This window comes from Pistacia vera, unplaced genomic scaffold (genome assembly GCF_008641045.1).
Source record: "Pistacia vera cultivar Batoury unplaced genomic scaffold, PisVer_v2 Contig59, whole genome shotgun sequence".
Classification (NCBI taxonomy): domain Eukaryota; kingdom Viridiplantae; phylum Streptophyta; class Magnoliopsida; order Sapindales; family Anacardiaceae; genus Pistacia; species Pistacia vera.
In genome coordinates, this window is record NW_022196434.1 from 525,313 (window position 1) to 647,208 (window position 121,896).

The 121,896-nt window shown below is 35.0% G+C and overlaps 2 protein-coding genes and 3 pseudogenes across 2 annotated transcripts; 3 read left to right on the forward strand and 2 right to left on the reverse strand.

The window, feature by feature from the left end:
- Positions 1 to 1,611: 1,611 nt before the first annotated feature.
- Positions 1,612 to 8,666, reverse strand: LOC116109748 (annotated as a pseudogene).
- A 1,058-nt stretch (positions 8,667 to 9,724) lies between these two features.
- On the reverse strand, positions 9,725 to 10,866 carry LOC116109750 (annotated as a pseudogene).
- Positions 10,867 to 43,527: 32,661 nt separating this feature from the next.
- Positions 43,528 to 116,295, forward strand: LOC116109751 (annotated as a pseudogene).
- On the forward strand, positions 63,280 to 69,082 carry LOC116109853 (serine carboxypeptidase-like 2). The gene is given in 15 exon segments (XM_031396095.1): positions 63,280 to 63,597; positions 63,689 to 63,834; positions 65,361 to 65,434; positions 65,752 to 65,799; positions 65,802 to 65,876; positions 66,629 to 66,731; positions 66,901 to 66,938; positions 67,039 to 67,140; positions 67,567 to 67,653; positions 67,738 to 67,899; positions 68,066 to 68,137; positions 68,219 to 68,337; positions 68,510 to 68,623; positions 68,720 to 68,774; positions 68,871 to 69,082. Coding segments are annotated over 15 exon segments (1,398 nt in total). The 5' UTR covers positions 63,280 to 63,478; the 3' UTR covers positions 68,955 to 69,082.
- Positions 116,296 to 119,180: 2,885 nt separating the features above from the next.
- On the forward strand, positions 119,181 to 120,810 carry LOC116109752 (glycine-rich RNA-binding protein 3, mitochondrial-like). The gene is made up of 4 exons (XM_031395980.1): positions 119,181 to 119,313; positions 119,406 to 119,474; positions 119,793 to 119,899; positions 120,619 to 120,810. Exons 1-4 carry the CDS (start codon positions 119,181 to 119,183, stop codon positions 120,808 to 120,810), a joined length of 501 nt encoding a protein of 166 aa, XP_031251840.1.
- The last annotated feature ends 1,086 nt before the right edge of the window (positions 120,811 to 121,896 follow it).

Genomic DNA, 121,896 nt, shown 5'->3' on the forward strand with positions numbered 1-121,896 from the left:
GGGTTGTTTTTTATGGTTTTTAAACTTTAATTAGATAGAAAATTTGAATTTTTTAGCTTTTTTTACAATTTTTTCTTATTTCAGCATGTTGATATCAGCATGACATTATGCTGATGTCAGCATGCTGACGTCACCGGTCCGACCGACCGGTCGGACCGGTTGAACCGTTTGAACCGGGAACCGGCAGTTTGGCCGGGTCGGCTCCCGGTCCGGTTTTCAGAACATTGCTTGAAAGTGCGTTAATATACCGCCTTGTGTTTATTCATTTGTCATTGATAAATCCTAATTATAAAAATTGTCCTTTAGATGAAGAATGGGATAGGGGGTGAGGATTTGCAAGTTCTTGCAACCATTTTATGAAATCACTACTCTTTTTTCAAGTTCCAAATACCCCACAGCAAACTTGTACCTTAAAAATGCGTGGAGAGTTCAAGTGCGTTTATATGAAGAGATATGGAGAATGAGGATGAAGTTGTTAGTACCATGGCAAGTCAAATGAAAGTAAAGTTTGACAAATATTGAGATTCTTATAGCTTTGTGTTAGCTATTGTAGCAATTCTGGACTCACGTTTCAAGTTTGAGTTTGTTGAGCTTTGTTACAAAAAAGTTGATGACCCAACAATTGCAACAAGAAAGTTGGAGTCGTCAAGCAGGAGTTGTATAAGCTTTTTGCTGCTTATGAGGGTCTAAATTGCCATGATGTTCCCGTCGGCCCTTCGATACAGACTAATAGTCCTAATATCCTTGGAGCTGATATTTGTGTAAGTCACTACTCCTTATATATTTTTATATTCTGGTGATTAATAAGGTTTTGTTTATTTTGTAATTTGGCTTTATTAAATTTCAATATTTAAATGGTGCAGGAATTTGACCACTACAAGAGTGACTTTAGTGCTACTAATAAGTCCAAATTGGATACTTATTTGAGAGAGGCAAGGTTTGATCGCATCATATTTTGCAATATGGATATCCTGGACCATTGGAAGAAAAATTGTGATCGTTACCCATTAGTTTCCATGATAGCCCATGATGTTATGAGTATACCAATAACAATTGTTGCTTCGGAGTCCAGTTTCAGTGTTGGCAACAAAGTGCTCACTAAATATCGAAGCTCACTTCTACCGAAGAATGCACAAGATTGACATGGATTTATGGATTTGAAGTTAAAGGTAACATGCTAACTTATATTTCACATTTTTTAATATTTTAGTTTGCTAATATATAAGAATATTTAACTTGTTTTTTGTTAATTGTGCCAGTAACCCAAGCGGAGATTAGGGAATCAAGGCCAGCTTCTAACACCGTTAATGTGTAATAGAATTTGTCAATTTGGTTGAACAATTTTGTTGCTATTTTTGTTTACTATGTTTACTATGAAGTTTGTTTGTTTAGTGTTTACCATGTATGTTTGGTGAAATTGATGATGAAATTGTGTTGAATGTATTAATATGTATGTTGAATGTTGATAATGATGTTTTTGAAGTAATCTATTAATATTTATGTTGAATGTTGATAATGATGTTTTTGAAGTAATCTATTAATATTTATGTTGAATGTTGATAATGATGTTTCGTGAAATTTAATCAAGTTTGTGTTTGTCCATTAATTTAATCAAATTAACCAAGTTTTGAAAGCCTAATAAATGAATTTTATACCAAGTTTTCAAATTAATACAATATACATTTTTAAGTTTGCAATTTGAATAACAAAAAATAGTGAAAAATTTGCAATTTGAATAACAAAAAGTAGGGAAAAAAATAAATGTAGAAAAGTTTAATTTNTTGAACTGTTGATGAACAACATGAAATATTTGAAACAAATTTTTCTGCCATTCTAACCAGGAGGAGTGGTCTTCTTCCTGCTTTATCCATTAATAGAACTCCAACAACTGTTGCTGGAATCTGCCGACAATATGTATTCATAGTAAGAAATACAATAAGGAGAATCCAAATTTGAGATGAGAATTAAAAAGTCTAGTGACTACCGCTGTGATAGATACTATTGTACTTCCAAGGCTAGTGGAAATACCTATGGAAAAATCAGATATTTGAACTAGTAATCTCTTTTCCTGTTCATTATATTATCTGTATGATTGATATGACCAAATCCTGTAGGATAATTACCGGCTTTTTCGAATATACTAGCGGCATAATATGCCATGCCACTAACTCCTGCTAGTTGTTGCAGGAACATAAGGCCAACTCCAATCTAAAGAGTTTTAATTCCATTGATATATGAGGAAAATCAGGAAACTGAAACGTGACAGAATGAGTCATATTTGGGACGCTCACAATGAGTGAATTTGCATATCTCCTCTGGAACAGCTCCGAAAATCTAGCTCCCGAGCCCTGGTGAAAGGTTTCCAAATTGTCCTACAAAACAATTTAAATTACTTGTAATTCCCTCAAGGTGAAGTTGAAGTCTCCATTAAAAAGATGAAGTGGTAAACATACTCTAATATCAGCTGCTTCTTCAGAAATATCAGAAATTTCTCCCTGAGACGCTGCAGAGTCGTTTCAAACTCCTTTTCTCTTCCAACTTTTACCTGCAAAAAAAATAAGCATTTGTCCTTTGTACTTAGAACTCCTTTATCGCTTTACATAAACTACAGAAAAATCAAACTGCTTTCCCTACAATATGTTGAATTGAACTCACCAGCCATCTAGGAGACTCAGGAATGAAAAATAAAGTTAAAATTTGCAACAGGCATGGAATAGCACCTGCAGAAAAATGAGAAAGTTCATCAAATTTTTTATGAACTTTCAAATTAAAGTAAAATAATATAGCAGGGAAAGTTATTACCAACTAGAGCCAATGTGCGTCAAGAAATGTCATTTCCAACCATGTATACGAGTGAAAAGCCGCATGTATTCATCAACTGTACACTTAAGAAATTAGAAGTCCGCAGTATGCACTCAACAAACAACCTACTGACTGAATTTTTTGTATTATAGTCTATGTTACATGAGTGAATGCAGTAAATACTCCCCGGAGATCTTTTGTCGTTATTTCTGCAATATATACAGGTACCTGTTTTGGATTAAAGAATGCAGTTATCATTCTGTGCCAAAACTAAATGATCAAATATGAAATAAAAAGCATTAATTTGTTAGCTTGCCACACAAGAAATAAGTCCAATTCCAAACCCTATAGAAAGTCTTCCCAAATCCAGCCACAGGACTGTTGGAGTTGTCGACTACTTCAGCATTAATGGGTAACGGAGACGCACTCGGGGGTCCCGTAGGCGGTTTTGGGCTTTTCCATGTATAACCGCTGTAGGATTCCTTTTAAGTTATTAATTCCTTTTTGGGTTGGGCTTAGGAATAGGAATTCTTGTAAAACTAGGTTTAATCTCTTAAACCTAGTATATAAACATTCTTTTCTCTTGTTATGTGGGAGAGAACAATTCATTCATTGTAAACGAGAGAGGTGAGGCATATTGCAATAATATTGACTCAGCTGGATGTAGCCTACATTGGGTGAACCAGGATAAATCGCGCGTATTACATTCTTTGTTTACTGTTTGTTTTGTTTAACTGTTATTATTTTGTTCCTGTTGCTTCTCTATTTCGTTCGAGGACATCCTTGCAAATGGTAGAATTAAACATCAATTCCATAATCATCTTACTGAGAATGTAGAAAAAAGATTACATAAAGCATTTGGTGAATGAAGTATAGTTATGAAAAAGGACAGAAGGGAAAAAGAATTAAACCTTCCCGAAAGCGATAGCAAACCAACCAAAGGTACAGAATATATCAGAGAACAACATGGCCTGCTTAATGAGATGAACAAGTTACATAATGGAGAAGAATGGTTGAGGTTTACAGATCAGGGAAACTTAAATAAGACTTACAACTCTCCTGCCAAGTATATCAGCTATCCTGCCACTTAATATGGCACCAATCATTCCTCCAACAGTCATTATTGAGCCAAAAACTGAATACTGCACAATTCATGATCAGGGGAAGCATGAAAACAAACTAGGGAATTAATGCAGTCCAATGCCGAAGAATTTATGAGTTTATATGATTTTGAAATTGACAAGAAGAAAGAAGATGACATATGTAGCATAGCATTATATTTGAAGAAACAGAAATGTTGATGCATGTTAAATGAAAATATTCCAATACATTCGGCTTTCATACAGGAACTATAGTTTTAAGCTAATGTCGAATATATTCTTTAAACTATAAGAGGATAACTTTAATATAATTGTATATAAAATGGTTTGATTTACTCTGAATAATGAAAGGAAACAAAGGTGATTATGGAGAAATGGAAACAATTAGTACTAACAGCTGCAACTGACAAGCCCAGGTCTTCCATGATGCCAGACTCAGCCGGTGATGAGTAACCCACCTGCAAAACAATCACAAACCATTATTTCCAGTAAAAGTGGCCTGATTGTGTGGCTATGCTGTCATATTTTACTAGCTGAATGATCCACATATCAGGCCTATTGATGATGGACTAAACCTGTATAGGTCCAATGATGAATGACCCAATTACCGATCCCAGTCCAAATTTTACTTGAACACAATTTTGGACTTGGGAGAAGTTAGAATGGGCTTATACGAAGTCTTCATCTTTTCTTAAGTCAATTAAAGATTGTTAATTTCACTAGGAATTTTCAGAGAGTAGTGTGGGACTTTCAAAAGAGTAAACGACTTTTTCCCACCCAAGGTTTCCCTAAATGATTTTTCACCCAAAAAGTTTTCAACATACCACTTTCTCACCCAAAGTTTATATTTTGTTAATATCCAGAGTACACTTCACTTTCTCAGTCCGCGTTCGGCAATTTATCAAGAGTCAGGATACCAGGGGTTTAGTAGAGTGGAGGCCAATGGATCGAATGGTGGTGACCGATCGAATATTCGTAGTCAAAACCAACTAGAAATCAACTAAAAACAAGAAACCCTAGTTTTGCGCCGTTTGCGATAGCCGACAATCGACAAGAAATCAGGTGCCGAAGTGAGATTGGTTTTGTAGAAAAGAGACCGAAGGTTCAAATGATGATGACGAAGAGAATTTTCACCGTCGGAATCGGCTTTGGGTATTAACGGAATATAAACTTTGGGTGGAAAAGAGATATTTTGAAACTTGTTGGGTGGGAAAGATCATTAAGGCAAACCTTGGGGGGAAAAAGTTGTTTACTCCTTTCAAAAAGTCATATTCATTGATAAGATAGAAACACATGATTATGTCTTAATAGTTATGTCCATCATGAATTTTCATGTTTATTCTGACCTTGCATGTTCATGTAACAACATAAAATGAACATCTATATTCCTAAGTAGTAAGTCATAGCTACGCCAATATATATATAGAACTTGTTCTACTTACAGCAAATCCATAGCAGAAGAAGCCACACACAGCCACCAAGGTGCTAAACACAAGCACTGCCGTCACGGATGAACTGCTGGGTGGCGGGGACGGCAACCGCGTGTTGCTAAAATCAATTCCCGTGCCATTTGGCTTTGATTAAAGCAAAGTTGCCTGCAGTCCTTCTTCCAGGTTTTGTCTCTCCATTTCTTACTTGCTGTCTCCTGTTTTCTTCATGAAATAGAGAGAGAGAGAGATGAGTGTTATTCAATCTAGCTACGTAAACTCAAATTCTTGGCAGTTAGCTAAAATGTTATAGGCTTTTGACTATGTAATCTTTTTATCAATTTTTTTTTATATTTCCGGTAAGGTTATTTGTCAAACTTTGCATAGAGCCATTCGAATAACATATTTATTAGGTTTGGTACTTCTCCAATCAAAGAAGCCATTCCATGATTCCATCTTTGCTTACAATCTTGGTAAAGAAATTAAGTGAATCATTTAAAAGACTTGACTAATTAACCGCTTTGATTTTGAAACGTCACCGACCTAACTAGCACTAACACTCAAACTGTTGAATCGTGGAAAAGTTTGAGATATAAAACGGAATACCAGGATACAATAACCAATTACTTTTGTATATTTAATTATAATTTATGTATCTACAAGACTACAACAAGCTATATTTAACCCCTAAAACCAAAACAAGGCATATTATATTACACATGATTATTTGACAAGAAGCAACAGATTCAATGCAGAAGAGTATTTGGCAAACAAGATGCCTTGAAATGGACTATATTATTTAACATTCATATGTGTACATAGGAGTGAGTATGGGTAAAAGGTAAAATCGGAACCGGCGGGTACCCACCCATCTGCTGGTTTTGGGTAGGAACTAGAACTGGCCCACATAGGGTCAGTTCTGGTTCCAAATTGGGTGGAACTGACCCTGTGCGGGTTGGGGTCCAGTTCCACTCACAGCCGCCAGAGAGAGGCCCAGGTTTTGCATGATGCCAGACTCAATAGGTGATGAATAGCCCACCTTCAAAACAATCACAAACCATGTATTCAAGGTGAGAAAATGACACAATTAACTATATCTGTCCAATTATTTCTTAAAACACACTTTCGGATTTGGTAAGAATGAGAAAGGATTCTATGTACCCTCATCTTCTTTTGAGTCAACTAAGATTGTAAGCTGAAAGCTACTAGTTATTACATATAAACAATTAAATATAGATTGTTGGAACACGAATTCTTCATTATTGATTCTGTTGATATTTTTGTCAAACTTATGTTATGGTGACACATTTTGCCTAATGGCATTTTCTCTTTGTTGTCTTGCTCATCAAACTTATTTTGATTCATGATATTCTTGTGTGATCTAACTTTACATTCGTCACAATTTCCTTATGTGGTCCTAAAAGGTTGTAAGGCTTTGTCTGTGGTCTCCTAAGAAAGAGAAAAGATATGTCTGTGGTCCAACAAAAAGGTGGAATTCTTTTTGTCCTCTACATGTTCAGCTATGTCAGACTTATGCCTTTTGCTTTTTCATTTCGTGTGTGCGCACACTTTTCTGCTGTGCTAACATCGCACGTCTGACTCATTTTTCATAACTTGTGTTTTTATCTTTATCAGTTGAGATATTTTCTTTTCATCTTTTGTGTTGTCATGAGGACCACCTATAAGTGTCCCAATATCCTCTTGTGGTTCAGGGAAATAAGTTTTTTCTCTTTTTGGTTGTGGTCCCAAAAGATAGATGAAATCTTTTTCATTTTTGGACCAATATATGTCAACCCTTGTTTGCTGACTTGGCAAGAATTGGGAGCACGAAATTGGTCTATATCTTCTTCATTCTTGCTCATTTGTGGACTAACCTTTATGTTTGTTTTTGCCTTGTGCTTTGAAACTTTCAGAGAGTTTTTTCCTTAAAGGTTCCCCATATGTTTTTGTGCTAAACACTTATCATCATTCATCTTTCTTGAGCTAAAAGGAAGTTCATCTTCTTCCTTTTTTCTTTTTCTTTTTGAACCTGAATATCTATTTCATTGGTGCTCTGAACTTTTCAGAAAGTTGGTCTTGGTTAGGTTCTTTTATATGGGTTTGTGCTAGAAATTTTCTTGTTTATCTTCATTGTTGAATAGCAGCTAGAACGTGGTTCCTTTGCTGATGTTGGAGCGTGTCTTCAGCGACTGAAGCTTGGGTGGAGCTCAAGCGTTTTCTAAGAGTAAACCTGGTGTAAAGAGATCTGTAATGCAACAAGACATTAGAGATTCAGAGTGTGGTGCTAAGTGTAAAGTTGAACGGGGAGTTCTTTTTACTGTATCTTAGATCAACTTTGAACTATATCTTATAATGTTTGTTGATTAGTGGATTTGCTTCGATTTGGACGAGGTCCCATGAATATAGGCTAAAAGTGGATTTAGCCGAATCATGTATATGCTGGTGTGCTTTACATTTACAACTTGTTATTATTTGTGATTTGTTCTAACTTGACTTGCTTAAACAACTTGGCAAATCATTCCACTGTGCCTTTAAAAATGGGTATCTAAACATTAAATAAAGTTCACCAACTCTAACAGATTCAATGCAGTTGAATGGTACTATTGTTCTACTTACAGCACTTCCATAGCAGAATAATCCACTGAGAGCTACTAAGGCGCTAAACACAAGCACAGTTGTAATTGAGGACTTGTTTGGTGGCAACAACAGAGATGACTGCGGGTTGGTGCAACTGTTGAGTAGTGACAAGCTTACAGATTACATTACTCTCGGAAAAGATTAACCTTCATATCCTTAGGCACTTCTGGTTTCAGCCTCTATTCTCGTGAGGCTATTGTCCATTACTATTAAATTGCATAAAAGGGAAATATTTGGATTTTACTAATTTGTTTTTTTATTTGAAAATAATAAACAAAAAAATATTATGATTGTTAGGATTCTAGGGTTTACTAATAAACACTTCCAGCCCTAATAACACAATCAATAGTCGAATTGATTAACCAAAACAAAGAAATAAGCAAACAAAGAAGAACACAGAACACGACAGATTATAGTGGTTCGGCTTTACAACCTACATCCACTCTCCAAGGCTCACAGTAGGGTATTTTCATTACTCAATCACAAAAAATGTACAATGGATGAATAAAGAACAAAGAAGAATACAAAGAAAGGAACACATCCAAATTGAAAACCCTAGGTTTTGCAATTGAGATTTGCCTTCTCTTCTGCAGCAATCACACTTAAATATACAAACATCCTTCTCTAAATCAGCCGCCACCTGTCTTTGATTTTTCCATAACTGTGAGATGGGCAACAATCCAGAAGATTCTTCAGCCATGTGTTTTGAGAGGCAAAGAGAGAGATGAAAGGCTTAGCAAGAGTCAAGGATCGAAGGGCACGATATACAACTTGGTCCGGGACAAAACGACGCCGCATTGCTGCTTTGACTCTTTATAATAAGAGTTGACTTCTACCGTGGAAAATCATGAGCCACATCAGCACAATGATAATCGATATATAATATGAGAGGCTGGAAACAATCTGTTAAACAAAAAAGTTTTTGCTTTTCTTGAACAATAATTTTTTTCTGAGAGTAATAATCTGTAAGCTCAACACTACTCAAGACATAGCGACAGAAACAAGGTTTCTGAATACAATAAAATATATAGCACTGCATTCTCAAAATATGAAATGAATTGATACACCAAATACAATGCAGTTTATCACACAGAAAATTCCAGCATTTATCTTGTCACAGAAATCAAAAACTAATTAATTGTTTCCTGTATTTCTTCTAGAGTTCGTCCTTTAGTCTCTGGAACCATATTTTCAACGAAAACAACAGTTGCCAAGTTGACTCCTGAGAAAATGAGAAAGGTTCCTGCAGTAATGTGGAAATTTNACATCAGCACAAATATCATCTTGGATTATCTCGTGATCTGATTGTTTTTATTTTTTTAACTTCTGTGAGTAGCAAGCAATCGTATGCGTTAGCCGCAGAGAATGTGAAAGTTGTGCAGCCGCCAGCAGCCTCCGTAGTAACAGGAAAAATGACGGAGGTTCCATGTATGGAGAGGAAGGACGTGATCTGGATGAGAGATCCAAAGTCTGGCAACTGGATTCCTGAGACTCACTTTAACCAGATTGATGTTGCAGAGCTACGAGACAAGTTTCTTCCTCAAAAAAATTGTCAATAAGCGTAGAACTAGTAGATGGATATATGGACTCTCACTTTTAGTTTTCTTTAATCGAATCAATCAAACATATTAATAAAATAAATTTTCTGATTTCATGATAAAGAACGATAAAGCATCCACATATGCTGTAAAAAATAAAAATATTTCGGTTTTGACTTCCTTTCGGACAAAATTATATTTGAAGAACATGACTATGATCCTACAAGTAGAGCTGAATAAGCTCATCACTGACTACAGATGGAGTAAGAACACCTAGATCTGTGAAGAGAAGAGTGAGATAGTGCGGAGGAGTATAATCCCGGGCGGATGTTTCAACCTCAACCTTGGACGGGATGGGTACTCCAAAATCAATGGGGCGTAAGGCAGGAGCCATGTCTTTCTGATCCAATGGATAAAGACGTGCAAACTGCAAAAGCAAATAATGAGTCGATGCACTAAATAAATAGTGGAGAATGAATGACCTTATAGCTCTCTGCAGCAACATAAACTGGTTTGTTCATGCTGTGAGCAACTAATGCAATCTGGTATGTGCCCATCATGTTAATGATACCTCCACTTTCAACTGCTCCATCCGCTCAACAAAAACCTTATCTACCTCATCCATAGTGTATGCAACAGCTGAATCTATTAGAAGCTTCATGGGAACGTCAAGTCTGGCCAGCTCATTGGACATCGTAATCCAGTTCTGTCTGGCCTTCCCTCTGCATTTTAAAGCAATTCAAAAGAAAGAAACAAAAATAAAATAAAATAAGAACTCTTGCTTGCTCAATCTAGATCAACTTTTAAAGTAACAAAATGATACAGAGAAGTGAAACTCTTAAAGTTGCCAGCCATGGCTGCACAGGCCAGTCAACCAAAACAACATTTACTAGATGCTTCTTGAGCCTTTTCTGATAACACAACCCTTTCTTTTACCATTAATATGGAAAAATTAAGTGGAAATAGAAGGATGCTTACTTTATATCAAGTCCTGAAAGTTATATCAACAAATACAAGATCAAACACTCTGTACGTAAAATACTAAAATACCTCGATCTTAGTTCCAATACCACTAAATTTCATATAATCCAGATAATGCATACTTTAATCAATGCATATGACAAGTAGTTCTGAGAACATAAGTACAAAACCTGTGCAGAAAACTCGGAAGAGTTTCTTATTTTGTGCTGCTGTCTTCAGTACTTCTAGAACTACCCTGGAAAATCCATGCACCAAAATAGTGCAACCATCAAATATAAAATCTTGACTAAGCATCGCAATGATCCTTCGTGCCTGCAACATGGGATGCCGTTCTCTTTTAATGAGAATCTTGGCATGAATGAAAATGCAGAAACGATGCATTGTAATAGTAGACATAATTACTCAAATTACCTCATAAGATATCACATTCTAAGGCTGATGAACAAATCGCAGCCTGCTGTCAAAGAAATAGAAGTGGTGTCCCATGACTGGGAACAAACAGAACAAACATAGGAATAATAGTGATGGAACTAGGGATTTGAATGAATAGTAAAATTGAAATCTTGGACCGGAAAAGTGGCTGGTCGACAATTGGATCGATCTGACCGACCGATCCAGTCCGGTTTTTAAAACATTGCCTTTTCCAGCATAGTCTGGTTTTCAGAATATTGTTTCAAGGCCCTTGGCCTTTTCCAGCATTTATGGCTTTTCTTTTTCTTTTTTATATCGTTGAAAATAATTTTTAAAATGAAATATGATTTAAGAGTTTTAGTTATATTTTAATATTTTTATTAATTAAAAATATGTTTGATAATTGACAAGAAATTCAATTATTTTTAAGAGTTGCAAGTTCGAAGAGGCAATGGATGATTAAGGGCTCTGTTGAGGGTGCTGGATTTTGGTTCACGAAGGTTCATATGGTGTTTTGGACTAGTGAGATTTTATTTATGGTTATGGGCTTTGGGCATGGAGTCCCCTTGGACTTAAATTTAGTGGAGGTGGGTTGGGTTTATAAGAAGATGACTTGGGAGGTTTTTACTGGACTGTTTCATAAAGGTTTTGGTGGGCTGATTGGTATTGGGCCTGGGATTTTGTTGCTGTGTATGTAGGTGGTTTGTTTGGGCAGTGTGAGTGGGCTTGTGTGTGGGCTGGTTGCGTGGGCAGGCTTTGCGGGCAGTTGCATGGGCTGGCTGTGTCAGGCCTTTGCTCTCTTTTGTTTGGGCTTCCATCTGCGAGTTTCGTTTCAGTGGGCTAGTGCTTGGACAGGTTTTTGGGCTGGGTACCTGGGAAGGTTGTGTGGGCTGGGGGCGCCCATTTTTCTTCTTCTTTGAATGGACTCCTTTGGATTGTGCAGATTTTTTGGGCTATGTGGCCTTGTATAGATAGTTTGTTTTTTGTGTTTGCTTAGGCCTTTTTTTATTGGGCCATTGTGCAGAGGATTGTACAATCTTGCTTCCAGGGTTTTTTTTTTTTTTTTTTTTGTTAGCTTTTCCTTGGTTACGTGCAAGGAGTTAACTTTAAGGATGCGTTTGGTTAAAAGAATATTGGACTACTAGAAATATTATACTAATAGAAAGTTAGATTACCTTGAAGATTACTGGGAATCTTTAAGAAAATATGTTTGGTTAGTTGGAATAAATCGATGGGTATGTTATATTAATATTTTTGATTGGGAAGAATAAATTGGTAGGTATGTTATTTAAATTACTAAATTACCCTCTTTTTAAATATTAATACAATATTATTTTTATTATTAATTTTTGAATAATTTTTTTAACCCCCAACATTTCAGAGTTAGCTAAGACACCCCAGCTTATATAAAACTTTAATTTATAACAATATCACCCCCACTACCCCAAGCCACTGCCGACCAACGCCATCCGTCGCCAGAAGTCGTTGGAAATCGCCGTGAGTAGCTAGGAGGCTCCAATATTGTCATTTCTTGCCATATTAATGGCCAAAAATGGCCATGTCGAAGTAGATCTAGCCATAACGGCTAGATCCATGGCCTTTAACCGCCATATCTAAGTGAGATATGGTCGTTAACGGCCATGGATCTGGCCATTAACAACTATAGATCTGGTCGTTGAGGGCTATATCTCGCCTTGATATGACCGTTAATGGCCAAATGCAACGATCTAACCAAAAGGGGCTAGAATTGATCTGGCCATTTTCGACCAGATGAAATGGCCAGATCTACTTAGATATGGTTGTTTTCAACCATCAATATGACCAGAAACAACCATATTGGAGCCTCCAGGTGACTCTTGTCGACCTCCAACAGCGGCAGGCGGTGGTTAGCTAGTTGTTGACGGTGGTGGCTGGGTGACGATGGTGATCTGCAATTTGTTTTAAATATAAATGCATTATTGTCCAAAAACTTAATTAAACAAGGGTAAAATTATAATGGTGGATTAATGTAGATTGATTTTAAAATAAGGGTATGAAGTGGCCAGGTAGCAGTAAGGGCCCACCATGCTATCTATTACATAAAAAGGCGCCTTTTTATCGCCTTTTTATGTAACGGATAGCATGGTGAGCCCTTACTGCTACTCGGCCGCTTCACCCCATGCATCCTTCACTACAGGTATTGTCCCCCCTTTAAGGGATTTCTAACACCTCCCACACCACTCGAATCCATGCCCAAGGGGCTATAGGCAAATGGGAAGCATGGTGTGTACCATTGGGCTAAATCATCATAATTTTTTTTTTTTGTCCCTCATTGAATCATTATTTCAATTCTATTACCTAATTGCCCTTGTTATATTATGGTAGCTATTTATTTAGAATTTATTATAATATATATGATAGTTATTTATTTAGAATTTATTGTAATTATATGTATAATGTATCATATGTAATACATTATATATTAAAGAGATATATATATGTGTGTGTGTGTGTCTATATATATATAATGTTATGTATTATTTAGAATATTAATGAGACGTTATAATATATATGGTAATCTTTATATAGAATTAATTTCTTTTTGGATGGAATATTATAATTTGGAGAAAATGGTAATAAGGCAGGATCAAGGAGACAAAAAGACACAAAACCCCCAAACCCTGAATTTCCCGTTTGGGGAACGGGCTTTATTCGGGGATTCCCCGAATTCCTCGAACAGGCTACAGGCCAAGACCGGGGAATCCCCTTGGGCTTTCGGGCCGAGGCTGGAGACAAGGATTCCCAACCTTGGCTCGATCCGTGCCCATCCCTGGCTCGACCCGTGCCCATTCCCAGCCCGGCCCATGCCCATCCCTACTCAAAATAAATAAAAAAATTTGAGTTATTATCTATGTTTATATCAAGAAAATTCTTTTTTTATTTTTTATTAATTCATATTAAGAGTCAACGCAACGTTGACTTGATTTAAGTTTTGATTGACTTTAGCTTGGGCTAGGTCTAATCAAAGTCATGAAAATTTATATTATAATCTTTAGAGGCCAAAAATAAATTAAAAAAATTAAAAGAAGGTTTTGCTAAGGTTTACTTAACACATTTACTCAAAATTTGGCTTCTCATGGATTTATTCAAGTAGGAAAGTATTGCATTATTGATTCTTTTTTCTCAGATTTTTGATATTGGATTATCTTCTTTGGTTAAGGTTTGATGATTTTTTAAAATTTTTACTAGTTGTTTACCAAACAATGACGGAGCCGCGGAAGCCTTTTCTCGACAAAAATCCTAGATCCACCACTGGTAAAGAGGATAATATTGACAGTTTGATACTTGAATTCAAACTTATGGGCAGTCACTCCTACATTGTCTATACAATCTTACAAAGAGACACAGTTTTGGAAGAACCAAAACCCATATAGAAGTGGCAAGAACATATAAACAAAGACTACAAAGACTTTGAAGAAATAAGTTTATCTCTAGGAACCAAGAATCAGACATTGTACAACCAACCTCATGGAGAAACTAACAAAAGCAAACCAACTTCCACTAGAAAACTAAATGCTATTTGTTAGCAGCCCCCTCGCATGTAGATGACTCAACCGCTTGTCTTCAAAAAAGTGTTTCAAGCAATCTTGGAGAGGTCAAAGCATCACCAAACCTTATTCTTCTACATACCAGCTATGAGCAACTACTATCTTCCCACAATTTTCTACCATTATCAAACTCACATTAACATAATCATCTTATCTACCTGAAACTGCATATAGATCTGCTAGAAGCTTATACAGAGCTGAGTTGCTAGGTTCCACTTCAAAAATTATTTGTGCAACTTTTTCACCTAATTCAAGGTTGTCATGAATTCTGCATGCACTGAGTACTGCGGTCCATGTTGATGCCTCAGGTTTAATAGGCATGTTTTTTATGACGTTGTGTGCCTCATATAGGCATCCAGCTTGACCAAAAAGATCAACTATACACATATAATATTTGATATTTGGTATTATTCCATAATCTCGATTCATAGATTTAAAATATTCTACGGCCCTCTTTACCAAGTCAGTATAATTGCAAGCAATAAGTACACTAACCTGCAAAACAAATGAAAAAACTAAATCAAGTGACCATTTGATACAGAGATCTATATATATATATATAACATAATAATAAGATTGACATAAGATGCATAATCAATATTATTAGGATGCATAAGACATCAAAACTTACCATAGTGGAGTCCTTTGGTTTAATACCCTTTTTCTTCATTGACTCAAGTAGGAGCACAGCATCTTCTACAAATCCATTTTTAGCATAACAACTAATCATTGTGTTATATGAGACTACATCCTTAGATGATATTTCTTTAAAGAGCAAACGACATGTTCCCACCCAAGGTTTAGCTAAATCTCAAGTTCATATCCCTAGTTCCATTTATTCCATATTCCCACCCTTAAACTAACACTGTAAGTTAATTTTAAATTCTGACTTGTGCAATTACCATCTTGCCCTTTGTTCTTATTTCACCCCACCCAACCACCATCACCCTCATCCTTACCATTGAGCCACTGCCACCACCAACCAAACCCACTGGACTGCTGTTCAGGCCCAATTTAGCTTGATTCTGGTGCTGATTGATCAACCCAACACCACCGTCAAGATCCTCTCATCTCCCTCTCCAAAACCCCTCTCATCTCCGATCGTTTGCTGCTACTATTCATTCACCACTGCGATCTTTTTGTTTGCGCGCTTTATTCTTGTCGCTCCCGATGCAAGAAATCAACCCCATTACTACCAATAGCTTCACCAACATCCCACCTCAAAAACCCCTAACAGCCTCAATCGTGGCTGCCCGTCATTCACTATCTGTCACTTCCTTTAGGGTTTTGCAATTTTGGTTTAACTGGAGATCGATTCAGGCTTTTACAAGGAGTTTATGGGTGTGTGATTGATTTGGAGGTTGATTATGTTTGTTTTCAAAGTTTTTTTATTGTTATTTCGGGCTGGTTTGGAACAGGGTGGTTTGGTTGTAAATTGCAGTGAGTGGTGGCCAGCGATTGGGAAGCAATAGTGGTCAGTGCTAGTAAGGGTTTGTTTAGGAGGAAGTGGAAAGGCTAATGGTGGTGAGTGGTGGGATTTTGGAGCTGGAAAACCACCGAAATTAGGCTTGATATACTACAACTTGGAGTCGAAAGTGGAGGAGTTTTGGAGAGGGAGAACAGCTAAAATAGGAGCTACAAGTGGAGGGGTTTTGGAGAGGGAGATGAGAGAATCCTAATGGTGGTGTTGGGTTGGTCAATTGGCATCGAAATCAAGCCAAAGTGGGCCTGAACGATGATCGAGTGGGTTTGGTGGGTGGGTGAGTGGGTGGTGGCGGTGGCTAGATGGTGAGGGTGGTTGGGTGGGTTGAAATAAGAATGAAGGGCAGGATGACAATTGCACAAGTCATAATTAAAAATTAACTTACAATGTCAGTTTAAGGGCGGGAATATGGAATAATTGGAATTAGGAGTATGAACTTGGGATTTGGCTAAACCTTGAGTGGGAACATGTCGTTTACTCTTCTTTAAATGCATAGTATGTTTCTTATATACTTCCATGATTGTAATACATTACATGGACCACATTCTCTACATAGCAATTAGCCTTGGATATACCCTTAACCTGTTGACCATGCAATTGTTTACCCGATCTCAAATCATGATTATTGGTACATACTCTCAAAGCCTTAACCAATGTCTTACTCTTCTCAAGATCTGACATTGAATGATTAGAAAAAGCTACCTCCTTGCTGCACTTTACTAGGAACACTCTCAAACAACCCCATATGATTGCCATAGAAAAAAACAGTGAAACTGTAGAGGGAAAAGAGCCTGAGAATTGTAACTTAATTTTTACACAAGTCTTTAGGCTTTATATAGCCTTACAACCTAGCTTTTTCCAAATGACAAAGGAACTAATCATATAATCCTAATTCTTTGTTGCTTTTAATCTGTAAACTAATTTAGATAAGTTTCCTGTTTTTGGAAGAATGGAACAAGTTCAGTTCAGTTTCTCAAATTCCCCAAAGAAGTAGGAAACCTAAAACATTGTTGTTATAAATTTACTGATACCAAATTTCCTAATACCAAATGGTAACTCTATTTCCTTTCTTAGTTTTCCAAAATGGAAAGGATTGAAGTTTCAATTTTCTTTTTGTTTTCTAAAACTTAGTTTACCAAAATGGGAACGGGTTGAAGTTTCAATTTTCTTTTTATTTCTTAAAACTTAGTTTACCAAAACGAGAACGGATTGAAGTTTCAATTTTCTTTTTTCTACTTTTACGAAATAAAGCTAGTCAAAGTTTATAGTCAATGAATATTGTTTGTATTTGAAAAAAAAAAAAAAATCTCAAGGTATATCAACAGAAATTTTCTTTATTGCATTAATGAAAAAGGCAATTTTTGGATTTTCTACAAAGGATAACTTTTTAACTTTGTGTTAATGTCAGAAGATTTATTCTTAAATATAAAATTTAATTAGCTAGTACATTCATGTAGTGAAAAATTGATTAAGAGAAATGAGTTGTATCCAAGGCAATTTAATTAGCATGGCCAACTTGTATAGTTAACATAATGAGTCACAGGTTTACAGTCAGCTACCATGTGAAATCTTCATTGGTAGTTAAGTTAGTTTGGTTGTACTGTACATATAAATAAGGTATTTTGGTGTTTTGACTACTAGATTTCAATTTCCACTTTAATAATAGACTATTGGAGAATTACATTATAAAATAATCATTGTTAAAACATGTTACTAAATGCCTAATCAACTTTAGGTTCTTTAAGAATTCACTTTTAAATTATAAATTCTCCTTTGGTGGTGCTTCGTGTGTGTTTTTTTGCGGAAGTGGGAAGTAGAGTTTCCTAAGGCGTTGTTGGGTGTTGTTTGTTGCCTGGTGGCTTTGATAGGGTGTGCTTGTTATTGGGTCTTGTTGTTTTTCTATTTCTTCGTCTTTGAAAGTATTTTGCAGGTTGTTGTTGTGCACTGGGGGCGGATGAGTATGTTGTTTGACATTTAGCAGCTTGGGCATGTGGGTTTTTTGTTGTTACTGGGTTTGTGGAGGTTGGCTGTGGAGTGTCTTGGTGTGTTTCTTTTGATTGGTTTGGTTCTCATTTTTGGGATACTGGTTTTGGTGGATTTGAGGGCTTTGCAATTGGGGGCAACAGCGACGTCTGCCAATTTTGTTCTAGTGTCATGGGGCTATAGAGTTTGGAAGTGGAGTGCTTTGGTTGTGTTGTTTTTTTACAGGTTTTGGACCTCCTCTTCAGGCTGCTGGTTTGGTGGGTGTGACGGTTTCCTTGTTGAGGGTAGCAGAGACGTTAGCAGTAGGCAGTCCTTACTGTGACTGTTGTTTTCTTTTTGTTCTATGAGCTGTGGAAGGATAAGAGGTTAGCAAGTGCTTGCTGTAGTGGGTATGGAGGTGGACAGGGGCTTCCTGGGTTGGGTTGGCTGGGAGTGTTGGTTATGGAGGCTGGTCTATGAGTGAGAAAAAAGTTATTGGCCCTTTTGGGTTGTTAAGTTTTCTTAGCACCATTTGGGACTCTTTTGTCTATATTTTCCCTCATGGTGATTATGTGGCTGGTGAGAAGGCCTTGTGGTTGGTGGGGAGTGTGTTTGTGTTGTTGGTACTAGGGTGGGGTGGCTGGCTGGCTGGTTGGTTTGGGTTATAGAGAGGTGGTTTTGTAGGCTGATAAAGGGTTTAAGGGCTATTATGAGGCAAGTGCTTCTAAGTTCTAGTAGCTGTTTTGTCCATCTGATGGGTGTGCTACAATTGAGTTTTCTTTTCCCCTTTTGGTGTGCTACTACTAGTTTTCCTCCATCTGTTGGGTTATCTCTTCTTGTTGGTGCATTGCTGCTGTTTTGGTTACTAGGGTGGTTCTACCTGTTGCTTTTACTTTTTAGCAGGCTTGGGATGTTTGTCTCTTTTTTTTTTTCCTTGTGTGACACCTCTCAAGCATTCCATCAAACACTTGGTGTGCATCACCTCGACACTCTAGAGTTCTCTTGAACATTCTAGAATACTCTTGTATTTTCTACACTCTTATAATTAATATGGTAGTTGGTAGGTGATAGTTTAGAGTTACCTAATCTCCACCATTGATTGTGGAAGATCTAGACCATCGATTGTAAGCTCCATATACTATAAATGGGGGAGGCCTTTATTTGGCCAAATTATCCAAGACTTGTAAAGTATTCTTATTAGTAAAGAGTTCTTTCTTCTAGTATCTCTTGTGAGTGAGTTTGTGCAAGTGTTCTCTTATTCTCAAGGCTAGAAGCTTAAGCGAGAAAGGCTGACTTAGGGCAATCAACAAGAGATTGGCACCTAAGGCAGCACAAGCCCGAGGGAAAATAATCGGGTCGTGCCATTTGATATCAGAGTAAAAGATTCTTGGTTCGAGATGTCGTCCAAACTTTGCCACGAAGAGCAAAGGGAGAAGGAGTCCAATCCTAACCCTAATCCTTCGAAGAAGAACTCTCGAGGAGGGAATGACAAGCAGAGCAACTTCCACCAAAAAGCTAAATGTTATTTCTTAGCAGCCCCCTCACTATATAGATGATTCAACCGCTTGTCTTCAAAAAAGTGTTTCAAGCAGTCTTGAAGAGATCAAAGCATCACCAAACCTTATTCTTCTGCATACCAGCTATGAGCAACTTCTATCTTCCCATAGTTTTCTACCATCATCAAACTCACATTAACATAATCATCTTATCTACCTGAAACTGCATATAGATCTGCTAGAAGCTTATACGAAGCTCAGTTGCTAGGTTCCATTTCAAAAATTATTTGTGTAACTTTTTCACCTAATTCAAGGTTGTTATGAATTCTGCTTGCATTGAGTACCGCAATCCATGTTAATGCCTCAGGTTTAATAGGCATGTTTTTGATGATGTTGTGTGCCTTATATAGGCATCCAGCTTACCAAAAAGATCAACTATACACATATAATTTTTGATATTTGATATTATTCCATAATTTCGATTCATGGATTTAAAATATTCTATGGCCCTCTCTACCAAGCCAATGTAATTGCAAGCAGCAAGTACACTGACTTGCAAAACAAATGAAAAAACTAAATCAAGGGACCATTTGATACAGAGATCTATATAAAAAATATAAAAAATAAGATTGACATAAGATGCATAATCAATATTATTAAGATACATAAGACATCAAAACTTACCATAGTGGAGTCCTTTGGTTTGATACCTTTTTTCTTCATTGACTCAAGTAGGAGCACAACATCTTCCACAAATCCATTTTTAGCATAACAACTAATCATTGTGTTATATGAGACTACATCCTACTTGAGTCAATGAAGAAAAAGGGTATCAAACCAAAGGACTCCATTATGGTAAGTTCTGATGTCTTATGCATATTAATAATATTGATTATGCATCTTATGTCAATCTTATTTATTTATTTATTTTTTTATAGATCTGTATATCAAATGGTCCCTTGATTTAGTTTTTTCATTTGTTTTGTTGGTTAGTGTACTTATTGCTTGCAATTACACTGGCTTGGTAGAGAGGGCCATAGAATATTTTAAATCCATGAATCGAGATTATGGAATAATACCTAATATCAAACATTATACATGTATAGTTGATCTTTTTGGTTGAGTTGGATGCCTATATGAGGCACACAACGTCATAAAAAAACATGCCTACTAAACCTGAGGCATCAACATGGACTGCGTTACTCATTGCATGTAGAATTCATGACAACCTTGAATTAGGTGAAAAAGTTGCACAAATAATTTTTGAAATGGAACCTAGCAACTCAGCTCCGTATAGGCCTCTAGCAGATCTATGTGCAGTTTTAGGTAGATGGGATGATTATGTTAATGTGAGTTTGATGATGGTAGAAAAATGTGGAAAGATAGATGTTGCTCATAGCTGGTATGTAAAAGAATAAGGTTTGGTGATGCTTTGACCTCTCCAAAACTACTTGAAACACTTTTTTGAAGACAAGCAGTTGAGTCATCTACATAGCGAAGGGGTTACTAATAGATAACATTTAGCTTTCATGTGGAAGTTGCTTTGCTTTTGTTAGTTTCTCCACAAGGTTGATTGTACAATGTCTAATTCTTAGTTCCTAGAGATAAACTCATTTCTTCAAAGTCTTTGTTCATATGTTCTTGCCACTTCCATATGGGTTTTGGTTCTTCCAAAATTGTGTCTCTTTGTAAGGTTGTATAGGCAATGTAGGAATGATTGCCCATAAGTTTGAATTCAAGTATCACACTGTCAATATTATCCTCTTTACCAGTGATGGATCCAAGATTTTTGTCGAGGGAGGGCCTCCACGGCTCCATCATTGTTTGCTAAACAACTAGTAAAAAGTTTAAAAAATCACCAAACCTTAAGCAAAAAAATAAAAATAAAAAATACAATATCAAGAACCTGAGAGAAAATAATGTAATAACGCAATACTTTTTTATTTGAATAAATCCATGAGAAGCGAAATTTTGAGTAAATGTGTTAGGTAAACCTTGAGCAAAACCTTCTTTTAATTTATTTTTTGCTTCCAAGGATTATAATATAAATTTTCGTGACTTTGATCAGACATAACCTAAGTTAAAGTCAACCAAAACTTAAATTAAGACAACGTTGCGTTGATTTTTAATATGAATTAATAAAAGAAAGAGAATTTTCTTGATATAAACATAGATAATAACTCAAACTTCTTTATTTATTTTGAGTAGGGACGGGCACAGGTCGGCTACGGCTGGGGACCCTTGTCTCCGACCCTGGCTCAAAAGCCCAAGGGGATTCCCCGATCCCGGCTTGTAGCCTGTTCGGGGAATTCGAGGAATCCCTGAATAAGGCTCGTTCCCCAAACGGGGAATTTGGGGAATGTTTGGGGGTTTTGTGTCTTTTTGTCTCCTTAATCCCACTTTATTACCATTTTCTCCAAATTATAATATACCGTCTAAAAGAAATTAATTCTATATTAAGATTACCATATATGTTATAATGTCTCATTAATATTCTAAATAATACATAACATTATATATAATAATAATAATAATGTATGATAATACATAATATATAATGTGTTATAATAAATTTTATTTATACCATACATATGATAATGCCTCTTTAATATAAAATGTATTACATATGATACATTATACATATATATTATAATAAATTCTAAATAAATAGCTACCATAATATAACAAGGGCAATTAGGTAATAGAATTGAAATATATATATATATATATATAAACTTTTGAAGACTGAAATTGTTGAAACTTTCACTACTCATTTTAATAGACTGAAATTGTTGAAATTGTGACAATTAGCTATGTTTTTCAGTTTTATTAGTTTTAAGTATGTGTATTGCTCATTCAATTTTGCTTATTTTACGGTTGAATCATGGTTTTTTTTTTTTTTTTTTTTTTTTTATTCTAATTTGAGGGGAAAAGATGTGGATTTTGTGAGTTTATTTTGTGTCTAAGAATGAATTTGCTTTCCCAAGTTAAAACCTTAACTATATTTTAAAGGACGTTATTCTTCACCCCTTACCCACCATTTTCTTACATTTTAAATGTCAGCGTTCTGTTACTCAAAATTACGGATGACATAAAACCAGGCCCAGCGGGGATCCGCCCCGACCCGGCCCGAACGGGGCACAATTTTCCCAACTCATTCTGGTTTGGGCTGGGACAAGCCCAAAATTAGTCCAGAAATTTGGGGACGGGCCGGGTTCGAGATATGTCTTGGCCCAGCATATATATTAATTTTAATAATTAAAAATAAATCATATATATACCTATATTAATTTTAATATTTGAAAATCAATCATATATTATACAATAACAAATTATAATTGTATAAGTATTACAGTGTTAGTTTAAGGGTGGGAATATGAAATATATGGAAATAGGGGTATGAACTTCGGATTTGGCTAAACCTTGGGTGGAAACATGTTGTTTGCTCTTCTTTAAATACAGAATATGTTTCTTTTATACTTCCATGATTGTAATACATTACATGGATCATATTCTCCACATAGCAATTAGCCTTGGATATACCCTTAACCTGTTGACCATGCAATTGTTTACCCGATCTCAGATCATGATTATTGGTACATACTCTCAAAGCCTAAACCAATGTCTTACTCTTCTCAAGATCTGATATCGAATGATTAGAAGAAACTACCTCCTCACTGTACTTGACTAGGAACACTCTCAAGCAGCCCCACATGACTGCCACAGAAAAAAACAATGAAACTGTAGAGGGAAAAGAGCTTGAGAATTATAACTTGACTTTTACACAAGTCTTTAGGCTTTATATAGCCTTACAACCTAGCTCTTTCCAAATGACAAAGGAACTAATCATATAATCCTAATTCTTTATTGCTTTTAATCTATAAACTAATTTAGATAAGTTTCTTGTGTTTGGAAGAATGGAACAAGTTCAGTCCAGTTTCTCAAATTCCCCAAAGAAGAGGGAAACCTAAAACATTGTTGTTATAAATTTACCGATACCAAATTTCCTAATACCAAATGGTAACTCTATTTCCTTTCTTTGTTTTCCAAAACGAGAAGGGATTAAAGTTTCAATTTTCTTTTGTTTTCTAAAACTTAGTTTACCAAAATGGGAACAGATTGAAGTTTCAATTTTCTTTTTGTTTCCTAAAGCTTAGTTTACCAAAACGGGAATAGATTCAAGTTTCAATTTTCAATTTTCTACTTTTAGGAAATAAAGCTAGTCAAAGTTTATAGTCAATGACTATTGTTTGTATTTGAAAAAAAAAAATTTCAAGGTATATTAACAGAAATTTTCTTTATTGCATTAATGAAGCAGAAAATTTTTGGATTTTCTGCAAAAGGATAACTTTTTAACTTTGTGTTAATGTCATAAGATTTATTCTTAAATATAAAATTTAATTAGCTAGTAAATTCATGTAGTGAAAAATTGATTAAGATAAATGAGCTGTATCCAAGACAATTTAATTAGCATGGCTAGCTTGTATAGTTAACATAATGAGTCACAGGTTCACAGTCAACTACCATGTGGAATCTTCGTTGGTAGTTAAGTTAGTTTGGTTGTACTATACATATAAATAAGGTATTTTGGTGTTTTGACTACTAGATTTCAATTTCCACTTTAATAATAGACTATTGCAGAATTACATTATAAAATAATCGTTGTTAAAACATGTTACTAAATGCCTAATCAACTTTAGGTTCTTTAAGAATTCACTTTTAAATTATGAATTCTCCTTTGGTGGTGCTTCGTGTGTGTTTTTTTGCGGAAGTGGGAAGTAGAGTTTCCTAAGGCGTTGTTAGGTGTTGTTTGTTCCCTAGTGGCTTTGGTAGGGTGTGCTTGTTGCTGGGTCTTGTTATTTTTCTATTTCTTCATCTTTGCAAGTTGTTGTTGTGCATTGGGGGTAGATAAGTATGTGGTTTGACATTTGGTAGGTTGGGTGTGTAAGTTTTGTGCTATTACTAAGTCTGTGGAGGTTGGTTGTGGAGTGTCTTGGTGTGTTTCTTTTGATTGGTTTGGTTCTCATTTTTGGGATGCTAGTTTTGGTGGATTTGAGGGCTTTGTAGTTAGGGGCAACAGTGACGTCTACCAGTTATGTTCCGATGTCATAGGGCTACAGAGTTTGGAGTAGAGTGCTTTGGTTGTGCTATTTTTTTACAAGTCTGGACCTCCACTCCAGGGTGCTGGTTTGGTGGGTGTGAGGGTTTCCCTGTTAAGGGTAGCAAAGGTGTTAATAGTAGGTAGTCCTTGTTGTGGCTGCTGTTTTCTTTTCGTTCTATGAGTTTTAGAAGGATAGGAGGTTAGCAGGTGCTTGCTGCAGGGGGTATGAAGGTAGATAAGGGCTTGTTGGGTTGGGTTGGCTGGGAGTGTTGGTTATAGAGGCTGGGGTGAGTTGTCACAGTTAGCTCTGTTTTCTATTAGTTTTAAGTATGTATATTGCTCATTTCAATTTAGTTTATTTTAGGGTTGAATCATAATTTTTTTTTTTTTTTTTTTGTAGGCTGTTTATTCTAATTTGAGGGAAAAAGATATAAATTTTGTGAGTTTATTTTGTGTTTTGTTTCTAAGAATGAACTTGCTTTCCCAAATTAAAACTTTAACTATATTTTAAAGGATGTTATTCTTCACCCACCACTTTCTTGCATTTCAATTGTCAGCGTTCTGCTACTCAAAATTAGGGATGGGCATAAAACCTGGCCTCGGGGGGATATGCCCCGACCCGGCTCAAACGGGACACAGTTTCCCTAAATCATTCTGGTTTGGACAGGGACGAGCCCAAAATTAGTCCTGAAATTTGGGGACGGGTCGCGGCCGGGATATGTCTTGGCCCAGCTTTGCCGACCTTGTTTTGTCCCTGCCTCGAAATCCTCAACCTAGCCCGACCCATATATATATATAATAATTAAAAATAAATCATATATATACCTATATTAATTTTAATATTTTTAATGTGGGAACATGTTGTTTGCTCTTCTTTAAATGCAGAATATATTTCTTTTATACCTCTATGATTGTAATACATTACATGGACCATATTCTCCACATAGCAATTAGCCTTGGATATACCCTTAACATGTTGATCATGCAATTGTTTACCCGATCTCAGATCATGATTATTGGTACATACTCTCAAAGCCTAGACCAATGTCTTACTTTTCTCAAGATCTGACATCGAATGATTAGAAGAAACTGCCTCCTCGTCGTACTTGACTAGGAACACTCTCAAATGGCCCCACATGATTGCCACAGAAAAAAAACAATGAAACTGCAGAGGGAAAAGAGCTTGAGAATTGTAACTTGATTTTTACACAAGTCTTTAGGCTTTATATAGCCTTACAGCCTAGCTCTTTCCAAATGACAAAGGGACAATTCATATAATCCTAATTCTTTATTGCTTTTAATCTGTAAACTAATTTAGATAAGTTTCTTGTTTTTAGAAGAATGGAACAAGTTCAATCCAGTTTCTCAAATTCCCTGAAGAAGAGGAAAACCTAAAACATTGTTGTTATAAATTTACTGATACCAAATTTCTTAATACCAAATGGTAACTCTATTTCCTTTCTTAGTTTTCCAAAACGAGAAAGGATTAAAGTTTCAATTTTCTTTTTGTTTTCTAAAACTTAGTTTTCCAAAACAGGAACGGATTGAAGTTTCAATTTTCTTTTTGTTTCCTAAAACTTAGTTTACTAAAACAGGAACAGATTGAAGTTTCAATTTTCTTTTTTCTACTTTTAGGAAATAAAACTAGTCAAAGTTTATAGTCAATGACTATTGTTTGTATTTGAGAAAAAAAAACCTCAAGGTATATTAATAGAAATTTTATTTATTGCATTAATGAAGCAAGCAATTTTTGGATTTTCTGCAAAGGGATAACTTTTTAACTTTGTGTTAATGTCATAAGATTTATTCTTAAATATAAAATTTAATTAACTAGTATATTCGTGTAGTGAAAAATTGATTAAGAGAAATGAGCTGTATCCAAGGTAATTTAATTAGCGTGGCCAACTTGTACGGTTAGCATAATGAGTCACAGGTTCACAGTCAGCTGTCATGTGGAATCTTTGTTGGCAGTTAAGTTAGTTTGGTTGTATTGTACAAATGAATAAGGTATTTTGGTGTTTTGATTACTAGATTTCCATTTCCAATTTAATAATAGACTATTGGAGAATTACATTATAAAATAATCGTTGTTAAAACATGTTACTAAATGCCTAATCAACTTTAGGTTTATTAAGAATTCATTTTTAAATTATGAATTCCCCTTTGGTGGTGCTTCGTGTGTGTGTTTTTGTGGAAGTGGGAAGCAGAGTTTCCTAAGGCGTTGTTGGGTGTTGTTTGTTGCCTGGTGGCTTTAGTGGGGTGTGCTTGCTACTGGGTCTTGTTGTTTTTTTTTTTATTTTTTCATCTTTGCAAGTTGTAGTTATGCATTGGGGGCGGATGAGTATGTGGTTTAACATTTGGTAGGCTGGGCGTGTAAGTTTTATGCTGTTACTAAGTCTGTGGAGGTTGGTTGTGTAGTGTCTTGGTGTGTTTCTTTTGATTGGTTTGGTTCTCATTTTTTGGATGCTGGTTTTGGTGGATTTGAGGGCTTTGTAGTTAGGGGCAACAATGACATCTACCAGTTATGTTTCGGTGTCATAGGGCTATGGAGTTTGGAGTGGAATGCTTTGGTTGTGCTATTTTTTTATAAGTCTGGACCTCCTCTTTAGGCTGCTGGTTTGGTGGGTGTGAGGGTTTCCCTGTTGAGGGCAGCAAAGGTGTTAATAGTAGGCAATCCTTGTTGTGGCTGCTGTTTTCTTTTCGTTTATGAGCTGTGGAAGGATAGGAGGTTAGCAGGTGCTTGCTGTAGAGGGTATGGAGGTAGACAAGGGCTTGTTAGGTTGCGTTGGCTAGGAGCGTTGGTTATGGAGGTTGGTCCATGAGTGAGAAAAAGGTTATTAGGCCTTTTGGATTGTTCAGTTTTCTTGACACCATTTGGGATTCTTTTGTCTGGATTTTCCCTCATGGTGATTGTGTGGTTGGTGAGAGGGCCTTGTGGTTGGTGGGGAGTGTTGTTTATGCTGTTGGTGCTAGGGTGGGGTGGCTGGCTGGCTGGTTGGTTTGGGTGATGGGCAAGTGGTTTTGCAGGTTGATGGAGGGTTTGAGGGTTGTTGTGAGGCAAATGCTTTTGAGTTCTGGCAACTATTTTGTCCATCTGTTGGGTGTGTTGTTGTTGAGTTTTCTTTTCCCCTTCTGGTGTGCTGCTACTAGTTTTCCTCCATTTGTTGGGTAGTCTCTTCTTGTTGGTGCACTGCTGTTGTTTTGGTTACTGGGGTGGTTTTGCCTGTTGCTTTTACTTTTTAGCAGGCTTGGGATGTTTGTCTCTTTTTTTTTTCTTGTGTGACATCTCTCAAGCATTCCATCAAACACTTGGTGTGTGTCACCCCAGTACTCTAGAGTTCTCTTGAATATTCTAGAATACTCTTGTATTTTCTATACTCTTGTATTTTCTACACTCTTGTAATTAATACGGTAGTTGGCATATGATAGTTTGTTGGTGGTAGTTTGGAGTTAGCTAATTTCCACCATTAATTATGGAAGATCTAGACTGTCCATTTTAAGCTCCATCTACTATAAAAGGAGGAGGCCTTTATTTGGCCAAACCATCTAAGACTTGTAAAGCATTCTCTTATTAGTAAAGAGTTCTCTCTTCTAGCATCTCTTGTGAGTGAGTTTGTGTGATGCTAGAAGCTTGAGCGAGAAAGGTTGACTTAGGGCAATTGGCGGGAGATTGGCGCCTAAGGTCACACAAGCCCAAGGGGAAATAATCGGGTCATGACATTTGGTATTAGAGCAAAAGATTCTTGGTTCGAGAAGTTGTCCGAAGTTTGCCACGAAAAGCAAAGGGGGGAGAGTCCAATCCTAACCCCAATCCTTCCAAGAAAAACTCTCGAGGAGGGAACGACAAATCCATGGATGTGATAGCCTCCATGGAAGCATGGGTGATGTGCAACGAGGTGAATGTCATTGAAGTGAAGGAACACCTCGACGTCCTTGATCAAAAGGTTGACGATGTGGAAGGCATGGTTGAAACCATGGGAGAGTTTCGCCAAGATGTTGCCGAGAAGCACTAAGCTATTGTGGAGTTCCAAGCGATGGTGTTGAACTCTCTTACGGCATTATAAGATCAAGTTGAAGAGCTTCGATCGGATCTAGAGGAAAGCAAGGATGATTGGGCATTTTGCAAGAAGCGATGGCAAACGGGGTCATCACCAATGCCACACCTCCTACAAGGGTTGAAGTTCCAAGACCACGAAAGTATAAGGGAAAGCGGGATGCCCAAGAGCTAGAGAACTTTCTATGTTCCATGGAAATGTACTTCGAAGCTACTAGTGTCCAAAGTGAGCAAGTGAGGGTGAACATCGTAACCGAGCACCTTGAGGATCATGCTATCATGTGGTGGCAACGGAAGTATGCTGAGATTGTGCAAGGTATGTGCATCATCAACATTTGGGACTTGCTCAAGTGTGAGATCAAGAAACAATTCTATCCAAGCAATAGAACATATGAAGCACGGAAGAAAATGTGAGAGCTTAAGCACACAAGGCCTATTTCCGGGTATGTAAATGAGTTATCTAAACTTATGCTCCAAGTTGATAATATGAACTCGGAAGATTTGCTATTTAATTTTATGGAGGGGCTCTAACCCCAGGCACAAAGGAAGCTTCAAAGGTGTCAAGTTGTCAACATCTCTACCGCCCTCACCAAAGCCGACACCCTTGTTGAATTTCACAAGGGCAAACCATCAAAACCGAAGAAAGATGGCAAGCCCAATTACAGCAAAGGTGTGGGAGGGAAGGGAGATAAACCATCTCACCACCAAGAAAGGGAGACAAATCGCCTCATAAGAAGAAATGACGAAATGATGGCAAGATGGAATACAAGCACCGGGAGAACTGTTATCTTTGCAATGGGGATCATTGGATCGAGGATTTCCCTAAGCACAAGGCCTTCAATGCCATGTTCGAAGAGAAACAACCTGAAACACCTGCATTCGAAATCGCCAACATGAGGTGCTACCAACTCTTCAATGTCTTGAAGGTAAAGTCCGCACAACCCAAAGTTTAAGATAAGTCCCTCATACATGTTGAAGCTACCATCAATAAAAAGAAAGTTCAAGCCTTGTTGGACATTGATGCTTCCCACAACTTCATCAAAGATAGCGAGGCAAAATAGTTAGGCGTCAAGGTAGAGAAATCTGATGGTTGGCTCAAGACGGTGAATGCAAAAGCTAAACCACTTAGGGGCATGTCTCGAAATGTGAAGCTACATCTAGGCACATAGAACGACAAGGTAACTTTTTCTGTTGCACCATTAGATGACTTTAACCTTGTTCTTGGCATGGAATTTCTCAGGCAATTCAATGCGGTGCCCCTACCGTGATACAACTCTATGTGCATCCTCGAGGGAGTCACATGCATGATGCTGACAGTGAGTAAGGTCACACCAAGCAACCAACTCTTCGTAATGCAAATTGAAAAGGGACTTAAGAGAAAAGAAAAAACATTTCTTACCATGGTGCACAAGTTGGAAGATAAGGGATGTGTGGACACCATGGAACCAGCACCAAAGGAAATATCTTAAGTCCTTGAAGAATACAAGGATGTCATACCGTCCGAGTTGTCGAAATGCCTACCACCTGGGAGGGAGTTAGACTATAAAATTTAGTTAGAGTTGTGAGCTAAACCACCTGCTAAAGCCCCATACCGGATGTCGCCATCAGAATTAAACGAGTTGCGGAGGAAACTCAAGGAACTCTTAGAATTAAGATTCATCAAGCCTTTGAAAGTATCATATGGAGCTTCGGTTCTCTTTCAAAAGAAGCATGATGGGTCACCTCGCCTTTGCATCGACTACCGAACACTCAACAAGGTAACCATCAAGAACAAGTATCATATTCCACTAATTGCCGATTTGTTTGATCAACTTGGACAAGCCAAATACTTCTCTAAGCTTGACTTGAGATCGGGATATTACCAAGTGCGGATTGCAGTAGGGGATGAGCCAAAGATTGTATGTGTGATGCGTTATGGAGCCTATGAGTTCAAAGTCATGCCTTTTGGCCTCACCAATGCCCTTGCCACATTTTGCACCCTCATGAATCACATCGTCCATTCATACCTTGATCGATTCATTGTGGTCTATCTCGATGACATTGTGTTGTACAGCAATACTCTTAAAGAGCATGCCGAGCACTCGCAGACAATTTTCAAAGTGTTGCAAGAAAATAAGTTGTATGTCAAGTGGGACAAGTGCTCATTTGCCAAGATCAAAGATGGGAAGCTCCTCATAAATAAAGCCAAGGTGAAGGCTATTGTAGAGTGGGAAGCCCCAACAAAGATTACTGAAATGCACTCTTGCTTGGGCCATATCAACTATTACTGGAGATTCATCAAAGGCTATTCCACCATTGTCGCACCACTCACAGACTTACTCAAGAAGACCATAAAATGTGAGTAGACGATTGATCACCAACAAGCTTTTGACTCTTTAAAAAAGGTCATTATGGAGGAGCCTGTGCTAGTATTGCCCAACCATGCTTAATCATTTGAGGTACATAATGATGCATTTGACTTTGCTATTGGAGGTGTGTTAATGCAGGATGACCATCCCATAGCATTTGAAAGCTGAAAGCTTAATGATGCGGAGTGGCGATACATGGTACAAGAGAAAGAGATGACCGTCATGGTACATTGTCTATGCACTTGGCAGCACTATTTGCTTGGGTCCAAGTTTTGGGTGAAGACAAACAATGTGGCAACAAGTTACTTCCAAAGTAAAAAAAAAAAAAAAAAAAAAAAAAAAAAAAAAAAAAAAAAAAAACTCAACCTCACACAAGCAAGATGGCAAGACTTCTTGGCCAAGTTCAACTATGTGATGGAGTACAAGCCCAGGAAATCCAACTTGGTGATGGATGCATTGAATCGGAAGGTTGAGTTTGCAACATAAGCAACATAAAGGGGATCGCCTCAAGCTCATAAAAGAGGGTCTCGAGCGTGACACATTGGCCAAGCAACTCATCTCCTTAGCTCAAGATGGCAAGACCAAGTGTTTTTGGGTAGAAGATGGCCTCTTTTACACCAAAGGGAGAAGGGTGTAGTTTCCAAAATGGGAATTTGCGGAGGAACTCAATCAAGGAGTGTCACAACACCAAATGGGCCAGACATCTTGGGCAAAAGCGTACTAGAGTACTATTGGAGGCAGTCTATTATTGGCCACAAATGCAGGACAATATGGAGCAATTTGTGAAAACTTGTCTTATGTGCCAACAAGATAATGTGGAACACTGAAGCTCCACGGGATTTTTGGAGCCGTTGGTCACACCAAGTAAACCGTGGGAGAGCATCTCAATGGATTTTATAGTGTGCTTACCGAAATCAAAGAGGTTTACCACCATCATTGTTGTAGTGGTTATGTTGTCAAAGTATGCCACTTTAATCACTACACCAAAGGAGTGTACTATGGAAGACACGACCAAGCTTTTTTTCAAGCATATGGTGAAATATTGGGGTCTTTCAAAGTCTATCATCAGTGATCATGATAGTCGATTCACAAGAAGATTTTGGACCGAGTTGTTCAAGCTTATAGGGTTGGCATTTGACTTTTCCATAAGCTTTCACCCTCAAACCGAAAGGCAAACCGAGAGAGTGAATGCTTTACTAGAGATATATTTGTGACACTTTGTTAGCGCCAACCAACATGATTGGGCAAAGTTGTTGAATGTCGCCCAATTCTCATACAATTTGCAAAGGAGCAAAGCCACCTACAAAAGCCCATTCGAGTTGGTGATGGGTCAACAACCACTCACGCCGTACACTATCGGGACAAGTTACAAAAGGAGCAACCCCGCAACATTCAAAGTTGCTAAGTCATGACATGAGCAAGCCGACATCACACGGGCGTATCTTGACAAAGCAACCAAGAAGATGAAGTGGGCAAACAAGAAGCGGAGTTATGTGGAGTACAATGTGGGAGATCTAGTACTTGTCAAAATCCTCCCATCACAACACAAGTCCACCCAGCCACTACACAAAGCCCTTGTCTGAAGATATAATGGACCATTTCCCATCATCAAGAAGGTCGGATATGTATCATACAAGCTTGAATTGCCCTCTTGGTTAAGACTCCATCCGGTCTTCAATATAAGTTGCTTGAATCCATACCATGAAGATGCAGAAGATCTGGGATGGGGAGACTCAAAACGGGTATCATTTGGCAACACCAAGTTCTATAACAAGGAGATGGAGTGTGTGTTAGCCGATCACGTTGTTCGACAAAAGGGTCATCCTCTAAGCCATGAATATTTTGTCAAATGGAAGGAGCTACTGAAGAGTGAAGCAAGTTGGGAATCTAAAGATGCATTGTGACAATTCAAAGACAGGGTCCAAGAATTCCACATAGAGTCGACGAGACGTCTCCGAATTAGGTAGGGGGAATGTGATGCCTCTCAAGCATTCCATTACACACTTGGTGTGCGTTACCTTAGCACTAGTGTTCTCTTGAACATTCTAAAATACTCTTTGTATTTTCTACACTCTTGTAATTAATATGGTAGTTGGTAGATGGTAGTTTGGAGTTTGGAGTTAGCTAATCTCCACCATTGATTGTGGTAGACTATCCATTGTAAGCTTCATCTATTAGAAAAGGGGGAGGCTTTCATTTGGCCAAACCATCCAAGAATTGTACAACATTCTCTTATTAGTAAAGAGTTCTCTCTTCTAGCCTCTCTTGTGAGTGAGTTTGTATGAGTGTTCTCTTATTCTGAAGGCTAAAGCTTGAGCGAGCAAGGTTGACTAAGGGCAATTGGCAGGCGATTGGCTCCTAAGGCCGCATGAGTCCAAGGGGAAATAATCGGGTCATGACACTTGGTTGGGTGCCCTTGGGACTGTGGGTAGTTTTTTGAGCTCTGGCTTTGGTGAGGGCTTGTATAGAGTCTCCCTAGTTTGTTTAGTTAGTGAGTGGGCTGTTTCTTTTGTGAAAGATCGTATATCCTTAGTCTCCTTGTTCCTTTGAGGTGAGCTTTCCCTTGCTTATTCTAAGGCAGCTTAGTTTGGGTTTCTCTTGCCTTTAGAATGTAATTTTTTATTCATTTATAAAATAACTAGTTACCCAGGAAAAAAAAAAACTTCAAGTGGTGCTTTAAATCTTTCATACAAAAACACTTTCAAAATAAAATCTAGGAACTTTGTAGCTAGTGTCGACTGCATTCTTCCAATGGAGAATTTGGGGTGCTAGCCGCTCTCAAGTCTTAATAATGTTAATTCTCGAAGATGATACTTTCATTAATAGGTAATTCAGAAAACTAAAAAAAGTTTAAGTAATACACTCTTCCAAGCTAGATGAGATTTCACCATAAAATTTAATTCCCGAAATATGAGTATTTCATGCTCAACTGGTATGTTGCCAGCAATATTATTCTATGCAATCTTTAGGATGAATAATTTTGGACACTTACCAAGCTAGATGAGATTTCAACAATGTCTAACATTTCTAGCTTTCATTAGATGCTAAAATCTTCAGATATATTTCCAACAAGTTGGTTTCCTCGCATATAGAGTGTTCTTAGGCTTGTGCAGTTTCTCAAGTCTTTGGGAATAGAACCATTGAGTAGATTTTGGCTTAACTCTATATAAACAAGGTTTCTCAAATTTCCAATTTCTTAGGGAATGGTACCAGAAAGTGAATTATTGTATAAATCAAGATAAAAGAGATTTCTAAAACCACCAAGAGATGTTGGAATTGAACCTGAAAGATTGTTTGCTATATAGACTAATATCAATGAGAGACTACAAATTTCCTAATTCCTAAGGAATGGAACCAGAAAGTTCGTTGAGGGACACGTACAAGACTTCCAGGTTTCTGAGGTTTCCAAGACTCAACGAGATTGGACCAGTCAAGCTATTGGAATCGATGTAAAATACAACCAGATTCAAGAGGTTTCCCATCTGTGGAGGAATGGAACCAAAAAGTGAATTATCATGATAAAGGTACAAGACAGTCAAGCAGCTCAAATTACTTAAAGAAACAGGAACTGAACCATCCAAACAATTATTATACAGAGCAAGTTAACTAAGAGAACTTAGTTGGCCTAGTTCTTTCGGAATTGAACCATTCAATTGATTCTCATCCAGGTGGAGGGTCTCAAGATGTGTAAGGAGACCAATTTTAGTTGGTATTTTCCCAGAAAACTGATTATTTTGCAAGTCAAGATACTTCAGTTTGGAGAGATTACTCCAACAAGTTGATTGATGGCAAGATGAAGATATGCAAGATGGGAAAATGATGAGAATGACAATTCATCGAGCGTTCCTTTTAAACTTGCAATAGATAGATTCAATCTATTTACTCTTCCAACATGGTCGCAAGAAATTCCAAACCAAGTACAAGGGATTATTTTGTTTGTGAGTTGGGTAGAATTATTGGAGGCAATTATAGGATAAAGAGTTCATGAAGAGAGGAGAGAATGGTAGTAGTTTTGAAGGGTGGTTGTCCATTTGAGAAGAGCTTCAGCTTCTTGAGAAGAATCGACAACAACATCAAGTTGAAAATGTAGCACACTAAAGAGAGCATGAAGAAAACAAGGGGAAATAATTTCTTGAGGGATAAAAATACCATTGCTTAAACTACTTAATTTTATGCAATACAGAGCCTAATTCAAAACTGACATATTTTTATTAGCAGAGTTTGGAACTCTCAAGTCAATTAAGGTCATTGACCTATCCAAAAGCCAAAAACTAAACGGATGATCTACTTTATGCAACACCACAAATTAAAATCTTATGGTCACCACTAAGTCAATTAATATAAGGTCTTTGTCTTGTACTTAAACATCTTCAAAATGCATGTTTGAATATTGTAAAGAGATTGTTATATGTTCCTCTCGGAAATTGACTGTTTTTATTATGAAGTTTGTCTGCCTGGAAATTCTTGTGTACCCAATAGCTAGTAACATTAACATTCATTTTACATAGTGAAAATGATTAACATATTGTTTGAGATATGGTGAATTATGGAGGCTCACATAATCTCTTTTAACATTTAGTTTCAGTTTACATATTTGTGTTGAAATTTTACCGGCTGATAGCTAGGCATCAATTCTAAAATCTTATATTTCAAAACACGAAATTATAATTAAAATTGTTTAGCAACTTTTAATATATATTAAGACAAGTTTATGATATTCTCAACATTTTAGAGGACTCTGTTTCGTGTATGCAAGGAATTTTTTTATTTATTTTTTTTGTTTTAATCATATACTATAAAATAAACTACTTGTATTTTTGTGATCATTCTAACATGTTTTACAGTTTTCTACCATGCTATTTCTTAACAATAAGACTACACTTAGTCCCAACTGAGGTGGCACACTGTCTTATATACTACAGTACGTGCACACTGTCTTATATACTACAGTTTACATTTAGCATGTTGTGAAATTAAACTTCGTTTTACAAAATATTAATTGTACATCACTCTCACTAGTGCAATTTTTTTTTTTTTTTTCACTCATTATAACTTCCATATTTCTAATACCACAGTCAGAATAGAAATCATCAGATTAAAATTGTAATGAATTGCTGAGCTTAAGGCTTTATTAGGCTCATCCATGAATCTTGAGTATATAAAACTCATTTTTATCAATTACATCAAATAAGACGGTTGAAATATAAAAAATGATACACAAGCTTTTGAATATAAGTACTAGATCTTTAATTAACTAGTTGGGGAGTTCCAACAAGTCATGATCTTCACGAAATCTCAACTCTATTGAGGAATAAAACCAGAAAGATTGTTATCACGGAGGCTCAAAGACCTTAAAGGTGTTTCAGAAAACTGAAAGAAGGTGGTGTAGGATCGCTCAAGATCCCTTACATTTACTGTCCTCAATCAGTACAGAATTTCTTGTTACATTTAAGCTATTCCAATTTCCATAATTTCCTTTATTTTAGGCTTATGTTTGGCCCTTCTTATTATCATTTTAGGCGTAGGTTAGATTGCTGATTGTTTTAATTTTAAGGAGTCTTAGTTTGCATAATTTTTTTTCTTTCTTTATTTCAGTTTGTAAGCTCTTATCCTATAACAAGGATTACTATGAACCTTGTAAGGGGATCTAATGAAATATAAAATTTATCTCTTTGAGAGTCTGTTTTTCCTTATTGATTCAAGGACTTTTGGTGGATTCCAAAATTATTTATCCTAATTGATTCTAGGAGCGTTAGCATCAGAACGGTATGACCCACTCTTGCTTTCGTCTGTGTCAAGTGGTATCAGAGCTCTTTAGTATCCTGGTATGGCAGACAGCAGAAACAAAGAAACACTCACTAATGAAGATGATCATTGAGTGCAGACCTTTTGGAAAGCAATCCGTGCTCAAGAGGAGAGATCCGAGCTTCAATTTCGAGAACTCCATGATGCAATCACTAACCTTGCAATTGTTCAAGGTCATGATGGTGGAAGGAATAATCACGTTGTGGGTCGTAACCAACATCGACATGTCAACAAGGACAACTGATGGTTCTGATGATGAACCCATGTTATACAGAAATGCTGGGCAAAATGGCGGAAACATGAGGAGGCATAATAGGCAAGTTCAGGAGTACAAACTAAAAGTTGATATTTCAACTTTTTTCTGGAAACCTGGATATAGAAGCCTTTCTTGATTGGCTTTATGAGGCTGAAAGATTTTTCGACATAGCAGAATAGCGAAAGAAAAGCAAGTCAAGATTGTAGCCTACAAGCTGAAAGGGGGAGCGTATTCTTGGTGGGAGCAATTGCAAAATTATAGTCATCGACTAGCAGCAACTCTTATTTCAAGAGTTCCTTAATTGCATCAAAGGAACTAGAGCTAATATTGTTTTGTTCCTGTGCTTCTACCATATCAAGATCATTCTTAATAGCTGACCTAACTATCAGTTGCTAGAGCTATAATATTTTGTTTCATAACATGCCATTTTCTACATTTTATTTATTTATTTATTAATGGTTTATTGCACTCTCTATTTAACCATAACAAAACATATCTTTTGGTTTCAAGTGCACTTTTGTAATTTTCTTCAAAATTATTATTGTTACAGGATCTTCATGGCCGTCGTTTAAGAGTGAATTATGCGGTTGATAGAGCTCGTGGTGGTGGTTTGGAGGTGCAGGTAGTTATGGAGGTGGTGACAATTATGGAAATGGAGGAAATTACCCCAGTAGTTTTGGTGGTGGAAAAACTGGATATGGTGTTGGTGGTGGTGGTGGTGATGTTGAAAGTGTACAAGATGGAAATACTGGGTTCGGAAACTTTCCAGATGGAAACAGTTTTGACAATGGAAATAAACAGTTTTGACAATGGAAATACTGGAAGTTCTAGCAGTGATGGTTTCAATGTTTCTGCTGGTGGTGGTAGCACTGATGGTTGGATTTATTGGATACAGTTGGGTTACGTCAAGAAGTGGTGATGTCATATACTTTGACGAGGATCCTTTCCAAAAAGCCATGAAATCATATGCTTTAAAGACGGCAACAGCTTAGTGTAACTTTTTTATTTTTATTTTTTATATGGAGAAATATTTATTTTAAATAAAGTGTAGGATATATTTTAATATAAAAAATGAAAAAGAAATACTAATTATCGCAGCATATAATGGATCCCACCTTTAAAACTACTTTTTTTCTTTTGAGTGAAGGACCTTTTCCCACCCAAATAATGGTTTAATGAGCTTTCTCAACTGTAGACTTTTAAAATACCATTCTACTATACAAATTTATATTCCGTTTCTGATTCTGACATCGTTGCGACTCAATACCACTACCATTCTCTTCTTCAATCATCACTCACCAAAACCCATAAAATCTGATTCCCGCTGACATCATCAATCGTCAGCAATCGAGCGATTAGAGTTTTCACAGTCGCCCCTCTTAAGTCAAATTTCGATCAATTCCAACCACCAAAATCCAATATTCTATCACCAAAAGACTCATCGTCCTGCCCTCTTCAAGAGCCCCAATAGCCTGAACCGATTTGACTTTTTGTTTGCCGTCAAAATATGAATTTGAATAATAAAGTGGTATTTTAAAAGTCTTGAGTGAGAAAGATCATTAAACCATTATTTGGGTGGGAAAAAAGGCATTAACTCTTTTCCTTTTATAAAAAAAGATTAACTTAAAATACACGGTTGATAAAATAAAAAATAATGAATAGTTTTATCTAACATAAATGTGTATCATATTATTTTAAAGGTAAAGTTTTCTTTTTCTACTGTCCAGATATAGTTTCCAAAAATAGTTTACGATCACATTTTTCTTTGCGTTTTTTAAATTTGAAAAAACACATATATTTTAAAAAACTCACATCAAAAAAAAAATTGAAGTTTCTCTTTTATANCCTATGTTATACAGAAATGCTGGGCAAAATGGCGGAAACATGAGGAGGCATAATAGGCAAGTTCAGGAGTACAAACTAAAAGTTGATATTTCAACTTTTTTCTGGAAACCTGGATATAGAAGCCTTTCTTGATTGGCTTTATGAGGCTGAAAGATTTTTCGACATAGCAGAATAGCGAAAGAAAAGCAAGTCAAGATTGTAGCCTACAAGCTGAAAGGGGGAGCGTATTCTTGGTGGGAGCAATTGCAAAATTATCGTCATCGACTACCAGCAACTCTTATTTCAAGAGTTCCATAATTGCATCAAAGGAACTAGAGCTAATATTCTTTTGTTCCTGTGCTTCTACCATATCAAGATCATTCTTAATAGCTGACCTAACTATCAGTTGCTAGAGCTATAATATTTTGTTTCATAATATGCCATTTTCTACATTTTATTTATTTATTTATTAATGGTTTATTGCTCCCCCTATTTAACCATAACAAAACATATGATTCGGTTTCAAGTGCACTTTTGTAGTTTGTTTCAAAATTATTATTGTTACAGGATCTTCATGGCTGTCGTTTGAGAGTGAATTATGCGGTTGATAGAGCTCGTAGTGGTGGTTTGGAGGTGCAGGTGGTTATGGAGGTGGAGACAACTATGGAAGTGGAGGAAATTACCCCAGTAGTTTTGGTGGTGGAAAAACTGGATATGGTGTTGGTGGTGGTGGTGATGTTGAAAGTGTACAAGATGGAAATACTGGGTTCGGAAACTTTCCAGATGGAAACAGTTTTGACAATGGAAATACTGGAAGTTCTAGCAGTGATGGTTTCAATGTTTCTGCTGGTGGTGGTAGCACTGATGGTTGGATTTATTGGATACAGTTGGGTTACGTCAAGAAGTGGTGATGTCGTATACTTTGACGAGGATCCTTTCCAAAAAGGCATGAAATCATATGCTTTAAAGATGGCAACAGCTTAATGTAACTTTTTTTTTTTTTAAATTTAGACAACATATGGAGAAATATTTATTTGAAATAAAGTGTAGGATATATTTTAATATAAAAAATGAAAAAGAAATACTAATTATCGCAGCATATAATGGATCCCACCTTTAAAACTATTTTTTTCTTTTGAGTGGAGGACTTTTTCCCACCCAAATAATGGTTTAATAATGCTTTCTCACCTGTAGACTTTTAAAATACCATTTTACTATCCAAATTTATATTTCATTTCTGATTCTGACATCGTTGCGACTCCATACTACTATCATTCTCTTCCTCAATCATCACTCACCAAAACCCCTTAAATCTTATTCCTGCTGACATCATCAATCGTCAGCAATCAAGCGATTAGGGTTTTCACAGTCGCCCTTCTTAAGTCAAATTTCGATCAATTCTAACCATCAAAATCCAACATTCTATCACCGAAAGACTCATCGTCCTGCCCTCTTCAAGAGCCCCAACAGCTTGAACAGATTTGGCTTTCTGTTTGCCGTCAAAATATGAATTTGGATAATAAAGTGGTATTTTAAACGTCTTGAGTGAGAAATATCATTAAACTATTACTTGGGTGGAAGATCATTAAACCATTACTTGGGTGGGAAAAAAGGCATTAACTCTTTTCCTTTTATAAAAAAAGATTAACTTAAAAAACACGGTTGATAAAATAAAAAATAATGAATAGTTTTATGTAACATAAATGTGTATCATATTATTTTAAAGGTAAAGTTTTCTTTTCTATTGTCCAGATATAGTTTCCAAAAATAGTTTACGATCACTTTTTTCTTTGCGTTTTTTAAATTTGAAAAAACACATATATTTGAAAAAACTCACACCAAAAAAAAAATTGAAGTTTCTCTTTTATAGAAGTAGAGCTATTGAAGTAAAGTTTATTAAAATAGAGTTTTTACGTAAAATATATTAGTTGGATTAGGAAAATGAAAATAGGATTCTACAATTAAAATATATAAAAAATACTTTAATAGTATAAAATATAAAGTCAAAGAGTTTACAAAAGAAATTATTGACATAAAATAGCTTAGTTTAAATCTTATAAGTATTTTTTATATGTAACCAAATAGTTTAAAAGAATTTTTTTAATTAAAATTATAAGATAAATATAAATATTAAATAATTAATTTAGTTTAACAACAAAGATATGCTGATAAACTCTTTTCATTAACTTTCTCTCACAAACGTGATGTGGTAGCTCGTATTTGGTCAGGCACCCATTGTTAGATAAGCAGGAACCGTTGCAAACTAACCAATTACAAGTTGTCACGTCATGTTTGTGATAGAAAGTTAGTGAAAAAGGTTTATCATACGTGATAAGGCGTGCCTTGACAATTAGATAATACTTAGTAATAATTTTATTGTAGTGATAAAAAATTAATGACAATTAAGTACTAGACAATGGACACCCACCTAAATTATAAATTTTCTCGTGCATTTTAGCATAATTTTATGCATGCCCAACCAAAGTAGTAGTAAAAGACCGATGCAAGTACGCCCAAACAATGCTATCCCATATTTGGGGATTTTTAGGTTTATTAAAATATTATTATATGTAATAATATTCTGTGGTTTATTAAAATCCAATGGAGATTATTATAGTAAATTCCATTTATGAAATTTGGATCCTTGTATATCTTCCTATTAGGAATCTCAATTATTACATATAATAATATATTCTATTTTATTAATGATATAAAAAATCCTTTCCGATATTCTAATTTCATATTAATTAAGGCATAAATATTATGTTGAAGAAAATATTCATAGAAATGCTTCCTTAAATAAAGCAATTATGTTTATTACTTACTATTAAAATTTATTATATTATTATCAAATTCTTTAAGCTATTGGTAAGTAATATATTGATTTGACAATTCTTAATATATTCTTGTTAATTTCGGAATGAAGGGATTCTTTTCCTTTTTGAAAAAAAATAAATATTTTGTCAAACCAAATCTCTATCGGCAAAGTATTAGACAAGTGTATTTGCTTTAACCTTCCGGCCAGATCTCCGGAAATGGTATAAACTGTGTTTGTTGTGTTGGATTACCTTGAACCGCCGAATTCACATTGTGCTCTAGGAACAAAGGTTGACTTTGCACTTTGTAGGCTGTAAACTGTTTATTATTATTATTATTATTTTGTTAGTTTGATAGTAATGTTTGAAGTCAAGCTGATCGAGAAGGGAAGAAGAAATCTGTCATTTTTATTTTTTTCTTCAATTGAAGGTAGATTGATGTTTGTGGTGACTGGTCTGCTTGCGTTTGTGTGATAATTAGAATAAGGGTAATTTTGTCTATAATTAATTTACTAATCAATTTTAAAAGGGGTAATTCAAGTGAATGGAAGAATGAAATCAAAAAGGTTAAATTCATCGTATTCACTCTTGCATATATTTTTTGTCCATCTGTTTGTATCCCAAAACACTAATTTTCCTTTCTAGTGAGGTAATTGGTTTCTCAAAACCCTTTGGCTTCGTTTGGCTCACATTTGGGAATACTACTATTAGTATTCCCTATAAAGTTAAACAGTAAAATTGCAAAAACTCACGATATTATTCAATATTATTCAACTTTTTTTAAACCCCATAAATTTGTTAATTTAATTAAATACCCCTAAATATTTTTTTTGAAATTACAAAAACACCCCAATAACCCACATTTACCAGATTCCGACCACCATTGCCGGAAGATGGCCGGAATCTAGTATGGCACACTACCAGCTGAATCTGGCTGGTAGTGTGCCGATCTAGCCTTTTCGACTAGATCCACGGTAGCTTTGGCCGAAAAAGGCCAGATCTAAGGCCAAAGATATGGTCGTAACTAGTCATCAACAACGACCAACATATGGTCGTCATTGACCATCAACGACGGCCGTATCTTTGGCCGTTGTTGACGAGTAAATGTGGTCAGATCTGGTCATCAATGGCCAGATCTAACCTTAGATCTGGCCTTTGCCGGCCAGATCCACCGTGGATCTAGCAGGAAAATGCCATATCGACGCACGACCAGCAAGATCCAGTCGGTCATGCGTCGATACGATGACTCCGGCCACCCTCCGGTGGTGGTGGTCGGCTATCCATATTTGATGGGTGGATTGGGGGTGTTTTTGTCAACTTTTAATGTTTTATTATATGGGGTGTTTTGTAAATAAACAAACATAGGGGGTATTTTTATTAATTTTCAAATCCTACATCGTAATACCCGTCCAATTCAATTTTTTTAACTTTTTTCAAAAAAACTTTTCTAAAAAATGTAAAAAAGTGAACCAAATGGAGCTCTAATTTTCCTTTCTAGTAAGGTAATTGGTTTTCTCCTCTAGTAAGTTAATTGGATGGCCACTCAGTATAACTTAAATTCAAGACTCTTTTGTCTTTCAACCTTACAACCCCCTTAAATTTTCCTTCGGTTTGGCTTCCAATCATTCTTTTTCTTCAATTATCATTGTTTTTGTTTCCGTTTCTCTCTCTTTATTAAAAAGGCGTAGAGTTGTTCAATTCGCAATTTATTAGGGTATTATTTATTTATTTATTTTTTAATGGTGTTTATGTTGGGGTTTTAGTGTTTTTCTTTTAGATTTTTGTGTTCGGTTGCCGAGAAAGTTGGGAGACTGGAAATAAAATCGTGATGGAAACCAAGGGAGCTTACTTTTTTTTCTTTTAGATTTTTGTGTTTGTATGTTTTTTTAGGTTATTATAATGGCCTTCTTCGGTAAGTTTGGGATTATACTTAGGCAGACAGCTAGCAGGCAGATTACCGGTGAAATATCTGCATCAAAACCCTCCATCTACCGAGCAATACGATGCATGTCATCTTCAAAACTTTTTGTTGGAGGTGTGTCCAGCTATTTTGAGCCGTTATACCGTGGTTCTTTTTTCTTTTGGTGGTTTTTCAATTGAGAATTTTCAACTTGTTTTTTGTTGCAGGACTTTCATATAGCTGTGATGACCAAAGTGTAAGAGAAGCATTCAGTAAATATAGTCATGTTACTGAAGATGAGTACTTAGCCGATGTTATATACTTATGTTGTGGGTATAATTAAACTGTTCCTAACACTAACTTGAGAATTTATCGGATGGAAGGAGGGAGGGAAATTTTTGAACCATGCAATTGAAGTTCATAGCTTTTTCTCATTTCAGCTAGAGGGACTTTGCATCACGAGACTGGTAGATCCAGAGCATTTTGTTACATACAGATCTAAAAAGGAGGCCTCTAGTGCCATCCAGGCCTTGGATGGACAGGTGACATTACTTGTTTCTTTTTTCTATGTTGGGAGATGTAATTAATTTCTAATTGCTCGTATTGGGATGATGTAGCTTCCATTTGTATTGTGATAATTGAATTCAACCAGACATTTTAATGGTTTGTGATTTTAGGACTAGAATAACTATTATTTTGGTGATTGCCATAGTTTAAGCAGTAGTGTAAGCAGTTTGCTGTGCTTTCATGAATGTCATTGGATACATTTATTAGGGATAAGGGCAATGTATTGTAGTTAACAAAATCTACTATGTTACCTGATCATTTCTACTGCCCTTTGCAAGGAGGACGTAGGATTTGTTTTTTAATTGCTTGGATTTTGATCAATTATTGTGTACTTAGAATTTTAAGTACCTAGGAGATGGACTTTGACCGTTTAAATATAATAGATTTTTGAAATATCAAATGGTTATATATGGATTTTTATTGTTGTAAAAGCTGATCTAACATTCTATTGCTAGGGCTAATAGTGTTTTGTTCATGCACATGCTTCTACCATATCAAGGTCATTCTTAATAGCTGACCTAACTATTAATTGCTAGAGCTACAATATTTTTGTTTCATAACACGCATGCCATTTTCTAGATTTTCTAGATTTTATTTATTTATTAATGGTTTATTGCACCCTCTGATTTAACCATCACAAGAAATATCTTTTGGTTTCAAGTGCATTTTTGTAATTTTCTTCAAAATTTATTATTGTTACAGGATCTTCATGGCCGTCGTGTATGTGTGAAGGCTTGTAGACCTCTTGGTGGTAATTTTATAGCTTTAGGTGGTTATGAAGGTACTACTGCTAGTTTTTGTGGTAGTGCTGCCACGGCTTATGGTGGATTTGATGGATGTAGGTGGGTTACTTACGAAAATGGTGTTGTCAGATTTATCGACGAGAGCGAGTGATCTTTTAACTTAGCCAAAAGGGCATGATATGATATGTTTTAAAAATGACAACAGTTGAATTTGTATCCATCCCGTATTGATAATTAGTGAATTGTTTTTTGTTCTAATTTTTAGCCCTTATGTATGGACCATTTATCATTTGTGTTGACTTTATTTATTGTATGAAAAGTAGTTTTATGTATTATCTGTGAGAAACAATATGAACAAGAGTATTTTAGAAAATAATTATAGTTGAAGATTCACTTCTTTGTTTTTGCTTGTATTTTTGAAACGTTCACTATAAACCTTACAGCACTCTGATGGCCATTAAATTTGATGTGCTAGCTAGAAATAGAGGCTACTTCTTGGTAGAATAATCTCTTTGAAATCAAATGTCGTTCTTCAGTGCAGGCAATTTTCGGTACACCCATTTTCAAGCTTTGTCCAATTATCCTTCGAATTTGCTAAAAAGTTCGAAGATAGATGATGATGATGAAAATAACGATTGTTTAATGTAGGGAATTGACGGATGCCTGTTTTCAAGCTTTTAACACTTTGATTGAACTCAAATTTCGTGAGAAAGCTAGAAACAAAGGCTACTTCAATGTTGAATAATAACTTTGAAATTAGATGATGGTCGAAAATAACGATTTTCCAGGTAAGGGACTTTTGACATGGTCGTTTTCAAGCTTGCAGCACTCTCATTGTGTGAAAATTTTGTGAGCGAGACTAAGTCATGGTAATATACTCTCATCGAAATTGAACCAGAATCGAAATTGAACCCATTTCAAGCCTGTAGCACTCCGATTGTCCTTAAATATTGCGAGTGAGTCATCATGCTTAACTTAACGGGTGTTAGATTGTGTTGAAATATAAGGTGTTTCAGATGTACACTTAGTAAAGTTATGGTTGGCTCTGGATTCTCATATGCCAAAAGTTGGCAAGGATTCAACATGACTGATACAATTTCAGCAGCTCAAACCTATTCTTTTCTGTGAAAGGTGAGTTCAATTTGTTTTATCAAATGAATAATCGCATATCAAAATAGCTTTATGATTAAAAAATCGAATCAGATTTTAATATTTGAAACTCCTTTATGCGAAACATCTTTCAATGGTTAGAATATTAATAGTTGATAATAATTCTCTTTTCAAACTTTTTATTTTTAATAAAGAGTACATTAACTACAAATGAATTCACATTTACAAATCAAAAGATAAAAATATTTGTATCAAGTAAAAAATTCCTATTTGGTTTTTTAATTCTAGCTAAATTTAATTTTATAGAATAGTTTATTTTTAATTAGTTATAAAACGTAAATGAATTCGATCTAGACCTCTGTATAGCCGTAATTCCAAAGAGACTGAACTAGTTGAACAAGTCATTATCCACATATATAAATCAACCAATCACATAATATTAAGCATTGCTATGAATTGATAGATTAATGATTTATATAGAAAATCTATATTTGTTTTCAACTATTATTCTCAGCAAGTCTCTATCTGTCTCTTTTTAATTTTTTTTGTTCTTTTGATGGGTATTGATGCCAGGATCGAGCCGATAATGAATCTCAAAGTACATAAAATCAATTAAATAAATTAATGATCCATTTACATGTAGCAAATTTCAGTGCCTAGATTTCTTCAGTTTTATCAACTTATAAATATTATCACAGGAGTATGTGCTTGGGAACCCAGTTACGGATGAAAACAAAGACAAAAATTCAAGAATTCAGTTCGCTTACCTAAAGGCCCTTATCACCCATGAAATCTACGAGGTGAGAATCCTTCAAACATATATATTTCTTTTATATCAACACAGTTATTTAGTATCATAAATTATCTCAGCAATTTTTTTTAATAAAAATTATGTATCAGGGCCACTGGGCTAGACACATAATTATCATGACTCATATGACAATTCATTAAAAAAACTCTTTATACGCGTAGAAGGACTAAAATTACATATATGGCTTAAGTTATTATACAAAAATTTGAGCCACTAATTCTTAGTCTTTAATTCAATGTAATCTAATAGACTTGGATAAGAAATTAAAGTATTAGTTATTTTTAATACCAACAAAGTAATTTTCAAGCCATTGAGTTATTATAAAGTAACGATCATAAATTTATGTCACAAATTAATGTTAAAACATACTGCAAATGATTATCACATATCAACATGAACACACAATTGCATTAATTCAAGGGTCTTAGATAAATTCTGTTATCCAACAATGCTTTTATTTTATTGTTTTCAGTCAGCCAAAACATATTGCAAGGGCGAGTATGTAAATGTAGATCCAAGTAATGGTTTATGTAAACTGTATCTTCAAAATGTCACAGAAGTGAGTAGAATAACATTACTTTCAACTTTTAATAAAGTCGTGTTCGTATTTAGAAAGATTGAACTTTTACGAATTCAATTTGCAGTGCACTCAAAATTTATATATCGCCAACATATTGGAACCTGGATGTAGTAGCTTGCCACCAAAAGCACAATAGCATGGAAGCATGAGCCACGAGTGTTAGGCCAAATTTAGTTATGATTCTATGCTTTTTTTCCACTCTTCCATTTTGTTGATGAACGTAAGGACAAGAATGCCTAAATGTAATTCCATGAGTCTGTATATAGCTTGAAAAGGACCTAAACTCTCCTTCCCAATCTGTTTGAAGACATTTTAATTTTCCATCTAGCCACCTTTCAACAAGACAATGAAAATGAGAAAAGGCAGTAAAGGCTTCAAACTTCAATTTTAAAGGATAAATCCACACAAATCTATTATAATCATCCACAAACAACACATAATACTTTTATCCTTTGGATGAGTACACTAGTGCAGGGTCCCATAAATCATAGTAAACCAACTCAAGAGGGCCTGTAGTCTTGGAATGTGACACAGGAAAAGAAGCTTGCTTTAGTTTTCCAAACTAACATGCTTCGCAAAATGGCATTTTATTTCCAAAGTTCCACAAACATGTACTTTGTTCATTACATATTTCAGTGTTTTCTCCTGTGGGTGTCCTAGTCTAACATGCCACAGCTTTGTTCTACTAAGCTTAACATTTGAAGCAACACGACTACTACAATGGTTTTGACTATTATGATTTATTGAACCACCAGGGTTATCTTTACTTATTTGTGAAATGTTTAACAAATTCTTGGCTATATAAGGCACACATAACATTCTCTTAAGATGTAATATTCGACAAAAATCAAAAGAGGATAGAAAAGTAGTTTCACCTATGTGTGTGATAGAAACTGTTTGACCATTGCCAACTTGGATCTGTGAGCCTCCATGATAATTGTTTTTCACGACTAAATTACTTGGTTCAACAATCATATGGTTAGTTGCATCTGAGTCCACATACCAAGTTTGGTCAATTAGCACTTGTGGTGTGGCAATTGGTACCTTAAAAGGTGAACCTAAGTAACCACTGCCTTGAACTAGAGAGACAGATTTGAAAGTGTTGTTTGCAGGAGATCCAGACTAATAATTCATAGATTGTTGATGTGGTACAAGTTGTTGATATATATGCTGATGTGGTACAGGCTGTTGATACATCACAGATTGCTAAGGTAGGCTAGCTCCAGTAGCACCAGAATAGCCTTGATTAAAAACCGTAGGACCATATTCTTGCATTGATTGTCCAGAAAACACATTTGTTGCCATTAGAGCTTGAGCAAACTCATTTGGTTGACTTTGAAATTGACTCTGTGGTGAACCAAGACCAGCAAAGTTTTGATTGTGATTCATGATGCCTTGAAAATCATGATCAAATCTATGATAGCACTGAATGGCAGAATGTCCCCCTTTTCCACAAACTTAACATATAGGCCGAGGCTTAAAATAGTCGAGACAAATTCTAAGAACTTGAAGAAGGTATTTGTAAGCTTACCTAAGCATAAAAACCTAATAAAAACAAAAGAAAACTTTAGAAATATTCAAAGTACTTTCAAGGATAATATTAGGCTTAGAAACAAATTGCATTGGAAAAGTGTTTACATAGAAAATATTCAGCCAATGCAAATGGGCAGGTGGTCAATAAGAAACTTTATGGTTTCAACTTTATGAAAAGTTTATTCCACTTCTCTTAGGACCACTAACCAAACGTTCCAACTCATTAAGTAATAAATTGACAAGTGTTATGGACTACAACAAATATCTCATAAAGAGAATAATGACAACTCATGTGAATATTGAAATACAATACGTGTTTAACCAAAATATCTATTAGATGCTTTGTGGACACTTAGACTTTTGACGTGCTCATATGATATAACATAAAAATAACTTGATTGAAAGTGGTTACCTTGACAGAGTGTCCTCACACTGGAAATTAAACAAAGTGATTGTGCAGAGGTAAAATAGAGTCATGACCTCAGAGATCAGTGTTCTCACATTGAGTTCATAATTTGACAAAATAACTTACAAACTTGTTATCAAAGAACTAATATTTTTTTGCCCTTTTCTCATTGTGCTTGATTAGAAATCTTAAATATGCATCTTTTAAGTTTTTGTAATAATTTTTTTTATTTATTTTTTTATTTATTATTATTATTTTTTTTTTTATGTTGATAAGAAGTTTTTGTAATAAGTTTTAGAAAGAATATGTGGTTTATGTGATAATAAGTTTTAGTAAGTTTTTGTTGTTCATGTGATAATAAGTTTTTGTAACCTAAACCTGTTATCATTGTGCATTAGGGGTGAGCAGGGTAGCGGGTAGAACCAGAAAGGGGGTAAGAACCGGAACCGGAACCGGAACCTACCAGAACCTGCACTGTGCGGGTAGGTTCCGGTTCCAATTTTTTGGAACCGCTACTGTGCGGTTCCGTTCGGTTCTTACCCCGGAGGAACCGGAACCGGAACCGGAACCGTAAAAAGGGTACCCGTTGGAACCGTTGGAACTGTTTGGAACCTGTTTGGAACCTGTTTTGGAACCTGTTTGGAACCTGTTTTGGAACCTGTTTGGAACCGTTTGGAACTGTTTTGGAACCTATATTGGAACCTGTTTTTGGAACCTATTTAGAACCTATTTGGAACCTGGACTATAATGAAATATTTGTGAAATGTAAATAATGGGGGAGTTTCTATTTTACATATAAAAAAATTTAAAATAGAAAAAGTTAATTTTTAGAAAACCTAATTAAATAAATATACGAATACAATTATACTATTACATAAATTACACCATATTAAAAGCTTTAATAATTATAATACATTAATATTAAAGTTTGATCAATTAAGTGAATAATTGGAATTATGATCCAATTAAAGTGTTTTTACATTTTTAATGTTATTAAAGAATTATTTTGAATAAAATATTATATTGATTGAGTAATAATTATTAGTTATTTACTTCAATTATCAAGTTCTAAGATATATAATAAATTAGTAATTAATTAATATATTGATAAATTGATAAACATTAATAAATTTAATTACTAGTTAAATATCATACTTAACAATTATAACATTACATTATAGTTAAATGATTACTTAATTAATTATAATTTTATAACATTACTTAATTGATTTATAGTATAATTAATTATAGCATTACATTAATGAATACTACTTAATTAATTGACTTTATTATAAACATTAGTACAAAATTAATTAAATGATTAAAAAATTAATTAATTATAATATTACATTAAAATTAGTATGATTATTTAATAGTTAATTCACTATAACAATACATTATAGTATGATATATAATTATATTTAACATACATAATTAATATTACTAATGATTATGAGTTATGATATTATGTTTAAACATTAGTAATTACTAATTTGCTACAAAAAATTAACACAATCTTAATTAAATGATAAGAAATTTAATTAATTAAACATTACCTATAAACATTCATTATAAACATAATTAAACATTACATTATAGTTAAATAATTACGCAATAATTATAATATTATTATATTACATTATATATTATGACACTTACTAATTATAGCATTACAAGTTAAATGTTATATAATTACATAATTAGTATGAATTTAAACATTACATTAAAAACATTAGTAATTTACTATTATATATTATTATATTCTAATTAAACGATTAAAAATTTAATAATTATAACCTACCTTATTATTTATAATATAATTACTTAATCAATTATAACATCTATTATAAACATTAGTATATTAATCAAATGATTTGAAATTATTATTATAATATTAAATTATAGATTTATGATGATTATTTAATTCATTATAACATTACATTATAAATATTATGTATGATCATATAATTATATAACATACAAATTAAATAATTACTTAATTAATATGAGTTATGATTTATATTTAAACATTAGTAATTACTAATTCTAATAACATTAGCACAATACTTAATTGAATGTAGAAATCAATTATATAACATTATCTTATAAACATTTCATTATAAACATTAATTAAGCATTACATTATAGTAAATAATTACTCAATTAAATTATAATATTAATATACATTATATTATGTACTTACTTAATTATAGCATTATACAGTTAAATGATTACATAATTACTTAATTAGTTATGAATTTATAACATTATATTATAAACATTAGTAATTTACTATACTATACATTACTTAATTAAACGATTAAAAATTTAATTAATTATAACATTACTTTATATATTTGTATATGATACTTAATCAATTATAACATTCCATTATAACATTAGTATATAATTAAATGATTTGAAATTTAATTAATTATAATATTAAATTATAGATTTGTAGTATGATTACTTAATTTCATATAATAATTATACTGTTAAGTATGATCATATTATTAATATAACATTACATAATAAATAATTACTTAATTGATTATGAGTTATGATATATATTTTAAACATTAGTAATTACTAATTTACTACATAACATTAGCACAATACTTAATTAATGATAAGAAATTTAATAATTATAACATATCTATAAACATTAAAAGCATTACATTATAGTTAAATAATTAATCAATTAAATATAATATTATTATATTACATTATATTATGATCACTACTTAATTATAGCATTATATAGTTAAATGATTACATAATTACTTAATTAGTTATGAATTATAACATTACATTAATAATTTGTTATGATTACTTAATCAATTATAACATTCCATTATAAACCTTAGTATATTAATAAATGATTTAAAATTTAATTAATTATAATTTAATTATAAGATTTGTAGTATGATACTTAATTATTATAACATCATTATAATGTATAGTATGATCATATATTAATATAACATTACATAATTAAATATTACTTAATTGTTATGAGTTATGATATATATTTTAAACATTAGTATAAATTTACATAAACATTAGCACAAACTTAATTAAATGATAAGAAATTTAATTAATAAACATTACCTTATAAAACATTAATTAAGCATTACATATAGTTAAATAATTACTCATTAAATTATATATTATTATATTACATTATATTAAATCACTTACATTATAGCATTATATAGTTAAATGATTGCATATACTTAATTAGTATGAATTTATAACATTACATTATAACATTGTAATTTACTATACTATTACATTACTTATTAAACGATTAAAAATTTAATTATTAAACATTACTTTAATATTTGTAATATGATACTTAACAATTATAACATTCCATTATAAACATTAGTATAATTAAATGATTTGAATTTAATTAATTATAATATTAATTATAGATTTGTAGTATGATTACTTAATTCATTATAACATTACATTATAATGTTATAGTAGATCATATTAATAATACATTACAAATTAAATATACTTAATTGATTATGAGTTATGATATATATTTAAACATTAGTAATTACTAATTACTACATAAACATTAGCACAATACTTAATAAAGATAGAAAATTAATTAATTATAACATTACCTTATAAACATTAATTAAGCATTCATTATAGTTAAATAATTACTCAATATATTATAATATTATATATTAATTTATATTATAATCACTTACTTAATTATAGCATTATATAGTTAAATGATGCATAATTACTTAATTAGTTAGAATTTATAACAATTTAAAACATTAGTAATTTACTATACTATTACATTACTTAAAAACGATTAAAAATTTAATTAATTATAACATTACTTTATATTTGTAATATGATTACTTAATTATATTATAACATCTATTTAAACATTAGTATATTAATTAAATGATTTGAAATTTAATTAATTATTATTAAATATAGATTTGCAGTTGATTACTTAATCATTATAACATTAACATTATAACTTATTAATGTTATGATCTATAATTAATAAACATTACATAATTAAATATTACTTATGATTATGACATATATATAACATAGTAATTACTAATTTGCAACTATTTAATCGAATTATTATAATTTTATTAATATAACATTTATTATAAATTTATGGTATGATTATTTAATTAATTATAACATTCTATATAAACAATATTATAATACTTAATTAAATGATAACAATTAATTAATTTATATTACATTATAATTAAATAATATATTACTTAATTAATTAAACATTACAATTTACATGTAGTATGATCACTTAATTAATTATAACATTACAATTACATTGTAGTATGATTACTTATTATTATAACATTACTTGTTTCTAATATTAAATTTACTAAATTATATTTGGATATATAAAATACCCAATTAACCAATTATAACATTAAATTAATAAATTTATAAACATTAATAATTTATTAACTTATCAAATAGACCCCTGGCAAATGGCAAGTTAGTATTAGTATTAAGAATGTTGTTGTTTTAAATGGTTTGGTGAAGTTATTTTATGTGAATTGTGATGAATAAGTTGGTATTTTGGTTTTGATTGACGAATTTATTGTGAATTGTGATGAATTGATTGAATTCAAGCGTTGCTTGAGATTACAGGTTATGAGTTACATGGACACAAATGAATGAATAACGAAAATTTGTTAGGGGTGTTTGTAAACTTATAAGGTGGTTGTTATTTTTTAACAATAGGAGGGTAATTGATTTTTTACAGGGTACCTGGAAAGGAACCGGAACCTGCATTTTAGGTTCCGGTTCCTGGAATTGAAGAACCTGTACTGTGCGGTTCGGTTCGGGTCCTTTTTTTGGGAACCTGTACTGTGCGGTTCGGTTCCGGTTCCCGGAAAAGTGCAGGGTACCGGAACCGTCACCCCTAGTTGCATCTTTTGGTTAACTTCAATGCATATTTGCTTGAGTTCAAGGAGAAAAACAAGGAAAAAGAGAGCATTGAGGTTTTGAAAAAATCTTATGTATTTATTTAATGCAAGTCAATAGTGTTTTTTCCATTTTTGTGCTTTGTGGTCCTTGGATCATGTTTGTATTTGTTTGTACTTGTACCAAGTTTTGAGTTATGACAAAATATTGGCTTGAATCATACATAAGAAGTTTGACAACATTCTTTCTTTGTCTAAATAAAACTGAGAGGCTTGTCGCTACCTTCAAAAAAGTATTTGAAAGGCAACTCTAAGAACTAGATTTTAAGCAAAAAAACCTTTGGCTTCGTTTGGTTGGATTTTGGGATACTACTTTTAGTATTCCCAAAAAAGTTAAACAGTAAAATACCCAAAAAATCACAATATTATTCAACTTATCAACATTTTTTAAACCCTAAATTTGTTAATTCAATTAAATACCCCTAAATTTTTTAATGTTTTGTTACGGCGACTCCGCAACCCTCCGGCGGGGTGGTGCGGCTGCCGTATTTGAGGGTGGATTGGGGGTGTTTTTGTTAACTTTTAATGTTTTATTATAAGGGGTGTTTTGTAAAAAAATAAATATAGGGGGTATTTTACTAATTTGTAAATCCTACATCGTAATACCCACCCAATTCAACTTTTTTCAAAAAACTTTTCTCAAAAACACAAAATTGTGAACCAAACGGAGCCCTTAAAATTGCCTAAGAGGAGGACCAAGAACTTTGTAGGCTAGTATCTCTTTAATTAACAAAAAAATTTGTCGCCATACTTCTAACTATAAAACTATTAGACCTTGATATTTGACAATTCTATTAATGGTTATGCACAACCTTTTTCTCTATACAAAATTGTTAATAAAAAAGGCATGTCCAGATAATAAAGTAGCAACCTTGCAATATCAAGTGTGATTCTCACAGTTGTCAATTGTTTCGGTGCTTATTTTCTTTTCAAGAATAGATGAAGATCTCCCTGCAACAAGAAAAAAAGATTTGAAAATGGTTTATACTTTGTTTAACAATAAACATGTGATTGTCTTACAAACATGAGAGAAGCAATAAAAAAAACATCAAGGCACCACAAACCACAAACATCTAGGGACCACAAATCACAAAAAAAATCAAGGAACCACAAATCACGTAACTTATAATATTTTACAACTTATAATTTATTTGATACAACAAAATGATAGGTTATTTTATTTTATTTTATTTTCTATAGAACCAAGAGATTGAGATGGAAGAAACTAGAGAATGTCAAGAATTTGTGAAAAATTATGCCTATGTTTTTTCTACTAAACATAAACAATAATCAACAACAAACAATCTAATTATAAAATATACAGTCACATAATTCATTGTCATCTCATTAACATAAAGATATTATCACTAAATCATTCAATTTGATTTATGAATAACATTATCTCTTAATATCATTCAATTATTTCTTGATAGCAATATTGCTAGTAATAATAATAACGACATTTAGCATAGTAATGGAAATGATCATCTTCAAATGAATATTTCTTTTTCAGCAAAGAGTGCAGAAACAACTGAGAAACAATGACTGCAAGTCTGCAAAGAACCCTAAAAAAAAGGGAAAATCTTGAAACAAAGGAAAAAAAGGTGAAAGTGGGTCCACCCTTGAAACATCTTATACCTTTCTCCACCTTTCTAGTCAGCATTCAGATCATTATCACCACTCCAATAAATATGAATTCATTCAAAATAAGACATTGCAGCAGCCCACCACCGAATAAACTCAAAACTACTGTCTTCAAATGAATATATTTATGTTCTCATAAACAAAAGCCTAATATATCATTTACTTGTATAAGCTTCTAAATTAAAATTTAAAAATTAAGTTAACAAGATCACAATTTTAATTAAATATTTTCTTTCTTGCAGATACAAACTGAGAAACTCTAAAAAGATGGTTATATGAAATTTTTCAGTATACACTAAACTATTACTCAAATCTAAAATTCTCAGTGAATAATACAAGTAGAACAATAGTGAATCTCAATTTTATTGGAAGAATATATCAACAAAATATCAATTGAATAGAAAAAATTAGAGATTTAGGATTAGGGACATTACCTTTTGATAAATTGATAAAAAATAATGTCTGCTGAGACTTGGAAGGAGAGTTAGGTGAGAGAGATTTGAGAATTTGGAGCACCATGAGAGAAAGAGGCAAGAGAGGTTTTGGGTTTGTTCAACATTCAAGTTTTTGTTTTGCCTTATTGTTCTGGTAAGTCCCAAAATTAAAAACAAAATTGAAACTTACCATGGAGGCTATTCCATTTTCAAAATCTCAAAATTCTATAAGAGCAAATTTAAATAAATATAAATCTAAATCTTAAATCTGAACATTTTTAAAAATTGAGTGGGGGCCGTGGTCCCCACTCATCATTCATTAAATCTATCCCTGCCTCCAATTATTCACATTCCAATCATGAACGCGACTGCGGCCCCCACTCATCATTCATTAAATCTACACCTGCCTCCAATTATTCACATTCCAATCATGAACGCGACTGCCAGCCACAATTTAAGGCACCATGACACCAGTCAAAACATGGCCACGCAGCCAAGAGATTCTTTCATTCATTCATGGAGGTTGAGGCTATATAAATCCCCCCAAGGGGAGAAGGGTAAGGGTGAGCAAGCAATCCCTAAGGGAATGTCACACAAACACTATCTTTTATCTCCAAATTGCTATTTTCGTGATCTAATAACTGAGTTAAGCATTGGAAGGAAACAAGTCGGTAAAATCCATCGATGCCCCCCAATGAGAGTAAATATTGTTAGAGTGATTGTAAAGTCATCAAGGATCTCTCAATTTAAGTGACTCTTCCATTAGCGTATCTCTCAAGCAATAGAGCTGTCGAAATCATTTTTTCCCACAATTATATACTATTTGAAATATTAAATGAGAATATTTTTAGAATATTATATTTCTAATAACGAAATCATACATTAATTAGGTGAATAAGGTTAAAAGAAGAGTTATGGTATTGGCACCCTAATTACTTATTAGATCCTTAATATCATGTTTCTCCTAATTCCAATTTTAGCAATTCTAAATAGGGTAGAGAGAAAAAAAAAAACATGATATTAGGGATCTAATAAGATTGAATATTGGCACCCTACTTATTATCTTATTAGATCCCTAATTTCATGGTATTGGCACAAAATTTGTTGTCTTTCAAAATCCAACGTTAGTTTGAGATTGTGTTTGCTTATTCCATTCTTTATTCAATATTCGAATATTCAATGTCGGTTAAAATAAAATAAAAAATTTAATTCAAAATAGGGTAAAAAAAGGTAATTTCATTAGATTCCCTGTCCCAAGAATTAGAATTCCTTATAAATTTTAAAGGAATCCTTTACCCATGTTTTTATGGAATTTATTATTTATAGGATTTGACAGACTATTCGCAAGTGTACGAAATCACGCAGGTAGTATAGTTCGAGTAAACGAGTGTCGAATCCCAAGAGAACTACCTACCAAATACCAAACTAGTATATTTTATTGTTATTTGATAAAACAAAATTTTAAGAATAGTTTAATGAAAAATAAAACAAACTAAACACTAAACAAAAATAGAATTGTATTAATACTCTGGTAAAAAGATCAATATAACGACTAAACCTAGGGCATAGATTTCACACCTATTTAATCATATGCATTGACAATTATTGCTAATCTGATTAAACTTATTTTAAAGGTCAAACTCCCTAATATTCCATTAAATTTTTCTCGAACAATTAGAGAATTAACCCTTAAGTAATAACCTAAAATATCTCTAAGTTTGATTTAGAAGCTAAGAGATTATTAAGTTCTACGGAATTTACAAGAGTCTCACGGATCGTAGTAACCTATCTTTCTCATTCTCTCAATCTATGGTTTTATTACCTTAGACTAATCATGTTTCATCTCTCGATCTCAACCCAACCCATGATATCATTCAACTCTCAGATCCATAAGAATTGAAAGCATTAAACACAACAATAAAACTTAGAATTAATGTTCAATTTAAATTAACAACAATAATGTCAACACATATTCATAAATTGAGCTACATCTTTAGCCCTAGAAAAGGAGTTTAGTTCATAATTGCAATAATAAAAACAACCATCATATTCAATAACATGAGTTCAAGAAAGAAAAATATAAAAAACTTCTCTAATTGGCGAATGAGAACTGCAAGAATTCCGATCTCCAAAATAGTAGTTGTCCTTTCTACTTCTCTAATCCACAAAAAAACTAAATAAAGACCCTTATTTATAGTGCTAAGGTTTAGAGGTTAATTAGGAAAGAATTAAATGTCTTAAACCATTCAAATTCTGACTAGGAAAAATACAATAATCTAAACAAGCCTGTGATCCATCGTTGCGGCGATAGAAACAATCGCTACGACGATCGTTCTTTCTGTCCCATGAGTTTAGAATCTTCAGAATATGACAAAGTCATGAACACAAACTTTGTAGCTCTCTAAATAAGCTTTCCAACGCCATAAGAATCATCGAATTTAGAATTCTACAGCTCAAGTTATGATCGAAACATCGAAATATGCTCATCTTGACAAATTTCCAGGTTTTACGTCTCATCTTCAATGCGTCACATCGTTCTCCTTTCAACTTCAATTCTTTCACCGTTTATTCCTCCTCATCATAAATTCCATCAACATTATTCTTCTTCATTCAAATATCATTTTTAACCTAAAAATACTCAAAATACATCCGTGATCCCATAAAAGGTATTTATAAAGTAATTAACTCAAATTTCACAAATTAAACACATTTTTCCACAAATAATCTAATTGAATCACTAGAAAAATATGTATTTTCAAACTCTTATTAAGATTCTCATTCTTTACTCAATTCTTAAAAGTAAACATAACTTGAGAATTTTCACCACAAAACCTTCGACAAAAATTATTTAAGAAATAGATCGGAGGAGGATAATGTTCCTATGATGTTGTAGTAATCGGTACAATTAAATAAGGCCCCCAAATTGTTTCTCTTTCACAAATTTGGCTTTTTTAAGGCCGTTAATTGTTGTTAACAAGTGTTACAAAATGACTCAATTCATTGATTCATACTTATCTCTTTTTATTTGTCTCTTGTCCTCTTGATTGCCTAAAGGCATTAGATGAGATCATTGTATACATAACATAAAAGAGATGAATTACACGGCTGGAAAAGAGAATGCTTCAAACTTGATGAAAAGTTCTTTCCAACTATCAATCTAGTCCTCATATTCTATAATCCCCCACTTCGATCCTTTCACATATCTCTTATCAATTCGTCTATTACTCGTTAATTATTATATATCATACATCAATTTTTAATGTAAATTTAGAATAACACTTTCTCATTAATTTGTTCGCCTTAAGCATTAAAGGGTCACACCACAAAACTCATTGGTGGCTCCTAATAATGAATCTTATGTTGACAAATCATCTTCAGCATTACAAGTTTTTAAGAGAGTCTTTCATAATTGAGGAACTGTCTCAAGTATCTTTTCGAGAGTGATGCTAATAATTTATGAGAAAATATATCAGTTTTTTTATGAATTATTTAAATGTAAGATATTATTAGTCATAATATATATAAAACTAACTATAGAGTGTTTAAATTAATATAATATTAATAATTTATGTTGTAAATATATGAACTAAATTTATTCACTTTTAATTGCGATTAAATGAAGATGGAACTAAAATATATCCGGCCACATTAACATACTCTTGTCACATTCTCTTATAAACAATCTAAATATCGTTCAAAATTTATTTTAAGGAAATAGTTCAATCCAACTGAATAATTGTGGCTCTTGAACATGATCTAAAAATATCAATGTGTTGTAACATGTTTTTCTTTGATTTTCTTGCAAATAAAATCTAATGTTAAAATCAATTTTTTGTTACACTTGGCAAAAACAATATATTATAGTCACCAGGAGATGAGACTGTGGAAGAACAATCTGAGATTGTATAGATTCTAGCCTATGTATAGAATGCATCTTGATTGGTATCATAAGCTTTTAGGGAGCATATTTAATGTTGCTCCAGGTTATCTTATGGAGAAGGGTGGTATTCCAGATTCTAGTTTCAGGCTGGCATATTTTCAGCATCTGAATATGAAGGTTAAAGTTGTGGTAGTTTATGGAGACGTTGCTCCTAGAGAAATAGACAGCCATACTTGAGCTTCTGCTTTCAATATATATAGTGGGCTGTAGTTTTAATATGTTTGTTGTTTGGGTCTCTTGGGCTCTAGGTTTTGTCTCAGCCTGGGCTGATGTGGTCTATGGCTTATGTATCGTACATTACTGTGAATAATCTGTTTTCTTGTGTTTAGTTTTCGGCTTCCTTTAAATCTTGGGCCTGTCCAAGATTTAGTGGCAGGGGTTTTTTCCTGCTTGATTGTATTCATTCATTCTTTTATATAATTACCTTTTTACGCAAAATATATATATTATCAACAAAAATGGAAATATTTTATTTGTCAATATTATTCATCACGAAAAATGAAAATCAGGCCTTAGCATTGTTGAAAGTTAGTTATCAACTTCTGTTCTCTAATTGAATGAAATTCAACATCAACTACTTATCTTTATCACAATCGTCAAAACTAAGTCAGGCTGGTGGGTTTGAATAGTAGAGCTGCTGCCGACTAATGATTAAGAAAGAAATGTAAACATTATAAAAAAAATTAAAATTAAAATAAAAAACTAATGAGTTTTACAAATATTATTTAAAAAAATAGGAATATTTGTAAATTTTTCTGAATTTGTAACATAAAGAAATTACTGCAAAAATATAACCCTTGTTGATTTTTTTTTTTTTTTTAAACTTTATTTATCATCTCAACAAGATTAAAATAAATTTAATTTATTAGGTGACTACTCTATATTCCAACTTCATTTAGGTTTCTTTTCCTGTTAACCAAAATATCAAGCTTCACTTAAGCAAAAGTTTCAAACAGTAGAAAACGCAGTTCACGCTTCTTATCATCTACCAACGGCATGCAAGTGAGAAATACAAGTTGCACTACAAGTTGCAAAACAGAGCACAAGCTAGCCTTATCCTTAATTAACAGCATGCAAGTGGGAATACAAGTTGCAACAACAAAATATAAGTCGGCCTATCACTAACTAACAGCATACAAGTGAGTAGCAAAACAGAGTACAAGTTGGCCTGCAAGTGGAGACGCAAGTTGCAGATCAAACGCATGGCATTTAGTTAGTTGTTAATGATCAAACGGTGTGTAGACGTAAAAATCTACCTGTACGGAAGGGGGGTCTGATCCCGTGAGGTTGATGCCACTAGCGATCCGCTGCACCTACACACGTAGAGAAACACACGCGTGAAGTGAACGGGAAACACCGGGGTGGTGTTTGCTGTAGGCACTCTGACGCTCAAGTTAGCAAGGCTGAGAGAGGCTAATATAGTGAGGGCTAGGGAGTAAAGATTACCGGAAGTCTAGTCGGGGACTGTGACTATGGCGGTGATGTGAAGCTCTCAAGTCAGAGCTCTCAGTATGAAAGTGTAATGTCGTGTCCTTTGTGAGAGGGCTGGCCTCTGCTTATATAGTGACTATTTGGTCTCCCAATCCTAGCAGAAGTAGGAGTCCTAGTGTGACTCTGATGCAAACTCTAGAAGAATCAGGGCCGTGGTAAGCTGTCTTACCAGTGTCCGGATAGGAAGATGATTCTGATTAGGAGAGTAACTCTGAGTAGGAAAGTGATCAGAAATAGGAAGGTGACCTTGAATGGGAGATTGATCAAGAGTAGGAAAATATTCTGAGGGGGCTGTGGGCTCTGGATTCGCCCATGGGCCTGGGAAATGGGTTGGGATTAGGAGGCTCGTGCCCAAGTGGTTTGGGCCGACTATACCTTGTACCGAAAGGGCCTAATCCGGTTGGGTCATATCGGGATTGGGCCTGGCTTCTTCTTCAGTGTCGGGCCCGTTTTCTTATTTGGCCCAAGGACGATTTTTGGCCCTAACACGGTAGAGAAGAAAGTTTGCATGTATAAATATTGTAGTAGCTACTGTTCACGTAGAAAAAGTGATGTATTAAGAAATATGAAAAGTGTCTAGCGCACTGTTCTTCTTCTCACAGTTTATTTTTTGCAGTCGTCTTTTTCCTTTCTCTCTCTACTATGTAAGTTTTTTTTTCACTCAAATAAAACATATATTTTAAATGATAGATTATTATATTAAGTATTTTTTTTTAATTAATGTAATCTCCTTATACCATCAAGATGACAAAATTAATAATATTTTAATATTTATATTTAAAAATAATATTTCAATCCTCCCAAAAATAAATTTGCAATTCCTCTACCCTCTAATGAGATTCCAAAATTTTCAAAAAAACTTCTGTCTGCAGGCTTCACCTAAAAATTCTTTTGAAAAATATGAAATATTGTAATAAAATAGAGAGTAAAAATATTAATTTTTTTTTAATGTTTTTTCTATTTCAAATTTCCAGCTATATATATAATTATCCATTTTTTTGTTTTCTGTAATAAAAAGTTGATGTATAGATGAATAAATATTACACATTAACAGTGGCATCCAAGTACATTAATTAAGAAAACAAAGTTCAAAGAAAAGAGAATAACATGCGGAATTAATAAGATAATATGTCTTAACTTTATCAAAATGTCATTACGAAAGAATATCTTCCATTGGCTATTGTTATAAGAGTCTACCTTTCTCTAATTTGATCCACAAAGAGGAATTCCTTTTTAATCTTACCTCCTAATGCTTATTAAAAGAAATATACATTTATATGAAGAAAAAAAAAAATATCTTTTTTTTCACTTATTTATTGTTGGGTTTAATTATCTTACTGTTCCCACGTCAACAATGCGTAAATATGTATTAAATGCAAAGTGGCTCAATTATTAAGAAATAGATTGAAACGAGGATAATATTCCATTTTGCTGGATTACTGGGTACAAACTATTGAATTGAGACAACGATTTTTCATACATTGAAAGTTAGATGTAACCATTCTTGAATGGCAAAAGCTATCTACTGGAGACGCCGGTCAAAGCTATCCAAATTATTCTTTTGTTTCCAGCTATATCCTCTGCAAGCATAAAAATGCATATAATAATTCTCCTACTTGTGCTCACTAACGTTGTTGCTTCAGTGTGTGAAGCTTGATCGTTAAAACCCTGCGAGGCTTTCCATAAAAATGCATATAATTATTCTTCTACTTGTGCTTACTAAAGTTGTTGCTTCACACTCATCGATCTCGATCGTTAAAACCCTGCCAGGCTTTCCTGGTAATCTCCCATTCAAACTCGAAACTGGGTGAGTTTTAGTTTCTTTATTTTCTTTTCTATTAATCTGATCATCATCAAGAGTTAACATATATGTAACTTACTCATGTTTTGAACTGAAGTTATATCGGGGTGGGCGATTTGGATAATGAACAGTTATTCTACTACTTCATTGAATCTGAAAGGAGTCCCGAAGATGATCCTCTTATGCTTTGGCTCACCGGAGGCCCTGGTTGTTCTGCCTTTTCTGCCCTTGTCTATGAGATTGGTATTTTTCTTTTTCTTTTTCTCTTTTAACTTGGAATATGTTACTTTCGGTAGATTAAAGTACAAAAAGAAAAAAGAAACTCGCAAGTGAGTTATAAAACAGGAGTGATTAGGACGATAATTATGATTATCTTTTCAACCAGGTTCAAATCAAATTGGACAAGTTTATGATTTCGTTGTAGCTGCAGGTTGAAAAAAAATGAGAGATAGAGATTGACAAGAAAGTATCCTATAAAGTGTAAGAAAATGAAGGAAAATGAGAGGGGAAAATTCGCCCTTTTTTTTTCCTCTTTTAAATGAGAAACTCTCTAAAAGTTCATTCTTGAGGTTTGGCCTAACAAACACTTGGGCCTAATAGAAATTTTTAATAATATTTTAGTCTCTATTAGTAAGATGAAAATACCTTTACACTGTTTAATAGATGAAAGTTTCATCACCTGATGACCATAATGTTGCTAAAAAGTTTTACCAAACTCAATTACTTAGACCAAACATCATGGACTAAATTGTATTTGTCCTCATTTGAATTGAAAAAGACCTTATTCAAACAAGTAGGCCAAAACTCAAAACTATTATCTTAATTAACCAGTGCTAAATCTCAGATTAGTAACTTCTACAAAGTTTAGCAAATAAATTTCTAACATTTGATAATTAGTTTTACAATAATTCCCACTTAAATAAATGAATATTATTTTATAGATTTTTTAAATAATTACTTTTTATTGTCTATCAAATAACCATAAAAGTAGTAGGGAACTTTTATAGTATTGGCATTGAAATGATTAGGAGTGTTCAAAAGAACCGGTTGGAACCAGAACCGGAGGGTACCCTGGGTTTGATTCTGGTTCTTACCCAGAACCAGTTGTCAATGGGTAGGTTCCGGTTCCAAATTTTTTGAACCGTTACTGTGCGGTTCCGGTTCCGATTCCTATAGTTAGGAACCGGAATCAGAACCAGGAACCGAGACTAATATAAAATAAAATTAAAGATTAGGGGGTTAATAAAAACTTTTATAGAAAAAGTAATGTGAATACATTTATATTTATATTTCATAACATTTAAAGTAAGTTAGTTTGACTTTTGAGAATCTACCTTTACAAAGTAATGGAGTTTATAATTTTGAATTTATAATTTGTAATTTTATTTTTGTTAATAAGTGCCGGGTGGGGGGGTATTTGTAAGATTTTAAGGATTTTTTTGCCATTTTAAAAACTTTTGGGGGGTCATGAATTTTACAGGGTACCTAGAACCGGAACCGGAACCGTTGTTACAAGTTCTGGCTTTAGGTATCTAGGAACCGGAACCGATGGTTCCGGTTCTAGTTCCAAATTTCAAGGAACCGTCGGTTCCGGTTCCGGTTTCGGTTCTGGTTCCTTCAAAAAGTGCAAGGTACCCGAAACCGAACACCCCTAGAAATGATAGTCGTATTGGCATTGACACCAGATGATGAGAATGAACAATCTTCACACCACGACTACGATGGAACTGGAAATTTGGCTTTGCTTACTTTATAATCCTTCATTGTAGGTCCATTGTCATTTAACTACCAAAAATCCAGGGACTTTCCAACGTTTGTGTTGAATCCATATTCGTGGACGAATGTAGATTAATTCACTTTCTCATATATATATATATATATATAAATATATAATATATATATATATATATATATAATTATAATATGTTAACATATTGATAATCTTATAAGATGTTTGTACAAAGTAATATAGTAAAAAGTGAAAAAAAAAAAGTGAATATAAATTCGATCTTATCATATTACTATTCTATTCATTTTTTGTTACATCATTTTATATAAAAAATTTGTAAAATTTCTTTATACATGTAGTTTTACTTTATTTTATTTAATTATAAATAAAACTCCTTTGATCATCCTCGTCTTAATTATTGTTAAATTCAGGTTGCCAACATAATATTTTTAGACGCACCGGTTGGCTCTGCATTCTCATAAGTGCCAAAAGTTGGCAAGGATTCAACATGACTGATACAATTTCAGCAGCACAAACCTATTCTTTTCTGAGAAAGGTGAGTTCAATTTGTTTTATCAAATGAATAATCGCATATCAAAATAGCTTTATGATTAAAAAATCGAAGTTCCTAGCTAACTATTCATTATTCAGATTTTAATATTTGAAACTCCTTTATGTGAAACATCTTTCAATGGTTAGAACATTAATAGTTGATTATAATTCTCTTTTTAAACATTTTATGCTTGTTATTTTTAATAAAGAGTACATTAACTACAAATGAATTCACATTTACAAATCAACAGATAAAAATCTTTGTATCAAGTGAAAAATTCTTATTTGGTTTTTTAAATCTAGCTAAATTTAATTTGATAAAATAATTTATTTTTAATTAGTTGTAAAATGTAAATGAATTCGATCTAGACCTCTGTATAATCGTAATTCCAAAGAGACTGAACTAGTTGAACAAGTAATTATCCACATATATAAATTAATCAATCACATAATATTAAGCATTGTGATTAATTGATAGATTAATGAGAATTAATTTATATAGACAATTTGTTTTTTTTTTTTTTTTCATCTACCGGATCAACATATTCTAAGCTTTAAGTGTATAAGACTGATTTTATTTTAAATTTTAAGTTGTAATTCACTATGGACTGTGGTCAGTAGGCTAGAATAACAATATCCTTTAGATGGACTGTTTAGGATTTACGTTATTTTTTTAACTTAAAAAATATACATTACAATATTTTAATACAGTAACAGTTTATTTTATTTGTATATTTATTAATGAGTTGTTTGCAGTGGCTTAGCAATCATCCCAAATTCCTCAAGAATCAACTCTATATTGCTGGAGATTCTTACTCGGGCAAAATTGTTCCAATGATTGTTCAGGAAATATCTGATGGTAATTTATGTGCTGAAATCCAGCCCCTGGGCCCTGATTTGTTCCCTCTTTGCTTTACTAAGACACATTTTTGTTTTACTATATATTTGGTTTCAACTATTATTCTCAGCAAGTCTCTATCTGTCTCTTTTTAATTAATTAATTTTCTATTTTTTCGTTCTTATTATAGGTATTGATGCCAGGATCGAGCCGATAATGAATCTCAAAGTACATAAAATCAATTAAATAAATTAATGATCCATTGACATGTAGCAAATTTCAGTGCCTAGATTTCTTCAGTTTTATCAACTTATAAATATTATCACAGGGGTATGTGCTTGGGAACCCGGTTACGGATGAAAACAAAGACAAAAATTCAAGAATTCAGTTCGCTTACCTAAAGGCACTCATCACCTATGAAATCTACGAGGTGAGAATCCTTCAAACATATATATTTCTTTTTTTAATAAAAATTATGTGTCAAGGCCAGATACATAGTTATCATGACTCATATGACAATTCATAAAAAAAAAACTCTTTATGCGTGTAGAAGGACTAAAATTATAAAAATGGCTTAGGTTATTGTACACAAATTTGTGCCACAAATTCTTAGTCTTTAATTCAATGTAATCTGATAGACTTGGATAAGAAGTTAAAGTATTAGTTATTTTTAATGCCAACAGAGTAATTTTCAAGCCATTGAGTTATTATAAAGTAATGGTCATAAATTTATGTTAAAACATATTGCAAATGATTACAACATATCAACATGAACACACTAGTAATTAATTGTATTAATTGGAGGGTCTTAAATAAATTCTGTTATCCAACAATGCCTTTATTTTATTGTTTTCAGTCAGCCAAAACATATTGCAAGGGCGAGTATACAAATGTAGACCCAAGTAATGGTTTATGTAAACTGTATCTTCAAAATGTCACAGAGGTAAGTAGAACAACATTACTATAATCTTTTAATAAAATCGTGTTCGTATTCGAAAGATTGAACTTTTACGAATTCAATTTGCAGTGCACTGAAAACTTAAATATCGCCAACATATTGGAACCTGCATGTAGTATGTATACATCACCTAAACCGAAGCTATTGACTTGGGATCGCTCCATACTCATGGAACAAGATTTCTCAGATTTTCTCCTTTCGCCAACTCAACCTCCAACTTCCTGGTGTCGGGTAATGAATTATACATCACTTGGCTATGTTGAACTACAACAGGAAAGTGTATATGTGAAGAGATGTCCACGCATTGCGTATGCATTAGTTGTTGAAATGCACAAAATTTTATAGCTATTTCAACAAATCAACAATATAACTCATGAGCTGTTCTTTATGATTATAGGTTTATAATTACTACTACTCATACGAATGGGCAAATGATAAAACTGTTCAAAGAGCTCTTGGAGTTCGAGAGGTATGTTGTCTGTGAGATAAGTAGCATCCAAAATTGTGAAATTATTTTGCTAATGAAATACATAAAAGGAATGATTAGCAGGGAACTATAAAGGACTGGGCAAGATGCAATCAAACCATATTATACACCAAAGATGTACCCAGTAGTCTTTATTATCATCGAAACCTAATCAAGAGAGGTTATCGAGTTCTGATTTACAGGTAAGTGGATAAATTTTTTACCATTATTTACCGTTTGCAGTATTTGCGAACATATGTATATATAATGAAAAAATATCAAACAATTGCGGAAACATTGGGATCACTCTCCTTTTTTAAGTGCCTTTCATTTTTGTTATGAGTAGAGGTAGAGCTAAACTTTCTTAATATACAGCGGGGATCTTGACATGGCAATTCCATACGTGGGAACGGAAACATGGATCAAGTCACTAAATTTGACAGTTGAGAGGGGTTGGCAACCATGGTCTGTTGAAGGCCAAGTTGCAGGGTAATTGGTTAATTTATATTTTTCATACAAAAACTTTCATTAATTAATCAGCTTTAGACAGTTGATGAATTTATCTCATGATTAATTCTTTTGTAGATACTGGATGCAGTACGCAGAAGGCATTTATAGTTTGACATATGCCACAGTGAAGGCAAGAATAATTTTCCAAATCGAATATATTAATATCTGAATAAGCTAACTAATTTAAGGGGGTAATTAATTCCGCAGTATTGTTTGTTTTGAGTAGGGAGGAGGTCATACCGCTCCAGAGTTCAAGCCTAAAGAATGTCTGGCCATGATCAGCAGGTGGTTAGCCTTATACCCTCTCTGACCTACGTTTCTGTATTCAAGAATTTTCAACCTATCTATCTACAGCATCAACATCAATGTCTGTGATGTTTGGAACCTTTGGACATGTACTTTCTTTCTTTAGTTTAATCGTTTTAGTTTCTTTGGATATGTTTTATTATCTTATTTTTCATTAATTATAATTGTATTATTTATTTATTAGCAACATAATATGTATGCCTGAGGGTCTGTAAGCTCGCGACGTTAGAATACTGCAGTGCATTTATACAGTTAGTTTAGTTAGTTACAAGTAGTGCGGTTATCTTACAGCTATAGTTAATTGAAGGTTGGTTAGTTTTTCACAGTTAGTTGCTGCAGTATATAAGTGTAAAGAAGTCAATGTTGATCGAATGAATAATAAAAAGAAGTACTTCGTGTTATTTTTTTCTATCTTTTTTCTTTTTTTAAGTAAACAAAGAGTTTCCATATTTATGAATTATGACCAGTCTCTCTAAATAGTTTTTTAGGGCAGAAATTGGAAAGGCTATTGTTCTAGAAATTGTCAAACTGCTATCTCCAAGGTGAAGGCCATAACCTATAAATACTTCAATTGCTGCCATCCTACGGTAACCTTAACCCTACAGTCTCCTGGACATGACAACCGAATAGAACAAAACTGCATAGACAACTATATTTTGAAGATAACAAACATGTTCTCTACTTCACTTTGTAGTATCTCAAGATTTTTCTCTGCATGATAGAATGAAGGACAAAAGTGGAATTTCTCTTAACGTGAATTGTAAAACGATGTCGTTTCCTTTAGCATGCAATACTTGCTTATAAGCTTCACGTGTACTCTGTTTCAGTTAGTTAGAGAAAAAGAATCATTTTTCAGCTTTTCTGTTTTGTTCTCTGTTTTACTTTTCTCTGCACTTTCGTTTTCTTGAACTTGTAGAAGAAGATTTCTCTTCATCCTTTCATGGTATCAGAGCCCTAGACACACGTCTTTGGCAAAGATTTGATCCTGTGCTATTTTTCGACTGGTTTTCTTGTCAATTTCAAGTCTCTGTTTGAGAAAACTTCTCTGTGAAAAACAGATGGGAAGACCCGTTCAAGTGGAGAATCCGATTACACGCCAACACTTCCTTCCTCCTGTCAAGTTGAGTGACAAAATTATATTACTGGAAGTCTCAAATTCTTCAGCTCTCACTGGCCATGGACTTAAGGTCATATTACGGGAAGAAAGTTTGTCCTCCAATGATCATTATGGACAAGACAGATGGATCTGAGCAACCAAAGAAAATGTAATCCTAACTATTTTCTTGGCAACGAATTGATCAGTTCTTAGTAAGCTGGTTGAATTCCACTATCTCTGAATCCATGTTTCGTCATGTTGGGAATGTATACTGCTAGTATTATTGGAATACACTTGAGATGCATTTTCATTCAGCCTCTAAGGCTCGAACTTTACACTTAAGAAGTCTTTTACAGAGTACTAAGAAGAGCACTTACTATGAATGAGTAGTACTGAAAATGAAAGAACTTGGTGATGAGTTAGTACAATGGAGTCTTAATCAGTTGATAAAACTTTATATAATATTAGACGGACTAGGACCTGAATATGATGCCGTTGTAGCCAACCTAACTGCAACAAGTAGTCAAGTGACTTACAAAGCTCAATTTCTTCTTCATAAGCATGAAATCCGCTTGAAAGACAAATCATTGTACTCACTAATCTTCTGAACACTTAGCTCAGCATTACTTGCTGCAAAACAGAGTGAAACTTGTTAGTTCTCAGTTTAGAATGGGAATAAACAGCACGTACCAGTAAATGCATCATCACATCTGAGAATGCAAGTGCTCAACCTGCCTATCCTTCTGCTCAATACTTGACTCCACAAACTGGTCATTTCCCTACTCAGTACTTGAACTCACACCTAGTCATCCTAATGGGGAAATATATTTCCACATGCTTCTCAATATGCGTCAGTCTCAATATTTAGCTCCCGAATGGGTCTTGGATTTTCTCATTATCCTGGAATGATGATGTTTGGTCCTAATATGCAAGAGGACGAGGCAGAGGCCGAGCTATTTCGCCCTAAATTGATTTGCCAAGTATGTGGGAAGACTGGCCACTCTGCTCTTCACTGCTACCATCGGTTTAATCATAATATCAGCAGATCACTGCTTACATTCTGCTAATCCAACCAAACAACACCCTTCCTGGTTACACTGATGCTTCGACCCAAGCATTAATGCAGCAAGAGTTATGCCTCCCCAGCCTTTTTCTTACTCACCATTGGACCTCAGTCTAACCAAAGACCTACATTCAATTTCACCAAAATCATCTCAATCAACTACTCCCCAGTTTCATCACCCTATACCTCAGTTAGTGCTACCTCACCACAGTATCTCAGCTCCTTCACAACAGTATAATGTGCCTCAACACCCTTGACAATTCCTTTACCAGTGATAGAGTAAACTCTAATCCATCCACAGTCACAGGTCTAGCTGACCAGATCCTCATTTGCAGCTGCTACTACTCCCCCCACACCCTAAATGATCAGACTTGGTTGTAGATTCTAGAGCTACAATCATATACCAGACCCTCAGAATATGCTTCTTTCATCACGCTATCAAGGAGATACTCAAGTTCAGGTTGGTAATGGACATACAGTTCCCATTACACGTACAGGTATTATTTTATACCTTCTGATTTCTCTTCTAAGGTGTTGAGTTTAAGAAATAGCTGTGTGTTCCTAGTATAGCCAAGAATCTATAAGCATTTCACAAATAACAAAGGATAATGATGTTATTGTTGAATTTCATGCTGCACATTGCTTTATAAGGACAAAACAACTAAAGACATACTTCTACAAGGGAGTCTAAAAGATGGGCTGTACCATTGCATATGTCTCTGCCATCTTGTGGATCCTTGATGCAGCTATGTCATCTATGATATCCTCATCTGCAGTTCCAGCCTCTTGCTCTCCACTTAATGCTGTGGAATAAATTTCATTCTCACAAACTGAATCTTCTACTTTCACTCTGTATTGGCAGCAAATAATTGTACTTCAGTTCATCCCATATTAGATGCAAAGCTTAGTACTACCTTGCTATGGCATGCTAGGTTAGGACACCCTCAAGAAAAGAGTTTAAAAGTTGTGTTGAATAAGCTGAATGTATCCATTACTTGGCAATAAAACACACTTTTTGTGAGGCTTGTCAATATGTAAAATGCAACAGCACATTTCCTATATCTCATTCTCATTCACAAGCCCCACTCGAATTAGTTTCTCTGTCTATGGGCCTGCCCCTGTTAAATCTTCTGAGGTTTTCGCTATTATATCATATTTGTGGATGACTACAGTAGATTTATGTGGATACCCCACTGAAAACTAATCTGAAGCATTCCCCATCTTTACAGTTTTCATTGCTTGGTTGAAAAACAGCTGAACATAACTTAAATGTTTGCAAACAGATTGGGGAGTGAGTTTAGGACATTTTCTAAATATCTAGACCAACATGGCATATTCTTTAGACATCCATGTCCTTATCTACACCAACAAAATGGTCGGGTAGAAAGGAAACTATGAGCTATTACTGAATTTGGACTCTCTCTTCTTGCACATGCATCTATGCCACTTCTTTTCTGTGGCAGTCTTTTAGTACTGCAGTGTACCTGTTGAATAGATACCATCGGCTTCCATTGGTTACTCAATTCCATTTACACTGTTATTTAGTCAAAACCAAACTAATATCTCAAGGTGTTTGGCTGCTGTTGTTACCCTTTCATTAGACCATATCAGAAGCAAAAATTTGGTTATCATACCGAGAAGTGTGTCTTTCTCGTTTAGCCTAGTTCACAAAGGCTATAAGTGCATGTCCTCATCTGGAAAATTGTATTTGTCAAGCACCCAGTTCAATGAGTATGATTCCCATTCAAAAATGATTTCAAGAATGTTTCATTGTGAAGACAGTGAAGTTGCTGGACTGACTAATGCTCCCATCTTCAAACACCATGGCAGATTCCAAACAGTCATATCTACTCTTTAGATCCAATAACTACAAGTTTCCCTGAGGTTTGTGCAGGTCAAAATCCAGATTATCAACCACCCGTAAGATTCCTCTACATCATCATACAGATCCGTCTACATCAACACTGCAACTCAGCAAAATAATTCATCTGGAATGCATTTTCCACCAGCAAATGTTTCAACGCCATACTCTTCCAGATCATCAGTCCCCACAACATACTTCATTTGGAGTTCCAGCTCAGCAAAATGTTTCAGCAGCCGTATCTCTTCCGATCATCAGTCACCACAACATGTTTCAGGTCCCAGGTTACAACATTATAAGTCTGCTGATCAACCCCCCCGATAGATGCACAACACCTACAGAGTACAGATCCTTCTGAGCATCCAGGAATTCAGTTGGAAGTTGACTTGTTTTTTCCTAAGTTTCAAACCAAGAATACTCAGAACACTCACCCGATGGTAACCAGGTCCAAAAGCAGTCTGAATCCAGTCAATCCCTCTGCCTATTTATCAAGTCAGCAATTCTAGCTGCCTAAATCTGCCACTGAAGCCTTGAATACACCAGAATGGAAAGATCCAATTTGACAGAATAAATGCACTTATGAACAATCATACTTGGGAGCTGGTGCCTTGTATGTCGTAATGAATATAGTAACACAATAGGTTTTTAAAACCAAACTAAACTCTGATGGATCTTTGCAAAGGTAAACAAGGCTTGTTGCAAAGGATTTCAACAAACACCAGGCTTGGACTATTTTGAGACTTTTTCACCGTTATCAAAGCTGCCACCATAAGAGTCATGTTATCCTTCGCAGTTCATCATCAATGGATATTCAGCAATTGATATCAACAACGCTTTTCTTAACGGTGAGCTAACTGAGACTGTTTACATGTATCAACCCGAAGGTTTTGCTGATCCCCATTTGCCAAAGTATGTTTGTAAGCTACATAAAGCCTTGTATGGCTTAAAACAAGCTCCTAGAGCTTGGTTTGACAAGTTGAAAGGTGTATTACTGTCTTGGGGTTTTGAGAATTCTGCTGCTGATGTTAGTCTATTCTACTTTAAAGAGAAGCTCAGTCATTTATTTACTATGTATGTAGATGATATCCTCTCACTGGGAAATAATCATCTTATTAAGCAAATTGTGACAGATTTGAACACTTTTGCTCTCAAAACCTTGGGGTCTCTTAACTATTTTCTTGGGTTTGAAGTGACTAGAAATGAATCCTCACTACTCTTAATGCAACCAGGTATGCTCAGAGCTGCTAAATAAAGGGGCATGCACGATTCAAAACCTTGTCGACTCCTATGCTCTCGCACAAAGCTCAGTAAGAGGATGGTGAATATTTGACAACCTACTCTCTATAGAAAGTTGTTGGGAGCCTACAGTACTTAACTCTGTCCAGATCAGATATAGCATTTGCTGTGATAAACTTAGTCGTTTTTGCAGACACCTATGCTTGCTCACTGGACAGACTGTAAGAGAGTACTTCGTCGTCATTCAAGGAACCTTCATCATGGCTTGATATTCACCAGAAATAAAGATTTATACTTGAAGGTTATGCTGATGCAGATTGGGCCAGTGACACTAACGATAGGAATCAACACGGGCTATGGAATTTTTCTAGGAGGAAATTTGATTCAGTGGAGTTCAAGAAAACAAAAGGTTGTCTCTCTTTCATCTACTGAAGCAGAGTATAGGTCCCTGTGTCAAGCTGCCACTGAAATGGTTTGGATTCAGAATTTGTTTACAGAACTGGGAATTGAAACACACACTCACGCCTGTACTGTGGTGTGATAACATGAGTGCAGGGGCTTTGTCATCAAACCCTGTCTTTCACGCAAGAACGAAGCACATTGATAGATGTGCATTATGTTTCGAGGTTGGTTGCTGTAAACGAATTAGGTGCAGTATGTAGGTACTGAATACCAGCTGGCAGATATACTAACAAACCTTGTCTGGACATAGATTTCAGTGGTTACGGGAAAGTTAAAAGTTGCAGAGTCGTTACTAAAAGTGTTTGAATTATGGGAGAAAAAGACTGATGAAGAAGTAATTAGGGAAGTCGTTGTTTGCTGGAGAAACAGCTAGAGAAAGCTGGTTTTTGCTGCAAGATTTAGCTAATGCGAATCAGTGGGAAAGAAGACAAGAAGCTGGTCTAGTTGTTGTTTGCCGAAAAACAGCTAGAGAAAGCTGGTGTTTGCTGCAAGATTTGAGCTAATGCGAACCAGTGGGAAAGAAGCGAAGAAGCTGGTCTAAGTTGTTTGATTTTATTTGGGTTAGGAAAAACTGCAGATAGTTGTGAAGAAAGTGCAGAATGTTACGATGAAGAGGAAATATGAAGATTAGAATGGTGTAGGAGAAATAGAGAATGTTTAGTTTATGGGGGAATGATAGAATGAGGACAAAGTGGAATTTCTCTTAACGTGAATTGTAAACGATGTCGTTCCTTTAGCATGCAATACTTGCTTATAAGCTCACGTGTACTCTGTTTCAGTTAGTTAGAGAAAAAGAATCATTTTTCAGCTTTTCTGTTTGTTCTCTGTTTACTTTTCTCTGCACTTTCGTTTTCTTGAACTTGTAGAAGAAGATTTCTCTTCATCCTTTCACTGCATACAAGTATCACATTTATAGTAGAGAAACAAAAAGCGAAGTGAATAAAGATTGTGTTAAAGACTTGAACCAACGGGACCTCGGGAAGTTAAATAATTGGGAATTGTTGATGCAGTTTTGGCACCAACTAATTATCGTGTGCGCAACATTGATTAGTCAAGAAGCACACGTGAGTACGAATATCGAAAGCAAAATAAACGCAAAAGAGTTTTTAAAGTGGTTCGGATGCTAAGGTAGCAAGTCCTACGTTGTGGGTCAGGTCATAACACGAATTGACTTACAAAAGATTTGGAAAAAGTAAATGTGTTTTTTCAGAGAGAGAGAGTTTTTCAGTGTAAAAATGGCCGAATCCCCTTAAGAAGGGGTCTTCTTCATTTTATATCAAACTGAAGCGTGTAATCATCATTAAATCCAGGGTTTTGTGATTGTCAGGATATAATCCGGCTTTAGTCACATTGCTCTCTTCCCAGCTGATTTCGAGGATTTATTGCAGGGGAAAGGACACGTGGGCTCATATCTTTGGCAGGCCTGACGTGTGCTTGTTGCTCTGACGGGAACAGGTCACTCTTCACGTACTTTCCCATGTCAGCCCTTATTTTCCCAGGCATAACAGGAATAAACTTTCAATAAATGATAAAGAAGAATAAATTCCTTTCACATAGATGTTGGTGATTAAATGAAAGGTAAATTAAAAAAGAAGAGGAAAACATAAGTACCTTGAGAGCGAAATAGTGATCCTCACTATACTTACCGGAGCTGCTCAATTTTCCAACACGGCTCTTTACCGATTTAAACTTCATCTTCGTAGGAACTCCAACGACCCTATTGGGGTAGCGGAGGAGCTCCCACTACATTTTCATTATTTCCTGAATAGCTTCTTGTGCAGCTTACTATTTTCAATCCTAAACCTTGCAGCACCAAATTCACTGCTTGCTCTGCTAATTATTCGCTTCCATCATTACACACATGGCCTAACATTGCCAAGGATGGTGATGAAAGGGACCAGAACATACTCTTCCATTTTCATATGTTTAGGGTATAGCTAACCGTAAGAAACTTTTAGGGAATTTAGAGGTTTGACAAAATGCTGATGTGAGTGTTTATTTCTAAAGAGCTTACGTGCCTTGCAGAATCATGAAAGGAGTGAGTATTTATTTCTAGAAAGCCTATGTGCCTTGCAGACCATGAAGGAGTCCATATCCGATGTAGAGGATATTAGAATCATCAACAATATCACCATTCAATCTATTCCCACTTCATTCCTTCTAGGTTTTCATCAGTAAAGTGGATATAGAAGTAAATTGCAATTTCTAATTTCCTAAGATTCCATGCTTTCACTATCAATCTTACTGCAGAATCCACTTCGGCATCTGAAACACCATCTGATGCCAAAACCTTTTTCCTATCCATAAAAACATCTTTGTCTAGATTTTCCCTCCGTGCCAATTTGCGAAAGGGGCAGCTAGGAGACCCAGGTTTTTCAAGGTTGGAACCTTTTGAGACAACATTGACAAGCTATCCCTATCCCTATCCCGATCCCTGGAAGCATTCTGCCATACTTGGCTAAATATCCCGCACAGCTGCTGCTGCAACAAACCACAAATCCTTTTTGGACTCCCTTTCACAAAAACTGTTGAATGAGATGATATTTTGCTGGAAACTCATGAATTGGTTGTTGGTCGAAGCTGCAGTTTGGTGGCAAAAGGTCAAGTTCAAGTGCAGTTCTGTTGCTGTTTTTTCTTGATAACTTAAGTAATGTTTTGGTAATTTCAGCTACAAATCAGCTGGTGATTAGGTCCTAGTTAGTGTTGATATGTAGTTGTTAGCAATGTATGGTTGATAACTATTTTGCTTGTAAAGGTACTGCAGATTGGTGGAACTGTACATCAAAGTGTTGTATATTCAGATAGTTTATAAAAATGGAAGTCCCCACTACCCTCTCTCTCTTTCGTTTGTGCTCCCTTTCATTTTCCTTAGTATCTTCAGCTCTAACCAACAAATTGGTATTAGAGCCTTGTTGTCCAGCATCTGAAATCAAAATCTTAGCTAACCTCAACACCATTTAACTCACCTTCATGGCATCACTGTAGCTTCAATCACTCCACCAGTCTTCAATGGAGATTAGTTTCATGTATGAGATGAAAAATAAAGACATACTTGAGAGATCATGGTTTGTGGCAATACGTGGAGGAGGAGAAGCAACCACCTCAGTTGTGGGCAAATCCTACTTGATCAAATTAGATCCATGAAGAGGAGGTGGCAAAAGCTCCAAGAGCCCTGATTCATTCAATAGTTACATATCAAGTGCTTACTAGGATCATGGCTTGTGAAATCCAAAGAAGCTGGGACAAGCAAGGAGGAGTTTGGAGGAAATGATAAGACCAAAAACTAGCAAGTCTTGAACCTAGGAGAGAATTTAAAATGCATAAAATGCAGAAGTTGAGTCTGTCAAAGAGTATGTAGACAGACTCATGAATGTGTAAACAAGATTAAGTTGCTTGATGGAGAGTTGATAGACAAGAGAATAGTTGAGAAAGTTCTTGTCAACTTACCAGAGAGGTTTGAAGCCAACCTCCTCTCTTGAAGACTCCAAGGGCTTGTCGCAAATAACTTTGGCTGAGCTTGTTCATGCTTTGCAAGCTCAGGAATAGATAAGGTTGTCGAGGCAAGAAGATTCAAGTGAATGAGCTACGGTAGCAATTCAAAAGGGAAAACGTTTCAAGGTGGTCATTTTTTGCCATCAATATGACTAGAAACAGCCATATCAGAGCCTCCTGGTGACTTTCGGCGACTTCCAACGTGACTGGCGATGGTTAGCTACTCCGATGGTGGTGGTTGGGTGTGGTGGTAGTCTGCAATTTGTTTTAAATATAGGTATTATTGTCCAAAAACTTAATTAACAAGGGTAAATTGTAATGGGGATTAATGTAGATTGATTTTAAAATAAAGGCATTATTGTCTAAAAATTTTATTAATAAGGAATAAAATTGTAGCAAAAATAGATAATCAATTAAGCTACAATACCTAAGAAAATGGAGGTTATCAAGTATCTCCAATATTACCAATAGTAACTCTATTGGTAGTGAAAGATTCTGGAATCTTATATTACTTGACACAACCAAACGTGGTAACAAATAATATAAAATGACATAACCTCAATAATCTCATATAACCCCAAACCAAATGCCCCCTAAAGAGTGCTTTCTCTCTTTCCCCTTGTATTTTTTTATCTTTTTTCAATACAGTTACAGAGTTTGCCCAAAAACCCTAAACCCTAAATCATTATGACATGGATGCCTAAACACAATACCATTAACATTATTGTTATTTAAAATGAAAAGAACTAGATTTTTTTTTTTTTCATCTTCTAAACAAATAGAGTTTTTAAAACATCAACGATGTTATTTACCATTCCATCCTTAGTCCAACTCATATAAAAGAAACATTCAACCTGAAAAACTTTTGAAATCATAAGATTTAAAAAATGATCATCTCACATAATAGAGATGTCAAATAGATCATTTTGTCACATACTCATATAAATGGTCATTAAATTATGTCATGCTTAACTTGTGCATAATATAAAGCACAAAACATGAGAACTTCAGTTTTGGTCACATTTCCTTGCAATTTCATTTCTATATTTCAACTTTTCAAGGCATTGACTAACAATATACGATTGCCATGCCAAAATAAATCACCACATGGCACCAAGAAAAAAAGGTCAACATACAAACAATGATAATGACCATAGAACAACATTTATTGTGTTGATACACAAGGACAGCCACAACTAGTATAACAATACCCATACATAATAAAAGCAAAGAAAAAGAAAAAAACTGACAACATAAAAGATGATACCATTTACAACAACATAGATAGTAGATCCTGGCAAACATATCAGGTAGTTGCCACCTCAATGAAATAAACCCCACTGCCTGAAAAATAGTAAAACAACAAAGTTTTCCATCATTTTATCTTTTATGAAGGCGTCAAGCTGCTGAAGATGCGCTTCAAAGTAAGGCATGCTGAGGACTAGTACTCCATGCTCATTGAACATAACTACATAAAAAAGATAAATAAGTAAACACTGCTTTTACTTCCATACACCACTTCCGAAAGTTATATAATCACTCTGAACATAAATAAAGAAAACTTATGTCCATGAAGAACTAATTCATTAATAAACACACAATGTTGATCTCACCTTTGGACAAAAGCATACTAGAGTCTCAAGCTGCTACATTGCGATATGGCAATTTCGACCGCTTCTTTTGATGTTACAGTACTATAGAGGCCCCTTTGCAACAAAGATTAAGAAACAGAGTCAATGGTAACAATATCATGCATTCATTAAGATGCAATGAAAAAAAAAATTAAGATCGAATAAGATAATGAATGCAATGAATGAATCTTAATAATGACCGAAATAAGGCTGAAGTAAAAATAATGCACATAGTATATAAATATTACACTGATAGTAAGATATTGAGAATAAACAAGCATTTTCCATGAACAATTAGAATCAAAGTCAACATAAATTCAATTGAAAGAGGACTTGGGATCCATATTGAAGACAACACTTTTCCAGCAAAGACCTGGCGGAGGTAGCGGTAGAATTTCAGAAATCCACGGCGGTCACTTTGTTCACTTCTCTCTTTTAGTTCTTACATAAGATTTTATAAGCTTTGAAATGACAGGGCTAGACTCTTATGATGTTGGTGGTTAGGGTTTGGGTTTGGTTTGTCGGTGGGGATAAGAGCGCGATGGAGATGAAGAGCTGATAGGAGAACTAAGTGATGGAGAAGACAGCGATGGAGATGAAGAGAGTGATGGAGATGGAGATGGAGAAGACAGCGATGGAGAAGAAGACTGAAAAATTGAAATTTGAAATATGAAAGTAAATAAAGAAATGGAGAAGAAGAAACAGAAAATTAGAATAAAAAATTAATATTCATTAATGACATGGCAACTGATGACATGTCAGCTGATGTAGTATTGTTACGTCATCTAGCACGTCACTTTGTACAGCCCTCATTGTATTTGTATTTGTAAGATTAGTATTATTGAAATCTAAAACCCTAAAATTTACTGCAATTCAATCTCAATTTTTAAAACCCTAGCCACCACATTCTCCGATCTCAGTCGCACTCTTCAATCTTCGCCACCGTCTACTCATCTCCAACGTCCACCACCACCGAGCTCAGCCCCCTTCCAATCTTAGTCGAGCTGGGTCACATCATATGTTCCTTTGCCACCACCACTGTCAGCTAACCGAAACCACCACCGTCGGTGCTTTTAATCAACCACTCACTTCCATTGAGTCATCTCAGAGCTAGAGACCGTGTTAGCCACTTGAGAATCTTACAAGGTGTTACCGGCGGCGTTCTTGTCTTCCCAGCTTAAGGCTCGTCTGATGCATATCTAATTGGGTAATTTTTTTTCTTGCAAGTTATAATAAGTCTAATTTTTGTTTGTAAATGTATTTTTTTAATGTAAATTTCTTGCACAGGGCGCGAAATGATTCATGCATGCCGTCAGGACCAAAGCTTGTCGCAACAAATTGTGGCGTGAGAGATTGAATGACAGGTATGCATTAATCTTTTTATTTATTTAGTTGTTTTAAGCGAGCATCTGTTTGTGAAGCTTTCTTTATTTGAGAGGTATTTTGGAACCTCGGACACCTGCAAATAAGATAAACCGGCTATAGTTGATGATGCAATTAAGGTTTTAAACCAATTAAGAACTGAGGCCCAGGAGCTGAAAGAAGCTAATGAAAAGTTGCAAGAAGAGATTAAAAGTTTAAAGGGTACTTGATTTACTTTGATGCGTGCCCTGCTTTTATATCATTGAGTTTTCTTTTTTCTTTTTAATTTGTTTACTATGGATGGATATCACTTGTATCATTCATGTTACTTGTCTTGTAACTCTTTGTTGCTGTAACTTTGTTATTTGAAAACCAAACTGTTTTTTTTTAATTTACAGTTTGGTTTTCAAATTTATTTATTTATTATTATTATTATTATTTACATTTTTGGGGGAATTGACATGGCATCATGATAATGTGCCATATGCCATGTTTCATGTTGTAAGGGAGTGTTGTATACTTGTATATAGTGTTATTGTATTTGAAATACATATAATTGCACCTCCAGAATGAAAATCTTGTCTCTATTGACATCAATTGAATATAATATTCCAGTCTCAGAAACAACAACCAGAAAATATTCAAAAAACTTAAACTAATAGAACTAAAATCATGAACTTCAACTTCCACCATAAACAAGAAGTCAAGAAACATATAACTAACTCTCTTAGCATAAATCAAAAAAATTAAAAATCAAAACTTTAATCGAAAATGATAAAATTACCTGATTTTGAGAAATGGGTTGGCATTGGAGAAGATTTGACAGACAGGTTAGACTTGGTTTGCGAGAAGAGAGAAGAAATAACAAAGAAAATGAGTATCATTAGGGAAAAAAAAAGGTGTTTACACTTGATATTAATATTATTGTTAAACATGAGACCAATTTCGAAAGCAAAAGTGCAATAATCTAAGCAGTAGAATCACAAGTAAATAACAATAAAGTAAAAGCAGAAGATAAAGAGAACACAAGGATTTATAGTGGTTCGGTAATCAATTAGATTACCTACATCCACTCTTCAGGATAGTAAGAATGATTCACTATGAGAATAAGAAAACCTTACAGAGATTTCAGCTCACTCCTTTACACAAAGAAAACCCGAGAAATGACCCTCTATAATACACCTAAAACCCAGATGTTCCTCACCTCTCATACATACATCAAACAACCAGAAATCAGTGGCATTTATACACAAGATACAAGGGAAAACAGAAAGCACAACTAAGACCTGCCACTACCATTTGATTCCATCAACGATCGGCAAAGTTCCAGCACATCAAGATTCATAACAGACTTTCTCTCTCTGTAACCAAGAGAGAAATGTCGAGAATGATGACTCAATTGAACAAAACCTAATTTAGATTAGGTTTCTTGACAATAGGAAAAGCTAGAAATGCCCCTTAGCTTTTAACAAATAACTTTGACCACCCAAGTTATAAGCTAACTTCCATGTAGGCATAAGTCAATGCCATTGGAGATAGAGATACGATGTTCAAAGTTGCCATTGTCATTTGCTTCTCCAAGTTTGTGTCTCTCAAAGAGCTGGACACAAAAGAATTCAATGACGATGCGTGTGTATGGATTGGATACTAGTTTCGTTTGTTAGGAACAAGACAGTACCGTTTAGTTTTGAAAGTACTGAAATACCATTCTCAAATAAGAAATAAAGACGAAAATACCCCCATTTTGTTGTTTTTCTACTAGCCTTACACATTTTGGAAAAAAATCCATTTTCATGTAATGTTCTACTTAGTTTAAATGATTGATTGATGAACTAAGAGAGAAGAATAAAGAAGAGAAGTAGCTGGAGAGAAGACAATAGATAAGGAAAATAAAGGGAGGACCACATGCACCCACGCATAGTTTGTTGTAAAGATAGTTTGGTACCCTAAAAGTTTAGAAATGACAAACAACTACTTTCTTTTAGGTTCCGTTAAGAATTTTCGTAAGTTAAAGGACAACAGTCCTAGAAAAGACTAGAATGCCCTAGAGAGTTCGATATTATAGTTTTTTAATTAAATTATGGTAAGTCAACTCAATTGATCAATTACGTAAATAACCACATCATTTACATTAAATCACTAGTATACCATGAAGTTGTTATGGATTAGGGAAATGACTAGTTTTTCCTTGTAAGTTAGGCTTTTCCTTAAAAAAATATATATCTTGGCTTATGGATTTAAATAACTAATTTAAATTTAGGCCATTAAAATGTTAAATTATTATTTATGAGAAATAATAAATGTATATATTAATTAACAATTAATTCAAATTAAAAAAATACCAGATCTAATACACGCAGTCCCTGGCAGTAGCAACAATCATTTCTTTCTTTACATTGCCTCTTCTCTACCGATTCATCACCCACACCGCCGCTCCTTTCTCCCTCCATCTTCCATAATCGGCAGTCCTCTATCGCACCGTTACTCACAAGCCCCACCCTCCATCCCTCTCTAACCAATAGCCACACCCCTTTCTCCGTCCCTAATCCACATCCACCGTTAAAGAGTTACATTGTCTCTCACAGACTTTACAACCAGAAAAGATTAATTCTCGAGCACTAATGGAGTATTAAATGAGCAAAGAGCAGAGGCAAATCCAACCCCCCAGAGGGTAAGACTCAAGTTTTTTTTCTAAAAAAATTATTAATATATAGACCCACAAAAATGGCTATTAATATATATATATATATATCTAGGCCCACCCTTGGATTTAAAAAAAAAAATGAGAATTATTATACATATACCTAGACCCACAAAAAACTTGTTATTAATATATATATTTCAAACCCACATAAGTTTAAAACTCTCTCCACTCCTCTACTCCACGGTTCCACCTGTCTTTTATGATTTTATCCCCAAAAATTTTTACTCTCTCATTCTCTCTTTCCCTTCATCATGCTATTCGATCTTAAAACTTTTAAAGACTGAAATTGTTGAAGCTTTGACTACTCAATGTGTAACAATTAGCTTTATTTTCTATTTTATTAGTTTTCAGTATGTGTATTGCTCATTAGGCAGTATTGTCTAAAAATTATTAATAAGGAATAAAATTGTAGCAAAAATAAGATAATCAATAAGCTTACATACCTAAGAAAATGGAGGTTATCAAAGTATCTCCAATATTACCAATAGTAACTCTTATTGGTAGTGAAAGTACTGGAATCTTATATTACTGACACAACCAAACGTGGTAATCAAATAATATAAAATGACAAACCTCAATAATCTCATATAACCCCAAACCAAATGCCCCTAAAGAGTGCTTTCTCTTTCCCCTTGTATTTTTATTCTTTTTTCAATACGTTACAGAGTTTGCCCAAAAACCCTAAACCCTAAATCATTATTGACATGGATGCCTAAACCACAAATACCATTAACATTATTGTTCATTTAAGTAAGAAATGAAAAGAACTTAGATTTTTTTTTTTTTCATCTTCTAAACAAATAGAGTTTTAAAAACATCAACGATGTTATTACCATTCCATCTTAGTCCAATGCACATATAAAAGAAAACATTCAACCTGAAAACTTTGAAATCATAAGATTAAAAAATGATCATCTCACATAATAGAGATGTCAAATAGATCATTTTTGTCACATATCTCATATAAATGATAGCATTAATTATGTCATGCTTAACTTGTGCATAATATAAAGCACAAAACAATGAGAACTTCAAGTTTTGGTCACATTTCCTGCAATTTCATTTTCTATATTTAACTTTTCAGGCATTGACTAACAATGATACGATTGCCATGCCAAAATAAATCACCAACTGGCACAAGAAAAAAAGGTCAACATAACAAACAATGATAATGACCATAGAACAACATTTATTGTGTTGATACACAAGGACAGCACAAACTAGTATAAACAATACCCTACAATAATAAAAGAAAGAAAAAGAAAAAAACTGACAACATAAAAGATGATACCATTTACAACAACATAGATAGTAGATCCTGGCAAACATATCAAGGTAGTTGCACCTCCATGAAATAAACCCCACTGCACTGAAAAATAGTAAAACAAACAAAGTTTTCCATCATTTTATCTTTATGAAGGCGTCAAGCTGCTGAAGATGCGCTTCAAAGTAAGGCATGCTGTAGGGAACCTCCCCATGCTCATTGAACATATACTAAAAAAAGATAATAAGTAAACACTGCTTTTACTTCCAACACCACTTCCGAAAAAGTTTAATAATCACTCATGAAAATAAATAAGAAAACTTAGTCGCATGAAGAACTAATTATTAAAAAACACAAGTTTGATCTCACCTTTGGACAAAAGCATACTAGAGTCCAAGCATGCTACATTGCGATATGGCATTTCGACCGCTTCTTTATTGATGTACAGTACTAATAGAGGCCCCAGTTGCAACAAAGATTAAGAACAGAGTCAAATGGTAACAATATCATGCAATTATTAAGATGCAATGAAAAAAAAAAATTAAGAGCATCGAATAGAATATGAATGCAATGAAGAATCTTAATAATGACCGAAAAAGGCTGAAGTAAAAATAATGCACATAAGAATAAAATATTACACTGATAGTAAGATAATTGAGAATAAACAGAGCATTTTCCATGAACAATTAGAATCAAAGTCAACATAAATTCAATTGAAAGAGGACTTGGGATCCATATTGAGAGACTCACACTTTTCCAGCAAAGAGCATGGCGGAGGTAGCGGTGAATTTCAGAGATCACGGCGGTCACTTTGTTCACTTCTCTTTTAGTTTTTACATAAGATTTTATAGCTTTGAAATGACAGGCTAGACTCTTATGATGTTGGTGGTTAGGGTTGGGTTTGGTTTGTCGGTGGGGATAAGAGCGCGATGGAGATGAAGAGCTGATAGGAGAACTAAGTGATGGAGAAGACAGCGATGGAGATGAAGAGAGGATGGAGATGGAGATGGAGAAGACAGCGATGGAGAAGAAGACTGAAAAATTGAAATTTGAAATATGAAAGTAAATAAAGAAATGGAGAAGAAGAAAAAGAAAATTAGAATAAAAAATTAATATTCATTATGACATGGCAACTGAGCATGTCAGCTGATGTAGTATTGTTACGTCATCTAGCACGTCACTTGTACAGCCCTCATTGTATTTGTATTTGTAGATTAGTATTATTGAAATCTAAAACCCTAAAATTTACTGCAATTCATCTCAATTTTTAAAACCTAGCCACCACATTCTCCGATCTCAGTCGCACTCTTCAATCTTCGCCACGTCTACTCATCTCCAACGTCCACCACCACCGAGCTCAGCCCCCTTCCAATCTAGTCGAGCTGGGTCACATCATATGTTCCTTTGCCACCACCACTGTCAGCTAACCGAAACCACCACCGTCGGTGCTTTTAATCAACCACTCACTTCCATGAGTCATCTCAGAGCTAGAGACCGTGTTAGCACTTGAGAATCTTACAAGGTGTTACCGGCGGCGTTCTTGTCTTCCCAGCTTAAGGCTCGTCTGATGCATATAATTGGGTAATTTTTTTCTTGCAAGTTATAATAAGTCTAATTTTTGTTGTAAATGTATTTTTTAATGTAAATTTCTTGCACGGGCGCGAAATGTTCAGGATGCGTCAGGACAAAGCTTGTCGCAACAATTGTGGCGTGAGAGATTGAATGACAGGTATGCATTAATCTTTTTATTTATTTAGTTGTTTTAAGCGAGCATCTGTTTGTGAAGCTTTCTTTATTTGAGAGGTATTTGGAACCTGGACACCTGCAAATAAGATAAACCGGCTATAGTTGATGATGCAATTAAGGTTTTAAACCAATTAAGAACTGAGGCCCAGGAGCTGAAAGAAGCTAATGAAAAGTTGCAAGAAGAGATTAAAAGTTAAGGGTACTGATTTACTTTGATGCGTGCCCTGCTTTATATCATTGAGTTTTCTTTTTTCTTTTTAATTTGTTTATGGTGGATACACTTGTATCATTCATGTTACTTGCTTGTAACTCTTTGTTGCTGTAACTTTGTATTTGAAAACCAAACTGTTTTTTTAATTTACAGTTTGGTTTCAAATTTATTATTTATTATTATTATTATTATTTACATTTGGGGAATTGACATGGCATCATGATGATGTGCCATTGCCACGTTTCATGTGTAAGGGAGTGTTGTATACTTGTATATAGTGTTATTGTATTTGAATACATATAATTGCACCTCCAGAATGAAAATCTGGGTGGTAATCTGCAATTTGTTTTAAATATAAATGCATTATTGTCCAAAAACTTAATTAAACAAGGGTAAAATTGTGATGGTAGATTAATGTAGATTGATTTTAAAATAAGGGTATGAAGCATCCAGGTAGTAGTAAGGGCCCACCATGCTATCTATTACATAAAAAGGCGCCTTTTTATGTAACGGATAGCATGGTGAGCCCTTACTGCTACTCGGCCGCTTCACCCCACACGTCCTTCACTACAGGTATTGTCCCCCCTTTAAGGAATTTCTAACACCTCCCACACCACTCGAATCCATGCCCAAGGGGCTATAGGCAAATGGGAAGCATGGTATGTACCATTGGGCTAAATCATTATAATTTTTTTTTTTTTGTCCCGCATTGAATCATTATTTCAATTCTATTATCTAATTGCCCTTGTTATATTATGGTAGCTATTTATTTAGAATTTATTATAATATATATGATAGTTATTTATTTTGGAATTTATTATAATATATATGTATAATGTATCATATGTAATACATTATATATTAAAGAGATATATATATGTGTGTGTGTGTGTCTATATATATATAATGTTATGTATTATTTAGAATATTAATGAGACGTTATAATATATATGGTAATCTTTATATAGAATTAATTTCTTTTTGGATGGAATATTATAATTTGGAGAAAATGGTAATAAGGCAGGATCAAGGAAACAAAAAGACACAAACCCCCCAAACAAGGAATTCGAGGAATCCCCTAATTCCCTTAACAGGCTACAGGCCAGGATCGTTGAATCCCCTTGGGCTTTCGGGCTGGGGCCGGAGACAGGGGCCCCCACCTCTGGCCCGACCCGTGCCCATCCCCAGCCCAGCCCGTGCCCATCCTCGGCTCGACCGATGCCCATCCCCGGCCCGACCCGTGCCTATCCCTACTCAAAATAAATAAAAAAATTTGAGTTATTATCTATGTTTATATCAAGAAAAATTCCTTTTTTTATTAATTCATATTAAAAGTCAACGCAACGTTGACTTGATTTAAGTTTTAGTTGACTTTAGCTTAGGTTAGGTCTGATCAAAGTCATAAAAAATTATATCATAATCTTTGGAAGCCAAAAATAAATTAAAAGAAAGTTTTGCTCAAGGTTTACTTATCACATTTACTCAAAATTTGGCTTCTTCTAGATTTATTCAAGTAGAAAAGTATTGCATTATTGCATTCTTTTCTCTCAGGTTCTTGATATTGTATTATTTTCTTTGCTTAAGGTTTGGTGATTTTTTAAAGTTTTTACTAGTAGTTTAGTAAACAATGATGGAGCCGTGGAGGCCTTTTCTCAACAAAAATCTTGGATCTACCACTAGTAAAGAAGATAATATTGATAGTTTGATACTTGAATTCAAACTTATGGGCAGTCATTCCTGCATTGTCTATACAACCTTACAAAGAGACACAGTTTTGGAAAAACCAAAACCCATATAGAAGTGGCAAGAACATATGAACAAAGACTACAAAGATTTTGAAGAAATTAGTTTATCTCTAGGAACTAAGAATTAGAAAATGTACAACCAACCTCGTAAAGCAACTTCCACCAAAAAGCTAAACATTATTTGTTAGTAGCCCCCTCGCTATGTAGATGACTCAACTGCTTGTCTTCAAAAAAGTGTTTCAAGCAGTCTTGGAGAGTCATCAAACTCACATTAACATAATCATCCCATCTACCTAAAACTGCATATAGATCTGCTAGAAGCTTATACAGAGTTGAGTTGCTAGGTTTCATTTCAAAAATTATTTGTGCAACTTTTTCACCTAATTCAAGGTTGTTATGAATTCTGCATACATTGAGTACCGCAGTCCATGTTGATGCCTTAGGTTTAACAGGCATGTTTTTGATGATGTTGTGTGCCTCATATAGGCATCCAACTTGACCAAAAAGATCAACTATACACATATAATTTTTGATATTTGGTATTATTCCATAAACTCTTATTCATGGATTTAAAATATTCTATGGCCCTCTCTACCAAGCCAATGTAATTGCAAGCAGTAAGTACACTAACTTGTAAAACAAATGAAAAAACTAAATCAAGTCACCATTTGATACAGAGATCTATATAAAAAAAATAAAAAATAAAAAAAATAAGATGCATAATCATTATTATTAAGATGCATAAGACATCAAAACTTACCATAGTGGAGTCCTTTGGTTTGATACCCTTTTTTCTTCATTGACTCAAGTAGGAGCACAACATCTTCTACAAATCCATTTTTAGCATAACAACTAATCATTGTGTTATATGAGACTACATCCTTAGATGATATTTCTTTAAAGAGCAAATGACATGTTCCCACCCAAGGTTTAGCTAAATCTCAAGTTCATACCCCTAGTTCCATTTATTCCATATTCCCACCCTTAAACTAACACTGTAAGTTAATTTTAAATTTTGACTTGTGTAATTATCATCTTGCCCTTCATTTTTATTTCACCCCACCCAACCACCATCACCCTCACCTTCACTATTCAGCCACCACCACCACCACCACCACCCACCAAACCCACTCGGCTGCTATTCATGCCCAATTTAGCTTGATTCTGGTGCTGATTGATCAACCCAACACTACCATCAAGATCCTCTCATCTCCCTCTCCAAAACCCCTATCTTTTTGTTTGCACGCTTCAAGCAAATTTTAGTAGCTCCCGACACAAAAAAATCAACCCCATTGCCACCAATAGCTTCACTAACATCCCACTCAAAAACCCCCAACAACCCCAATCATGGTTGCCCGTCATTCACCGTCCATCACTCCCCTTAGGGTTTTGCAATTTTGTTTTAAGTGGAGGTCAATTCAGGTTTTTACAAGGAGTTTGTGTGTGTGATTGATTTGGAGGTTGATTATGCTTGTTTTCGAATTTTTTTTTTTTTTTATTGTTGTTATTTTGGGTTGGTTTGGAATGGGGTGGTTTGGTCGTAAATTGCAGCGAGTGGTGGCCAATGATTGGGAAGCAAATGATGGTCAGTGCTAGTAGGGGTTTTGTTCAAGAGGAAGTGGAGAGGAAAATGGTGTGCATGGTGGGATTTTGGAGCCGAAAAACCACCAAAATTAGACCTGATAGACTGTGACTTGGAGCTGAAAGTTGAGGGGTTTTGGAGAGGGAGAACAGCCAGAATTGGAGCCAGAAGTGGAGGGGTTTTTGAGAGGGAGATGAGAGGATCCTGATGGTGGTGTTGGGTTGGTCAATTGGCGTCGAAATCAGGCCAAAGTGGGCCTGAACTACAGTCAAGTGGGTTTGGTGGGTGGTGGCGGTGGTTGGATGGTGAGATGATGGTGATGGTGGTTGGGTGGGGTGAAATAAGAATGAAGGGTAGGATGGTAATTACACAAGTCAAAATTTAAAATTAACTTACAATGTTAGTTTAAGGGTGGGAATATGGAATAAATGGAACTAGGGGTATGAAATTAGGATTTGGCTAAACCTTGGGTGGGAACATGTTGTTTGCTCTTCTTTAAATGTATAGTATGTTTCTTATATACTTCCATGATTGTAATACATTACATGGACCGCATTCTCCACATAGCAATTAGCCTTGGATATACCCTTAACCTATTGACCATGCAATTGTTTACCCGATCTCAGATCATGATTATTGGTACATACTCCCAAAGCTTTAACCAATGTCTTACTCTTCTCAAGATCTAACATCAAATGATTAGAAGAAGCTGCCTCCTTGTCATACTTGACTAGGAACACTCTCAAATAGCCCCACATGACTGCCACAGAAAAAACAATGAAACTGCAGAGGGAAAAGAGCCTGAGAATTGTAACTTGATTTTTACACAAGTCTTTAGGCTTTATATAACCTTACAACCTAACTCTTTCCAAATGACAAAGGAACTAATCATATAATCCTAATTCCTTATTCCTTTTAATCTGTAAATTAATTTAGATAAGTTTCCTATTTTTGGAAGAATGGAACAAGTTCAGTCTAGTTTTTCAAATTCCCCAAAGAAGCGAGAAACCTGAAACATTGTTGTTATAAATTTACTAATACCAAATTTCCAAATACCAAATGGTAACTTTGTTTCCTTTCTTAGTTTTCCAAAATGGGAAGGGATTGAAGTTTCAATTTTCTTTTTGTTTTCTAAAACTTAGTTTACCAAAATGGGAACGAATTGAAGTTTCAATTTTCTTTTTGTTTTCTAAAACTTAGTTTACCAATACGGGAACGGATTGAAGTTTCAATTTTCTTTTTGTTTCCTAAAACTTAGTTTACCAAAGTGGGGTGGTGATAATTAATTTATTTTATATGATAGTAGTGTGTGATTTCATGGCATTCGAGAATAATATATATATTATTTGTTGCCTTATCATGTAAGTGCATTAGTGTTGTGTGGCATACAATTATTCATGCATATTTTCAAAGTTAAAGTTATTTTCGTATAAAATATATTATCCACTCACTAGGCTTCCCAGCTCACTATTTTATGTTTCCTCCCCCAGGATTGTATATCGGGTTCATGTGGAGCATACTCTACGCTCTAGGTCGGCCTTGACACATGATGATTTGCATCTTTTACAAACTTTAGTGGACTCTGATACTACATTTCTTTTGTAACTGGATTTCAGTTCCCGTTTTTACAGTAATTATTTGTGTATTTCCACCTTCTAAACCTTAAACATGCAAATGCACTACTCTTCACTTTCGTCTATAAACGGAATTGTTTTTATGAATGTTTTTTTTTTTTTTTATAGAGTATTCACCTTCTTTTCAGGATCCTGAGTCTCCTAGAGCGCTCGGATCCAGTGGGATAGGGACACTCGGGAAGGGCCGTGACACGGTCCGTGCCTATCCTCGGTTCGACCTGTGCCCATCTCTAGCCCGGCCCGTGCCCATCCCTACTCAAAATAAATAAAGAAATTTGAGTTATTATCTATGTTTATATCAAGAAAATTCCCTTTTTTTTATTAACTCATATTAAAAGTCAACGTAACATTAACTTGATTTAAGTTTTAGTTGACTTTAGCTTAGGTTAGGTCTAATCAAAGTCATGAAAATTTATATTATAATCTTTGGAAGCCAAAAAAAATTAAAAGAAGATTTTGCTCAAGGTTTACTTAACACATCTACTCAAAATTTCGCTTCTCATGGATTTATTCAAATAGAAAAGTATTGCGTTATTGCATTCTTTTCTCTCAGGTTTTTGATATTGTATTATTTTCTTTGCTTAAGGTTTGTTGATTTTTTAAAATTTTTACTAGTTGTTTAGCAAACAATGACGGAGCCACGGAGGCCATCCCTCTACAAAAATCCTTGATCCACCACTAGTAAAGAGGATAATATTGACAGTTTGATACTTGAATCCAAACTTATGGGTAGTCATTCCTGCATTGCTTATACAACCTTGCAAAGAGACATAGTTTTGGAAGAACCAAAACCCATATAGAAATGGCAAGAACATATGAACAAAGACTACAAAGACTCTGAAGAAATGAGTTTATCCCCAGGAACTAAGAATCAGACATTGTACAACCAACATTGTGGAGAAACTAAAAAAGCAAAGCAACTTTCACCTGAAAGCTAAATGTTATCTGTTAGCATCCCCCTTGCTATGTAGATGACTCAACTGCTTGTCTTCAAAAAAGTGTTTCAAGCAGTCTTGGAGAGGTCAAAGCATCACCAAACCTTATTCTTCTACATACCAACTATGAGCAACTTCTATCTTCCTACATTCTTCTACCATTATCAATCTGAAATTAACGTAATCATCCTATCTACCTGAAACTGCATATAGATCTGCTAGAAGCTTATATGGAGTTGAGTTGCTAGGTTCCATTTCAAAAATTATTTGTGCAACTTTTTGACCTAATTTAAGGTTGTCATGAATTCTGCATGCACTAAGTAATGCAGTCCATGTTGGTGCCTCAGGTTTAATAGGCATGTTTTTGATGATGTTGTGTGCCTCATATAAGCATCCAGCTTGACTAAAAAGACCAACTATACACACGTAATGTTTGATATTTGGTATTATTCCATAATCTCGATTCATGAATTTAAAATATTTTATGGCCCTCTCTACCAAGCCAGTGTAATTGCAAGCAGTAAGTACACTAACTTACAAAACAAATGAGAAAACAAAATCAAGGGACCATTTGATATAGAGATCTATATAAAAAAAAATATAATAATAAGATTGACCTAAGATGCATAGTCAATATTATAAAGATGCATAAGCTATCAAAACTTACAATAGTGGAGTCCTTTGGTTTGATGCCTCGGCTCGACCGATGCCCATCCCCGGCCGACCCGTGCCTATCCCTACTCAAAAAATAAAAAAAATTGTGAGTTATTATCTATGTTTATCAAGAAAAATTCCTTTTTTTATTAATTCATATTAAAAGTCAACCAACGTTGACTTGATTTAAGTTTTAGTTGACTTTAGCTTAGGTTAGGTCTGATCAAAGTCATAAAAATTATATTAATCTTTGGAAGCCAAAATAAATTAAAAGAAAGTTTTGCTCAGGGTTTACTTATCACATTTACTCAAAATTTGGCTTCTTCTAGATTTATTCAAGTAGAAAGTATTGCTTATTGCATTCTTTCTCCTCAGGTTCTTGATATTGTATTATTTTCTTTGCTTAAGGTTGGTGATTTTTAAAGTTTTTACTAGTAGTTTAGTAAACAATGATGGAGCCGGGAGGCCTTTTCCTCAACAAAAATCTTGGATCTACCAGTAAAGAAGATAATATTGATAGTTTGATACTTGAATTCAAACTTATGGGCAGTCATTCCTGCATTGTCTATACAACCTACAAAGAACACAGTTTTGGAAAAACCAAAACCCATATAGAAGTGGCAAGAACATATGAACAAAACTACAAAGACTTTGAAGAAATTAGTTTATCTCTGGAACTAAGAATTAGAAAATGTACACCCACCTCGTAAAGCAACTTCCACCAAAGCTAAACATTATTTGTTAGACCCCCTCGCTATGTAGATGACTCAACTGCTTGTCTTCAAAAAAGTGTTTCAAGCAGTCTTGGAGAGTCATCAAACTCACATTAACATAATCATCCATCTACCTAAACTGCATATAGATCTGCTAAAGCTTATACAGAGTTGAGTTCTAGGTTTCATTTCAAAAATTATTGTGCAACTTTTTCACTAATTCAAGGTTGTATGAACGCATCATTGAGTACCGCAGTCCATGTTGATGCCTTAGGTTTAACACATGTTTTTGATGATGTTGTGTGTCCTCATATAGGCATCCCCTTGACCAAAAAGATCAACTATACACATAAATTTTTGATATTTGTTATTATTCCATAAACTCTTATTCATGGATTTAAAATATTCTATGGCCCTCTCACCAAGCCAAGTGTATGCAAGCAGTAAGTACACTACCTTGTAAAACAAATGAAAAAACTAAATCAAGTGACCATTGTATAAGAGAATCTTATAAAAAATAAAATAAAAAAAAAAGATGCATAATCTTATTATTAAGATGCATAAGACATCAAAACTCCATGTGAGTCCTTTGGTTTGATACCCTTTTTTCTTATTGACTCAAGTAGGAGCACAACATCTTCTACAAATCCATTTTATCATAACAACTAATCATTGTGTTATATGAGACTACATCCTTAGATGATATTTCTTTAAAGAGCAAATGACATGTTCCCACCCAAGGTTGCTAAATCTCAAGCTATACCCCTAGTTCCATTTATTCCATATTCCCACCCTTAAACTAACACTGTAAGTTAATTTTAAATTTTGACTTGTGTATTATCATCTTGCCCTTCATCTATTTCACCCCCCACCAACCACCATCACCCTCACCTTCACTTTCAGCCACCACCACCACCCCCCCCCCCCAAACCCACCGATTGCTATTCATGCCCAATTTAGCTTGATTCTGGTGCTGATTGATCACCCCAACACTACCATCAAGATCCTCTCATCTCCCTCTCCAAAACCCCTATCTTTTTGTTTGCACGCTTCAAGCAAATTTCAGTAGCTCCCGCAAAAAAAAATCAACCCCATTCCACCAATAGCTTCACAACATCCCACTCAAAAACCCCCAACAACCCCAATCATGGTTGCCCGTCATTCACCGTCCATCACTCCCCTTAGGGTTTTGCAATTTTGTTTTAAGTGGAGGTCAATTCAGTTTTTTACAAGGAGTTTGTGTGTGTGTGATTGATTTGGAGGTTGATTAGTGCTTGTTTTCGATTTTTTTTTTTTTTTTTATTGTTGTTATTTTGGGTTGGTTTGGAATGGGGTGGTTTGGTCGTAAATTGCAGCAGTGGTGGCCAATTGGGAAGCAGATGGTCAGTGCTAGTAGGGGTTTTGTTCAAGAGGAAGTGGAGAGGAATGGTGTGCGTGGTATTTTGGAGCCGAAAAACCACCAAATTAGACCTGATAGACTGTGACTTGGCTGAAAGGAGGGGTTTTGGAGAGGGAGAACAGCCAGAATTGGAGCCAGAAGTGGAGGGGTTTTTAGAGGGATGATAGGATCCTGATGGTGGTGTTGGTTGGTCAATTGGCGTCGAATCAGGCCAAAGTGGGCCTGAACTACAGTCAAGTGGGTTTGGTGGTGGTGGCGTTGGTTGGATGTGAGGAGATGATGGTGATGGTGGTTGGTGTGGGTGAAATAAGAATGAAGGGTAGGATGGTAATTACACAAGTCAAAATTTAAAATTAACTTACAATGTTAGTTTAAGGGTGGAATATGAATAAATGGAACTAGGGGTATGAAATTAGATTTGGCTAAACCTGGGTGGGACATGTTGTTTGCTCTTCTTTAAATGCATAGTATGTTTCTTATATACTTCCATGTTTGTAATACATTACATGGACCCATTCTCCACATAGCAATTAGCCTTGGATATACCCTTAACCTATTGACCATGCAATTGTTTACCGATCTCATCATGATTATTGTACATACCCCAAGCTTAACCAATGTCTTACTCTTCCAAGATCTAACATCAAATGTTAAGAGAAGCTGCCTCCTTGTCATACTTTCACTGGAAACTCTTCAAATACCCCATCAGACCTTGAAAACATTGACTATATTTTAAAGGACATTATTCTTCACCCTTCACCCACTATTTTCCTACATTTCAAATGTCAATGTTCTGCTACTCAAAATTAGGGGTGGGTATAGAACTCGGCCTCGCGGGGATCCCCCCTGACTCGACCCGAACGAGATAGAGTTTTACCAAATCATTCATGATTTGGGCCAAGATAGGCCCAAAATTAGTCCTAAAATTCGAGGATAGGCCAGGGTCGAGATATGTCTTGGGCCGACCCAGCCCCATGGGGATCCCCCCCGACTCAGCCCGAACGAGGTAGAGTTTTCCCAAATCATTTAGGATTTGGGCTACGACAGGCCCAAAATTAGTCCTGAAATTCGAGGACAGCCTGGGGCCGAGATATGTCTTGGGCCGACCCGGCCCAACCTCGTTTTGTTCCAGCCCCGAAATCCCTAGCCCGACCTGACCCATGTATATATATATATTAATGCTATAAAACAAAAGTTATTCATTCTACATTATACATTATATATGCTACATAAGTATAACGTATATAACATATATATGTTATACATTATAGATAATATTTTATTATCTATAATCATATGTTAATACATAATATATATGTTATATATGTATAATATATTATTTGGTGTTTAGATTGATTATAATAAATCAATAAATCATTATAATTTTTTATTTTTTATTTTTTTGTTCCTCATTGAATCATTATTTCACTTCTATTACCTATTTGCCCTTATTATATTATGGTAGCTATTTATTTAGAATTTATTATAATATATATGTATAATGTATCATATGTAATACATTTATATTAAAGAGACATTATAATTAATATATATATATAATGTTATGTATTATTTAGAATATTAATGAGACGTTATAATATATATGGTAATCTTTATATAGAATTAATTTCTTTTTGGATGGAATATTATAATTTGGAGAAAATGGTAATAAGGCAGGATCAAGGAAACACAAACCCCCCAAACAAGGAATTCGAGGAATCCCCTAATTCCCTTAACAGGCTACAGGCCAGGATCGGTGAATCCCCTTGGGCTTTCGGGCTGGGGCTGGAGACAGGGGCCCCCAGCTCCGACCCGACCCAACCCGTGCCCATCCCCGGCCCAGCCCGTGCCCATCTCGGCTTGACCGATGCCCATCTCGGCTCGACCGATGCCCATCCCCGGCTGACCGTGCCTATCCCTACTCAAATAAATAAAAAAATTTGAGTTATTATCTATGTTTATATCAGAAAAAATTCCTTTTTTATTAATTCATATTAAAAGTCAACACAACGTTGACTTGATTAAGTTTTAGTTGACTTTAGCTTAGGTTAGGTCTGATCAAAGTCATAAAATTATATTATAATCTTTGGAAGCCAAAAAAAATTAAAGAAGGTTTTGCTCAAGGTTTACTTATCACATTTACTCAAAATTTGGCTTCTTCTAGATTTATTCAAGTAGGAAAGTATGGCGTTATTGCATTCTTTTCTCTCAGGTTCTTGATATTGTATTATTTTCTTTGCTTAAGGTTTGGTGATTTTTTAAAGTTTTTACTAGTAGTTTAGTAAACAATGATGGAGCCACGGAGGCCTTTCCTCAACAAAAATCTTGGATCTACCACTAGTAAAGAAGATAATATTGATAGTTTGATACTTGAATTCAAACTATGGGCAGTCATTCCTGCATTGTCTATACAACCTTCAAAGAGACACAGTTTTGGAAGAACCAAACCCATATAGAAGTGGCAAGAACATATACAGACTACAAAGATTTGAAGAAATTAGTTTATCTCTAGGAACTAAGAATTAGAAAATGTACAACAACCACCTCGTAAAGCAACTTCCACCAAAAAGCTAAACATTATTTGTTAGCAGCCCCTCGCTATGTAGATACTCACTGCTTGTCTTCAAAAAGTGTTTCAAGCAGTCTGGAGAGTCATCAAACTCACATTAACATAATCTCCCATCTACCTAAAACTGCATATAGATCTGCTAAGCTTATACAGAGTTGAGTTGCTAGGTTTCATTTCAAAAATTATTGTGCAACTTTTTCACTAATTCAAGGTTGTTATGAATTCTGCATACATTGAGTACCGCAGTCCATTTTGATGCCTTAGGTTTCACGGCATGTTTTTGATGATGTTGTGTGCCTCATATAGGCATCCAACTTGACCAAAAAGATCAACTATACACATATAATTTTTGATATTTTGTATTCCATAAACTCTTATTCATGGATTAAAATATTCTATGGCCCTCTCTACCAAGCCAATGTAATTGCAAGCAGTAAGTACACTAACTGTAAAACAAATGAAAAAACTAAATCAAGTCACCATTTGATACAGAGATCTATATAAAAAAATAAAAATAAAAAAAAATAATGCATAATCATTATTATTAAGATGCATAAGACATCAAAACTTACCATAGTGAGTCCTTTGGTTTGATACCCTTTTTTCTTCATTGACTCAGTAGGAGCACAACATCTTCTACAATCCATTTTTAGCATAACAACTAATCATTGTGTTATATAGACACATCCTTAGATGATATTTCTTTAAAGAGCAAATGACATGTTCCCCCCCAAGGTTTTAGCTAAATCTCAAGTTCATACCCCTAGTTCCATTTATTCCATATTCCCACCCTTAAACTAACACTGTAAGTTAATTTTAAATTTTGACTTGTTGTATATCATCTTGCCCTTCTTTTTATTTCACCCCACCCAACCACCATCACCCTCACCTTCACTATTCAGCACCACCACCACCACCACCACCCCCACACCACTCGGCTGCTATCATGCCCAATTTAGCTTGATTCTGGTGCTGATTGATCAACCCAACACTACCATCAAGATCCTCTCATCTCCCTCTCCAAAACCCCTATCTTTTTGTTTGCACGCTTCAAGCAAATTTAGTAGCTCCCGACACAAAAATCAACCCCATTGCCACCAATAGCTTCACTAACTCCCACTCAAAAACCCCCACAACCCCAATCATGGTTGCCCGTCATTCACCGTCCTACACTCCCCTTAGGGTTTTGCAATTTTGTTTTAAGTGAGGTCAATTCAGGTTTTTAACAAGGAGTTTGTGTGTGTGATTGATTTGGAGTTGATTATGCTTGTTTTCGAATTTTTTTTTTTTTTATGTTGTTATTTTGGGTTGGTTTGGAATGGGGTGGTTGGGGTCGTAAATTGCAGCGAGTGGTGGCCAATGATTGGGAAGCAAATGGTCAGTGCTAGTAGGGTTTTTGTTCAAGAGAAGTGGAGAGGAAAATGGTGTGCATGGTGGGATTTTGGAGCCGAAAAACCACCAAAATTAGACCTGATAGACGTGTACTTGGAGCTGAAAGTTGAGGGGTTTTGGAGAGGGAGAACAGCCAGAATTGGAGCCAGAAGTGGAGGGGTTTTTGAGAGGGAGATGAGAGATCCTGATGGTGGTGTTGGGTTGGTCATGGCGTCGAAATCAGGCCAAAGTGGGCCTGAACTACATGTCAAGTGGTTTGGTGGTTGTGGCGGTGGTTGATGGTGAGTGTGGTGATGGTGGTTGGTGTGGGTGAAATAAGAATGAAGGGTAGGATGGTAATTCACAAGTCAAAATTTAAAATTAACTTACAATGTTAGTTTAAGGGTGGGAATATGGAATAATAACTAGGGGTATAATTAGGATTTGGCTAAACCTTGGGTGGGAACATGTTGTTTGCTCTTCTTTAAATGTATAGTATGTTTCTTATATACTTCCATGATTGTAATACATTACATGACCGCATTCTCCCCATAGCAATTAGCCTTGGATATACCCTTAACCTATTGACCATGCAATTGTTTACCCGCATCTCAGATCATGATTATGGTACATACTCCCAAAGCTTTAACCAATGTCTTACTCTTCTCAAGATCAACATCAAATGATTAGAAGAAGCTGCCTCCTTGTCATACTTGACTAGGAACACTCTCATAGCCCCACATGACTGCCACAGAAAAAACAATGAAACTGCAGAGGGAAAAGACCTGAGAATTGTAACTTGATTTTTACACAAGTCTTTAGGCTTTATATAACCTTACAACCTAACTCTTTCCAAATGACAAAGGATTAATCATATAATCCTAATTCCTTATTCCTTTTAATCTGTAAATTAATTTAGATAAGTTTCCTATTTTTGGAAGAATGGAACAAGTTCAGTCTAGTTTTTCAAATTCCCCAAGAAGCGGAAACCTGAAACATGTTTTTATAAATTTACTAATCCAAATTTCCAATACCAATGGTAACTTTGTTTCCTTTCTATTTTTCCAAAATGGGAAGGGATTGAAGTTTCAATTTTCTTTTTGTTTTCTAAAACTTAGTTTACCAAATGGGAACGATTAAGTTTCAATTTTCTTTTTATTTTCTAAAACTTATTTTACCAAAACGGGAACGGATTGAAGTTTCAATTTTCTTTTTGTTTCCTAAAACTTAGTTTACCAAAGTAGGTGGGTGTAATTGATTTATTTTATGATAGCAGTGTGTGATTTCATGGCATTCGAGAATATATATTATTATTTGTTGCCTTATCAGTAAGTACATTAGTGTTGTGTGGCATACAATTATTCATGCATGTTTTCAAAGTTAAAGTTATTTTCGTATAAAATATATTATCCGCTCACAGCTTCCCAGCTCACTATTTTATGTTTCCTCCCCCAGGATTGTATCGGGTTCATGTGGAGCATACTCTAAGCTCTAGGTTAGCCTTGACACATGATGATTGCATCTTTTCAAACTTTAGTGGACTTGATACACATTCTTGTAACTGGATTTCAGTTCCCGTTTTTACAATAATATTTGTGTATTTCCACCTTCTAAACCTTAAACATGCAAATGCACTACTTTTCACTTTCGTCTATAAACGGAATGTTTTTATGAATGTTTTTTTTTTTATAGAGTATTCACCTTCCTTTCAGGATCCTGAGTCTCTGGAGTGCCCGGATCCAGTGGGATAGGACACTCGGGAAGGGCCGTGACACGGCCCGTGCCCAGCCTGTCCCATCCTCGGCTCGACCTGTGCCCATCTCTAGCCCGGCCCGTGCCCCCCCTACTCAAAATAATAAAGAAATTTGAGTTATTATCTATGTTTATATCAAGAAAATTCCCCTTTTTTTTATTAACTCATATTAAAAGTCACGCAACATTAACTTGATTTAAATTTTAGTTGACTTTGCTTAGGTTAGGTCTAATCAAGTCAGGAAAATTTATATTATAATCTTTGGAAGCCAAAAAAAATTAAAAGTTTTGCTCGTGTTACTTAACCATTTACTCAAATTTCGCTTCTCATGGATTTATCAAATAAAAAGTATTGCGTTATTGCATTCTTTCTCTCAGTTTTTTGATATTGTATTATTTCTTTGCTTAAGGTTTGTTGATTTTTAAAATTTTTACTAGTTGTTTAGCAACAATGACGGAGCCACGAGGCCTCCTCTACAAAAATCCTAGATCCACCACTAGTAAAAAGGATATATTGACAGTTTGATACTTGAATCCAAACTTATGGGTATTATTCCTGCATTGATACAACCTTGCAAAGAGACATAGTTTTGGAAACCAAAACCCATATAGAATGGCAGAACATATGAACAAAGACTACAAAGACTCTGAAGAAATGAGTTTATCCCCAGGAACTAAGAATCAGACATTGTCACCAACATAGTGGAGAAACTAAAAAGCAAACAACTTCACCTGAAAGCTAAATGTTATCTGTTAGCCCCCCTTGCTATGTAGATGACTCAACTGCTTGTCTTCAAAAAAGTGTTTCAAGCAGTCTTGGAGAGGTCAAAGCATCACCAAACCTTATTCTTCTACATACCAACTATGAGCAACTTCTATCTTCCTACATTCTTCTACACATCAATCTGAAATTAACGTAATCATCCTATCTACCTGAAACTGCTATTTCTGCTAGAAGCTTATATGGAGTTGAGTTGCTAGGTTCCATTTCAAAAATTTTTGTGCAACTTTTTGACCTAATTTAAGGTTGTCATGATTCTGCATGCACTAAGTAATGCAGTCCATGTTGGTGCCTCAGGTTTAATAGGCAGTTTTTTGATGATGTTGTGTGCCTCATATAAGCATCCAGCTTAACTAAAAAGACCAACTATACACACTAATGTTTGATATTTGGTATTATTCCATAATCTCGATTCATGAATTAAAATATTTTATGACCCTTTTACCAAGCCAGTGTATTGCAAAGCAGTAAGTACACTAACTTACAAAACAAATGAGAAAACAAAATCAAGGGACCATTTGATATAGAGATCTATATAAAAAAAATATAATAATAAGATTGACCTAAGATGCATAGTCAATATTATAAAGATCATAAGCTATCAAAACTTACAATAGTGGAGTCCTTTGGTTTGATGCCCTTTTTTCTTCTATTGACTCAAGTAGGAGCACAGCATCTTCTACAAATCATCATTTTTAGCATAACAACTAATCATTGTGTTATATGAGACTGCATCCTTAGATGATATTTCTTTAAAGAGCAAACGACATTTTTCCCACCCAAGGTTTAGCTAATCTCAAGTTCATACCCCTAATTCCATTTATTCCATATTCCCACCCCCCATGTAAGTTATTTTAAATTTTGACTTTGCATTACATCTTGCCCTTCGTTCTTATTTCACCCCACCCAACCACTATCACCCTCACCATTCACCACCACCAAACCCACTCAACTACCATCTAGGCCCAATTTAGCTTGATTCCAGTGCTGATTGATCAACCAAACACCACCATCAATCCTCTCATCTCCTTCTCCAAAACCCCTCTCATCTTTGATTGTTTGCTACCACTGTTTGTCAACCACCGTGATCTTTTTGTTCACGTGCTTCAGCAAATTTCGGTTGCTCCCAACGCAGAAATCAACCTCATTACCACCAATAACTTCACCAGCATCCCACCTCAAAAACCCCCTAACAACCCAATCGTGGTTGCTCGTCATTCATCGTTCGTCACTCCCCCTAAAGTTTTGCAATTTTGATTTAATTGGAGGTCGATTCAGGTTTTTACAAGGAGTTTGTGGTGTGTGATGATTTGGAGGTAATATGCTTGTTTTTGAAGTTTTTTTTTTTTTTTTTTTTTTTTTTTTTTTTGTTGTTTATTGGGTTGGGTTGATTTCAAGTTGGTTTAGAATGGTAGTTTAGTCATAAATTGCAGAGGGTGGTAGCCGACGATTAGGAGTAACAGTGGCAATGTTGGTAGGGGTTTGTTTAGAGAAGTGGAGAGGCTAATGGTTGTGATGGTGGGATTTTGGAGCCAGAAACCACCGGAATTAAGCCTAATAGACTGCGACTTGGAGCCAAAAGTGGAGGGGTTTTGGAGAGGGAGACAGCCAGATTGGAGGGTTTTTGGAGAGGGAGATGAGAGGATCTTGATGGTAGTGTTGGGTTTGGTCAATTGGCGTCGGAATCAGCCAAATTGGGCCCGAACGACTGTCGAGTGGGTTTGGTAGGTGGTGGCGGTGGTGGTGGCTAGATGGTGAGGGTGACGGTGGTTGAGTGGGGTGAATAAGAATGAGGGTAGGATGGAAATTGCACAAGTCAAAATTTAAAATTAACTTACAGCGTAGTTTAAGGGTGGGAATGTGGAATAAATGGAACTAGGGTTAACTTGGATTTGGCTAACCTTGGGTGGGAACATGTTTTTTTGCTTTTCTTTAAATGCAAAATATGTTTCTTTTATACTTCCATGATTGTAATACATTACATGGACCACATTCTCAACGTAGCAATTAGCTTTGGATATACCCTTAACCTGTTGACCATGCATTTGTCTACCGATCTCAGATCACGATTATTGGTATATTACTCTTCTCAAGATCTAACATCAAATGATTAGAAGAAACTGCCTCCTCTCGCGTACTGGACTAGGAAACTCAAACAGCCCCACATGACTTCCACAGAAAAAACAATGAAACTGTAGAGGAAAGAGCCTGAAAATTGTAACTTGATTTTTACACAGTCTTTAGGCTTTATATAGCCTTACAACCTAGCTCTTTCCAAATGAATGGAACTAATCATGTAATCTAATTCTTTAATCTGTAAACTAATTTAATAAGTTTCTTGTTTTTTGAAGAATGGAACAAGTTCAATCCAGTTTCTCAAATTCCCCAAAGAAGAGGGAAACCTAAACATTGTTGCTATAAATTTACTGATACCAAATTCCCTAATACCAAATGGTAACTCTATTTCCTTTCTTAGTTTTCCAAAACGAGAAAGGATTGAGTTTCAATTTTCTTTTTGTTTTCTAAAACTTAGTTTACCAAAACGGAACGGATTGGAGTTTCAATTTTCTTTTTGTTTCCTAAAACTTAGTTTACCAAAATGGGAACGGCTTGAAGGTTCAATTTTCTTTTTTCTACTTTTAAGAAATAAAGCTAGTCAAAGTTTACAGTCAATGACTATTGTTTGTATTTGAGAAGAAAAATCTCAAGATATATTAACAGAAATTTTCTTTATGCATTAATGAAGCAGGCAATTATTGGATTTTCTACAAAGGGATAACTTTTTAACTTTGTGTTAATGTCATAAGATTTATTCTTAAATATAAAATTTAACTAGCTAGTATATTAGTGTAGTGAAAATTTGATTAAGAGAAATGAGTTGTATCCAAGGCAATTTAATTAGCAGGGCCAACTTGTACAGTTAGCATAATGAGTCATAGGTTTATAGTCAGTTGTCATGTGGAATCTTTGCTGGTAGTTAAGTTAGTTTGGTTGTACTATACATATAAATAAGGTATTTTGGTGTTTTGATTGCTAGATTTTCATTTCCAATTTAATAATAGACTACTGGAGAATTACATTATAAAATAATCGCTATTAAAACATGTTACTAAATGCCTAATCAACTTTAGGTTCATTAAGAATTCACTTTTAAATTATGAATTCCCCTTTGGTGGTGTTTCGTGTGTGTGTTTTTGCAGAAGTGGGAAGTAGAGTTTCCTAGGGCGTCGTTAGGTGTTGTTTGTTGCCTGGTGGCTTTGGTAGGGTGTGCTTGTTGTTGGGTCTTATTGTTTTTCTATTTCTTCATCTTTGCAAGTATTTTGCAGGTTGTTGTTCTGCATTAGGGGCGAATGAGTATGTGGTTTGACATTTGGTAGGCTGGGCGTGTGGCTTTTTTGCTATTACTAGGTCTGTGGAGGTTGGTTGTGGAGAGTCTTGCTGTGTTTCTTTTGATTGGTTTAGTTTTCATTTTTGGGATACTAGTTTTGGTGGATTTGAGGGCTTTGTAGTTGGGGGCAATAGCAACATCTACCAATTATGTTTCGGTGTCATAGGGCTATGGAGTTTGGAGGTGGAGTGCTTTGGTTGTGTTGTTTTTTTACAAGTCTAGACCACCTCTTCAGGCTGCTGGTTTGGTGGGTGTGAGGGTTTTCCTGTTCAGGGCCAAAGGTGTTAGCAGTGGGAAGTCCTTGTTGTGACTATTATTTTCTTTTCGTTCTATGAGCTGTGGAAGGATAGGAGGTTAGCAGGTGATTGCTGTAGGGGGTATGGAGGTGGACAAGGGCTTACTGGGTTGGGTTGGCTTGGAGTGTTGGTTATGGAGGCTGGTCCATGAGTGAGAAAAAGGTTATTGGGCTTTTTAGGTTGTTCAGTTTTCTTGACACCATTTGGGATTCTCTTGTTTGGATTTTCCCTTATGGTGATTATGTGGTTGGTGAGAGGGCCTTGTGATTGGTGGGGAGTGTTATTTGTGTTGTTGGTGTTAGGGCGAGGTGGCTAGCTAGCTGGTTGGTTTGGGTGATGGGCAAGTGGTTTTGCAGGTTGAGGGAGGATTTGAGGGCTGCTGTGAGGTAGGTGCTTCTGAGTTATGGCAATTGTTTTGTCCATCTGCTGGGTGTGCTATTGTTGAGTTTTCTTTTCCTCTTTTGGTGTGTTGCTACTAGTTTTCCTCCATCTGTTGGGTAGTCTCTTCTTGTTGGTGCACGACTATTGTTTTGGTTGTTGGGGTGGTTTTGCCTGCAACTTTTACTTTTTAGCAGGCTTGGGATGGTTGTCTCTTTCTTTTCCTTGTGTGACGCCTCTCAAGCATTCCATCAAACACTTGGTGTGCATCACCCCAACACTCTAGAGTTCTCTTGAATATTCTAGAATACTCTTGTATTTTTTACACTCTTGTAATTAATACGGTAGTTGGTAAATGGTAGTTTGTGAGTGATAGTTTGGAGTTAGCTAATCTCCATCATTGATTGTGGAAGATCCAGACCATCCATTGTAAGCTCCATTTACTATAAAAGGAGGAGGCCTTCGTTTGGCCGAACCATCCAAGACTTGTAACGCATTCTCTTATCAGTAAAGAGTTCTCTCTTCTAGCATCTCTTGTGAGTGAGTATGTTTGAGTGTTCTCTTATTCTTAAGGCTAGAAGCTTGAGCAAGAAAGGCTGACTTAGGGCAATCGACGGGAGATTGGCACCTAAGGTCACACAAGCCTGAGGGGAAATAATTGGGTTGTGACATTTGGTATAAGAGTAGAAGATTCTTGGTTTGAGATGTCGTTCGAAGTTTGCCACGAAAAGCAAAGTGGGAGGGAGTCCAATCCTAACCCCAATCCTTCGAAGAACTCTTAAGGAGGGAAGGACAAATCCGTGGAAGTGATAGCTTCCATGGAAGCACGGGTGATGCGTAACTAGGTGAATGTCATCGAAGTGAAGGAGCACCTTGACTTCCTTGATCAAAAGATTGAGGATATGGAAGGCATGGTTGAAACCATGGGAGAGTTTTGCCAAGATGTTGCCGAGAAGCACCAAGCTTATGTGGAGTTCCAAACGGTGGTGTTGGACTCTCTTAGGGCATTACAAGCTCAAGTGGAAGAGCTCCGATCGGATCTAGAGGAAAGCAAGGTTGATTGGGCATTTTACAAGAAGGCAATGGCTAACGGGGTCGTCACCAATGCCACACCTCCTGCAAGGGTCGAAGTTCCAAGACCATGAAAGTATAAGGGAAAGCGGGATGCCCAAGAGCTAGAGAACTTTATATGGTCCATAGAGAGATACTTCAAAGTTACTAGTGTCCAAAGTGAGCAAGAAAGGGTGAACATCACAACCGGGAACCTTGAGGATCATGCTATCACATGGTGGCAACGGAAGCATGCTCAGATTGTGCAAGGTACGTGCATCATCAACACTTGGGACTTGCTTAAGTGTGAGATCAAGAAGCAATTCTATCCGAGCAATGGAACATATGAAGCACGAAAGAAAATGCAGGAGCTTAAGCACACAAGGCCTATTTCCAAGTATGTAGATGAGTTCTCTAAACTTATGCTCCAAGTTGATAATATGAACTCAGAAGATTTGCTATTTAATTTTATGGAAGGGCTCCAACCCTGGGCACAAAGGAAGCTTCAAAGGCGTCAAGTTGTCAACATCTCCACCGCCCTCACCGAAGCTGATACCCTTGTTAAGTTTCGCAAGGGCGAACCATCCAAGCCGAAGAAAGATGGCAAGCCTGATTACAGCAAAGGTGGGGAAGGGAAGGGAGATAAACCATCTCACCACCAAGAAAAGGGAGACAACCCACCTTATAAGAAGGAATGGCAGAATGATGGCAAAAAGGAATACAAGCACCGAGAGAACTATTATCTTTGCGATGGAGATCATTGGATCTGGGCTTGCCCTAAGCACAAGGCCTTCAATGCCATGTTCGAAGAGAAACAACCTAAAACACCTACATCCGAAATCACCAACATGGGGTGCCTCCAACTTTTCAATGCCTTGAAGGTAAAGCTCGAACAACCCAAAGTTTAAGATAAGTCCCTCATGCATGTTGAAGCTACCATCAATGGGAAGAAAGTTTAAGCCTTGTTGGATACTGATGCTTCCCACAACTTCATCAAAGATAGTAAGGCAAGACAGTTAGGCATCAAGTTGGAGAAATCAGATGGTTGGCTCAAGACGGTGAATGCAAAAGCTAAACCACTTGGGGGTATGGCTTGAAATGTCTAGGCGCATGGAGCGACAAGGTAACTTTTTATGTCGCACCCTTAGATGACTTTAACCTTGTTCTTGACATGGAGTTTCTCAGGCAATTCAATGTGGAGCCCTTACCGCGATACAACTCTATGTGCATCCTTGAGTGAGTCATATGCATGATGCCGACAGTGATTAAGGTCAGACCAAGCAACCAACTTTTCGCAATGCAAATTGAGAAGGGACTTAAGCAAAAGTAAAAAACATTTCTTGCCATGGTGCACAAGTTGGAAGATGAGGGATGTTTGGACACCATGGCATCAGCACGAAAGGAAATATCCCAAGTCCTTGAAGAATACAAGGATGTCATGCCGCCCGAGTTACCGAAATGCCTACCACCTAGGAGGGATTTGGACCTTAAAATTGAGTTAGAGTTGGGAGCTAAACCACCCGCTAAAGCCCCATTTCGGATGTCACCACCGGAATTAAACGAGTTATAGAGACAACTCAAGGAACTCTTAGAATCCAGATTCATCAAGCCTTCGAAAGTACCATATGGAGCTTCGGTTCTTTTTCAAAAGAAGCATGATGGGTCGCTTTGCCTTTGTATCTACTACCGGGCGCTTAACAAGGTAACCATCAAGAGCAGGAATCTCATTCCACTAATTACTGATTTGTTTGATCAACTTGGACAAGCCAAGTACTTCTCTAAGCTTGACTTGAGATCGGGATATTACCAAGTGCAGATTGCAGAAAGGGATGAGCCAAAGACTGTCTATATGACGCGTTATGGAGCCTATGAGTTTAAAGTCATGCCTTTTGGCCTCACCAATGCCCCTGCCACATTTTGCACCCTCATGAACGACATCTTCCATTCATACCTTGATCGATTCGTGGTGGTCTATCTCGATGACATTGTGGTATATAGAAATACTCTTGAGGAGCATGCCAAGCACTTGCAGACAGTTTTCAGAGTATTGTAAGAAAATAAGTTGTATGTCGAGCGGGACAAGTGCTCATTTGCCAAGCTAGAGGTAGAGTTTCTCGGTCATAAGATCAAAGATGGGAAGCTCCTCATAGATAAAGCCAAGGTGAAGCTTATTGCAGAGTCGGAAGCCCCAACAAAGATTACTGAGATGCACTCTTTCTTGGGTCTCATCAATTATTACCGAAGATTCATCAAAGGCTACTCTACCATTGTCGTACCACTCACGGACTTGCTCAAGAAAACCACAAAATGGGAGTGGATGGTTGATAGCCAACGAGCTTTTGACTCTTTAAAAAAGGCCATCATGGAGAAGCCTGTGCTAGCATTGCCCAACCATGCTCAATCATTTAAAGTACATACTGATACATCTAACTTTGCTATTAGAGGTGTGTTAATGCAAGATGAACATCTCATATCATTTGAAAGCTGAAAGCTTAATGATACAGAGTGGTGATACATGGTACAAGAGAAAAAGATGGTTGTCATGGTGCATTGTCTACGCACTTAGCAACACTATTTGCTTAGGTCCAAATTTTGGGTGAAGACGGACAATGTGGCAACAGGTTACTTCCAAAGTAAAAAAAATAAATAAATAAATAAAAAAGAACTCAACCTCAAGTAAGCAAGATGGCAAGACTTCTTGGCGGAGTTCGACTATGTGATAGAGTACAAACCCGAGAAATCCAACTTGGTAGGGGATGCATTGAGTCGAAAGGCTGAGTTTGCAACATAAGCAACATATAAGGGGATCTCCTCAAGCTCATAAAAAAGGGTCTCGAGCATGATACATTAGTCAAGCAACTCATCTCCTTAGTTCAAGATGGCAAGACCAAGCGCTTTTGGGTAGAAGATGGCCTATTTTATACCAAAAAGAGAAATGTGTAGTTTCCAAAGTGGGAGAATTTGCAAAGGAACTCAATCAATGAATGTCATGACGCCAAATGGGCTAGACATCCCAGACAAAAGTGCACTCGAGTACTATTGGAGGCAATATATTATTAGCCACAAATACGGGACAATGTGGAGCAATTTGTGAAAACTTGTCTTTTGTGCCAACAAGATAAGGTGGAACACCGAAGCTCCACGGGATTGTTGGAGCCGTTGGTCACACTAAGTAGACTGTGGGAGAGCATTTCAATGGATTTCATAGTGTGCTTACCGAAATCTAAAAGGTTTACCACCATCATTTTTGTAGTGGATAGGTTTTTAAAGTATGCCACTTTAATCCCCATACCAAAGGAGTGCACTGCAGAAGACACGACCAAGCTCTTTTTCAAGCATGTGGTGAAATATTGGGGCCTTCCAAAGTCTATCATTAGTGATCAGGATAGTCGATTCACAAGAAGATTTTGGACCGAGTTATTCAACTTATGGGGTCGGCGTTGGACTTTTCCACAAGTTTTCACCCTCAAACTGAAGGGCAAACCAAGAGAGTGAATGCTTTGCTAGAGATATATTTATGACACTTTGTTAGCGCCAACTAACATGATTGGGCAAAGTTGTTGAATGTTGCCCAATTCTCATACAATTTGCAAAGGAGCAAAGCCACCAATAAAAGCCCGTTCGAGTTAGTGATGGGTCAACAACCACTCACGTTGCACACCATCGAGACAAGTTACAAGGGGAGCAACCCCGCGACATTCAAAGTTGCTAAGTCATGGCATGAGCAAGCCGACATCACACGGGCGTATCTTGAAAAAGCAACCAAGAAGATGAAGTGGGCAGACAAGAAGTGGAGATATGTGGAGTACAACGTGGGAGATCTAGTACTTGTCAAAATCCTCCCATCACAACACAAGTCCACACAGCCATTACACAAAGCCCTTGTCTGAAGATATGATGGACCATTTCCCATCATCAAGAGGGTCGGCAACTTATCATACAAGCTTGAATTGCCTTCTATGTTAAGACTCCATCCGGTCTTCAATATAAATTGCTTGAATCCATACCATGGAGATAAAGAAGATCCAAGATAAGGAGAATCAAAACGGGTACCATTTGGCAACACCAAGTTCTATGACAAGGAGATGGAGTGTGTGTTAGCCGATCATGTGATTTGACAAAAGGGTCATCCTTTAAGTCAGGGATACTTTGTCAAATGGAAGGGACTACCGAAGAATGAAGCAAGTTGGGAACCTAAAGATGCATTGTGGCAATTCAAAGACAATGTCCAAGAATTCCACGAAGAGTCGACGAGATGTCTCCGGATTAGGTAGGGGAGAATGTGATGTCTCTGAAGCATTCTATCAAATACTTGTTGTGCGTCACCCTAGCATTCTAGTGTTCTCTTGAACATTCTAAAATACTCTTGTATTTTCTACACTCTTGTAATTGATACGGTAGATGGTAGTTGGTAGTTTGGAGTTAGCTAATCTCCACCATTGATTGTGGTAGACCATCCATTGTAAGCTCCATCTACTATAAAAGAGGGAGGCTTTCATTTGGCCAAACCATCCAAGAATTGTAAAGCATTTTCTTATTAGTAAAGAGTTCTCTCTTCTAGCATCTCTTGTGAGTGAGTTTGTGTTAGTGTTCTCTTATTCTCAAGGCTAAAAGCTTAAGCAAGCAAGGCTAACTTAGGGCAATCGGTGGGAGATTGGCGCCTAAGCCCGCATGAGTCCAAGGGGAAATAATCAGGTCTTGACACTTGGTTGGGTGCCCATGGGGCTATGGGTAGTTTTTTTAGCTCTGGCTTTGGTGAGGAGTGGGCTGTTTTTTTGTGAAAGATTGTATATCCTTAGTCTCCTTGTTCCTTTGAGGTGAGCTTTCCCTTACTTATTCTAGGACAACTTAGTTTGGGTTTCTCCCATCTTTAGAATGTAATTTTTTATTCATTTATAAAATTACCAGTTACCTAGGAAAAAAAAACTTCAAATGGTGCTTTAAATCTTTCATACAAAAACACTTTCAAAATAAAATCTAGGAACTTTGTAGCTAGTGTCGACTGCATTCTTCCAATGGAGAATTTGGGGTGCTAGCCCCTTTCAAGTCTTAATAATGTTAATTCTTGAAGATCATACTTTCATTAATAGGTAATTCATAAAACTAAAAAAAGTTTAAGTAATACACTCTTCCAAGCTAGATGAGATTTCACCATAAAATTTAATTCCCGAAATATGAGAATTTTATGCTCAACTGGTATGTTGCCAGCAATATTGTTCTCTACCATCTTTAGGATGAATAATTTTGGACACTCTACCAAGCTAGATGAGATTTCAACAATGTCTAACATTTCTAGCTTTCGTTAGATGCTAAAATCTTCATATATATTTCCAACAAGTTGGTTTCCTCGCATATAGAGTGTTCTTAGGCTTGCGCAATTTCTCAAGTCTTTGGGAATAGAACCACTGTGTAGATTTTGGCTTAACTCTAAATAAACAATGTTTCTCAAATTTCCAATTTCTTAGGGAATGGTACCAGAAAGTGAATTATTGTATAAATCAAGATAAAGGAGATTTCTAAATCCACCAAGAGGCGTTGGAATTGAACCTGAAAGATTGTTGCTATATAGACTAATATCAATGAGAGACTTCAAATTTCCTAATTCCTGAGGAATGGAACCAAAAAGTTGGTTGAGGGACACATACAAGACTTCCAGGTTTCCAACACTCAATGAGATTGGACCAGTTAAGCTATTGGAATCGATGTAAAATACAACTAGATTCAAGAGGTTTCCCATTTGTGGAGGAATGGAACCAAAAAGTGAATTATCATGATAAAGGTACAAGACAGTCAAACGGCTCACATTACTTAAAGAAACAGGAACCGAACCATCCAAACAGTTACTATACAGAGCAATTTAACGAAGAGAACTTAGCTGGCCTAGTTCTTTCGGAATCGAACCATTCAATTGATTCTCATCCAAGTGGAGGGTCTCAAGATGTGTAAGGAGACCAATTTTAGTTGGTATTTTCCCAAAAAAACTGATTATTTTGCAAGTCAAGATGCTTTAGTTTGGAGAGATTACCAATTTATGCAGGGATAACTCTAACAAGTTGATTGATGGCAAGATGAAGATATGCAAGATGGGAAAATGATGAGAATGACAATTCATCGAGCGTGCCTTTTAAACTTGCAAGACTCTTCCAACATGGTCGTAGGAAATTCCAAACCAAGCACAAGGGCTTATTTTGGTTGTGAGTTGGGTAGAATTATTGGTGGCAATTATAGGATAAAGAGTCCATGAAGAGAGGAGAGAATGGCAATAGTTTTGAAGGGTGGTTATCCATTTGAGAAGAGTTTCAGCTTCTTGAGAATAATCGACAGCAACATCAAGTTGAAAATGTACCACAATAAAGAGAGCATGAAGAAAACTAGGGGAAATAATTTCTTTAGGGATAAAAGTACCATTGCTTAAACTACTTAATTTTATGCAATACAGAGCCTAATTCAAAACTGACATACTTTATTACCAGAGTTTGGAACTCTCAAGTCAATTAAGGTCATTGACCATTTTTTTTTTTTTTTATTGTTTTAATCATATACTATAAAATAAACTATTTGTATTTTTGTGATCATTCTAACATGCTTTACAGTTTTCTACCATGCTATTTCTTAACAATAAGACTACACTTAATCCCAACTGACATAGCAGATACCACATCATCTGTCACATCAGATTCATACCACCTCAGTCCCTCCAAAAACTTAAAAATTAAAAATTAAAAAAAATGAAATCCCTCTTTCCCCTAAATAAAAAATCTCTCTCCAAAATTTCACACCCTCCCCTAAATCAATATTCCATTCTACCTTTTAACAAGACAACAGGGTATTACAAACTCAAGATGTTAGCCGCTTGTGAATGTAGGAATGAAAAATCATTACCCAAATTACTATGACAATATTTCCGCCAAAACTCAAGGAAGAAAAAGTTATCACCTCCAGATATAATACAAAAATTACCATTAACACACAGAACTTTGACAATAAGTAAGTGCATTTTGTGAAATTAAACTTCGTTTTACAACATGTTAATTGTATATCACTCTCACTAGTCCAATTTTTTTTTTTTTTTTTCACTCATTATAACATTCATATTTCTAATACCACAGTCAGAGTAGAAATCATCAGATTAAAATTGTAATGAATTGCTGAGCTTAAGGCTTTATTAGGCTCATCCATGAATCTTGAGTATATAAAACTCATTTTTATCAATTACATCAAATAAGACAGTTGAAATATAAAAAATGATACACAAGCTTTTGAATATAAGTACTAAATCTTTAATTAACTAGTTGGGGAGTTCCAACAAGTCATGATCTTCACGAAATCTCAACTCTATTGAGGAATAGAACCAGAAAGATTGTTATCACGGAGGCTCAAAGACCTTAAAGGTGTTTCAGAAAACTGAAAGAAGGTGGTGTAGGATCTCTCAGGATCCCTTACATTTACTGCCCTTACATTTACTGTCCTCAATCAGTGCAGAATTTCTTGTTACATTTAAGCTATTCCAATTTCCATAATTTCCTTTATTTTAGGCTTATGTTTGGCCCTTCTTATTATCATTTTAGGTGTAGGTTAGATTGCTGATTGTTTTAATTTTAAGGAGTCTTAGTTTGCATAATTTTATTCCTTTCTTTATTTCAGTTTGTAAGCTCTTATCCTATAAAAAGGATTACTATGAACCTTGTAAGGGGATCTAATGAAATATAAAATTCGTCTCTTTGAGAGTCTGTTTTCCCTTATTGATTCAAGGAATTTTGGTGGATTCCAAAATTATTTATCCTCATGGATTCTAGAAGCGTTAGCATAACGATATGACATTGAGTGCAGACCTTTTGGAAAGCAATCCGTGCTCAAGAGGAGAGATTCGAGCGTCAATATCGAGAACTCCATGATGCAATCACTAACCTTGCAATTGTTCAAGGTCATGCTGGTGGAAGGAATAATTACATTGCGGGTCGTAACCAACATCGACATGTCAACAAGGACAACTGATGGTTCTTATGATGAACCCATGTTATACAGAAATGCTGGGCAAAATGGCGGAAACATGAGGAGGCATAGTAGGCAAGTTCAGGAGTACAAACTAAAAGTTGATATTCCAACTTTTTCTGGAAACCTGGATATAGAAGCCTTTCTTGATTGGCTTTATGAGGTTGAAAGATTTTTCGACACAGCAGAGATAGCGAAAGAAAAGCAAGTCAAGATTTTAGCCTACAAGCTGCAAAGGAGAGCGTATTCTTGGTGGGAGCAATTGAAAAATTATCGTCATCGCCAACGGAAAGCACCTATCAAGCAATAGCAGAAGCTAAAAGGTAGATTTTTGCCCCCTGACTACCGGCAACTCTTATTTCAAGAGTTCCATAATTGCATCAAAGGAACTAGAGCTAATATTGTTTTGTTCCTGTGCATCTACCATATCAAGATCATTCTTAATAGCTGACCTAACTATCAGTTGCTAGCGATATAATATTTTGTTTCATAACATGCCATTTTCTACATGTTATTTATTTATTTTTTTATGGTTTATTGCACCCTCTATTTAACCATAACAAAACATATCTTTTGGTTTCAAGTGCACTTTTGTAATTTTTTTTCAAAATTATTATTGTTACAGGATCTTCATGGCCGTCGTTTAAGAGTGAATTATGCGGTTGATAGAGTTCGTGGTGGTGGTTTAGAGGTGCAGGTGGTTATGGAGGTGGTGACAACTATGGAAGTGGAGGAAATTACCCCAGTAGTTTTGGTGGCTGATATACTGGTTACGAGGGAGCTGGTAACCATGGTGGTGGAAAAACTGGAGGTTTTAACAGTAGAAATTATGGTGATGTTGTTGGTGGTGGTGATGTTGAAAGTGTACAAGATGGAAATATTGGGTTCGGAAACTTTCCAGATGGAAACAGTTTTGACAATGGAAGTACTGGAAGTTTTAGAAGTACTTTGACGAGGATCCTTTCCAAAAAGGCATGAAATCATATGCTTTAAAGACAGCAACGGTTTAATGTAACTTTTTTTTATTTTTTTAATAGACATTAACATATGGAAAAATATTTATTTTAAATAAAGTGTAGGATATATTAAAAATGAAAAAGAATTACTAATTATTGCAGCATATAATGATCCTACCTGTAAAACTACTTTTTTCTTTTGAGAAAAGACTTTTTCCTATCTAAATAATGGTTTAATGACACTTTTTTAACTGTAAACTTTTAAAATACCACTTTATTACTCAAATTTATATTCTATTTTCGATTCCGATATCATTGCAACTTTATACCACCATCATTCTCTTTCTCAATCATCACTCACCGAAACCCTTCAAACCTTACTGTCGTTAACATCGTCAATCGTCAACAATCAAGCGATTAGGGTTTGCATATTCGTCCCTCTTAAGTCAAGTTCCATCAATCCCAACCACCAATATTCAACATTCCACCATCAAAAGACTCATCGTCCTCCCCTCTTCAAAAGCCTCAATAGTCTAGATCAATTTTGCTCTCTATTTGCCGTTAGAATACGAATTTGGGTAATAAAGCAGTAATTTAAAAGTCTTAGGTGGGAAAGATCATGAAACCATTATTTGGGTCGGAAAAAGTCATTAACTCTTTTTTCTTTTATAAAAAGGGATTAACTTAAAATATGCGGTTGATAAAATAAAAAATAATGAATATATAGTTTTATGTAACATAAACGTGTATCATATTATTTTCTTTTTCTATTGTCCAGATATGGTTTCCAAAAATAGTTTACGATCGCATTTTTCTTTGTGTTTTTTAAATTTAAAAAAACACATATATTTTAAAAAAAACTCACACCAAAAAAAAAAAAAATTAAAGTTTATCTTTTATAGAAGTAGAGCTTATTGAAGTAAAGTTTATTAAAATAGAGTTTTTAGGTAAAATATATTGTTGGATTAGGAAAATGAAAATAGGATTCTACAATTAAAATATAAAAAAAAAAAACACTTTAATAGTATAAAATATAAAGTCAAAGAGTTTACAAAAGAAATTATTGACATAAAATAGCTTAGTTTAAATCTTATAAGTATTTTTCATATGTAACCAAATAGTTTTAAAGAATTTTTTTAATTAAAATTATAAGATAAATATAAATATTAAATAATTAATTTAGTTTAACAACAAAGATAGGCTGATAAATTCTTTTAATTAACTTTCTCTCACAAACGTGATGTAAGAATTCGCATTTGATCAGGTATAACACATTGTTGAATAAGCAAGACTCATTATAAGCTAATCAATTACGAGTTATCACGTCATGTTTGTGATAGAAAGTTAGTGAAAAAAGTTTATCATACGTGATAAGACGTGCCTTGACAATTACATAATACTTAGTAATAATTTTATTGTAGTGATAAAAAATTAATGACAATCAAGTACTGGACAATAGACATCCACCTAAATTATAATTTTTCTCGTGCATTTTATTAGTCACTTTATTCTTAGCATAATTTTATGCATGCCCAACCAAAGTAGTAGTAAGAGAACGATGCAAGTACGCCCAAACAATGCTATCCCATATTTGGGGATTTTTAGGTTTATTAAAATATTATTATATGTAATAATATTCTGTGGTTTATTAAAATCCAATGGAGATTATTATAGTAAATTCCATTTATGAAATTTGGATCCTTGTATATCTTCCTATTAGGAATCTTAATTATTACATATAATAATATATTCTATTTTATTAATGATATAAAAAATCCTTTCCGACATTCTAATTTCACATTAATTCAGGCATAAATATTATGTTGAAGAAAATATTTAAAGAAATGCTTTGTTAAATAAAGCAATTATGTTTATTACTTACTATTTAAATTTATTATATTATTATCAAAATCTTTAAGCTATTGGTAAGTAATATATTGATTTGACAATTCTTAATATATTCTTGTTAATTTCATAATGAAGTGATTCTTTTCCTTTCTGAGAAAAAATAAATATTTTGTCAAACCAAATCTCTATCAGTGTATTTGCTTCATACCCTTCCGGCCAAATCTCCGGAGACGGTATAAACTGTATTTGCTGTATTGGATTACATTTAACCGCCGAATTCACATTGTGCTCTAGGAACTGAGGTTGACTTTGCACTTGTAGGCTGTAAACTGTTTATTTTTATTATTATTATTTTGGTTAGTTTGATGGTAATGTTTGAAGTCAAGTTGATCAGGAAGGGAAGAAGAAATCTGTCATTTTATTTTTCTCTTCAATTGGAGGCAGATTGATGTTTGTGGTGACTGGTCTGTTTACGTTTTGATTATCTTTATTTGCGTTTGTGTGATAATTAGAATAAGGTAATTTTGTCTCTAATTAATTTACTAATCAATTTTTAAAGGGCTAATTCAAGTGGATGGAAGAACAAAATCAAAAAGCTTAAACTTGTCGTATTCACTTTTTGCATATATTTTCTGTCCATCCGTTTGTATCCCAAAACGATAATTTTCCTTATTGGTTTCCCAAAACCCTCATTTTCCTTTCTAATAAAGTAATTGGTTTTCCTCTCTAATAAGTAATTGGTTGGCCACTCAGTATAACTTAAATTCAAGACCCTTTTGTCTTTCAACCTTACACCCCCCTTTAATTTTCCTTCGTTTTGGCTTCCGATCATTCTTTTTCTTCAATTATCATTGTTTTTGTTTCCGTTTCTCTCTCTTTATTAAAAAGGCGTAGAGTTGTTCAGTTCGCAATTTATTAGGGTATTATTTATTTATTTTTTAATGGTGTTTATGTTGGGGTTCTAGTGTTTTTCTTTTAGATTTTTGTGTTTGGTTGCCGAGAAAGTTTGGAGAGTGGAAATAAAATCGTGATGGAAACCAAGGGAGCTAGGTTATTATAATGGCCTTCTTCGGTAAGTTTGGGAGTATACTTAGGCAGACTGCTAGCAAGCAGATTGCCGGTGAAATATCTGCATCAAAACCCTCCATCTACCAAGCAATACGATGCATGTCTTCAGAACTTTTCGTTGGAGGTGTGTCCAACTATTTTGAGCCGTTATACGGTGGTTCTTTTTTCTTTTGGTGGTTTTTCAATTGACAATGTTCAACTTCTCTTTTGTTGCAGGACTTTCATATAGCTGTGATGACCAAAGTCTAAGAGAAGCATTCAGTAAATATGGTCATGTTACTAAAGGTGAGTACTTAGCCGCTGTTATATTCTTATATGGTGGGTATAATCAAACTGTCCCTAACACTAACTTGAGAATTTATCGGATGGAAGGAGGGAAGGAAATTTTTGAACTACGCAATTGAAGTTCATGGAGAAGGAACATTGTTTGATTAATTGATTGTGTGTGCATGTTGCATTCGGGGAAGAGGGGGTGGGAGAGAGAGGACAGGGGCTGTGTTTTAATCTGTCTCCCTTCCAAGACTGTTGTTGTCATAAAATTGCAGTTAAAGTTGATTTTGTTTCCATTTTGGCAAAAATGCTTATAGCTTTTTCTCATTTCAGCTACAGTGCCTTTGCATCACGAGACTGGTAGATCCAGAGGATTTGGCTTTGTTACATACAGATCTAAAAAGGAGGCCTCTAGTGCCATCCAGGCCTTGAATGGACAGGTGACAGTACTTGTTTCTTTTTTCTATGTTGGGAGATGTAATTAATTTCTAATTGCTGGTATTGGGAAGATGTAGCTTCCATTTTTATTGTGATAATTGAATTCAACCAGACATTTTTAATGGTTTGTGATTTTAGGACTAGAATAACTATTATTTTGGTGATTGCCATAGTTTAAGCAGTTTGCTGTGCTTACGGGAATGTCATTGGATACATTTATTAGGGATGAGGGCAATGTATTGTAGTTAATAAAATCTACTATGTCACCTGATCATTTCTACTGCCCTTTGCAAGGAGGACGCAGGATTTGTTTTTGAATTGCTTGGATTTTGATCAATTATTGTGTACTTAGAATTTTAAGTACCTAGGAGATGGACCTTTGGCCTTTTAAATCTAGTAGATTTTTGAAATATGAAATGGTTATATATATGGATTTTTATTGTTGTAAAAGCTGATGCTGATCTAACATTCTATTGCTAGAGCTAATATTGTTTTGGTCCTGTACGTGCTTCTAACATATCAAGATCATTCTTAATAGCTGACCTAAATATCAATTGCTAGAGCTATAATATTTTTGTTTCATAACATGCATGCCATTTTCTACATTTTATTTATTTATTTATTAATGGTTTATTGCACCCTCTGATTTAACCATAACGAAGCATATCTTTTGGTTTCTAGTGCACTTTTGTAATTTTCTTCAAAATTATTATTGTTACAGGATCTTTATGGCCGCCGTGTAAGAGTGGAGGCTTGTAGTCCTCGTGGTGGTTGTTCTATAGCTTCAGGTCGATATGAATTTACTAGTACTAGTTTTGGTGGTGGTCCCGCCACGGCTTATGGTGGATTTGATGGATGTAGGTGGATTGTTTACAGAAATGGTCTTGTCGGATTTATCGGCGAGAGCGAGTGATCCTTTAACTTAGCCAAAAGAGCATGATATGATATGTTTTAAAGACGACAACAGTTGAATTCGTTTGCATCCCGTATTTATAATTAGTGAACTGTTTTTTGTTCTAATTTTTAGCCCTTATGCATAGACCATTTATCATTTGTGTTGGCTTTATTTATTGTGCGAATAGTGGTTTTATGTATTATCTGTGAGAAACAACATGAACAAGAGTATTTTAGAAAATAATTGTAGTTAAAGATTCATTCCTCCTTTTTTTTTTTTTTTTTTTTTTTTGTTTGGCCTGTTCTTTGTTTGTATTTTTGAAACGTTCGTTTTCAACCCTATAATACTCTGATGGCCCTTAAATTTGATGTGCTAGCTAGAAATAGAGGATACTTCTTGGTAGATTTACGCAGTTCAATTTTTTTTCCAAATTTAATGGAGACAAATGAAATAGAAAGGGCAGTTAAGTATTCAGCCTGTGCCACTTTCTCAGGCCAACATAGAAATCATAGGTGAAGTAATCAAACAAATTGTGGTAGTTTCAAATACAATCAAATTCAATAACACCAACAGTTTTTGCCTAGAATTGCAATTCATCTTCAAACAAGCTGCTCCACTGTTTTGCTGAGGAGATTTCAGTTTAGGACGGCACTCTCACAAAGAGGATAGTTCATAAGCTTTCAATTCTTCCATAAAACAAAGCATCCAGAATTTCACATATTATTCATTCCAGTGAAATGGATGAATAATGATGAAATCTGCAATTCCTAATGATTTAAACAACAACTATTTTATAACCAACTAAATTGTATGAGAAGGACTCGAGATAGTGACTTGCTCCATGCTTTATACATTCAGCAGACATAGGGTCATCGGATGATATCAACCTCTTCATGCACATAAAGCTCCAGTTTCTCTGGCAGCCCATAAAATGGAAAGAAGATAAAGATTAGTGTTCACTCAAAGAAAGAAAGTCAAGAACCAAACTAGAGAAAAAAAACTTCTGCATACTTGCACACATGTTGGTTGCAATATAATACTTCTAAAAGTACCAGTCCAATAAGTTTCCTTTTTGCCTGCCTTTGACACTGTCGTCTATAAGGG

Coding starts and splice junctions, on each gene's coding strand:
- LOC116109752 (XM_031395980.1), top strand. CDS start 119,181: ATGGCCTTCTTCGGTAAGTTTGGGAGTATACTTAGGCAGACTGCTAGC. Junction 119,314..119,405: donor TTCAGAACTTTTCGTTGGAG/GTGTGTCCAACT, acceptor CTTTTGTTGCAG/GACTTTCATATAGCTGTGAT. Junction 119,475..119,792: donor ATATGGTCATGTTACTAAAG/GTGAGTACTTAG, acceptor TTCTCATTTCAG/CTACAGTGCCTTTGCATCAC.